The 134,919-nt window shown below is 39.5% G+C and overlaps 1 protein-coding gene across 3 annotated transcripts; it reads right to left on the bottom strand.

Moving 5' to 3' along the window:
• Nucleotides 1–38,099: 38,099 nt before the first annotated feature.
• On the bottom strand, nt 38,100–134,535 carry LOC136879116 (thioredoxin domain-containing protein 9). 3 transcript variants are annotated; one of them, XM_067152865.1, is made up of 4 exons: nt 134,393–134,535; nt 133,890–134,112; nt 59,348–59,553; nt 38,100–38,568 (listed from the first exon to the last, which is right to left on the bottom strand). In XM_067152865.1, the coding sequence occupies exons 2-4, from the start codon at nt 134,064–134,066 to the stop codon at nt 38,307–38,309; spliced, it is 645 nt and encodes a 214-aa protein (XP_067008966.1). In that variant the 5' UTR covers nt 134,067–134,112; nt 134,393–134,535; the 3' UTR covers nt 38,100–38,306. The 3 variants fall into 3 exon arrangements, with proteins under 3 accessions (XP_067008966.1, XP_067008980.1, XP_067008972.1); XM_067152879.1 differs by having other exon boundaries at nt 134,263–134,397; XM_067152871.1 differs by lacking the exon at nt 134,393–134,535 and adding an exon at nt 134,185–134,318.
• Between the last annotated feature and the right edge of the window lie 384 nt (nt 134,536–134,919).

The following is a 134,919-nucleotide window of genomic DNA, read 5'->3' as shown; positions in this document are numbered from 1 at the left end:
CGTGAAACGGTAGTTTGCTGCGACGGGTCATGAAAGTTTGAAAGAAAAAGGATTCCTTTCTTGTCCTTCCAAATAAGTGTCACAATGCCACTACTAATATATCTAAAATCAGAAGCACCACGTTCGATTTGGTTTTCGTTTACTAAATATTTTGGCATTTGTACTCTGCCCTTTCTCACCCTTGCAGAGTTTGCATTAGTGCTACGGAGGTGAAATAATTGTCAACGTAGACCTGGTGGTTACGTCCCTCGAGCTTGGCAGTGACCCACTGGTTTCAGTTTGAAACCACGTATATTTCACATAGAAATAGAAAATATTTCTATAATTATAAACTGAAATACCCACAAACTTGTTAATTAGGATTTTAGTAATAAGAAAATTAACAAATATTTACGGTTCACTACCACATAAGTTATTTATAATCGTAATGAAGAGCAAGTAGGCAAGACGCCATTACATGAATACCTCCATGAACTAAACACTGTGCGCCAACTGCAAAACAACTTCATCTCCCTTAGATACATGAAACAGCCAGCAGATGGCTCCAGTTAACAGAGAGGCAAGCCGGTTTCTTATGAAAACCAGCAGGAAGCCGGGCAAGTGAACTTCTAAACATGGTTTCACTGCGAAACCACTAGTACAGAAAGGGATAACATGAAGCCTACTAACAGAAAGAAAATCTATAGAATCCCGGCTTTAATCTGAGAAGAGGGATAAAAGAAAGAAAAGTATGAAAATGTTGTCGATAGTGATGCTTTGAGGAATATTTACGTACAATTAGAGTAAAAATGTAACATACCCTTGGCTGTATAGTCGAGGATTTTTAAAGTCGCTGGCCTGGAAATGATCTGAACAGATCTTATAATTCTTATACAAGCGTAACGTCCCTTCTTTCTTGTACACTTTATCCAAATCGCTTCTGTGACATTTCAAAACCCACAGATCACACCTACAACAACACATCGGTATTGAAGGTTAACTGCTGCACTATACAATAAAATATGCGTATTATATTTTAAGCCCGTTAAAACATGGGTAGAGCAGGTCAGAAGATTATGAAGTACTATAAAAATCTCTGTCACTGGAAGAATATATATGCAAACACAATATTACTTACATGTTCTTGTCATGAGGGAACCTGAAGAACGAGCGCGCATTTTTCTCTACTTCGTAATTACTGCAGCCAAACACAGCACATACCTTTCCCCTCATGTTCAGAGGAGATATCAAGGAACAACACACGCTACTATTTAATTATGTCAACTCACTGACACTTTAGACACTTTATTATTATTATTTTTCTCTAGATCTACAGTAATAATACCCATTTGATCCTTTAAATGAGAAAACATGTTCAGCCCATGCCAAAATTCACTCTTTCAAACTCTACACACTGTACAGAAAAAAGAAAAGAAAAATAAAACACGCAGAGAACAAAAATGAGCAAACAAAACAATATTAATAAGAAAGAAAAAAATCAAACGTACTCCATGGACATGCCATGAAATTCCTCAGATACTCCGGAAACCTAACCCCCAAAGTGAGGGTCACCACGGTAGTCATCCTCGGCCCTTTCATGCCACGTCCAACGTCTTTGCTGAATATTCCTGTTGTCTTCCCAGAATGTGTAGTTTAAATAAACATAATTAAAGGACATAATAAAGTTGAAATAAAGTCAGCAGTATTAAGAATGTCAAAGACCTTCATGCCTCTCTTAGCTAGACACGCAAACTCTTGCACATTCCATTCCTCCTACCTTATTTTACTTGACCCACTCTAGGTTGCTGAGTCCAGACTTACGTTACATTCTGCCATTGCGTATTCATGCTCACGTATGCTCACTTTGCAACTTTATCCTTGTCAGCCATGCTTAATCAATTTAAATACCAAGCCATACTCCACCTGAAATTTGTCATCACGTCCACCAAACCAAAGTTTACAAACAAACACCAATTCTCAATTATCTTCCCTCTCAACACTTAAATTCTGCCATTACATATACCACCATTTCTCCATCTCCACATTTCAGCAATAAATTACCGTCTCTACTGCAATTTAATACCAATACATCATCACTTAACACTCACATGATATAGCAGTAATTAAACGTCCACCATCCATTTGTCATCACGTCCACCAAACCAAAGTTTACAAACAAACACCAATTCTCTATTCACATCCCTCTCAACACTTAAACAAACACCACTTCTCAGTTTTCGTCCCTCTCAACACTTAAAATCTGCCATTGAAAAGTACCATCACTTCTCCATCTCCAAATTTCTTATCACATTGAATACCAAACCACCTTCATTTACAACTTACTCATGAGTGCACCACTACTTCTCATACCTTTCCAACACCACATTTCAACATATACCACCTCTATTTCCAACACCACCTTTCATCTCTAGCACACACTCATCTACCATACTCAATTTACCATACACTCATACTCATCCTATTACCCATCATAACAAACCATAAACACAAGTACCTACCGAAAACTCCATCTTCCACCAAACCAAAATTTACAAATAGCCAAATTACATTACTATATCTTCATACTTTTCCTACACCACATTTCAACATCTACAAATACCACCCACTCATATACAATCACATTAAATACAACTTACTCATGAGTGCACCACCACTTCTCCATACCTTTCCAACACCACATTTCAACATATACCACCTCTACTTCCAACACCACATTTCAGCCCTAGCACACACTCGTCTACCATCAAATAAATCTCCATCTACAAATACCACACACTCATACACCATCACAACCTTCAAAATATCACTTCATCTTCACCTACAAATACCAAACACTCATTCCTCAACACTACATTCTTACATCTAACAATCTTTATTTTCACTACTCCCTATACTATTGTTCTTTTTACTTCTAGTGACTACACCCTTCTCATTTCTACCTGAATCCCAAATGTCTGTCAGTTTTTTATACCTTCCTGTTTCTCTGCCACCTCTTTTGTCCGCCACTTCATCACCATCTTCACTCTGTTGTGTTCTTTTGCCTCCACCTTCAGCCCCCATCATCTCCGTTAATCTTCTGCCCTTGCCTCTTTCCCAACTCCTATTGAGACATCCTCCGGTTGCCTCTGACGTCACCTTTTTACCCGTCACTTTCCTTACTTCACTGCTTTCACTCCCCTGCCTTTCTTCTTCACTGCTTATGGTCACTCTTTCACATGTCGCCTCTTCCTGAACTTCTTCACTGTTAATGGTTACATTTTCACTTGGCGCCTCTCTTTGACCCTCTTCACACATTACCCTGTTACTGTTATCTCTCCTCACTTCCCCATCTCTCGTTGCACTGCTCATTTTTTCTTCGTCTTTTTTAATCTTCATTTCTAAGTCCAGCAGTCTATTCACAGATCAGTTCCTCTTCCAATTTCTGCCTGATACCACTAGCTCTTGTCCTTTAATAGTAGCTCTCAGTCCTTGATTTATCGCACGTATCTTGTGTTTTCTGAGTATTTTCTCATTCCTAATAGCCTCCCATCCCACGTCTCTCTTGATCCATATTTTTTCTCTCTGCATGTTACTCGCATTGCCTATCACAGCATCAGCCATCAACGTAGAAAACAGTTCTACTTTGATAGGCCTGTTGCCCCTAGTTCTTACCACCCTCTGTACGTCATCTATGTCCACTTCGCAAAAGTTAAGTTTCAATTTCCCCTGTATTAAGTCGACAACTTTGTAAATTGTATGTACTTTGTCTTCTCTCGCCTCCTCAGGCACCCCATAAATAAATAAGCACTTCTTCCTGCGATTCAATGTATTGGCATTCACTTCCGCTTTCAATTTCAACGTCTCCTCTTCCAGTCGTCCTATTCTTTCTCTTAATATTGCCACTTCCTCGTCGTTCTTTCTCACTTGTGATGTTATATCATCCGTCATTTCTCGCAGCCATAACTTCATTTTTCCAAACTCCCTGGTTTGTTCTTGGATCATATTCTTAATTTGCTCAAAGGGGCACACTTCTACCACCGCCTCTTTTACCCATTTTTTGAATTCTTCTATGTCTTCCCATCCCTCATTTCCACTAGATGTCGGGCCTGGGTTCGGCTCTACACCTCCAATCAGTAGCAACATTATAACCACTGCCGCTGTTAACACTACGTCTCCTTTGATTACCAAATCCACTTTACACCCACCTGATTTTACTTTTTCTTTCTTGATTCTCCTCTGCCATCCTCCAATAGCCGCCCTGTATTGATCTACTCCAATCATTGTATGTCAACTCACTGAAAACGCATAAATAACACCAAAAACTTCACACAAAAATACACCTGCTCTTATGACAGAATCAGTACCGTTCAGGTCTATCCGCTAGAGTGTCCCTCAGTATCTCGCTCAGTGTCGTGTATTGTCTCTACTGTATTTGGTGACTGTCATCAAATAGAGTAGAGACAATACGCGACACTAGAGGCGGAAATCTATCGATAGTGCTATCGATAGTCATCGATAGCGACCACTATCGTCTGACATCGATAGTCAGTTGCCTACTATCGATAGTCAACGACAGTTGCTTTTCGTTATTGGCTTATTTTCGCACTAATAGAAATTGTACAGATGTTTCACTGTTTGGTAGTAACTTTAATATACCGGTTTAAAATTGTGAACTTCATATATAGATGTCCAAAGGGAAGATACCTGACGTTTGGAAGTGATTTAGGCGTAGTGAGGATGAAAAGTTAGCTAAGTGCAATGGGTGTGGAATACTGTAATAGAACCCCTACACCAGAATATCCGCAAATGGAATGATATTAGATCGTTCAGTATTTACAGGATTACATTTTTTCCACACGAATGTATGTGCTACATCACCATTGTTTCCGACAAAATATCTTCCTCACATTCATTAGAAATACCAGGTCATCATGTGAAAAATCATTATTACTCCTATCAGAATTACCAGTATCATTTTAGAGATTCATCTTTGATGTAGGCGAGTCACTTATTTTGTCATCAGACAAACATTTCCTCCTTTTCGCGCTCGCCATTTCCGTTTACCTTGTCAGCTGGTGAGTCAAGAGATTGTATAACTCATAGGCGAGAGAAGATAAGGCAAATTTTAGGCCAAAGGCTTCGCGAAAGCAACTGAAAACTCTCCTGCCATCCGTTCAGAAAGCTGTAAAACATTTTTCCAAAGGAAATTTTTCCGAGAAAATGTCAGGCGATCGCAAAGGAACACTGCAGCTGAACGAGAATTTCTCGGGCGGTCAAGTTATGGGCAAGCGCGTGCAGCTCGAGAATGTCTCGGACGTGTCACTAAATATATTTATAAGTGATTCCGATTTGAATTTCTGAAATTACTTAGCATGAAATAATTGTAATTTCTACTGATTTTTTTTTTGTGGATTGTGTTCAGTGAATGTCATATTTTCATGCGTAATGATATGATCCGTTCCACTTTTTGAAAACTATCAATTACTATCGATAGTAGATCTCACACTATCGGAAAATATCGATGGCGATTACTATCGATAGTTTGCCGACTCTACGCGACACTTCCGGATTTAACGTTGTTAAAATGGGAGACAATTCGACGGTGGCGCTCCTTGTGACTAGACATGAAAAGTCGCGCTAAATTCAAATATCAATGGAAATGCATATACGAAAATGGATAAATAAATTACGTCTAGTAAGAAAGTGTTATTGAGATATTAACTTCGAAGTTGCTAAAGCAATTCTGCATAAATGAATGAAGAATTATTTAAAGACTGAAATTAGACATATAAACAAAATGTGAAATGGTTTGATCCTTCATTTACGCATTACTTTTTGCTTTAGCATTCCTGCCTGAATTTTTACGGTTAGATTTGTCTTTTTTCTCATTTACAAAACATTTTATCATCACATTAAGACACTTGTCAATAAAAATATAGGTCCATTCCTTAAGGCCGGTCTCCACTGATTAACATTTAATACCAACATGTTAAATTTAACATGTTACAATTGACATGTATATTGTGATTGGGTCTTCCAATTGACTTTGCATGTTAACTCAGAATGTTGAGGTTAAACACTTAACATGTTGGCGTGTTTTCCGCTCCAAGTGGAGAACATGTCAAGTCTATTCGTTGTTCGTGAGATGTTGGTACAGCTTCGGCAACTTCCTTGCCGTTTCCATGTCAACAGATAGCCAAACGATGCAAACGACGTGCTTCTCGGTAAGTAGGATTTTAGTTACAACACTCCGCAACTCATTCTCTTCGTTATAAGCTACAAGTACAGTACCGGTACCAGTACGCGCACGCGTGTCTTTCGCTCTGCACTATACTAAATTTTATAGTCAGAAATGGAGTGGAGCAAGATTACTTTCGACATAATGACATAATAGAAAGGCCTTGTTTGAGGGATGTCTCATCAAGGGAATACAGAGATAATGCGAAGAAAGCCGACAGTTTCCAGGAACTCCAAATTATTATTATTATTATTATTTTATTATTATTATTATGATTATTATTATTCCCATCGAAAAAATCTAGCGTCCCTCCGCTCCCAGTACAGTTGAGTATTGCAAAAAAAAAAGTCAGAAAAGACTGAAGTCGGGGGGGTGGGGTGGGGGGGGGAGCGGACGAAGTTTATACTTCATAGAGGTTTACCTTTGAAACAATGAGCAGGATGAGGGGAGTAAATGCGTCTAATAAAACTGCATTTCTAAATAATAACAAGAAGCAACGGTGACAATAACAAAGGCCAAATCCTCTTCATCTGAGTTCATTGTCCCTGTTTGAAAATACTAAACACCATCTAAATGTATTACCGCAAATTGATATGATAAACTACCTATATTAAACAAAGAAAGTCAAGTTTAACATGATTATTAAGTGAGGACACAATGTTAAATGAAACAGTATTCAACATTTAACATGTTGATGGTGTCACCAGTTAACTTTTAACACTTTAAACATTTAACATGTTGTTGTTAAATGTTCATCAGTGCCTTTACACACATGATGCAAGCAATTAACATTTATAAGCTGGAAAATTTTCCTCTTAACATGAAGCCCAGGTTCGATTCTGGCTCAGTCCGGTGGTATTTGAGGGTGCTCAAATACGACAGCCTCGTGTCGGTAGATTTACTGGCACGTAAAAGAAATCCTGCGGGAATAAATTCCGGCACATCGGCGTCTACGAAGACCGTAACAGTAGTTAGTGGGACGTAAAGCAAGTAACATTATTATTATTAACATGAAGCCTACTAACGGAAAAGAGATCTATAAAATTAGCCTCAAAAACATTCAAAACTTCCCTACAATACTTGCTATTACATCAGGGTAAAGCAAATTAGCATCATCATATTGCTTTAACAAAATGTGTACATTTAAGTCACCCGTATATTCTTCAATCAATCAATCAATCAATCAATCAATCAATCAATCAATCAATCAATCAATCAATACTGATCTGCATTTAGGGCAGTCGCCCAGGTGGCAGATTCTCTATCTGTGTTTTTCCTAGCCTTTTCTTAAATTATTGCAAAGAAATTGGAAATTTATTGAACATCTCCCTTGGTAAGTTACTCCAATCCCTAACTCCTCTCCTATAAACGAATATTTGCCCCAATTTGTCCTCTTGAATTCCAAATTCACCTTCATATTGTGATCTTTCCTACTTTTAAAGACACCACTCAAATTTCGTCTACCGATGTCTTCCCACGCCATCTTCCGCTGACATCTCGGAACATACCACTTAGTCGAGCAGCTTGTCTCCTTTCTCCCAAGTCTCCCAGTCCAAGCTTTGCAACATTTATGTAACGCTACTCTTTTGTCGGAAATCGCCCAGAACAAATCGAGCTGCTTTTCTTTGGATTCTTTCCAGTACTTGAATCAAGTAATTCTGGTGAGGGTCCATATACTGGAACCGTACTCTAGTTGAGGTCTCAAAAGAGACAAATATGCTCTCTCATTTACATCCTTACTACAACCCCTTAAATACCCTCACAGCCATGTGCAGAGATCTGTACCCTCTATTTACAATCATATTTATATGATCACCCCAATGAAGATCTTTCCTTATGTTAATACCTAGGTACATACAATGTTCCCCAAAGGGAACTTTCACCCCATCAATGCAGTAATTAAATCTGAGAGGACGTTGAGTTCTATTTTCTAGAAACAGAGCCACCCATTCAGTCAGTCTTCTGTCAAGTCCAATTGCACACATTTTTACCAGTAGTCTCCCATAATCCACCCTATCAAATGCCTTAGACAGTTCAATCGCGATACAGTTCAACTGGCCTCCTGAATCCAGCTATGTCTTGCTGGAATCCTACAAGTTGGGCTTCAGTGCAATAACCTTTCCTAAACCCAAACTACCTTCAAACAAACCAGTTATTAATTTCGCACACAGGTCTTATATAATCAGAAAGAATGCTTTCCCAAAGCTTACATGAAATGCATGTAAAACTGACTGGCCTGTAATTTTCAGCTTTATGTCTATCACCTTTTCCTTTATATACAGGGGCAACTATAGCAACTCTCCATTCATTTGGTACAGTTCCTTCATGCAAATAATAATCAAACAAGTACTTCAGACATGGTACTATATCCCAACCTATTGTCTTTAGTATATACCCCGGAAGCTTATCAATTCCAGCTGCTTTTCTAGTTTTCAACTTTTGTATCTTACTCTAAATGTCATTGCTGTCAAAGGTAAATTTTAATACTTCTTTAGCATTAGTCACCTCCGCTATCTGGACATTATCCTTGTAACCAACAATCTTTACATACTGCTGACTGAATACTTCTGCCTTTTGAAGATCCTCGCACACACACTCCCCTTCTTCATTAATGATTCCTGGAATGCCCTTCGTGGAACCTGTTTCTGCCTTAAAGTACCTATACGAACCCTTCCATTTTTCACTAAAATCTGTATGACTGCCAATTATGCTTGCATCATATTATCCTTAGCTGACTTCTTTGCTAGATTCAATTTCCTAGTAAGTTCCTTCAATTTCTCCTTACTTCCACAGACATTTCTAAGTCTATTTCTTTCCAACCCGCACCTCCTTTTCGGTCTCTTTACATCTGTTATAATATAGTGGATATTTAACATTCCTTACTATCTTTAAAGGTACAAACCTGTTTTCACATTCCTCAAGAATTGCTTTAAACCCACCCAAGAGTCTGTTTACATTTTTATTTACCGTTTTCCACCGATCATATTTACTTATTAAAAACTGCCTCATGCCTGCTTTATCAGCCATATGGTACTGCCTAACAGTCCTAATTTTAATATCTTCCTTTTTTACACATTTATTTTTAATTACCACAAAAACAGCTTCGTGAACACTAATACTATCTATTACTTCGGTTTATCTATATAGCTCATTTGGTTTTACCAGCACCACATCCAGAATATTCTTCCCTCTAGTTGGTTCCATCACTTTCTGAATTAGGTGCCCTTCCCATATTAACTTATTTGCCATTTGTTGGTCATGCTTCCTGTCGTTCGCATTATTTTCCCAATTGACGCTTGGTAAATTGAGATCACCCGCTACAATCACGTTCCTTACTTATTTCTCACATAGCTGATTATCTTATCAAATAATTCTGAATCAGCATCTGCGCTACCCTTTCCTGGTCTGTACACTCCAAAGACATCAAGTTGCCTATTATCTTTAGAGATGAGGCTTACCCCTAGAATTTCGTGTTTGTCATTTCTAACTTTTTCGTAGCTTACAAATTCTTTCACCAGAATGAATACTCCCCCTCCTACCATTCCTATCCTATTTCTACGATACACCCTCCAGTTCCGTGAGGAAATTTCTGCATCCATTATATCATTTCTCAGCCATGATTGAACTCCTATTACAATATCTGGTAAGTATATATCTATTAAATTACTTAATTCTATTCCTTCCTTTACAATATTTCTACAGTTGAGCACTTACATTTTATGTCATCCCTACTTGATTTCCAGTTCCCTGTTCTCTTAACATCACTCCCTAGGCCACCCTGTTTCCCTAAATGTATCTCCCTATAACCCTTGAAACAAATTTCGTAACTTATATGTACCACTGCGGTTTAAGTGAAGGCCATCTGAGCGCAGATCCCTATCTCCTACCCACCCATTGGGATCTAGAAATATCATTCCCACTTCCCCACATACCCACTCTATAGTCTCATTTAAATCCCTAATCACCCTCCAGTCAGTATCCCTCCTACACAGTATTCCACTGATAATCTCCGCGTCCTTAAACTTCACCCGTGCTCCATGTACCAGGTCCCACGCATACCTAACTATGTTGGTACTTATACCTGCTTGTCTTACTATGTTAATACCAACTTGAAACACTACCACCTTTAACTTCCCTCCTCCTTCTCTTGTATTTTCCTCAACATCGGCCTTAACCTAATTCCTGGATAACACTCTACCCTGGTACCCTTTCCTCCATACACTTTCCAGACATGTCTAACGATGGAATCCCCCATGACCGGAGCCTCAACCCTACCCAACTTATTTGATCCCCTCCCTTCTTGGTCAGTCCTATTTTTCCTGACAGTTGCAGAAGCTTCTTCCTCCTCCCTTTTCTCCATCCCATGACCCAGTTCCACCTGTCTTTTCCTATCCACTACTCCACATTTCCCTTTCCTACCTCTTCCCTTTCTCATACTTCCACACTTCTCGGCGACAGTTCCCTGTTCCTCATCTCCCCTCGGTTGTTCTACCTGCAGTGACTCGTACCGATATCTCACCGACACCTGTCCTGAATTCTGATCCTGAATGGAGCCCTTATCCTGCAATCTCCTTCCCCTTAAAACATTAGACCACCTGTCTTCTACATTTCCCCATTTCCTTCCCATCCCTCTATTACAGCTACTGTATCATGTACATTTTTGAGGGAGGCCAACTTTCCTTCCTGTCCTCTGAGAGAATCCTAATTATCTCCCTCAAGCTCTCCAACTCCTCCCTCATACTCCTTAATGCCTGGCCACACCCACAGTTTCTACACTCTATCTCCTTAGCCATTGTTTACTGAATAATGAGAAGGAAAGGAAAAATGAGATAACTTATTCGGTGCAATAATAAAAAATTAAAGGAAAGAAATATTGTCTAGGTTAGTTCACAAAGATCACACGATAATAAGCTAATTAATATAGGGTACTACTACAGTACAATACTACTTAATTGTACGATTGTTTTATTCCTACAACGCCCTAACAGGATAAAAATTGCTGTTAATTACTGGAAACAGTGCTTGACAACACATTACGACATTCCAAATGGGGTAACTTGAAACACAACCAGCCACACCCATACGCACACACATTTTCCTTAATTAAATCATAGGGAATGTCTTCACAGTTTGCTGAAAAAGCACAGCTTACAGTTAGTGAGGGTAGATATAAGGGAGACTGTATATTTTCTAAATCTGACTTGAGTAGAAGCAATGTACTGACATCTAATAAACAATTACTGTCTTCTGAAGGATGCAATAATTGATTTGTCATAACTAACTTCAAAGCAGATCTAAATTTGCTTGAATCAGGTGTTACATTATTCCCAACTTTACCCCGAATTACAGAGAATACATTTTCTATGCAATCTTGAGTAAGCCGTCTTGTCAGAAGATAGCAAAACTCATACTCATTCTTCAATTCTATCCACAACAATTTCAAAGCGGCTATTTTTTCAACCCATCCCTTAATACAATGCGGATTATTTGGCTGATTGTTAGCAACAGTAATTGTCTTTAAATATTCTATCATTTTATTTAAATACGGTATGTTAGGTGCTTCTTTTCATCATTTAATGCACATCGGAATTCCTTTGTACTGTATTCCCGAGATGAGTTGAAAATATCGAATAGAATGTCCATTTTCTCAATAAAGTTGGCAGTAGGCAATGCAACCTCTGACATAGAATTAAAAGTGACCTTGGTCATAATCCCACAACTGACAGAATGACTTAGTACATGGGCAGCAAAACACACTCTCATTGGACTAAATGGAGGTCGTTCAATACATTTCTTGCTTAGTGTAGGGGCTAATCGGGGTTTCATAATTTTATCGTTATTATGTTGTTTGTCCGACCCTTGTCCCGTTTCCCTACGGGGTCGGGTATGAGGTGAGATGAATTTGTCGTGGCGGTTTTTATGACCGGATGCCCTTCCTGACGTCAACCTCATCAGAGGAGTTAATGAGACATGAAATGAATGACGTGATATATGATAGTAGGGAGAGGGTGAAACCCGGTGCCGGCACATAGCCTACTCCTGTCGAATAGCACCAAGGGGTCTGCTCAAGGCTTAACGTCCCCATCCGACGGACGAATCACCATCAACAGCGTCATATGCCCTCACTCCATATGAGCACTACGGAGAGGTTTGGAATTTAATCCAGGCTTTTGGCACGCAATCTAGTGATTAGAAATTGTATACCACCACCTCCCCTACCCTGCCGGCCAACATTCTGATGGTGAAAATTTTTTCGACCAACGGGACTCGAACCGGCTAACCTCGGTGTTAGACCGTTTTTAGACTTCAGCGCCTTAACGATCATGGCCACCAGGCGGGCAGTTTTATCGTTATTATAAAACTCAATATTATGACTCCATGATCACTTACCATCAGCACACTCAAAGTCATACTTTTTGAAATAATTTCTTACAGATTTGCGCAAGTGTGGTGTGTCGTCAAAGATATAGATTTTATTAACAAGGTCCTCAATAAATGGCTTTTCTTGACTGAGGCCAAACAAGGATCTCATTTTAAGATTATTACTTCCCTGATCAAAAACAACCACCTTGGGTATAAATCCTGTTTCTCTCACTTTCTTTAGACATCTAAAACTATGTCCTTTAAAGAGTATCCAGATGTACCATCTTTACTTACCGTCTTACTAATAAAAAGTCCTTATACAGTCGTGTAACTCTTGTTTAGTTAAACAGTGAATAAACCCTGTATAAGCGTTTTACATTTTTCTTACTAATAAACGAGGTATACGCATTGTATTACTATACAGCACGTATACACTCGTTCCAAAGCGTAGGAATCTCTTCCTGCAATTCACTGACGTATTTCGCACGTTCACCGCCTTTATGATCGCTTCTGCTGGTTATCTACGAGCAAAACTTTCCGGAAAGTCGCACAGTACCACGGCATATCGAAAAGGCAGTTGCAACACCAAGTGAGACTGCTGGAAATTGGCTTATACTGATATCAACATTTCTTCAGCTTGCTTGTGTAATGAACGCCAAAAAAAGAAATGGAAAGGTTTAAGAAAAGATCAATAGCTCCTAACTGGGATATACGGAAAACGCAAGCAATTGTAATTGAATCGGCGAGTTGAAAAGGGTACCGTACACATTCCAAAATCCTTACTTTTCAGGAGAAAGGAAAAACTGTTTTGTAGCTAAACGAAAGGTTTGATCAAAAAAGTTTCTATTAGGCATTTATACATCATATTTGTGGGTATTCAAATACAAAGTATGGAAATCATATTATGTATGGTTTTCAAGTTATGCCATTTTTTATCTCGAGGAATATGTCCCATTTTATAGGTACTTAAATTTGAGAAAGATCTTTGTAGGGGCAGATAATGTATAATAAACTCGCAATTTCAAAAGTCTATTAAGCAGTAATACATTATTACACAAACATACGCCCAACCATTATTTCTGTTATAACTTAGTTATTCATTGTCATTCCATGAGACAGCTGGGAATTGATTTATATTGATATCAACATTTCTTCAGCTTGCTTGTGTAATGAACGCCAAAAAAGAAATGGAAAAGCTAAGATCAAAAGCTCCTAACTGGGGTAGTACGGAAAACGTAAGCAATTGTAATTGAATCGGCGAATTGAAAAGGGTACACATTCCAAAATCCTTACTTTTCAGGGGAAAGGAAAAACTGTTTTGTAGCTTAAAAGAAAGGTTTGATCAAAAAAGTTTCTATTAGGCATTTATACATCATATGGGTTTCAAGTTATGCCATTTTTTTATCTCGAGGAATATGCCCCATTTTATAGGTACTCAATTTTGAGAAAGATCTTTGTAGGGGCATATAATGTATAATAAACTCGCAATATCAAAAGTCTATTAAGCAGTAACACATTATTACACAAAAATACGCCCAACCATAATTTATTTTATAGTTATTCATTGCCATTCCGTCTCTTTAAGGTGTTTTACTTTACGAAGATGTCTAGCGTCCATAACCTCTGAACGGTGTATGTCTTCTATGTTTAAAATATCGTGAAGATCATCAACGTTATCGTCCATTCTTTCAATGTTAAATGGATAAGTCGAATATTTCACCTCGAATATATTACTGTAGACAATAAATACCACGAAAATAAACTGCTCACTCGTTTCTTTTTCCGCTACTCGCTGCTATACAACGCTTATACAAGGATCCTGGTCTGTATAAGCAATCCAATGAATAACTATAACAGATGTATACACAGGAGGCTTATACACGGTTTATTAGTTACGAATTTCACATAAACGGTGTATAAACCTTGTATAAAAGTTACACACCATTTATTAGTAAGACTGTTAGGAAATATCCTATAATTTGTTTAAAATGTTTTAGTCCTCTTATTAGAACTACCATTGCCTGATTGGCATGTTCAAGACGATTATTTCTATGACATGCATGCTCTCCCAAATTAATAAAACCCTCAAATTCATCTGTCCGTGCATCATATATGGTATTATCTTGAAGGAACATTTCATCAAACACCACAGAAACCACACCCTCTGAGGGCCGGTTCTACCATCTGCTGGTAAAGTGGCTGGCAGCTGCCTGGGAGATAAACTACCTGGGGGTGTTAAGCAGCTGGTACTTTTCGTTGCGTGCAACCACCTCCGCGCAAGCGCTAGGTAGCTACCAGGAGCTAAACACCGATATACGGAGTTGGCTAGACTGATTTTCAGCGACTTTTCGCTCTCGAGTGTGGTGCTATCTATCGTCAGATGTATGAAGCTCATTTCGATTGTCTTATTTTCCTGTGCTTGCATCTGTTGATTATCTTCAGAATGCCTAATAAGGGGAGTCCTAAGAGTTATGGACAACGACTTATGTCAAGCTTTCGTGATTTTAATCGATGAGCTTCAAAATCAATACCTAATTGGGATTAAAATCTCGAGAATACATTTTCTTATGCCAGTTATAACCTGTCATGTAAGGCAGCGTTTTTGGAAAGTATTCTCGTAGTAGATTGGTCAAGTCGCTCGCTCCGTAATAGAAGGTACGCAAGTTTTCATCGTATTTCTAATTTACATTGTAAAAATTATTTTCGTTCCCTGCCGTTGTTCTTAACTCTTTTTCACGCGCTTCCATATACGTATATATACCCAACATCTTCTCTACGGACATACTGCCTTTGAGCATTCTATCTGCAGAATTCTGTGAATTGATTAAGTATCTCCACGATGCTCTATTTGCAACTAGCTCTGACCTCGTTTAGTTCCACATGCTTCCATTTATTTATAACTAGCTGATGTACCCGTGCTTCGCTACGGGATTCTCAGAAAGACTGACTTGGTGGTTTTCCTAACTTAATCCAACATAGGTCATTACAAAAACGTCAGTAGGAATGTAGCGATTGAAAGCAATGTCATCATATAAAATACTCGATCAAATGAAACACCGCAAACTTTCTCACTTTCAACGAACAGTACTACGGTGCCGATCTAAGAGTCCGAAGTTCCAGAGCGGAATAACCAGGTCGCAGACTGCCGTGAACACTCCTCTGTCATTATTCCGTTAAACATGCACACTACTCATTCCAATCAGTGCCTCCGAGTAGGGATTGAATAGCTCGAATACTATGATGAACCAATGTGTTACAAACCAGATATATCAGAAAATGTATGAACCAGAGGAATGGCATGCTACTTCCCGCCAATATACAGGCAGGCTGTTTCAGTCGGTACGACCAGGCGAGTTGGCCGTGTGGTTAGGGGCGCGCAGCTGTGAGATTGATATATATAGATTTATCTATACGACCACTAATGACATAAATAACTTATTTGAGAATTACATTTCAGGCCTTCCCCTAAACTACCATTTCACTCAGCGTGAATAAAATAATTTATAGCCTAGATTGTAGTGGATCATCACCCGACATTACATGACGATTTTCATTAAATTCTCTTCAGCCGTTTCCTCTTGATGCGTGTACATACATATAGATGGACAGACAGAAATTACGGGAAAGTAAAAAAATGCATTTCCTTGTTACTGTAGACATGACAGATACAGAAATACCATTCATTTCAAATTCTGAGCAATGTACAGGCAAAACACTTATTTTATATATAGATTACATTTCAGGCCTTCCCCTAAACTACCATTTCACTCAGTGTGAATTACATTATTGATAGCCTAGATTATAGTGACCTACTCCCAGACTTTGCATACCAATTTTCGAGAAGATACGACCACTAATACAATAAATGTTTGACAATTAAATTTTAGGCCTTCCCCTAAACTACCATTTTTCTCAGCGTGTATAGCCTATATTGTAGCGACTTATTTCACATGTTTGTCTACTGATTTTCATTAAGGCACGACCACTAATAACATAAATATTTGAGAATTAAATTTCAGGCCTTCCCCTGAACTATCATTTCACTCAGCGTGATCAAAATAATTTATAGCCTAGATTGTAGCGGTTAATCACCCGACTTTACATTCCGATTTTCATTAAATTCTCTTCAGCCGTTTTCTCGTGATGCGTGTACAGACAAACAGACAGACAGACAGACAGACAGACAGACAGACAGACAGACAGACAGACAGACAGACAGACAGACAGACAGACAGACAGACAGACAGACAGACAGACAGAAATTACGGAAAAGTAAAAAAATGCATTTTCTTGTTACTGTGAACATGAACGATACAGAAACGCCATTCTTTTCAAATTCTGAGCAATGTACAAACTCTTATTTTATATATAGATTACATTTCAGGCCTTCCCCTAAACTACCATTTCACTCAATGTGAATAACATTATTGATTGCCTAGATTATAGCGACCTATTCCCCGACTTCGCACACCAATTTTCGTGAAGATACGACCACTAATACAAGAAATATTTGACAATTAAATTTTAGGCCTACCCCTAAACTACCATGTTTCTCAGCGTGTATAGCCTATATTGTAGCGACTTATTTCACATGTTTGTCTACCGATTTTCATTAAGACACGACCACTAATAACATAAATATTTGAGAATTACATTTCAGGCTTCCCCTAAACTACCATTTCACTCAGCGTGATTAAAATAATTTATAGCCTAGATTGTAGCGGTTCATCACCCGACTTTACATTCCGATTTTCATTAAATTCTCTTCAACCGTTTTCTCGTGATGCGTGTACATACATACATACAGACAGACAGACAGACAGAAATTACGGAAATGTAAAAAATGCATTTTCTTGTTATTGTGAACATGACCGATACAAAAATAGCATTCTTTTCAAATTCTGAGCAATGTACAGACAAAACTCTTATTTTATATATATAGATTACATTTCAGGCCTTCCCCTAAACTACCATTTCACTCAATGTGAATAACATTATTGATTGCCTAGATTATAGCGACCTATTCCCCGACTTCGCACACCAATTTTCGTGAAGATACGACCACTAATACAAGAAATATTTGACAATTAAATTTTAGGCCTACCCCTAAACTACCATGTTTCTCAGCGTGTATAGCCTATATTGTAGCGACTTATTTCACATGTTTGTCTACCGATTTTCATTAAGACACGACCTCTAATAACATAAATATTTGAGAATTACATTTCAGGCTTCCCCTAAACTACCATTTCACTCAGCGTGATTAAAATAATTTATAGCCTAGATTGTAGCGGTTCATCACCCGACTTTACATTCCGATTTTCATTAAATTCTCTTCAACCGTTTTCTCGTGATGCGTGTACATACATACAGACAGACAGACAGACAGACAGACAGAAATTACGGAAATGTAAAAAATGCATTTTCTTGTTATTGTGAACATGACCGATACAAAAATAGCATTCTTTTCAAATTCTGAGCAATGTACAGACAAAACTCTTATTTTATATATATAGATGCATTTCATTCTAATGTTTATGAAGATAAAGTTGGAAGGTACCGTACTGTTAAAGAACTAATCGGGGTAAATATCCATCATAGGAAGAGGAATTCGGGAATGGAATAATTTCCAATTTCTTCGAAATCATTTACAAGAAGACTGTAAACAACTGATAGGGAATCTGCTACCTGGGCGACAGTCCAATACGGTATGCTATATTAATCGTAACATAACTTTCTATAAGTAGCACACATAATATTGTGATTAAACATTTCAATGAAATATGTTATTAACAAAAGAATGTAAGTAGATAGGCATACAGATTAATACAACGCTAATAATTAAAAGAAAAAAGATTCGTCAAAACGAAGGCTCCAACCTGCAGACCTCGTATTATGAACTGTGCGCGTTACCAATTACGCTGCGAGGTACCTTGAGGTAATAGGGATACATAGAAATAAGTTATACCTGGTGTTTGAAAACTGAAAAAGTAGAATATTAAATCTCATTTGAAATTATTTTCAAATAGGATTTGATTTTATATCCTTTTAGAGTTTCTTTACGAAAGCTTGAGTATAAAAAGTGTTCCCTACGCTATCAATGCGAGAGGCTGGTGTGACCGTTGCAACTCTAAGGAAGCACTAATGTTCAAAATCCTGCAATACAATATCGATCACTGTTACAGTATAATGTTTTTTCAGTATAGTAAGCTAATTTGAGTTGTATGCCACCAGAAATACACCTAATAATGTTCAGCTCTCAAAATTTGCCCGGCAGGTAAAGTCTTATCGGCTCCTCGAAGTAGCCGATAAATTACGCGCCGGGTAACGACGATTTATGCTGCCGATAGCGCTACCTGGGAGTGGTCGAACGGAAACATCCTTTTACGCGGAGGGCAAGTTACGCGCTACTTTACCAGTAGGTGGTAGAACCGGCCCTCAGGCACTTAAATTCTCAGCTTTGACTTTCATCAACGAGAATACATTCTTGTTGATGTCAAGACACACACCCAAATTCTGCAGCCACCTCTGAATTGACCTAATTGTAGGAAGACAACATAACCTCCTCAACATCTTATATGCACTTGCAGAACAATAATAAATTGCTAGAGCAACAGTTTTGTCATTTTCATTATATCACCTACCTTTCTTCTTACGACCAGTGTGTATTAGTTGGCTTTTAAAAAACATCTGTGATACTGAGGTAGAATTTCCTAAATACTCAACTAGATCAGATTTCGATTTAACTTTACTATTCTGCAGATGAGTAATTTGAGCCTTTAATTTAGAAACCAAAGCATTTCAATTTAGACATAATTCTTTGAGCTTTAGGCAATTTTTCTCTCAGGATTTTTATTTTTGGGTACTATTCTGTTTACGGAGTCTTGCATCTGGCAGAATAGCTGGTGATCCTAGACGAATATTTTCGTCTGGTTCTGATGTTATATCGTTCTGTCTTCGTCTCTTGGAAGGACTACCTCTTTTGGAAGGGGCGGTGGCAATTGAAGTTTCAACTTTTGGGAGATTCTGTATTGGTACATATCCCGGCTTTAATTTGAGATGAGTCTTAAAAGAGAGAAAAGTATGAAAATGTTGTCAATAGTGATGCTTTGAGGAAAATTTACGTACAATTAGAGCAAAAATGTAACATACCCTTGGCTGTATTGTCGAAGATTTCTAAAGTCGCTGGCCTGGAAATGATCTGAACAGATCTTATAATTCTTAAATAAGCGTAACCTCCCTTCTTTCTTGTACACCGTATCCAAATCACTTCTGTGACATTTCAAAACCCACAGATCACACCTACAACAACACATCGGTATAGAAGGTTAACATCTGCACTATACGATAAAATATGCGTATTATATTTTAAGCCAGTTAAAATATGGGTCGAGCAGGTCAGAAGATTATGAAGCACTATACAAATCTCTTTGTCACTGGAAGAATATATATGCAAACACAATATTACTTACATTTTCTTGTCACGAGGGAATCGAAAGAAAGTCCGCGCATTCTTCTGTACTTCATAGTTACTGCAGCCAAACACAGCACATACCTTTCCCCTCATGTTGAGAGGAGACATCAAGGAATGACACACGCTACTATTTAATTATGTCAGTTCACTGAAAACGCATAAATGACACCAAAAACTTCACACAAAAATACACGTGTTCTTATGACAGAATCGGTAATTCCAGGTCGCTCCGCTAGAGAGAGCTCTAATCGCTGTCCTTCGATACCTCGCAGAGTGTCGCGTATATTCTCTACTGTATTTGATTATAGCATCGCCCTCTACTATGACTGCGCTAATACGCCTTCCCAATACAGCGATATGAGCGATATGGGACTAGCTCCTATTTCTACCACCGAGCGCCGCTTCGCTGGCATTGAAACACGATTGTTCATTACAGCACACGTTAAGTGTTTAGTATATTTCCGTCTTCTCACCGATGAGCACAAGGGACAACGCATCCAATCCTCCCTGGCATTTTTGCAACGCTATGCCGCAGATGGCAACGGGTTTCTGCGGCGAATCATCACAGGCGACGAAACGTGGGTCACCACTTCACGAAGCGAACAATAATGGAATGGGTGCACCCCTCATCAACACAACGAAAGAAGGCCAAGGTTCAACCTTCAGCCGGTAAGGTTATGGCGACAGTGTTCTTTGACATGGAGGGTTTGCGGCACGTGGAATTCATGCCAAAAAGGACGACGATCAACGCGGCGTCGTATTGTCAAACGTTGCACCGGTTACATAAAGCGATTAAAGAGAAGCGTCGGGGGAAATTGAGCACCGGTGTGATTTTGTTGCACGATAACGCAATACCTCACAAGGCCCGAGAGAACTGCTGCAGTGTTTCAAGTGGGAGGTCTGGCAACATCACCCCTACAGTCCCGACCTAGCGCCATGTGACTTTCATCTGTTCGGTAAACTCAAAACGGAGCTCAGTGGTCGACGTTTCCAGACCGATGAGGAGGTGAAGGCCACTATCTCCGAGTGGTTGCAGAACGCTGGAGGAAATTTCTATGTATCCGGCATCGACAAGTTGGTTGTGCGTTCGCAGAAATGTTTGAAGTGTCGTGGAAACTATCTGGAAAAGTGACGTTACAGTGTATGTCGTTATAGTCGCGTTGCTGTTGTATAGGTGGTGTAATAAATGACCATAACTGGGAAGTGCAACTTTTTTCTGATCTGCCCTCGTATTTATCAGAGTCAGGAGTAACTTCAAATAATTCTACATGTGACCGAGAAAAAATTAGGTTCTGCTTTACTCACACCGTATGAATGAACCTGGGCATCACATGGGATAACTAAAATTGATTTAGTTGAGCTGAAACTATCTGCTTTTGGTCTGGAATTTCGCATTATGCTGGTGATATACACCTTGGCGAGATGACCTTCTCTTCCACAAAATTCTTATCTAATATCATATCTACTAACTCGGCATACTGACACACGATGATTCGGCTAAGCAATTCGGAAACAGAGGTTATAAATTCCCAATCTTCTGAAATCATGTCTGATTCTTCCACTAGAGGGAAGTATCCATATCGGATACATTAATTAGGTGAACGTGTGTTGCATGGATGGTCAGGGCTCAAAGATTGGTTACTCTTGCTATAACTGGGGCTCGGAGAACGATATCTAAAACTGTGATCTCGTCGAGAGCGGTGATCTGAGCCAGCAGTAACCTTATATGTATCACTTTTGTCGAATTCAGATTCCGACGAGGAAGCATGTCTGGTCAATTCTCTACTTTCGATTCTAGACGTTTCCAATAATGTTGCCTTAGCTAGGATTACATCAAAAGTGGTGACATTAGATTGCAGTAGCTGTTCGCTTAACAATTTGTCCCGTAAACCTCTTATCAACTAGGCTCTTAGAAACACAACCGAAATTGAAACTGTACGTTGACATTGGCACTTGACTGTGAATTCGCACTCAGCTTAATTGCGTAGAAGAGTTACGACAAAATCGACGATACACTGTCCCTCTTTCTGATAGACATTTAATGCTGAGAAACAACTTCACTTTTCTTGGGAACAAGCATTTGGGTGAACAGTTTAACCAGATCTGTAAATGACTGAGTTCTGATCGATTTTTCTGGACCTAGAAACGCAGATAGATTGTTGTAATGCACAGAACCCATAGAGACGCTTAGTAGCTGTGCTTTCTTTTCCTCATCTGTGATAATCCTCAAACCTTTCCATATAGCATGCTAATTTTTCCTTCCTAGAATCAAAATTGTCAGATGGTTGTATGCTTGAACAGTTGCCGGAATGCGAGACTTCTCTTCCTGATTCTATTTGGAATGTTGTTATAAACTGAGTAAGCAGGATTTGTTGTCGTCGGTTAAATGCATCTAATAGTTTAACAAATTGTTCTGAATCCATTTTCCTGAGTGTGACCTAATTGTGCCAAAACAATGGTATATATTTTCGGTGGTCGCTTGATAATACTGTGCAGGATATTACCAATACTTAGTTATTCGTTCACCTTGTCGCCAACTGTTATGTTCTGAACACTCTACTAAATATATATTTTCAATGTTTAACAGTATTTTATTTGGATATGCATTTGCTGCACAGCATGACATATCTAATCATCACAATGAAAGACCCCGGAAAGACCCAATGAGAAGAACAGGTGTTTCCTCCAGAGAGTATCGTATACATCTCTGTGTCCTTACGCTGATGTTACCAATGCACTCAATGTTTTATAAATACACTACAGTTTTGTTCACATTCAGTAATGGTACGAAGTGAGTCATAATCGGATTTGCATGACCTTTTCACGACATTAATATTTTCTGAGATAAGTACGGTAATGATACTAACGTTGTTTTCTAAAATGGAACTCCATTGTTTTCTACACTTAAATTTAAGCTTACAAACATTGCAAATTAAGCACCGTGATTATTTAAATTAGACAAGTGCCTACTTCTCAAGAAAATGTAATGCAATCAAACGTGTTTCTTTCGCCAGATGGGGACTGTCCTGTTCAATTCGCGCTACGAATGACACATGAGCTAGCTGTTGACATACAGAGGTGCTTTACTTTTTTCTGTCAGATATTCGCTCTACTTTGCTCATGTATAAACTAACATAATGATAAAATGTGTGATTTAACGCCTTTAACATCACCGCAGGTACCGGTACCGTAACAAAAAAGGGGAATGCAGATATTATCCGATGAGATTTCTTTCCAATCCGACTTCTATTAGTCAACCCTTGTTTTTTTTTCTGACCCCGGCAGTGTTTGGTTTGCGGAGTCTAAGGGGTATTTCATTTTCACAGCCTTCGCAGCCGATTCCTTTCTTTTGTTCGTTTTTGAAAGAACTGAACCATTTCTTTTCTTCTACGGATTAGTGTTAATATGAAGGGGTGATTTGCCGAGTTGTACTTCTTCAAATGATAGGCTTACTAATTCCACTGCCTCCATTACTTTAAGACATTCAAACTAGGCCCTACTTTCTTTTTGTTTATTAATGTTTCTCCTTTCACTGCCACCTTTTCCCACAACTTCGTGGGAATGTGTTGCAATCCGTTTTTCGCACGTCGATTTGGTCCCGTTTTACGGGGAGAAGTCTCTGACGTCAATCATGTACCATACGGTTTCCTTTTTTACTAGTGTTAGCACTAAATCAGGTGTTTTTTCGGTGACGATGTGTTAGGAAAGGACTAGGACCGACAAGGAAGCTGTCACGGGCTTAATTAAAGTGAAAATGGTGTGGAAATGGCAAACCATGGAGAAACATCTTCAGGACTGCCGATAATGGGATTCGAACCTTCCATCTCCCGACCGCAAGCTAATAGCCTCACACCGCGCAGCAAGCTCGTTCGGTCCTGTTTGGTTTAATGTCACGTCAGGATACTAACGTAGTTTCATACAAGCCGTCGCATTACCGCTTTCCATTTACCTATTTCGCACGGCTATATTAAATATGACACGCCTGTGGTAGCCCCTTTCGGTACTTCCTGTAAGAGACTTGTGAATCAGCTAACCGGGGAGCTCCCAGCCGGTCTGGAGGGCATGGCTAGCCTTTCCGTGATTTTGTTATCGTGTTTCTGGGGAGTGGCTGTCATTGTTGTAAACAATGAACAATGGGAGCTTAAACACTACCCTGATGTAAACCATTCTTTTATGCTCTTCACTGTCTGCATTGTCCTTGAAAATCAGCAAACTTCAATTATGAAGGAGACTTAGAATTACACGTTCGAGTTACATTTTGCACAGCTATAATTGATGACTGACAGTATCATGGCTACATTAGATCAATGAAAGCCACTCCTGTTACCCTCCTCAACTCAAAGCTGTCTTTAATATACTGAGTCAAATAACTGTAAGGTGCAGTCCTTTCTTGGTCTAAAGCTACCTTTCTCTGCTTCTACTGCTACAGTTAATCTGAACAGAATGATTCTTTCAAAGATCTTATACAAATACAACTTTAAAGCTTTTCAGTCTGTTGAAACACTTATAGCACACATAACACTAGGTATAATGTACCTGTAAAAAAGAAAGCAATATTAAACAAAGAGTGGCATGTATTGTTCTACATAAAAATCCTGAGATTCTATCAAATCACTTAATGTACATACATGTACAATATTGTTTACATTGCACTGAATCATCCTGATCACTCTTCACTCCGTCACTGAAGGTTGAAATACAAACTCAAACTCATCAATGCCTACCAATGCCTTTCCAAGTTTATCTTCCTGCTACTTTTGGTTAATAATTGCCTCTGCATCAAATTTGTAGTGATGGGCAACGCTCTCGCTCGAGACCGATGCTCCTGTAGTGCAAGCTGTGCGTCGTACCAGTAACTAAGACTGTAAACTTGATAGTATATCATTAGCAGTTATTGCGTGAAATAACGTTCCCATATGAAAACGTGAGCCAACACATTTTGTCAAAAGGCTGGAAAAGTACTGCATGTTCAACTATGAACCCCCTAATACCATTAACAAAAGTGAAAACAGAATGTCAGTATCTTAAACTGTTCACGACTTATTTGGGGTGGACATCTTAGCTGAATAACCATGCATAATTTGTGAATAACTGTAGATAGGATGTACATCTACTTGGATACTAGAGGCATGCATTTTTCAAACCTGAGACGGGGAAGATGTGCTTTGCTACATATGCAACCCCCATTACACGAGTGGAACGTGTAATCTAAAATGCCCGACTTTGCTCCAATACTTTCAGCAGGGATGATGGGCAACATTCTCGAGACCGATTCTCGTGTGCTGCGAGCTGTGCGACGTCCCAGTAACTATGAATGTAAGCTTGATAGTTATTATCAGCAGTTCCCATATGGAAACGTGTGCGACGATAAATTTTGTCAAAAACCTAGGAAAGCACTGCATGTTGAACTACAAGCTCCTTACTACCATTAACGAAAGTGAATACAGAATGCCAGTATCTTAAACTGTTCACGAGTTATGTCAGGTGGACTTCTTGGCTGAATAACCCGTATAATTTGTTAATAATTATTATTAGGATGTAAACCTACCTGGATGCCTCACAATCGTTGTCGGCAGGGCAGCTTCTTGCGATTCAGACCGGGCCGGAGGTGTTCTGTGACGATTCCTCTTCATAGATATTATGCGTAAGTGCCGGATCATCACAGAAGTATTTTACTTCTTTTGAATAAGCAACACAGTGGGCTGTTCTATGTGACATCTCTTCAAAATAACCGACATCCACGACTTACGTTGCATTTTGGACAGTCTTCAAGCTGTCGTGTACAACTAGACACAGTCTCACATTGCACCATCATATATCAAAGTACCTAATTATGACGCGAATACTCTATGTAAGGACTTATTTCATTGGTCACCAAAATATCGGTAAACACAAGCAGTGGTCATATGTTATTGAATGTGGGGCCTGATGTACACTTACCTGTCGAAAGAATTTGAGCAAACTGAAGCATTTTAGATTACACATTCCACTCATGCGTAATGGTGGTTGCATACGCAGCAAGGCGCATCTTGCCTCGTCTCGAGTTCGAATAATGCGTGCCTTTAGTATCCAGGTACGTATACCTAGAGTAGCCGTCAGGTTCTGTATTTAAACCACTCATTTGCGTACTGACCAGTGCATACAATGCCAGAATGCGTATCCTTTATAATTACGTTAGACCTAGACGCTTGTTGACACTTATTTACGAAATTGAGAAGGCCCGTGGTTGGCTATTCGCATACATGGCACAAACAACATTCAGCTCCGACTATCTGTAGGCCTGAGACACGTTGCTCGACGCACAATGCGGGGACAACGCTCTTGGAGATCTCTCGAAATTTCTCGCGAGAAATAGTGCCTGCGCTAGTCTCGAGAAATCCCGAGACCTCGTCTCAGACTGGCCATCAATAGTCTGAGCCACTCAGTCAGGCATATACAGTATTGGAAAGTTAGTCAGATATTCTGAATGGGTGTAATGCAGACCTACCAGAATGATTTAGTCCTGTTAGGGTTTCCTTGTTCAAGTACATTCCGGTAGTGATGGGCAACGCTCTCGCTCAAGACTGACGTCACAGATCTCTAGACTCCACCGCCGTCTCGATCCTCCTATACTGCCTGCTCTATGCGAGGCTTTTTGCGACTATGCTGCGACAAAATTTATCCGCTAGATGGCAGACATATACGCACAATGTTCTAAACTTATTCTAATGACGACAGCCTACAAAACACTATGCAATATGGTCATATGTTCACTGAAGCTCGGACATTTCATCAGTAATATTAAATATCGGCCATATTACCTGTATGAAGTAGCAGCTGGCCTCTTAATGCACAATTTAAAGATTTTCCTGGAGGAAGGCTTGGAGTGGTACCGTACTTTTTGTGTTCTTGCCAACGCAATATCAAATAATAGAGGTTTTACGAACTTGGTTAGGATAATATCACTAACAGTTTGCTGATGCTCTTTGACCTCAAATTATAACAAAACACATTCTGAAAGTTTTTTTGCTATTTGTTTTACGTCGAACCAACACAGATAGGTCTTATGGCGACGATGGTATAGGAATGGGAAGGAAGCGTCCGTGGCCTTAATTAAGGTACAGCCTGGTGTGAAAATGGGAAACCACGGAAAACCATCTTCAGGGCTACGAACAATGGGGTTCGAACCCACTATCTCCCGGATGCAAGCTCACAGCTGCGCGCTCCTAACCGCACGGCCATCTCGCCCGGTATTCTGAACGGGGAGACGTCGCAAGTCCTCGTATTACGCGCGTACGTTTGAGGACTTCGACAATAGAGCACAGCAGCTTCAACGAACTCCTGCAGATGCTTCACCAGAGCAACAAAACAAGGTTTTGGGTATCGAACTCCTCCTCTGTCCTGATGCATAATCAGTTCCATTTAGCGGTGTCGAAGCTCTAGGCAGTGAGATGTTACTGACACACATGTCACACTCCATCCTCTCTTCAACAACACGAACCTAGTACCCGCAAATTAGGATTTGATTTCCCGTTTCTAGTTTTATTGGAATGATATCGTCTGGATATCCGAGGTTGTCCAAAATCTAAACATTAACACGTTTGTTTTGTGATTGTCCGTCACAGTTCTTATCACAAGGTATCCGCTATCCTCCACGGCTTTAATCACCTTCTGGAAAAAAAAAATACGCAGCCTGTTTCCAGTCATTCGACCGTATCAGGAATGTAACGAATGAAGCCCCCATCTAGCAGCGAGGATAGGAATTGTGCCGGCCGCCGAAGGCTGTCGCACTCCTCCGGGGCAGTGACTAATGACAGATGAAATGAAATGATATTCGAGAGTGTTGCTGGAATTAAATATGACAGGGAAAATCGTAGTATCCGAAGAAAAACCTGTCCCGCCTCCGCTTTGTCCAGCACAAATATCACATGGAGTGACCGGGATTTGAACCACAGAACCCAGCGGTGAGAGGCCGGCGCGCTGCCGCCTGAGACGTGGAGGCTTCATCACCTTCTGAAATAAGGTTAAAGGCACAGATGCGGGAGTACTCTGAGGACATCCAATTACTTCCTTTATTAGGTCCTTGCCTAGATAAAGCCGACAGCCGCTTTGCTAGACGGTATTTCATGGAGTCGTACCTTTTCTGGCTGCGAACCACCTTGCCGAGATTGAAAAAATGGTACACAACGGTTGAATATTTCGGGGAAGGAAAGAAACTGAAGTTTGAGTTGTACGAAAAATATACCTTGCACGAACGGAAAGAAACAAGTACTAACACATTAAAATCACTTTCGAAATATCTATAAGCATAACATGATTAAATCATTTCACAGTTCTATACAGAATATCTCTTGTACGAACGGAAGTGACCAGACACGTTTACTCATTTTACGAAATAACTCAGGTTTTCACACACATTCATGCTCTAATAACACAGTGCTACACCCACACTGACAGCGAAGATTGTGCGTCTGCTGCTGCACTCTTACGGCGACATGGAGGAATATTGGTAGTCGCGCCTTCCTGTGTTAAACTAGTGGCATAGAGCAGGCAGTATTAGAAGATCGAGATGGCGGTGCTAGACTCTAGCAGCTTAGAGCATTAATAGAGATCGGGCCAGCTAGGAAGATATCCGGTGAGGGGAAGTGTGCGAGTGAGAAAGCAGAGCCGTGGGAGCGAGAACGCTGACTTCCCCTTCTCGCTCAGTGTTGTGGCGACGTACAGTTGATCCGAAATATTTGTTATAACTGACATGTAACATTCCGCAGATTTTCAGATCGTGGAATTCCCTTCCGGCTGTAAATTACCGACATACCAAGCCGAAATGAATGCATTTAGAAGTGTTACAGATGACAGATAGATTGAAGGAGTTCCAACATAATTTAACCTCTCATTACAGTAGCTGTCAAAATCGTTTCCGTGTATCAATTTGCGTAGTCCTTATTTTTAAATTATAATTGGATGTAAAATTAACTTTACGACGCTGTAGATGTACAGTGTAGAATATGGTTTGCAATAACAGCAGGCTTCATAACCTGAGCCACGTCATGTAAAATAATTCGATAATAAATAATAATAATAATAATAATAATAATAATAATAATAAGCTACAAGAAAATTGAAAAACTCTCAGAAACTATGCGAAGAAGGAGGATAAACTTTTATGGTCATCTTCTCCTCAGAATGAACGCTATGATTAACCGAACAAATTTTGACTTCGTCCGTAACCCGAAACAAAACCGAACTGGTTTAAAGAAACTGAAAAAGACATGGTAGAATTAAAAATTACAGAAAATTCACTATTCGGTCGAACAGCTAAAGTAATAACTAAAGAAGAAAAAACGTTCTAAACAAATCTACATTAAAACCCAAATCTATTATCTCGGAAGACGAGAAGAAACGAAGGTCAGAAAGAATGAAGAAATACTGGGCACTAAGAAAGGAACAACACACAGAGAAAGAATTGATTCAACATACCCCAAAGAGGGTGAAACGAAATAATAATAATAATAATAATAATAATAATAATAATAATAATAATAATTTATTATTTGATTCGTTGTGCCCAGCTGTAGAGCGCGTTTGAACTTATTTTGCACAATGTTTCTTCTTCTTTTCTTCCCAATATCTCTTCATTTTTTCAGTGTGTTCCTTTCTGCGTGTTTCTGTCCAGCCTGTATTTTTTCTTGTTGGTTTCTCTGCAAATTTATGTTTGTTTACTAAGCTTCTAAATTTCATTCTATCTTGAATGGTTTCGTCCTCAATAATAATAATAATAATAATAATAATAATAATAATAATAATAATAATAATAAATATATTAAAAATTTATGAAAACTAAAGTCAGTCAGTCCGGTCATTCTATCCGGTCTATTTCCTTTATTCTTTTTTAACTGAAAGGTATTCATGCACAGATTTGTCATTAGGTACTATAAATCACTTAACTTCCGCCTTCCTCAAATTATTTGATTTTTTCAATTTTTTGTCTCTTTGAAGCAATGATATCTTTGGTTCTAATTGAGGTACGGAGTTCGTTTTGGCCCCAAAACACTCAGTGGATCAACCTCTTTCATTTCAGCTCTTAATTATTCAAATTGGTTGATTCTGAGGAAAGTTACGAGTGCACATTCAATTTGACGTCTCATTTGTTCAACATTTGTTCTCAGGTACAGAAACAACATCGAAGAATTTGCTTGACACTAGTATTGGATCCTTTGAACTTTAAGTCTTTACCTAACTTTGCACGAATTTTTGAAACTGTAGGTAAACATTTTTTCATCTAAATAAAAATTGCTAGCAGTATGACGTACGGCACCTTCGTCAAAGTCGTCCAATCCAGTAATATTCTCGGTGCGCATTCTATTTTTTTTGGTGTTTCAAACAGACTATCCATAGGTTTTCCTAATTCTTTCGTTTTTCGCTCTTAATCCGTAATCCGTACCAAAGAACTTTCTGACACTCCAACAGCTGCTGCTACTCTTTCCTGCACTTTTTTACAATCTATCACGAACTTTTCTTCCATTGCCTCCCTTTCCATAAAGTCTATAACGTTCAAGATTGCTGCACGAGTCTGACTCTTTAACACCTTACGATGCACGCTACTTTTAACGCCTTCCATACTGTCACAGATAGGCCTAACGTACACCACCACTAACCACAGTTACTACTCAACGGGAAATTAGAAAGCAGAGTGCGGCAGCTGAGTGTAAACTTATGCACTGAGCTGTCCTTGTAGCAGGAGCTCTGTTAGGAGGGGATACGCTACGCGAGACAGTCCAAAGTGCGCATGCGCTCCCAGATGTCTTCCTACCTGGCCCGATCTCTACCTGGCCCGATCTCTACTATAGAGTGCGCTTAGCGCCACCTCGTCCATGTTGCGGCTTGAAGCCAACATCTCTATCAGCTGACTGGGGCGTAGTTCGAAGCAGAGTCCGAGAGGATATAAGGAAATTGTCAAACAGTGACATTCGAAAAGGCGGCGAAATCGGAATATGATATGTACCCTGCTTAGCTGTTGTGGTTAAGCGTTAATTACAATAAAAACCGTGGACATAAATGCATAATTACGACGAAAATGTTTAAAACCAAAAGAGAGCTACGATAGGATACACCCTCATTATGATCGTTTTTTTTTGCAAGTATTACATCCCCGTGAGTAACACTAATTGTTTAATGTTAATTATTTATTATAATGTAAGAGACAAGTAATTTTTTCCAATTACCGCATCATGTTGGGATTAATAGCTGAAAGCTAACCTCTGAAAGTTGTCCGTAAGGAAGTGTAGCCTAATTTGAAATATTAATGCGACTGACATCTACAATAAACACTTCATAACTTCCAAAAACAACTTTAAAATACTGTATTTACCGTGCTCGGTATACTTTTGACTGAAATAGGCCTACTTCAAACCAATGCCCAACAACACAAGATGCAAAGAGTGACACATAGCCTACAGGACCATTATGGAAAGAAAATAACACAAGTATCACACTTAAGTGAACCATACACCACCAACAGATGGCAACAAAAATGAACTCTCCAGGGTAAACGATAAACAGGTACCATAACAAGAAATATTCACTTATCATAAGTTATAAAAATTCACAATACAGTAGGGTCAACTGCATATCAATTGGCACTGGTTGTAGTACCTATTTATGCCTATGAAGCAGGGATCTGTTGTAATATGCTGCTTCAACAACAACAAAATAATAATAATAATAATAATAATAATAATAATAATAATAATAATAATAATAATAATAAAGGGATACATAAAATGCTACACAGGTAAAATTTCATCCACTGCCACCAACTAAATTAAGCTTAGTTTAAAGCCCAACATAAACTAATGCACATGCCACATTTGAAGTAGGCCTATAAATAGGAGGTCACATCTGAAGAAAAGAAAACATCCTGCAGCATTCAGTAATGTTGTTCCCAAAATACAGAAACAAGACATGCCAATATAAAAGTAATTTAAGAATGAATTTCTATAAAAATCAACCTGACTCATAGACAGAATGATTAGAGGGAATATGCCTAAAAGTAGAACACTAATACAAATCAGTGAAACTAGCATACCACACCAGCATCCTCTTACATTAGCAACTTGAGTCTATATAAATATTCCAGTCATAGGAAGCATAGAAATCCTCATATAGGCCTACACACTCTAACACGTTTATATAACAAATGCAATAATTATATTATAAAGCAGCCTACCTTATATTACTGGTTCCTGAATAGAACAGTCTTTGTGTGAAAGCTTCGTACCCTCACACTGTGAAGTTTTTCTGTTTCAAGCCGTGCTTTATGGTGTAACCTCACTTTAAAGTATTCCATCAAAACTGCTCGCTTCAGCTGATGTATGTGGTTGTCAAGGGGCGGAGAAGCAAATGTATGCTCCTGAAGTTCATCGAACACTTCTCTCTTAGCATGGTTCAGTACTGCCATTACAAGTACATTTAAAGGGTCCTTCATCCTTGTCATTTTGTGCTGGAATTGTCGCATCATCTTTTCACCTTCCCTGCAGAGGTATATCACATCTAATGATGGGATTGAAAGGCCACCTCTGTTTTTCCTCTTTAGGAGTACTGAATGTGAAACTGCTGTTTGGAGAACCACCTTACAAACATCACATTTAACTGCTTTCTGTAATCTTTTCACAACAAAACCTGTTATATATTCCACTACATCCTCAACATACAGTGTCAGGTTGGCTGGGTGTGGAATGTAGTCATGATCATGACTAACAAAAAGTACATCAGTACAGTTGGCAGGCAGATGAATAGGATCACCAGTTATTTGACTGCTGTCTCTACAATTCATAATAACAGTAGGGTCATCTGCAGAGCAATTGGCACTGGTTGTAGTACCTATCTGTATATGGAGCAAAAGTCTTTTATATGCTGCTTCAAACTGCCTAGCTGTGAGGTGGTTGTTATGACCACCATGACTCCTAATGGCACTAAAAAATACTTCCAGATGATCCTGACTAAGTTTGTAGGTGAGCAGAAAATGCATCTTCAGCTGTGGCATGTTCAAAATTGAGTCATACACTCCTAAGACAGACTTTAGACACACAATCAAACCTATGAAACCAGTTTTCCTAGAGCACTTCACTAGACAAACACCACCATCCATCTCTTGCAGTGATTGTATATATTCAATAGCCTCCTGAATATAGGCCCTCGTACTGTGGATATTCTCTGCTTTCAATGGTTTCTGCCATCCCTTTGAACAAAGATTACGGCTGTTCAAGATATCAAATATATTGTTCATGAGCCTAACAAATTTTACAGTCTCCTCACACCCTTGAAACTGAGGAAGATTTAAGTCTCTGTCACAATATGTCATTGCACTTGCAACACTTTCACTGAATGTTTGTGTGGCGAGCTTTACTTTCATGGGTTCCTTCTCCTAGTGAATGTGCCTTTTGGAAAGTTTTGTTCCTAGATGAAGGCCCTCGATACTCTGAAGTTTCTCTAACTCTTCTAAGTACCTCCAATCTATGACATTATCACCCCTGGCAAAAGTTCTCTTAGCTCCTAAAGTATTCCTCACTAATTTTACAGCATGGCAAGCATCTAGAAGAATAAACACTTTAGAATCATTTGAGGGATTTTCAAACCAGTTCACCATATTATTTTCATCAAAAGAAGCTCCCAAACAATGGGCCATGGATAAATTAGAAGCAGCACCATCAAAAGTAAGTGACACTACAATTACATTTAGGTCATTTAAAAATTTAAGGCACTCAATCACTAGGTTTGCTCTCTCCGAGCCACTTAAACCGTTAATCAAAAAATAACCCACTGGAATTTTCCAGTGTCCATTTAGTGAGACCACCATAAACACTAAAGTCTCCTTGGCTTCTGGTAAATCCTGATCCTCGATTTCAGTACCACAATTCACATAACCAAGAAATTGTTTTCCATGAAATTCAATGTGCTTCCGGATGCACATTTCATCCATCATCAGTGCACACACTAGGGGCTTTCCACTGATAGCCATCTCCTTCCCTTTTGAAATGAGAGCAGTTGCAGCCTCTGAACTGAATCCTGGCTTACCATCCACCGACTGATACCACTTACGCAGTGTACTTGGATGGGGCAAACCATGAGGAAATACATCCCTCAAGTAGCTGTATGCACGACTTGAATATAAATTCAATGCAAGTGCAAAGCAGCGTAGTTCAGGAGGATACTCTGCTCTTGTATCACCATCCTTTGTTCGCATCAGAAGTTGGGCAGCAGCAGGAGAAAGACATTTCTGGAACAATGGAAGTTAAAAGGTGCATTATGCTTTTTCACAAGTTAATTTATGGTATTACATTATTTTTGAAATATTTGTTTAACAGAGATTGTGATACAATAAAAACAAATTACAGACTTCTAAAGGCTCCAAATTTTATGTATGTATGTCTGTCTGTTAGGTCATCAACCCAGAGACTGTTTGGATCCTCAAATAGCACCACCAAAGGCTAGCGGATATAGGAAAACCAAACAAATATTTAAGCTGTTGTTTTCTTACCTCAAGCGTGCAAGCAGCATCTTCAGTTATCATCATTTTCTCCTTCAGATGGTTTACTAAGGCTTTCCCATTCTGCAACCGATTAATAGCTCGCCGATACTTCTGCCTTTCCAATTTCAGCTTCTTATGGGATTTACGAATAACTTCCCTGGCAACCTGCATGAAGGTCTGGGCTTTCCTTGGTGACTTTACCATTTCCTCAGTGTAATCACCAACATAAGATTTTCTGAACACCTTTGTTTTAGGAAGAGACTCATTCTCCTCTTCCTGAGGAACACTGAAAAAATATGAAAATTATAAGGGTCAACAACAAAAATGTATTACCTATGTGTAATATAGTAACCTAATATGCTGCAATAGATGTTGCAGTTGAACAGTATGTTAAATATCTTAAACACAAATATTTCACATAAGGATGACAGGCCACATTCCTGCATAAATCTATGGAAAATAATAAATTAAAAAAAAAATATCTGCTCACACACAACTTGTTGATGCAACAGGATCCACTTGAAGTTTCCTCTTCACAGGAGGTTTTCTCCTCTTCTCAGCTGGTAAAAGGTGGGGTGGAAAATTAAAAATTGTTGGTACTGCATTTGGCTTCAGTTTAACTCCCACACCAAATGCTTCATTATCAAAACATTCCGGTGAAAAATGCTTAGAGCATAATCTTGAATGCTTTCCAGGTATGAAATTCTCTCTTCTTAATGCAACTACCCATTGCTTTTTCCTTGTCTCATCAGCAGGAAAACTGAAATCAATAAAAGCACAGTATTCAAAATTGCTGTAACCGGGAAACTGGAACTGTAACCAATACAATAAACGTACGTATTCTACAGACACCCGACAACAACTGTATGAAACCCCTTACATCATCATCATATTTACGTAAATATTTACTTACCCGTGAAAGGAAATGCCAGATACTTTTTTGAAGGTCTCCTTGCATCCATACGCTACGCAATAGTGCACCATCGCTTCATTAACAGTAGCTAAAAGTCACTTTTAAGTACGCTGATCACTATTCTCGCCTATAGCACAATGTTCAAAACTCTCGCACTACCCACCAGTCAGCTGATTGAGATCCTTGCTTCAAGAATGTGACGTCATCAGCCATCTATTGGATATATGATCGAAGCTAGCGAGAATCTCGAGACCGATTCTCCTGTGCTGCGATCTGTGCGTCGTCCCAGTAACTACAAATGTAAACTTGATAGTATACCATAAGCAGTTACTGCGTTAAATAATGTTCTCATAAGAAAACGTGTGAGCCAATAAATTTTGTCAAAAGCTAGGAAAGTACTGCATGTTCCACTATGAGCCCCTTAATACCATTAACAACAGTGAAAACAGAATGTCAGTATCTTAAATGGTTCGAGAGTTATTTCAAGTGGACATATTAGCTGAATAACCCTTATAATTTGTTATTAACAGTAGATAGGATGTACACCTACCTGGATAGCTTGGACAATTGCTGTCGACAGGGCTTCTTGTGATGCAGACCGGGCTGGAGGTGTTCTGTGACTATTCCCCTTCATTGATATTGTGTGTTTCTAAGTGCAGAAGTATTTCTGCCAACGTATTTTACTCCTTTTGAACAAACAACACAGTGGATTGTGCTATGTGGCATATCTTCAAAATAACCGACTTTCATGACTTACGTTGCGTTTCTGCATCTTAAAGTTGTCATGTACAATTAGATACAATTACACATTGCACCGTCATATACCAAAGTACCTAATTATGACGCAAATACTCTATAACATTGTAAGGAATGGTTTCCTTCATCACCAAAATATCGGTAAACAAAAGCAGTGATCATATAATATTGAATGTGGGGACTGATAATGATGTACACCTACCTGTCAAAGGATTACACGTTTCACTCATGCGTAATGGTGGTTGCATATGCAACAAGGGCATCTGCTGCAGTGCTTTGTTAGGTAATGATGTCATTGTCATGTTTCCATTCAATCAAATATGCCTGTTCTTTGAAATTGCACATCCATGGGATGGGCTAACAGCTACTCCCTCTCCTGATATATTTATACACACTCAAGCTGTAAGATCTACCATATTTCTGAATGAATTTATAAAGCTTGTTACGGACTAATATTTCAGTACTTGACTGTCATTGAGCAACATTTTATGCTTGTATTGGTATTCCTGATGGTACTACAATAGTGCTGAAAACTAAGTTTTGTTATTCTTGTATGTTTAATCTTTTTTGTGGGTTCTGTGGTGATAGCCCATCTGTTTACTTTTGTTAAGTAAGCGCAAAGTAACGTCTTGTAGTTGCGTATCAAGATACTGTTATTATTGAAATACAGTGTGCTGTAATAATTGATAGCTTGTATCCAAGGGAATAAACAATATGCGGAAACATAAATCAGCCTTAGCTAAGTGACGAATTGCTGAACTTTTGATAGGAAAGAGATGGGGGATCAGCTATTATCGAACAGGAGTCTCCATTGAAGAAATCGGGGACAAAAGGTCATGAAATGTTATCGGCATTAGATTGTTCTCATCAGGAAAGTGTCGCATTCACTTCAAGTCGTGCAAGTCCTGCACCTATAGACAACAATCATGACATTACAGAAACTCCTGTGCAATCCCCATAACTTTGACTCAGGAAATGTTGCATTGTGAAAAACAAAATGCAGGTGAATCATTTTCTGTCCTTTGGAGAAGGAGAAGAAGAGACAAGCTTTCAGAGTTACCGGTATTCGTACAGAAGCTGCTAAGAATGGAGGGGAAGGAAAAATATGTTTCCGGGGACTTTTAGGTAATGAATCAGGAAGAAAACGTCACTTGAACTTTGCTTTAATTTTCCTGCCAATTGTAATTTTTGCATTTAAATCCCAATTTTTGCCCATAATATTCAGCCAATTGTAACAAAATCTGTATGGTATATGTATCACAGCTATGTTCAGGAACTTGCGTATGGAATTTTTGATTGCAGAATTTTTTTCACCTAGTAGAGATATGCAGTCCAAAATTTTAGAACATAAAAATTAAACAAACTTTAGCACAATATATCTCCTTATATAAATTATGAACAGAAAAATCGATATGTTGTGCTTTTGAAAGAAGTATTATCTATCTAATTACAAATTTACATTAACATGTTAATTAAATTACATTTAAAAATTCAAAAATTTTATTTTTGGAAAACTATTAATTGTATATGAATGAAATTTGTGTGATATCTCTACTTTTATGTAGGTGACATTCCCACAACGTTTCATGAAAATCCATGCATTAGACAAAAATCTCTTTATCTCTGGAGTGTCGCCTTAAGCATTTGCCTTGTATGAAAATGGGAAATATACACTATAAACACCAACCTATTTTTACTCTATCCTGAATTCAGGACACTTGTAACAAATCTACCAGAAGAATTTCTACAGCATTTCCCATAATTATTCTTGAAACTAAACATAAGCATAAATGATAACTGCTTGAAGACTAAAAAGGTTTAGTTTCCTAGTGTAACATTACTGGACATGCAAAAAGCATTTATTAAAAGAAACAGTGTGATCAAACCTTTATTTCTTATAAATCAGCCTTTTCTTATATAATCTTCAGTTTTATTCAAATATTAACAATGATGAAAGTAAATTAGAATGTCAAGAAGTATGGAAAATGTTAAAAAGTCTACATTTTAGTGTGAACAAAGGATGCACCTTCAATACTCATAGCATGTGAATAAAGGCAAACGATTTGCCATTTACAGATCAAAATCCATCATCGTCGTCATCAGAATCTTTACCTCGAATAGTTTTCTTAGTTCCAAAAATAGGTTTAGGACGTTTAGACTCATCTGGTGGATTTAAGAGATCACCACTATAGTTGATGACTCCTGACTGTGCTATTCTCCATTCCAGCATTGCAGTAGAAAACTCATCATGATTTCCAAGGTCAGTGAAGCCAACAATAAAGTCTTTGGTTTTGCCATCTTTTATCAAAGCAATAGTTGGAATGATTTTGATGCGTAACCTCTCTGAAAAATACAAAACAGAAGTATATATTAAATTGAACTCTGAAAAATTAAAGTTGAAGTTACATTTAATCCACTTTTAAAAACACCATTTAAAGTAAAGCCTTAAATCAAAGTAGGATGTTATTAACAAGTGGTTCATAACAATTTAATATGCCTAAGTCCAACAAGAATATTCAATACAAATGTACATATTGAGCCATTCAGAAGTGCTCATGATGATTAAATTGGCAAACCGTATGATAAATTTCCAATAAGCAAGAATTATTGCTCTCAATTTTGTATTTCAACAGTGTGGCAAAATATTGTAAGTGAACAGGATGTGGCAGACACCAAATGTCTATGGAAAGGATTAGGGCAGCATATTTCTGGAACAAGGGAAGGACGCTGGAGCCATTGTTAGAAAGAAGTGTGTCCTCGAGGGGGCTATTTTGAAGCAGAGGAAAACCCGGTGGAGACAAAGGATACATAAGTGTCACTCGTAAACAGTTGTATACTTCGTCATCCTGTCCGAGGCTAGATTGTGGACAGTTTCATTATGACTGGTGCACATATGAGGAAATTATTTTGTTGAAGCCAGAAAGACACGAAAAATAAAGCCCAACGAGGTGAAAGGGTCATGCCAAATTTTAAATATGACTGAACCAGAAGATGAGCACGGAAAGGCAGCTGACCATATAATAAAACAGTTTACACAGGAGATTCATAGTGTCTCTATTCTGTGAGAGTTCATCTTTTACCACGTGAATTTCAGAACATCTCAACCCGGAAGTTTGTAAGCGAGTCTTTTACTCGTGAGTGAGCAACTTAATGACTTTATTCATGAGACAGTATCTTACCATGATAAACGTCATTTTGAGATTTGAGCACTTTGAAAGTCTTTATTGAAAGAATGTACAATGGCTAATTTTACCTTAAATTGTCAAGTCTTATTGAGAATAGTGAGACTCAGATTTTATGCAAATTTATGAAGAATTTGAACTTTGTAACCATAAGAGATTCTGTGGCACACACAGCTGGAACTGCACAATTAAAGTAATTGTCTAAGGACCAGTTTCATCAAAATTCGCTAAGGATTTAACGTCACATTAAACTGCTTTAACAGGATTGTCAACAGAATAGCTGTTTCATCAACCTTTGTTAACGCTAACAAACCATTAAACTCTGTTAATTTAAAGTAGCACTTTCGTCCCGTTACTACTAAACGTTGTGTAAAAATAAAAATGGCTGGAAGAGATTTTGGTGCTCAGGTGCTCTATGTAGATTACCCTCAAAATGCTGAGAAACAGGAAGTTTCACAGAGAAGAAATGACATACTTGAACTAACAGATGCAGATTTTGGAGTGGTATAGATTATGACACAAATAAGAAGACTGTGAGATCATCTAATAGGCCATATACTTAGATATGGGTTTTTGAAGAAAATAATAGAGGGTTCCATAGAGGAAAAAATTATAGAGGACAAACAAGATGAAATGAAATGTCGTATGGCTTTTAGTGCCGGGATATCCCAGGACGAGTTCTGCTCACCAGGTGCAGGTCTTTCTATTTGACGCCCGTAGGCGACCTGCCCGTCATGAGGAGGATGAAATTATGATGAAGACAACACATACACCCAGCCCCCGTGCCGTAGGAATTAACCAATTAAGGTTAAAATCCCCGACCCAGCTGGGAATCAAACCCGGGACCTTCTGAACCGAAGGCCAGTAAGCTGACCGTTCAGCCAACGAGTCGGACAACAAACAAGATTAGAGTACATGATGCAAATATTAGACAAAAAATCTGATTCCTACTATGAACTGGAAAAGAAAGCATAGAAACGTGAAGAATGGAGAGCTGCTGCCAACCAGCCTCATGGCTGAGAGAGAGAGAGAGAGAGACCCCACACACACACACACACACACACACACACACACACACACACACACACACACACACACACACACACACACACACAGACAGACAGATTTTAGAGCTCTGTCTAGCAGGGGAGTGACCTGGAGTTACTGATTCTGTCATAAGAGCACGTGTATTTGTTTGTGAAGTTTTTGGCGTTATTTGTGTGTTTGCATTAAGTTGACATAAGTAAAGTTTTTTTGCTAGTTGCTTTACGTCGCACTGACACAGATAGGTCTTGAGGCGATGATGGGACAGGGAAGGGCTAGGAGTGGTAAGGAAGTGGCCGTGGCCTTAAGGTACAGCCCCAGCATTTGCCTGGTGTGAAAATGGGAAACCATGGAAAACCATTTTCGGGGCTGCCGACAGAGGGTTCGAACCTACTATCTCCCGAATACTGGACACTGGCCGCACTTAAGCGACTGCAGCTATCGAGCTCGGTAAGTAAATAGTAGCGCGTCATTCCTTTACATCTCCTCTCAGTATGAGTGGAAAGATATATGCTGTATTTGGCTGCAATAACTATGAAGTGCAGAAGGATTCGCGGTCTTTCTTCCATATACCTCGGCACAAGAAAAACTAAGCAAATATTGTGTTTGCATATATATTCGTCCAGTTACAAAGAGATTTGTATAGTACTTCCTAAATTTCTGACCTCCGCGACCCGTATTTTAACTGGTTTAAAATATCCTAAACTTATTTTATTGTATAGTGCAGCAGTTAATCTTCAATACCGATGTGTTGTAGGTGTGATCTGTGGGTTTTGATTTAATTCAGGAAAATGCATATGCATATATCTGTGGCTGGTTGTGTTCCAAGTTACCCCATTTGAAATGCCATAATGTGTTGTCAAGCACTGAAGAAAATATGGGCGATTTATGAAATGCACATATTTTGTTGAAACAATATGATGCAAATTTGCTTTACCGTAATGTAATGGCAAGTATTGCTTATAGGGAAATTCTGAATGTTTTTGACGATAAATTCTTTCTGTTAGTAGGCTTCAAGTTAAAAGAAAAATTGTCGAGTTCTTAAATGTAAATTCAGTGAATCATGTAAGGAATGTGCCGTTATTTTTGTTGACAAGTGTTTTAATATGATGATGCAATGCTTTCAAATGAGAAAAATGAAAAATCTAGTTGTGAACGTTCAGGCAGGAATTCTAAAGCTAAAATAGTAACGCATAAATGAAAGATCAAGCCCTTTCACAGCAGTCCATTTCACATGTTGATTATGTGTCTGTTAAATAATTCTTCATTCATCTATCCAGAATTGCTTTAGCAACTTTGAAGTTAATATCATAGTAACACTTTCTTTCTAGACTAATTTATCTATCCATTTCCGTATATGTATTTCCACTGATATTTGAATTTAGCACTAATATCCAGGTCCCGCCACTAGAAGTGCCACTTGCGAATTGTCTCCCATTTTAACAAGGCTAAATCCGGAAGTGTCGCATATTGTCTCAACTCTATTTGGTTAAAATACCATACAGAATGATATTTACCAATTTCCAATGCAGCAACTGCTGGTTGCTCTGAGATATTATGCAATGGGGTCACTCAGATCATTACGGGAGATACCAGTATTGTAAATTGTAGAAGAGATATACATACTTACACTAATATTCCAGTAACTTATTCATATGTAAGAAATATTATGTCAAAGTATGGATACAAAGGAAAGATCATAATCACATGTAGCCTACTCCATGTATAACCTGGTAGGCGTAATTTCTAATACGATTGTGCTACCGTACTTATTAATAATCTGTCCAGTTAATAAAATTTGGCTTAAAAACCTCTGAATGGTAATATGAAAGATCTGTCACACAATAACAAGAATACCTTAAAACCAAACATTTCATAGGAGAGAGATATTATATGGATATTCCCTTAACTTATTAACATGTAACGAACATTATATTATGAATCGAAATATAAATTCAAAGGAAGAGGGATCATAATCACATGTAGCCTACATGGTGTATAACCTGGTAGGCTTAATTTTGAATATGATTGTGTTACTGCAGTTATTAATAAAATTTAATAAAATAATAGTTAATAAAATTTAGCTTAAAAACCTCCGTGATATTCTGCATCACAAGACCAATACGAAGAGGGTGAATTTCATCGCCAATTAATGCAATAATCTTCAAAAGTAATCTATTTAAATCTATATATAACATGATCCTGACCGACTTATTCATCATTGCCGAGCCAAAGCTACTGCACATAAAAAATTTTTTAAAAAAATTCGAGGATACATTTATATTACATTGTAGGTGCTAACTACAGGAGGATTTTTGAATATTCCATCGCTACAAGGGTGAAAAGAGGGGAGGGGTTGAATTTTTAAAATGAGTGTATCTAGGCCTGTATCTCAAAAACTTAACAGTTTAAAGATGTGAAAATTGGTATTTGGATTCTTCTTTAAAAGTAAGGAAACACATTTTGTTTTCAGAAAATCCTCTTAATGGGGTGAAAGGTGAAAAAGGGGTTAAATACCTTTTATGAGGATACTTGTATCTCAAAAACTGAAGATGTTATGGTCATAAAGAATGGTATTTGGAATCTGCTTTAAAAATAAATAAACACTTTTTTTTTGTTTTTGTTTGTTGAAAAAATGGGGTGAAGTTTTGAAATAAGTCATCATCATCATAATTTCTTCGCTCCAGCAAGGTGGGTGCGGTTGTGTACGAGCCTACTCCAGTTTGTTCTATCCTTCCACAGGTGCTGCTCATATATATGACAACAGTTCACATCTCTAATTTCAAGGTCCTTCATTATCTGTTTTTCCCAAACATCACGAGGTCTTCCTCTTTGTCTCTTCCCAGGAACATTGTGGTCAAAGTATGTTCGAGGAGTCCTGTGAGGGTTCATTCTTTTCATGTGACCATACCATTGCAATCTCCTCATTTCTAGAGTCTCCAGCAAGCTTCTTTCCAATCCAAGCTGTTGTCGGATATCCACATTCCTTATTTTATCCATTTTGGTTTTTTGTAAACAAGAACGGATGAACTTCATTTCTGTTGCATGAAGACGACTCTTTGTTGGTCCAGTAAGCGTTGCTGCTTCCACGCCATACGTCAATATAGGTACTAGATTTATTTTGTACAAGCTGATCTTGGAAACTAATGGAAATGTTTTATCCCAAAGTACTTGACGTACAGCGTGATAGAATTTGGAAGCTTTCTGTATTCTGTTACTAATCTCTTGATGTATGGTATTGTCTGATGATAGAACACTACCTAAATACTGGAAGTTGCCTACAATATCCATCTCCTCATCTCCAATTCTTAGATGAACAGTTGGAGAGTTTCTACTCATCAACAAGCCAACTGTCTTTGTTTTGCTGATTTTGAGACCTAAGGTTGTAATATCTGAAATAAGTATACCTAGAATATATCTCAAAAACGTAACATGATAGAGACGTGAAAATTTGTATACGGAATCTCCTTTAAAAGTAAAAGGATGCGCATAATTTGTATTCCTAAAATTCATTTAAGGGGAAGTGTTAAAGGGGGTGAATTTTTAAAATGAGCATATCTACAGTATATATGTCACGACCGTGTCGCTATGCACCCTTTTCATGTCTCAGTGCTGAGCGAGTCTCGAATCCGCGACCTCCGAGACTAAGGATATTGAGTATTGATCTAGAGTTTTTATGATCATGTAACAGTGGCAAGAAAATCTAGTGTTTCAAAATATTGAGTGATAATTTTATTAAGTGGAAGAGTGTTCTAGGTATTCAAAGCATACGACTTCATACAAGTTTTACTTGAAGCAAGCTGGTGCAACATGAAGTGGGTTTATGTGTAACGTTGTGCAATGGTCAGCTACACGGCGTCAGTGTAAATCAGAGAACACAAAAGAAGTTCTGTAAGTGTTTCTAGAAGCAAATCGAAGCAAATATCACGTAGATTGTTGACGCAGCAAGAAGCGAAATCGTTCGAGTGAATTCTATGACACCCCTTTATTTAGTGGGAGGGACTCTCAAACCAATCAGACTTTTTACCAATCTTACTTCTACCGAGGTAGGGGGAAAAGCTTCGAGAAATGAACGTAAGATGTAGGGAATGATACTTTGGCAGATTAGAGAGAATCTGACCGACTGCCGTGCTAACAACATGTGAATGGCTGTATGTCACCAAGGGAGAGAAACTGTCTAGCTTCAGTACAAGTAATGTGTGTGTGGCTGTGAGCCATAGTAGTGCAGATCTTATAGGTTATGTACGTAGCAGTGAGCTGCAGAACCAGTTAAATGTAGCTTAGCAAACTGTCTAGAAACTGTATCAGGTTACACAAGGCAGTAAGGGAAACATTGTGTACAGCACAATTAGCAGGTTGCTAGTGCAAAGACTTGAGCTGCAACAACACGAACAACGAACTGTTTGACAGGAGGGCCGAGTGTCTTAGCGAGCCTATCCTATCAGTAAACATAACCTTGTAGTCCGAATTGTTTGGGAGATAGACTACTCTGGTCAACGACGGAGTTTGAGGGTGTTGTGTTCGAACCCCGGAGCTACACATCCGCGTGAGCTAAACGTCGCATCATTCAACGCGACTACGGTATAGCGGGCGCAGAGAAGAAATCAAGAGGGAAGACGACGCAGAAGACTGGAGAAATCTTGAATCAAAAGCTAAATAATTACCTACCTAGCTTGTATGGTACGATCTTATTGTATTATAGAATGCAATTTAACTGGTTAGTCAAAGACTTGAAAGAGACTATCTAACCAAGAGCTAAAAGTGTATCTATACAAAGAGGTTCATGTGTCTTAATTGTATAAAGTGTAAATATGTAATGTGTGTATCTATTCCAGGCCTTTCCAACTCGAGCACTTAGTGCCGGGGCGTACCAGCGCTGCACTCAACAGCACCGTTCCCCTCCTTCCCCACCTAGTCCACGCAGTACATTGTATTTTACATCAAGAACAATTATGTACAATAATCTTTCGCAACTTTAAATCTGATATGGATACTGTGTCAAAATGTGTAAATTTCTGCAGAAAGCAAGGTTTGAACCATCAGCAGTCCACATAATTTTTAAAGGACCTCGAGGCAGAATGTAGCAACATTCCCGTTTTTTCTATTGTGCGCTGGTTAAGTTGTGTGTAAGTGCTAGCAACCTTCTTTGCAATAATTGCAGAAATTGCTCTGTTCATAGAGATGAAAGATTTTCCACAACCAACTTTGCGGAATAAACAATGGTTAGCTGACCTCGCTTTCTCGGCAGACATAACGTCTTATTTGAATGATTTAAATATTTCAATGCAAGGGAGAAACACAATGATTAGCACCATGTGTGATAGAATTAAGGCTTTCAAAATGCAGAGTGTTATGGAAAAGTCATCATGAAGCCGGAAATTTTGACAATTTTACTTCATTAAAATCATTACACGTGTCTACTTACGAAAATCTTGGAGACTATCAGCCGTCGTTGCAGACTTTGCACAATGAATTCAACGCCCCATTCAAAGAAATAAATGATATGGCACATTAATGTCAAATATTTATGACCCCATTTTCAGCATGTTCTGAAAAATCATCATCTTTCCAAACAAAGCTGATAAAACTACAGTCAAATGCAATCCTAAATGACAGGTACTACCACTACAGCGATGATTTTAATTTCCTTCTATAAAGGAAGAATTTCCCAGACTTCATTATTTTGCCTTAAAATTTACGTCAACGTTCGGTACAACTTATGCATGCGAATAGATGTTTTCAATTCAGAATTTAAATAAATGTTGAACTAGGACTCTGTTTGATAATGTCTTAGAGACTGTACTTAGAATTTCTACTGACAGATCGATTGCAAATATTGGTAAATTAGTTGCCATAAAACGACGTCAACAATCGACTTAAACGCTAAATATACATTAAGGCAAACACAATGCATGCACAGAAAAATTGTTTGTGTGGTCACAGAATTGTCATAAATAATATTGTTTTTGTAAGCTGCGCGCTGACTTGACGACGTGTGGGTTCTCCCTCTGCCACTTCCCCTCCTTCCCCTACCACATCACCAGTACTTCAGCACAGCGCCGGGGCTGCTGCCGGGGCTGGCCAGGGCCCTAGGAGCACCTGAGTTGGAACCGTTTGATCTATTCAATACAGGTGAAGGGAAGAGTGTGAGTGTGTAAAGGTAATATTATTTTAAGATTAAGCTCCCGAAAACTTGAACTCAAGTCCCCAGCCTCCTGAATCCTTAGGATCACGACATCTCAAAAACTTAACATATTACAGACGTCAAAATTGGTATTTGGAATCTCCTTTAAAAATGAAGATACATGTATTCTTTTGTTTTTGGAAAATCCAATTAAGGGGAGGTGATAAATATTTGAAAAGTGAGTTGAATTCTTTGAGGATACTTATATCTCAAAAACGAAGAATGTTACGGACGAGAAAATTGGTATTTGGAATCTCCTTTAAAAACAAATGTATGTGTATTTTGTGGCGGGGGAAGGGGTGAAATCAACTTAAGGGGAGTGTAAAAGGAGTTCTTTTTATGAGGATAAAAAGTTGTAACGGTTCAAATCCTGCACAAACATTCATCTGTATTTTATCTGTGTTATCATTATTATTAGTATTATTACTATTATTGTAACTATTATTATTATTTGATTCAATACTATAATCTGATTTTGCTATGTGTGTGTATGTTAGCACTAAAATAATGTAGAGTGTGAGTTGCTGCCTAATATCAGATATGGATATACAGTGGAACCTTGGATTGCGAGCATAATTTGTTCCGACAACTTGCTTGTAATCCAAAGCGCTCTTACATCAAAGCAAGTTTTCCCATAAGAAAGAATTGAAACGCGGATGATTCGCCCACAACACAAAAATATTTATTCGCATACCATTTGTAAAACAAAATGTAATGTAAAACAATGAAAGTGCACTTTTCCTTACAAAAGAATCATTATTGGTGTGAGGGAGACGAGAGATGACATGAGAAGAGTTATTGTGTAACACGAATTTCACTAATGGAATCACTGCTATCTGTCGGCTCACTGGAATTGTTTTCTTTACGTGCAACTTTAACGAGGAACCTGTCCAATGACAGTTGATTTTGCCTCTTTTTTAAGATTTCACGAAAATGTGACATTGCATTGTCATTGAACTGATTCTTTGCTCGCACTGCTACAGCCTTATTCGGGTGGTGTTTTTCTACAAAATTTTGCACCGTTTCCCACATTTTGCATTTCTCCCGAATCTCAGTTGTGGTGAGAGATTCCATTGACTTTTCTTCCTCCTCTTCCCTGGACGAGATCTTCATAACCTCCTCCTCTTGTTCGCGATGCAGGTCCATCAGTTCGTTGGTGGTCAGTTCCTGCCTATGTTCTTCCACCAGCTCTTGAATGTCCACGTCATTCACCTCCAGCCCCATAGTCTTCCCTAAGGACAATTTTGTCGACAATCGGCGGCTCATTGTCACCAACAATCCCCTCAAAGTGACGTCCAAGAACACAGTCAGGCCACAGCTTTCCCCAAGCTGAAGTGAAAGTTCTTTTGGTGACTCCATCCCAGGCTTTATCAATGATCTTCAGGCAGTTCACGTTGGGGAAATGATTTCTCCCACACTCTCGGAGGGTTAGGTTTGTTTCTTCGGTCACTTCGAAGCATCGCTGAAATAGCGTTTTAGTGTATAGCTTCTTGAAGTTATAAATGACTTCTGATGCATAGGCTGGAGTAGTGGAGTAGTGTTGGGAGGAAGCAACTTAACCTTAACGAACTTGAATTCCTTTGAGCAGCAGATTATTTCTTCACTACAGGACCAAAGATCTCGTTCATACAATCGACAAACGAACAGGGGAGGGGAAAACGTAGGCACACGTGACGCTCATATTGCGGAACCTCACTCGCTTATCAAGTCAAAATTTATTTAAAATGTTTGCTCGTCTTGCAAAACACCCTTAGACCAAGTTACTCGCATTCCGAGGTTTCACTGTATAATTAATTTGTGAAACTTTAAGACGTTACAACATAGGGTGCAATACTGTTACAGTAACTGTCGAGTCATTGCTCTGTCATTGTATGCATTTAGATGTATGAGATGATTGAGGGAGTTCCTACTTTGCCCCAGGTTACTTCAACACAATCTGTAATACTTTGGAGCTGGGTGGGAATGACATCATGGCTGTTTTTAAATATGACGTGGGCGTTTCACCATGTGACAACTAGTGTCTATATATAGGAGTATCCTATAGCAGCGAGTTAGTTGAATGGAGAGACTTGCCATGGAGTGTTGTAGTCAGATGGAAGTGGACTCTCAGTGAGTCAGTCAGTGAGACGGATGGTGAACAGTCAACTGGATGGAACCTTGGTCGATGGATAGTCATTTGGAGAGTTGAGGACACAGTTGGTCAGTCAGTCAGTCAGTGACCAAATCTATATATATAAAAGAAGAGTTTTGTCTGTACATTGCTCAGAATTTGAAAAGAATGGTATTTCTGTATCGGTCATGTCCATAGTAACAAGGAAATGCACTTTTTACTTTTCTGTAATTTCTGTCTAAGTATGTATGTACACGCATCACGAGAAAACGGCTGAAGAGAATTTAATGAAAATCAGTATGTGAAGTCGGGACATGAGCCACTACAATCTAGGCTATAAATCGTTTTACTCACGCTGAGTGAAATGGTAGTTTAGGGGGAGGCCTAAAATAGAATTCTTAAATATTCATATTATTAGTGGTTCTATCGATAAATACTACATAACTAAAGTAATATAGAATTAAATTTTCGATCATTTATGTCATACATTGTTACCGTACCAGCTTTGATAACACAGATATTCATGAATTTGTATTTTTGTTGCCAAGTCCACATCAACGCCGAGCCATGAGAAAATGGGTTAACAGAATTTAATGAAAGTCGGTATATAGAGTCGTGGAATAAGAAACTACAGTTTAAGTTATAAACAATAACATTAGCCCTGTATGAAATTGTAGTTTAGGGGAAGGCCCATAAAATTTAATTTTTAAATACATATGTTATTGGTCCTATTGAAAAGTACTGCATAACAAAAGTTCTACAACTTCTGACGATTTATGTTTTCCTCAATTTTACTGTACCAATAAGAGTGGTATTTCAGAATAAGAAGAAAATGAAGTGAAGGCTTACATTATTGAAAGTGCATAACATTGATCAACAATAACATTATCCGGGAGATAGTGGGTTCGAACTCCAATGTCGGCAACACTGAAGATGGTTTTCCATGGTTTCCCATTTTCACACCAGGCAAATGCTGGGGTTGTACCTTAATTAAGGCCACAGCCGCTTCCTTCCCATTCCTAGGCTTTTCCTGTTCCATTGTCGCCATAAGACCTATCTGCGTCTGTGCTACGTTAAGCAATTAGCAAAAAAACACAAAAAAACCCCAGTAACATTACACTGACCATTGTTTGTGGTGATGTTCGTCTCTTATGCTGCCACCCAACTCCGATAGATGGGATTACTGCTGCGTACCGAGTATAACAGCCCGACTGAATATTGGCAGAAAATAGCTGGCGAGTTGGAAAACTTTCTTCTTTAGCATGTCATTCCCCTGGTTCATATATTTTCTGATACTGTACTGCTGGTACGCAACACACTGGTTCATCATAGTATCCAGCTATTTGATCCCTACTCTGATGCGCTGTTTTGAATGAGCAGTGTGCACTCTTAAGGCAGACTCGGTAGTAGTAGTAGTAGTAGTAGTAGTAGTAGTAGTAGTAGTAGTAGTAGTAGTATGACCTAGTCTAGAATTACAATTTTGGCATATTCCAAATTATAGCACCACAATTCACTACATAACTCAAAATTCAATGCTGAAAATAGCCATTTCTTAAAAAGAGCTTTATCCTCTTCACTTTTATTAAATTCTACATTCATTTTATTCAAAATTAGCAGTGAAGAGGGGGGTTTCTTCTCTGGCTTGGAGGAAGAAATTGCCTCCAAGTCAGATAGATTTTTCTGCCGCCAGTGTAGTGAATTGAGATTTTTCGACTCATCGGATACTCCTAGGTAATAAATTAGTAAAAGGACATCATTTTTGCCCAGGGACTCTCCCATTCAAGCCCCCCGTCTCTCCAGAAAAGGACAGAGTGTTCATGGATCATGGCTGTCTGCAGCCTGGTCACTCCAGCTCTGGAACTTTGGACTGTTAGATCGGCAGCGTAGTACTGTTCGTTAAAAGTGAGAAAATGTGTGGTTTTTCATTTGAACGAATATTTCATGTGAAATCATTGCTTTTACTCGCACCATTCCTACTGACGACATTGTAATGACTTATGTTCATTTCAGTTGGGAAAAACCACTAAGACAGTCTTTCTGAGGATGTAGAAAGTCAGGTGGAGAGTGAGTGTGCCATTATAATGCAATTCCCCAACCTGATTGTGACTGATGGCAGGCAAGCGGGCCTACCATTACAATAAAAATTCCCTAACTCAGTCTTCACATGAGAAAAGACGTTTGGTGATTTCTACGTCGCGTTTCCAGGGTAACGTTAAGAGCTATCCAATTTAATAGTCTTGCTCACGTGTACTCTACCTAACCTACAATTCAGCATACAATGTAGAATTTTCGTAGCAAAGCAGAGGTACATCAGCTAGTGGATTACATGTTCGGAGTGTGTTTCATGTTTCTGTTCGGTCGAGTTCTTGTGTCAGCTCGGTGACAGCTGAATATTGAGTTGTCGCAATGCAGACTAACAGTTATCAGTGAATTACTTGGATTGTGAAGTGTATATAATTTCAAGCCATGCTATATCTCGTTTGTGAAACTAAAAGGATACTTCACCAAATTAGGTTTGAGATACCTACAGCTGATACCAATTCAAAGGAATACATCATAATAACATTTAAAGTGTTCAAGGTAGATCAAGTGAAACAGTGAGGGATAAATTTCTTGTACAACTTTTAAATGGCCGGTCAAGAGGATTTCAAATTTAATGCCTAGTGTTTCTTTCAGTTGTAACTTCAGAATTTTATATTATCAAAATTATTGCAGCAAACTTCGCCATTTAAATTATAAATTTAAAGAATACATTTTGTTTAGTATCAAGTACAATTGTTTTATTACAATGGTAGATCAGATAACCTCAAATTTAAATTGGGAAACCGAACGACAAAGTCCTTTCCCCAGAACCTATATGTTATGCTATCAAAGTAAGTTTTACCTCAAACTCTAGAGATATTCAAGATTCTCATTCTATTAACGTTACATTTATTTGTAGCTGGCGCCCATCAACAATTGTATGTGCAAGTAATCGGGTAAGTACTAAGTGAGACTGCATAGTCCGACAATTGAGTATTTTATTTCATGAATATTTTAATTCTGTTTCATTTTAAAATGAATGAGCTAACCACAAAGTGGACTTAAAGAAAAACAGTTACACACCGCTAACGGGGTTCTAACTGGAGAGGGGGGGGGGGTGAAGAATGATGACATATATGCATTTATATGAAAATATGTGAATTATGTAGTTAACATTTCAAATGATATCCTAGGTGTTAAATAACAGAAGGTTTGAAACAAATTTAACCGCCCAGAGAGTTAAATGGGGGTTAAGTTCCGAAAACAAATATATTCATTTCTTCATTTGAAAAGGTTTAACGTACGAATAAAAAATTCCAAATTGCGGTAATATTTTAAATCCTAGGTGTGAAATAGGAAATGTTTAACATTCCACCCCCTAAAGTGTTAAAAGGCGTTAGCTCTGTAAACTAAATTATTAATCCCTCCAAAACCATTTGACGTACAAAGTTGTAATTTTATGAGAAGGGTCTTCTTTAATGTCCTAGGTGTAAACTATTGTATACTTCAAAATATTTCTCCCCTAAGGAGTTTAGATGGTGCTTGACTCAAAACCACAATATCCATTCTTTCAAAACCATTTTGGGCACGCATTTTTTTTTTTTTTTGAAGGGTGGTCTTCTATATCCTACTGTCGATTTTAATACACATTTAAAAACATTCACCCTTAAAAAAGTATTCACTATTCCATTACTGTTCGACGTACAAAATCAAAATTTCACAGGTTGGTCACTTTTACATCCTAGATGTTAAATAAGATAGGGTTTTTTTTTTTGCTAGGGGCTTTACGTCGCACCGACACAGATAGGTCTTATGGCGACGATGGGATAGGAAAGGCCTAGGAGTTGGAAGGAAGCGGCCGTGGCCTTAATTAAGGTACAACCCCAGCATTTGCCTGGTGTGAAAATGGGAAACCACGGAAAACCATCTTCAGGGCTGCCGATAGTGGGATTCGAACCTACTATCTCCCGGATGCAAGCTCACAGCCGCGCGCCTCTACGCGCACGGCTAACTCGCCCGGTAAGATAGGGTTTTAAACATTCATATTCTTCCGTGTGGGGTTCAAATGAGCGTTAGATCAGAAAACCACTCCTCCAAAACCGTTTGACGTACGAACTGAGGGTGCATTTTACAGGCTCGGCTGACAGTGGACTTTCCAAAATGTAAAACTTTGAATAATAACTTTCAGTTGAAAACCGTAGCGAAGCATAGGTATATTGCTTTTCTGCTAGTGTGTTTACGTCGTACCGACACAGATAGGTCTTATGGCGACGATGGGATAGGGAAGGCCTAGGAGTTGGAAGGAAGCGGCCGTGGCCTTAATTACAGTACAGCCCGGTGTGAAAATGGGAAAGCACGGAAAACCATCTTCAGGTTTGCCGACAGGGGGATTCAAACCCACTATCTCCTGGATGCAAGCTCACAGCCGCGCACCCCCAACCGCACGGCCAACTCGCCCGGTAGGTATCTTACTAGTGTTGGAATAAATACACCACCTCCGGTCTTGGACCGCTCCAACCCATTCTGCAAGTAATTTTTTTTTCCTTCTGTTTTAGGTTGTCGTAAAGGTATTTAAAATGGAACCTCTCATTCCACGCAAAAGGAATACAGGGGAAAGGTGACAAATCAATAACATTATGCCTGGCACCATTCAGATGAGCGAAATAATGTTAATGCTACACACTACTTACTTGATCGTTAACGTTAACGCCATGTTAGTTAAAGAGCTTGTTATAGAGTTCTGTGAAACACGATTTCCGTAACACCACATTAAAATCTTAACAAGGTATTAACCAATGCTCCATTATCAGATTTTTTAGCAGTGGTTGATGAAAAGCCCTACTACTTTATGTGATAGAAACTTACGAGCCAGACTTGTGGTATTTAAATGGAAGGACTGGTTTCAGAAAATAAGGACAGAACAAGGTCACTGTCACAGTAGAGATAAGAGGGGAACCAGTTGAATCAACTTTAACCATGAGTAATAGGTTGTTGTAGTGCCAAGGGCCAAGATTTTCGCATCTGCATGGTTACACAAATGTGCAGTCTACTGTATAATCCATGTCGGCTGTAATAATAAACTCTTGTGTGGATGTACGCATAAGCTGACTGAAAGAAGACAAAAGATGATGCGGAACATGAATTGGTGACTGGACAAGCAGAGATGACATTTCCAGGCTACCCGGGACCCATGGACTGTAAGACTACTACTACAGATACGGCTGATCTCCAAGAAGACTGTACAGTCTGGTCCTAGGTGAATGCTGCGAAGAAATGAGTATTCAAAATTCAACTGATTAAATAATGTGTGCTTACTGAAGTGTCAAGGGGATAGGTTAATTTCATAAATGTGTGAATTCAAATTGTTATCTGTATAAATAATTTAAAGTTTTTTTACAAGTTGCTTTCTGTTTTTTTTTTTTTTTTTTTTTGCTAGCTGCTTCACGTTGCACTGACATAGATACGTCTTATGGCGACGATGGGACGGGAAAGGGCTAGGAGTGGGAAGGAAGCGGCCGTGGCCTCAATTAAAGTACAGCCCCAGCATTTGCCTGGTGTGAAAATGGGAAACCACGGAAAACCACATTCAGGGCTGCCGATAGTGGGGTTCGAACTCGCTATCTCCTGAATGCAAGCTCACAGCTGCGTGCCCCTAACCACATGGCTAACTCGCTTGGTAATAATTTAACTTATTCATGACCAATGCGTAAGGTCATCTTGCTTTAGAACCAAGTGGGTTAATTTTATTTGCTACTTCAATTTATTTCTTTGCTGTCTATTGTACTTTGTTTGTGGAGATGCTTTATTCATCTCTGATTAAAGTAATATTTAAGGGAAATCGCTCAAGTAATATGATTATAGGGTTATCATGGAATTTTATGTAAATGCAATGTTGTGATTGTGCATGTTTATTGTGGAGGATTATGCTGCCCAGATATAGTCGATTGATATCCAGTCTGTAAATGTGTGTTTTGGAAGTAATTAATGATGTAAATGTTGCCTTAAATTTCGAGTGAAAGGATATTTTTGTGGTGACCAACTGGATCGACTTGAAGCCCACGTTATTAATAAGTTTATTTTAAATTTCCAAATCATCATTTGAATATCTTATTATTTGGAATTGGTCACTAACGTTAGAGATGAGATACAGAAAATTTATTTTATTCATTAATGCAGGTTGAACCAACAGCGGCATAATTACGGTCATCAGATTATAATTTTAACCGAAGTAAATCACTGAGATGAGACTTAGTATTTCTTGTACACATGGATATGATCATGACATGTTCAAAGTTTAGGAGAATTAGATGTTGTGATTTGTCATCAATTTATTATGTCCGGCTCCACAGCTAAATGGTTAGCATGATGGCCTTTGGTCACAGGGGTCCTGGGTTCGATTCCCGGCAGGGTCGGAAATTTTAACCATAATTGGTTAATTCCTCTGGCACAGAGACTGCGTGTATGTGTTGTCTTCATCATCATTTCATCCTCATCACGACGCGCAGGTCGCCTACGGGCGTCAATTAAAAGAGGCCACATGCCATATATCAATTTATCATCATGTAAATGAAATTTAAAATGGGAGACAATTCACAAGTGGCACCCATAGTGGCGTGACCTGGAAACTCGCGCCAAATTAAAAAACAATGGAAATTCATATATGAATGTGGTTAAATAAATCGCATCTAGAAAGTTTTTTTGCTAGTGGCTTTACATCGCACCGACACAGATAGGTCTTATGGCGATGATGGGATAGGAAAGGCATTTGAGTTGGGAGGAAGTGGCCGTGGCCTTAATTTAGGTACAGCCCCAGCATCTGCCTGGTGTGAAAATGGGAAACCACGGAAAACCGTCTTCAGGGCTGCCGACAGTGGGATTCGAACCCACTATCTCCTGGATGCAAGCTCACAGCCTCGCGCCCCTAACTGCATGGCCAACTCGCATGGTAAAGAAAGTGTTAAGATATTAACTTGGAAGTTGCTGAAGTAATTCTGGATAAATGAAAGAATAATTATTTAGCAGGCTATTATTTAAAAACTGAAATTAGGCATATAATTAAGATATTAAATGCACTGCTGTGGAAGGGCTTCATCTTTCATTCATGCATTACTTTTATGGTTAGATTTTCTTTTTTTCTCATTTAAAAAAGCATTGCATTAAGACACTTGTCAATACACAGATCGACACATTCCTTACATACATAATTCATTGAGTTAATATTTATGAGCTGGGTGGTATAGTTCTATGTGCTGAGCATAATACAAAGCTGCATCCAGCCATGTTCCCCAACGTGTTAACACTGGCACAGGAGAAAGTGGGATATTGGGTGTTGATCTAAACAACTGGACTCTTGAAGGAGATTTAACAAAAATTTTCTTTGAAAATTCCTAACGCCCTCAAATACAATTTAAATGCTTGGTGTTTTAAGGGGCCTAACATCGAAGGTCATCGGCCCAATACAATTTAAATGACAAGTTGACACTTGAGGTTACGCCCCCTTTTTCAGTTTGAGTTAAAATGCTTAAATATACTTTGATATTCTACTTCCTGTGGTGAAAGTAATGATCACCAGAGAGAATGTTTTTGTTGTGTTCATTTGTGTTGTGGCTAGCCTGTGTCACATATTCCTGCTCTTCCGTTCATTGATTGTTTCCCCTCGTATGAAAACGTGTTGTAAGCAAATCTTGAAAATGCCTGGATAAAAATCAGTTTTTTTATAGGCAAAAAAGGTCGAAAAGGAGGTCCTGGTAGAGGAAAAGTCACATCTATAAATCCAGGTGTCGATACAAATGATGTTAGTGAAAATAGTGCAAATACAGTTGTTAGCATGCTCCTCCGTAAGTACCCCTGATTCTTCAAAGAGAAAATCTTTTGCAAGCAGTGAATTTGACAATATCACCGCATGTAGTGACAAACTGACTAGTGGAAACCAGATTATTGATTTAGGTATGCTTTCTGCCACTTTGGCAATAAAAAGGTAATCTTAACTTGTTCCTTTGTTTTCTCCAATTTGTTTTAAAGGAAAAGGTACCAATATTTCAGGTAGCACTAGGCATATGAGCATACAATTCTAATCACTTACACTCTTGGGTGTTTTACACATTTCTGTGTTTTCATAACATCATTACTTAAAAACTGGATTTTATTTGGCTACAATGTGTTAAAAAAATAAGTAAAAATAGGCGTCTTAAAAAATGATAAAAATTCAGTCGGGTTATTATTCAAAGTCTAAAAACAATTGTCGCAAAAGCCCTTAAGCTGTATGCACACCAAATTTCAACTGATTGATAGTTATCACAAAATGTGTACCTGAAGTAAGTAAAATTAGCATTGCAAATATAGCGGTTACCACCTCCCCTTAAGAGCATGTGCCAAACAAGTTATATGAATTAAGTTAGGAAAAATGCCTTTCAGTGTTTGTCCTGATTTTACTATATATGTACCTGCATCAGTAACAAAAGTAGCCGGTCGTATTTGATGGCCATAATAATTTCAATGAGTCCATCACACACTGTGTTACAGTTACATTGTTAGTGGCCGGCAATTCACACACATTAAGAAGATAGGGTATTGTCTTTTGTTCCTTATTTAAGGCACCCACAATTACATTAGCAATAAATCAGTCCTCAGAATCAGTGGTTTCATCAATAAACAACCACACAAACTGATCCGCCAATTCATTTTGTTCATTTGACAATACGTTATTGTAACAACATCCTACGTAAGTCTTATGCAATGTACTTGCTTCAGGCACATGTTGTCGAGTGTATTTGCAAGCTACTTTACGTCGCACCGACACAGAGAGGTTTTATGGCGGCGATGGGATAGGAAAGGGCTAAGAGTGGGAAGGAAGCGTCCATGGCCTTAAGGTACAGCCCCAGCATTTGCCCGGTGTGAAAATGGGAAACCATTTTCAGGGTTGCAGACAGTGGGGTTCGAACCCACTATCTCCTGAATACTGGATACTGGCCGCACTTAAGCGAATGCAGCTATCGAGCTCGGTCAAGTGTATTTGGGAAGAAAATGTTTTAATGTGGGGTTATTAATTTTATACAAGGGAATACCAACAGCTAAAAATGCTTGGCACAAGTTGTAAGAAAACTCACTAATCCTACTTCCTAAACACCAATACTTGTTTTTGAACAGGCTCTTTATTTGCGAGTTTGCTAGTTAAATTCTCCTTATGTTTTGCTGTGTTTATGTGCTGAACTATTTGAAATCTTTTCTCACTCCCTATAGTTTTCTCACATGCTCCACAGAACAGTACCCTATTATCTGTAGATAGTAAGTCACCTGAAAATGTCTCCTGTAAATTAGTTAATCTACAACTCGAAGTGCTCTTATTTTCGGCACTTAGAGAACTTTTTAACAGACACTTTATACGCAAAACATAGTTTGGTCACAACCAGTTCACAACACCGTTACATGACTCAATGGACAGCCCGTCCACAGCTGAGCACAAAACGTGAGGGTAGATCATGAAACGGGATTCACTGTGTGATATCATAACTCTTTACCACATGACAAGCTGTGTCATCATGCGCAACATTACTGCCAACATCAACCACATGAAAAAAGCTGATAAAAAATACTATAAAAACCATTAAAATATGCCATATAAGTACTAAAATATTAAAATATGCATTTATCAAAATCATAAGAATATGCAGTTATATGCACCATAAAAGCATGTTAAAATGACTGAAAATTCCATAATTTGTGCACAATGTATAAGCATATATTTTTAACCCCTAAACAAAAATGCAAATGCATGAACTTCCGAGCCCTACTTAACACCATGCATAATATTTTTACCAGAGATGGATGAAGGCATGCTATAATTAGACCTTTCAAACTAGTGTTGTCGTTTCTGACTTAACCACTGCTCATCCTTAACCTTAATTTACATCTATGTTAGTTCAATCCTATTATCACACAGAGTATTTAATAATATTAATTTTTTCCTTTATGATTTGCTTTATGTCACACCGACACAGATAGATCTTAGGGCAACGATGGAATAGGAAAGGGCTAGGAGCAGGAAGGAAGTGACCGTGGCCTTAAGGTACAGCCTCAGCATTTGGCTGGTGTGAAAATTGGAAACCACGGAAAACCATCTTCAGGGCTGCCGACAGTGGGATTCGAACCCACTATCTCCCGAATGCAAGTTGATAGCTACATGACTCAAACCATGCGAACACTTGCTTGGTATGAGAATATTAAAGAGTCCTTAGGGGAAGGGGAAACATTTTATAATTACTCATATGGGCAATTTTGTATGCTGTCTCACTTTTGATTCTTCTATTTAAGTAAGAAAACTTCTTGGGATGGGCTGCCGAATCCCTGGCAAGCATAAAGTAAGGATCTCTCCCCTCCGCTACTTCGGGTGTCACAAAACATTTATCTACGATTCTAAACATGCAGGATGGGTACCAAAGTGCCACAAGCAAGCAAACTGATTTTAATCATAGATATTTATTATAAAAATCAACAGATTTAAGTCACCGATTTAAATCATCGCACCCTGGTCAAAACCATAGGTTTAACACAATTTAATATAAACAAAATATTTTTACTTGCCTGTTAGAAAAGGAGCACGCAGCACATCGATCTTACAGAACTTTGTTTCTATGTGGGAGTTAGCAAGTATTTTCATATGATGGTCAACAATTTTGCATCTTGGTGAATCATCTTTATAGAAATGACACACAAAATTTTTTGACTTTTTAGTCAAATCAAAAAAATCCTTCTCTTCTGGAATTTCAGTATACTCCCGATGTCCCTGAAAACAAAGTATTCATGTCACTAAGGCACTAATCTTCACATTTTAAAATTTATCAAGGTATACATGAAGTGACTGGAAGAGTAAGATCACCAACAGATAGGGTGAAGGTCCCTGATATGGTGATACACGTTATTTGGTGATAGTTTTTATTTAGTCCATCAGAACATTTAGATTACCTCCAAATGGTTTCAAATCTTGCTCATAGATAGCGCAGGATGTGCGCTTTATGCTAGGAATTCTCAGAATACCTTATCTCTGCACGTGTCAGCTGCAGGAAACTTGAAACTAAAATCAGAGGTATTTTTATTTTCTGTTAGCTGCTTGTCGACACTGGGCAATGCATTTCAAGATAACCAGAGCAATTTTAACGCTGCTTGTTCGATTTATATACCAATGCTTCCAACGAAGTGTACGGTTTCATATGAATTATGTAAAGAAGATGAATGACCAAACATTAAGCTTGTAGATAAATTGGGTAATTAGATACGTGATGAAATACAGTAGAGTCTCGTTAATCCGAACTAACTGGGACCGGAATTTGTTCGGATTACAAAATTTTTGGATTAACCGGAAAATATTTTCTAGTAATAATGTTATTGTTTCTACGTTCCGCTGACTACTTTTACGGTTTCCGGAGACACCTAGGTGCCGCGATTTTCTCCCGCAGGAGTTCTTTTACGTGCCAGGAAATCTACACACGAGGCTGACATACTTGAGCACCTTTAAATATCACTGGACTGAGCCAGGATCGAACCTGCCAAGTTGGGGTCAGAAGGCCAGCGCCTCAACTGTCCGAGGAAAATAGTTTCTACAATACAGTACAGTACGTACTGTAATTTGAAATGTCCATTCTTTAGCAGTTACATTAATAAAGTACTCTATAAAATTACAGTAGGGTAGTTAAGAACCAGTAGAGGAGAAAACGACTAAAACTAGGTTAGAACTTCTCTCCTAAAACTGCTATAATACGGTAATGCGTTACACTTTTGCATTGTTCCCAGGATGCGAAGAGCTGCTTGTGATGTTTATTTAATAGCTCTGCTGCTTTCTCAGTGGTAGCACTGCAGACTGTGAACACGTGACTCACTGAGTGATGTGCAGGGGACGCTGGTTTAATGCATCTTTGAGTAGGCTCCAATCACTATGGCAAAAGAAACTAACAGATTTTGTAAAGATAAACATCCAGTGATTGATGGTTTATGATGTGTAATTATGTTTACATTAAATTATTCTAGTAAAATATGACCTATAAAATGCAGGTAAATCTTCATGTATAATATGTTCTTCCATATCAATAGGGAGAATTTAAAAAAAAATTAATATTTCCGTTCGGATTAAGGGGACTCTAGTGTATTTTTTAGTAAATGTATTAGGGAATGGATAATTTTATTTTGTAGTTATTTTCAAAATCTACACTATCAACAAATAAGGTAGACTTCTTTTTCAGTACAATGGGTTCCATTCACAAACCGGCATATAAAAAAAAGAGAACAAAATGCAAAGACTTATATTATTTTCATACAATATTCAAGCCTCCATTTATTAAAGCCATATCTTCCAAAACTATAAAACATGATTTTAAAAACTTGCTCCATCCCTGTTAAGAGAACAACCAGTTCAGTTAGGCCCACTTCCAGCATGTGAGAACAATTCTTCCCCACCTCCAATCATTGACCATCTTCTCAAAAAGCCCTCTACCCCAAAAGTGAGGAGCCCCAGCACCATGAAAATACCAAGACATTTTCAAATCACAGCAGTTTACAACTTCAGTATGATTTACAGATCATGAGGAGAAAAACAATCTTTTACCTGTGACTTAGGAGACTGGAGAACTTCAATAATCCATCAATTCTTTCAATATTTACGGTATTTACAAACAGTAGTATCAAAGGCAAGAATCTGTAATACTGGCAAAAAGAAAACCTATGAAATAGAATGTTTCTATGAAAGTTACATGGCAGATCTTTTCTTTCTTATGAGTAATCACAGCAGGTGTTATTCAGTACTATGAACCGATTGTTGAAAAGGTACATGACTGCAGAAATCTGTAAAAAAAATATTTAAAAAAATTAAGCCATGCCCAGTGTTCACCACAAGTAACTTACTTTACTAATTCCCAACTGATTGAATTTTTTCTTTTTTATTATTTCCAGGATATGAAATAGTATATCAGGATGAGTATACCTTCAATTATGATTTCTGCATGGTTTGGAAATTAGCTATCTAAAAATATACTGAGATATACTAAGATTTTTGTATGTTTTTTGGGGCTTTCTGCACTAAAATAATTGTGTTGAGATGAAATGCACTGTGTAACATTACTGAACTGCTACATGGACTGAGATCTATGGTGTTATTCTGTTGATTTGTCCCTCCAAAATCTAACTTCCTTTTTAAAATCATACAGGGAGCCTTGCTAGTCTGAAAAAATAAAAATATATAGGCCTATTGGGTCTACCAAAAGCAAAGCTTTATCATTGATAAAGTAATAAAAATAAAATGAAGTAATACAATATCTAATCCAAATTACTATACTAACAAGTACGTTTTTTAGATCTGGAAAGTCAAACAGTGTTGGCACTGCATCATCTTTCAGAATTTTGATCCCTTCAGATTGCCAAAAAACTTGCTTCTGTGAAGTGAATTGAACATAGTCTATGGGAATAAGTTGGAACCAACTTGTCTCTTAACAGCAACAAGCCACTTCCACAGAAGTTCAGGCTTATTCAATGGAAAACTGTAAGCAATATGTCTAAACATAATAGCCATGTATTCAAAATCAAAGAAATGTATATACTTCTTTTTTCTCAACCATTCCTGGTACAATGACAGAACATTCTCCCATTGATTTATCACAAAAATATTCTTCTGCTTCATAAATATAACCTCATGTGATATATTTCAGAACAGAGTGGTGGAGCCAGCAATCATTCACATTTCACTACATTATTTTACATTTTGAAAATATTCTTCCTGAAAAAAACTCATTACACTAGTGCTACTCTACCTCATAATTCTAAATGTATCTAACAATGAAAAGAATACCCAGCTTAGTTTAAGTTTCTCTGAATTAAACATATTTTTACCAGTTGGTTAAATTTAAGAGAGGAAAAATATATCATTTAGGATGCAAAATTCCCTCTCATACTATTCTCATCTTGAATACCAATATTAGGCCCACTGATTTTATAAACTCGAACTAAGAATAATAATTTCGTGTGGCTATTTCTAACCGGGTGCAGCTCTTGTAAGGCAGACCCTCCGATGAGGGTGGGCGGCATCTGCCATTTGTAGGTAACCGTGTTATTGTGGTGGAGGATAGTGTTATGTGTGGTGTGTGAGTTGCAGGGATGTTGGGGACAGCACAAACACCCAGCCCCTGGGCCATTGGAATTAACCAATTAAGGTTAAAATCCCCGGCCCGGCCGGGAATCGAACCCGGGACCCTCTGAACTGAAGGCCAGTACGCTGACCATTCAGCCAACGAGTCAGACATGAACTTGAACTGAAGGAGATTTTCTGAGCACAAATTAAAACTGAAAATGTCGTCCCTCCTCTGGCAAACTAGCGAATCTGCAAATTGTCAAAAGGTTAGAGGAGCTGAAAGAAGTTGTGATTACTCATGTCAAATCAATTTTTATATTTAATGATTGGTTTTATGTGTTAGGGATACAGAACGAGTTGCATATGTGAGACTCTGTCAGAAGGTAGACATTATATAACCAATAAAATCTACACCAAAACTTCAGAAGTAGAGATTCCCTAGTTTGTCACTTTCGCTAGTTTGCCAGAGTGGGGACGATGTGTTCTAACTTTTCTATTACAGGAACATTATGATTCACATAAGGAAGGAGATAACGGAGCTTGAATATTAACCATATATGAATATAACAATTAAACAAGTAAATTGTTTAGTGTTTTCTGGTGTAAAGTAGGAGTCAGCCTAGTCAAACTTCACTAGAACAGCATATTTAACAATTCCTTTATTATAAAGGAGGTGTGAAAACATGGATAATGGTATCAATAAATTTTTTCTGATAACTGTTAATAATCTGAAGTCATAATTTAACCTAAAAATAGATGGGTTTAACAAGCTTTATCAATCATATTTTTCGGATTCTAGGCTCGTGTTTATTGAAATGTTAATACGGGTACACAGTCTGTAAGAATAAAATGTGTGCTTTTTCGGAATAGCTGATTAGTTCTTAAGAATTGTCCCTAATGAAATGAAAAACACCAAGAAGAAGAAGAAGCCTAAATATTGAGAATGGGCCACGTCCATACATCCCTGAATCCACCAATCTGTAGCCCATTCTCGATTATGGTAATTTTATTACATTTCAATTTCTACTCACCTATAAAAAGAAATACCAGATCCTTTCTGATACCGACTGTGCAATTAAAAGCTGCACAAGAGGTCACCATCGCGAATAGTTCTCCACTTCGCACTTACGACATAACTCAGGCCTACTCTCCTTTAATATCGCCGATCAATGTAAGCTCGTAATTCTCACTAAAATAGTTGCCAATATTATAAATTATCACTTGATCACATAACACAACCACAGATCCGCTAACCGATAGGAATCACCATGAAAAACACACAAGAAACTGTAAAGACCACGTGTTAACCATGCATTCAAAACTGAAGTACCCGCAACATGGCGGTGCGCGAAGATATTCAATTTTCCGCATAGCACCAGCGCGCTCTGTGAGTCTAGATAAGTAATATTAAAGTCTTTGACTCTGATTGGACACTGACGACCCCCAATAGCACATCTTTACCGCCCTGTAACTCGTAGATACATGCACGATAGGATGTAATAATCGAGGGTTTTACATATTTCAGTGTGCTCCTTCGAATGGTGTATAAATCGGTTTCAAGTTTTCTTAACATTGACTGATGGTCCCTTGTGAGTTAATGCCAGCCTATTAGATACAAGATTATGTAAGGCGGTGAGCCGTATTATGCTGGCCCGAGTTGTGTGCTATTCTGAAGCACCGAGAATACTGTCGAGAGCTGATGTGTCTTTTGTTCTTGCCAAGTAGAATCTCCTTGACTCAGCTGTACGCTGGGCACAGAAAACAATAGTGAACGTTTTTACAAATAATCCTGTTATGCTTGTGAATCGCCTGTCCGCAAAGCCCTAGTTAGTTGATGTTTACGTTGCCAACCAGCTGATTTCCCTGCCGTATCAAATGCTACTGCTATGCTGCATCTATATGAAATATGTAATGACCAGTGCCCGAATATGTTGGGCTCTTGACCCGACAGCTCTATCAACTCTAGTGTGTGTGTACTGTGTGATTTATTTACAGGTTGTGGTTATTTATTAGTGATTTGAGTTGTTGTATCCAGTGTGTTATTTTGTTGTTGTGATGTTTTCTTTTGTTCATTAATGGGGAGACATAATCCGATGGCTAACTTTGGGATCATGGGTTCGGACCCATATAAGTGGAATCTGTGACCATTTTGGAAGGGTAATTTAGACGCATCCTGAACAAGTGTTTTATATGTTTGTGTCCGAGTGATTGGAGTATATATGTAATTTAGGCCAATTGGGTATCGCATATCATGAACAGTTTAGAAATTGAGCCCTCGGGCAAAGAACTAAAGAACCCGCTTTCTTTGTAAACGTTTTAATAATGTTTATTTATGTAAAAATGCATGTTAGTTTTCTTTGATTGACACAACCAGTGGTTGGTTGTTTTTTATTACGTTTTTTGTTTAGTATGATTTAATTTAATTGTTTTTAATTTAATAAATCCATTTTACCTGATTCCCGGAGTCGCAATCCAAGGTTCCACTGTAATTACCGACCCTACCCGGACATACCACGCGCTTCTACACCTGAGCTAGGCCGAAATTAGGACAGGATACAGTACAATATAGAACTTAGAACTCTAACATCAAGGGATAATCCCGATCTGTCTAGGGAGAAAATAAGGAGGGATTAAAGTCAACTGGTTGGCTTTCACTGACGACTTTGCTATACTATCAGAAAGTCCAGAGGTCGCAACCATCCAGATTAACCTTTTGGAAAGAATTCCCAGCCAAACAGGACTGAGGATCTCAGCAGAAAAGACCAAATTCATGACGAACATCAAAGATGGACCAAAATTCCTAGAAACAGAGATAGGACGGATAGAAAGGGTCACGAAGTTCAAGTACCTTGGTGAGACCATACAGGAGAATGGACTAGAAAAAGCTTCAGTGAAAGATCAGATCTCGAACAGAGAGCATACAGTTTGACGGAAAACATCTACAATAAGAAGTGCTTATCCTGGAATTCCAAATTAAAATATTACAACACCGTTGTCAAAACAGAAAGCCCGTATGCCAAGAAAGTATGCCTGTCCATGAACTACAAGCTGGAGAAGCTAGAGGTCCTGGAAAGAAGAATCCTCAGAAAAATGATAGAAACGGTCCAAACTGAAAGCGGATGGAAACTTTGGAGCAACAAAAGGTTACCAGAAGGTGGAAAAAATCTCAGACCATGAAGAAAAGGAGACTGGCGTTTCTCGGAGATCTGTACAGAATGAACGCAAACAGGCTTGAATTATTTAGAAGGGGTTCAAGCCACAGGAAGAACTAAGAAGATCAGAAGAGCCTGGACAGATGAACAAAGGAAGCAGGTCAGTGAACGCACGGAGTATTGGAACAGAGAAAACTCCGCCCAAAGAGAAAGAAATGAAGTTGTAGCATGATCCTTAGTGGTCCATTCGCTTGTAAAAAAAGGGTTAAAACATTTTCACGAATATCATTATATTAGGAAAGTATACACTGCATACCTTCAGGAATCTCCACCATCTTCAGGTCGTGGTGTTATTCCTATAAATTCCTCTTGTCCCTGGATAATCCAGGTTCAACTAAACTGGAACCAGTTGGCTATGCATCGAAAGAAGAGGAAGACAAATGTATCAAAAAAAAAAAAAAATATATATATATTTTCCCCATGCAAAAATCAAATTATCATAAATATGTCTCTCGTTCATGACCACCCATTAACGGCTGCTTATTTCAGATGATCACCAGCCAGAAGACATAGCATGCATAGTTGCTTCGCAACACTGTATGGCCCTACGAACTAGAATACAATATATCAACGGGCTATAACAGCCCTATTAGTGCTCCGGAAAGAGGCAAGCACCACTATAGCCGCCATAATATAAATGTACTAGCTGACAAAATCAGCTGGCTGGAGCTGTCTTGAGTAATCTTTGTTTGTCAAGTTCATCGTAGATAAAAAAATCACCATTTATAGTTTGGCTTCATTTATTGTAGTGTGAATATGCCTGCATTCTGTTCCGTGTGCTTTCCTCTACAGTAAATGTGTTGGAAGATGGTCCGCCTAGTCAATACTATTCATTATCATTTTTCTAGCCTGGCTGGCATAATGCTTTCTTCTATGCGAACAAAAGCAGCAAAACAAACCTTGCATCTTATTTCAGGTAAGTTCATTTCTTTTCTATCATTTTAATTTTCCCTCATCCAGTTTCTGCCAGGTCGCGGTACTTCTCCATTGTTGCCTTCCCTTCCATTACTCCTCTACAATAACTCTACAATAATTGTATTCCATTCCAGTGTTCTTTTTCTTATACTGTTCTTGAGAGTCTATAAATCTTGGTTTGAGCCTCACTCTTACCCTCTATGTTAGCCTCAAACACTTGTTTTGATATCCCTTCCTCCTCCATCCTCATAACATGTCTATACCATCAATTTATTCTTCTGCATCCTATCAATCAGTTTTTCTACCTCTATTTATTTTCTGACCTAAACATTTATTACTCTGTTTCTCCTTGTCTTCCCTACAATACTCCTCGGGAAGTTCATCTCACTGGCCTGAATTTTACTCTCATCTCTTGCTGTCAATGTCCAAGTCTCCGATGCAGACGTTAATACAGGGGTATAGTACATCTTTTATATTATCTCGTTACATTTCATAGGAACTTCTCTGTTCCACACGAAGTTCCGTACATTCTGGTAGAACATATTTTCTACTTGTACCCTTCTGCCAATCTCCTTATCCAACCTTGCATTATTTCACTTCCCAAATATTTGAATCGTTCAACAACCTCAACGTTTTATCCCCTGATGCTAATAATTCTGTTTCCTTATCTTTCTCCTCTTATCACCACTGTTTTGCTCTTCTCCACACCGATTTTCATACCATATTTCTCAATATTGTCATTTAAAGCCTCTAGTTGGATTTGCAGTTCTGTACTGTTGAATCCCCAAACCATTAGGTCATCCTCAAATAATATCTTCATATCACCTCTATATACTGCCTTAGTTTCCTTTAAAATTTAATCCATAACCTTTATAAATATAAGTGGAGACAATACACTACCCCGCCTTAGTCCAGTTTGGTTTCTAAACCAATCTTCTCCCCACTGGAGTCTGGAACAGTTTTTGTAATTCCCTTGATTACTTTTCACATCCTTCTTTCCCTTCCCACACCTTTTCTCTATTTTTTTTTTTTTGCTAGGGGCTTTACGTCGCCTTTTCTCTATTAACACTATTGTATGCTTTCACTAGATCAAGGAATACAATCACCAGATTTTTTCCATATTCCCACCATTTTGCCATCAAATAATCTCATGGTAAATACAGGGTCTATCGGTGACCTGTCCTGTCAAAAGCCATACTGCTCTTCTAAATTTCTTTCCACCTTTCCTCCCATCCTTTTATTATTATCTCCAATATTTTGACTACTTGTGACAACAGTGTCACTCCTCGATAATTGTCACATACCTTCCTATCACCTTTCTTGAATACTGGTATTATTACACCTTTACACCAACCATTGGGTACTTGCTTTTTTCTCAATACATACCTTAGCAGCCTATATAACCAATGTAAACCAATAGGTCCTGTTTCCTTTATCATTTCCACACATACTTCATCCATCCCTGCTGCTTTCCCAGTTTTCAGTTAAGAGTCATTTCCACCTCGGTCATTGTAATATCACTCCATTTCTGGATCATCCTCATTTACCACTACGCTCCCTTCTGTAGCAATTGTCACATTCAGAAGTTTATCGAAGTGATCTTTCCACCTATTCTTTATCTTCTCTGGGTCTGTTATTACTAGAGCCCAGGTTTCCATGAAAATGATTGTTTTAAATAAGGTAGTTACACTTCTCAAACTTTGCAAATATGAGTTTTATGGCTTAATAATTCCAAATAACCATTAATTTTCCGTGCATGTTTGCAAGTTTCGGCCTTTTTACGAGAAAATTCATGCATAATGCGTATTTTGAAAATTTTAGATTTAATAGCGAATATTTGAACATTTAATATTGCATAATGACTTTTATTCTCACTTTGGCACATACACTGTATAATGGTAACTTGCATGATAGTGCCTTTTATGAATGTTGGTTTGCAGAATTTGGGACCATTTTTGCACATCATACAGTACCGGTATGTCTATTAATGAGACACGGAGAGAATGTATTCCTGGCATCCTATGTTACAACCAAAGTTAGTACATACGGTAGAGGTCCTATAATTCAATTAACCAAGCACTTTCTTATCCGTTGCTTGAGTAAACGTTGGTGTAAGCCAGAAGGTCCCACATTGATCTCTAATTCTTAGGAATAAGGTGTCCGAGTTTTACACTGCTATAAAATGAACCATAGATTGTGCATTAATTTACAAATAAAAAGTATTTATGCGATCCTCCTTTTCAATACAACACAACCAACTATATTGGATGGGATGATATCTATACAGGTTTTGGGCTAATCTAAGACCATCCTCAGTAGAGGTTTAATTATTACATTATACAATTAATTAAAAATACTGATGAAGTGGAATTAAAATACAATGATCAATATTGAAAAAGTAAAAGCATGTTGAGGTAAAAAAAAACTCTCGTTTGAAAAATCGTTTGATTGACATACAACTTGGTGATTCTTTTAAAAAAGTGAGAATGTGTTGCGCAGCACAGTGAGACTGTCAATAACGGGAGTAATAAGTGTGCATCATCTGTAATGGGGAAAAAGAATGAATAGTTAAAAACAAAAACAAAAAATATAGCTTGAAAAGAAAAGGCTAAATCAACTTGTTAAAAGGCTGTCGTCTGAAGTGGTACAACCTGGTCAGTCTCATGTCACACTGACACTAAATTGTGTATAGCTTACAGCGTGTCTGTGCTGATGTGGTTGGGTGGGGAAGAGAAAGGGGGAAGGAGGAGGGGTATGGTAAGGTACGGGAGGGAGATATTGAGGCAAGGGTGGATCTAGTTCTGGAACGCCTGTAATGAAACTGGTTCTTATCAATAAATTGTTGACAGATGAGTGCGACAAAGGTTTCCAATAATACATTTTTCTTCTCGTTGATTTAATTTAGGTTGTATGAGGAATTATTGTATTGCTCAATATCGATATAAATATTCTTCAGTATATTGAATAAGGGACCTTTCCTTTCATAATATAAAATCTTTTAATCGTGATCAATTGTTGTGTATTTAGGATTTTGTTCCTTACACTGTTTGCTCATGGCTGAGTGGCGGTTATACTTCAAGGCGTTAAGATGTTCGTTGCATCTTGTATTGAAACTACGGCCTGTTTGTCCTACATACGTTGAAAAACGAGACTGGCACTTTAATTTGTATACCCCAGAGTTTGGAAATTTGCTGCTGCCAATGACGGTATGGGAATTAAAAACTATTTTAGCATTGGTGTGAGTGGTCTTGAAAGCTATTTTTAACTTCTGTCTGTCTGTTAGGTCATCAGCCCAGAGGCTGGTTGGATCCTCAAATAGCACCACCAAAAGTTATGCGGTTATAAGGAAACCACAAAAACCAATGGCAGCACCAAAATGAGGCGTACTAGGCAAGACGAGGAGTGAGGTAGTTTGCCATTGCTTTCCTCACTGGGTCAGAAAGTGCTATTGCAGCACGACTGACCCTATGAGCAACACCTTTCATAACACTCAGATGCACTAGTCGTGCTCTGAATGCCATTACTCAGCACCACCCATACCCCAGCAGCTTCCATATTGTCACAGCCATGGATGAGACTGGGACTTCGGTGAAAGCTACACTTTACTCTGGCCTGTGCCATAAGATGGATACAAAAGTACTGTATCCATCAAGAAATGGCAGCAGGCAAATTTTTAACTTACAGTATGTTTTTTTTAAACATTAGAAATTGGATATATGTTATTTTTGTTAAAGGTAAATGTGGTAAACGTCTCTTTAGGGGGAGTTTTTTTTTTTTTTCCAAGGTGGTCTTTGGTTTCCTTCTAAATTTATTAAGAAATTTGTTCACAAAAGTTTTACTGAAACCATTACATTCAGCTATTGTATAAATGGTGTTGATTTCTCTCCTAAAATTCTTACAGGATAAAGGAACATTAAGGGCCGATTGTATAAACGGTTTGATCTTAGATCAGAGACTAAACTGATCTCGGGTCACGCAAAACTCGGACATTAGTATTGTATAAACGTTAATCTGAGATTAATTCACGCTGAACTAAGATCAACTTTGACTGGAGAAATTTCGCTGATCAAAAACTCTTTGATCTTAGTTCAAGGAGTTGTTTTCTACTTGAGATACAAGAACAGCTGATTGTTAATAAAATATTACCTGTGTTACGATAAAATGGTAAAAAAACACACTGAAGTCTAACCTCATACATTGGTAACTATAGTTGTCCATATATAGGCAATATTATGCTTCTTTTACTGCAGTGTAATGTAATAATTCTGTAACATAACATCGACAAATTGCTTACGTTATCTTATCTCGTTCATATTTTACAGATTTTTGATTACTCTGATTTCTCGGATATATCTTCTGATGATGAAAATGATTAATTTCATCGGGCTCCCTGTGTTCTGTGAAAGAGGAAATCCAATGAGAGAACTGAGTGATAAGAAGTTTAAACTGAGGGATCTCTGGGGAAAAGATAGTGTGGAACAGCTAGAACTCACGTTGCGTGATATTCTAGTTCAATCTACCAACTCCAATGCACATGTTATTACTAACTTTGAGATTCCTTGCCATGGGAAGTTTTCAGTTAGTTGGTGATTTACTGCATGTAGATGCAGCGACAGTCTGCAGAGCCATTCATCGTGTATCTAATCTTATCGGTGCAATGAAACACACGTTTATCAAAATGCCTTCCAAACAAATTGATGTGAGGAAAATCATGCGTGATTTTTTCGATGTACAACACATTGCTGGTGTTCTAGGTGCTACAGACTGTACCCACGTACCTATAATATCTCATGGGGGTGATAACGCAGAAGTTTATAGGAATCATCATGGGTGGTTTTCGTTAAATGTTAAAGTTATTTGTGATGCTCGGCTCAGGTTCCGAAATATCATAGCAAGATGGCTAGGATCTGCTCACGATGGCAATATCTTCACTAATTTACGCGTGCATGCTCAATTCGAAACAGGAGACATTCCAGAAGGCATAGACCTACTCCTGGGAGACAATGGCTATGCGTGTTGTCGTTACCTGCTGACTCCAGTACCGGTATTTCATGCCGAAAAAGCTGCAGAGCAAGCTTATAATCGAGCCCATAAAGCAACCAAGTCTCAGCATGGGGCTAAGAGTGAAATTTCCTTTTTTTTTTTTTTTGGCTTTACGTCGCACCAACACAGGTCTTCTGCCGACAATGGGATAGGAAAGGCCTAGGAGTGAGAAGGAAGCAGCTGTAGCCTTAAGGTACAGCACCAGCATTTGCCTGGTGTGAAGATGGGAAACCACGGAAAACCATCCCCTGGGCTGCCGACAGTGGGGCTCGAACCCACTATCTCCCGGATTCAAGCTCACCGCTGCGCGCCCCTAACCACACGGCCAACTCGCCCGGTACGATTTCAACTAGGGCATCCTTGTCTTCCTTGGAAAAATTAGAACGATCCTTTTTCTGCTTCATTTCAGTCATGTTTTCTTTCTTTCACTCGGCACGCAGAATACGAAGGAAAAGAGATTCACACTGCTCAACGCGACTTGTGATACTCAGCTGTTTCTGCGTTGGTGCCAAGTGCTCACATATGAACTGGGATCAAAATTGAACTTCGATTAGTTGATCCTAGATCAGTGTTATACAACACGACACCGGTCTGATCTTAGATCATTTTCTGAACTTAGATTAAAACTGATCTACAGTCAATTATGTTTACACAATCGGCCCTAAGTGTTCTGAAAATCATACTATTAAAAGCTGCCTTCTAGGGCATAATCAATAATCGTTTCTGTTCTTTCACCCCAGCCATATCTAGTGATCTTTCTACTATTCTTCTTTCTAAACCAAATGTTACCCACAATCATTCTGTTTATCTCACAAAACAATCAACTCCCTTGCTGTTTTTTTTTTTTTTTTTTTCCCCCCCCCCATAACCCAAAGGACCAATCACTACTTCTTTCCCAATTCTGTCATTTTCAACCTGCACATTGAGGTATCCCATTACTATCACTTCCACATCGGTTCTATTATAAGAAGGCTATACTGAAAGTTCTTAAGTTTTGCCATTGTAATGCACAAATTCTCATCACAGGTCCCCACTAAAAGAGAAAGAGCTGATTAGGCAGTGGGTGAATAACAACATGAAAAGAAATAAGTGGTATCTCAAGGAACCAAGTACTCTCTGTTCAGAACTTGTTGAATAGTGCTATATGTATTTAATGAGAGGGGACTTTTACTGCCCAAGGCAGTACTGACAATCTTCAAGTCCCCAATCCATTTACAAAGAAACCACAGCAGCAGAAAAGCTCCCAAGAAATTAGTGTTTGAAGAAACATTCAGCAACTCCAAACTGATACTCCCAATTTCATAGATCATGCAGGTAAATGTTATTTTAATTAAATCCATTTTTAACGTCTGGTCATGTGGATTTTGGCCAGGTGTCTATGGACAACGATACATGCCCAGAAGCTAAAGAAGCTCTGGTTTTCATGGTAACAGCTTTAAACTGCACACGGAAGATACCAGTTGGATACTGTCTTGGCTTCAGTGAAAGTGAACCTAGTAGATCAGGATCTCGGGAAATTGCGTACAACTGGAATAAATATTGTAGTATGTAACAGTACAACAGTGAACAAATCTACGATGGAGAAACTAAGCAGATCCCTTTGTGCTGATTCACCACAGTGCTCGTTTTCGAATCCTGCCGATCCATGGTGGAAATGTGTGTTGTACATTTGATGCTGCACATGTTAAACCTGATAAGCAATTTAATTACGGATAGAAAGGCTCTAAAAGTAGCAAGGGTGAAGATGAAATTAATTGGTAATATTTCTGTAGATTAGTTTCACTACAGGAGGGGGAAGGTTTACATGCAACTAATAAAGTAAGGTGATGCCATAATATAGGGTGTTTCAAAAAGAATATACGTATTACAAAGTATTATTTTGTCCAAACTATCGATCGCTGTGCCTCGGCTCGGCTATTGGAGAAATGAATACATAGTCTACTTTATATTATTGTCTTCTGTTTTTCTTGGTAACAGTCATATGTTTAAAATGGCTACTCCGCAGCAGAAATCATTTTGTGTTCTCGAGTTTGTGAAGTGGGATTCTGTGATTACAGTGCAAAGACGTTTCAGGCTGAGGTACCAAATTGATCCTGCGAATGCGTGGAACATTTGCAGATGGCATCGACAGTTGGTAGATACAGGATGTGTATGTAAAGTAAAGAGTCCTGGCCGCCTTCATGTTCCTGAAGAAATGTTGCACGAATTGAAACTGTTTTCCAACGTAGTCCTTCAAAATCAACTCGTCGTGCCAGTCGGGAGTTACAACTGCCTACAACAATAATTTGGCGTGTTTTGAGACATCGGTTTGTTATGAAGCCGTACAAGTTAAAGCTGTTACAAGCTGTCTCTCCTGATGACAAACGCAAATGTGTCGCATTCTGTAACAAGATTCTTGATGCTACTGACAATAACACTTTCACACAATGCATCGTGTTCAGTGACAAAGCGACTTTCCATGTTAGTGGTCCGGCAAACAAACACGATGTTCGAATTTGAGGCCTACAGAACCCACATGCAGTCATTGAACATGTACAAGATTCGCCCAAAGTCAATGTGTTTTGTGTGATATCCCGATCATCTGTTTAGGCCCATTCTTCTTTGATGGAAACACAGTTAACGGTCAGCAGTATCTCGCTATGTTACAAAACCGGTTGTTTCCGAGGCTGCACGAAGACAACTTCATTTTTCAACAAGACAACCCCCTCACTGGAGTCGCCAAGGACGTAAATATCTGAATGAAACTCTACCAAACCGTTGGATTGGTCGTCAAGGAGCTGGCAACTTAGCATGTCTCAGTTGGGCTCCACGGTCACCGGATTTGACACCCTGTGACTTCTTCCTGTAGGGTTTCGTTAAAGACAACGTTTATGTACTACCACTCCCACAGAACCTGGAAGAGTTGAAGAACCGGATCCGTACTGTCATAACATCAGTGATGAAGGACATGCTTGCCCGAGTACAGGAGGAATTTGAGTATTGATGTGATATTGTTTGTGTCGCTGATGGAGGACATATTGACCATCTGTAATCTGAACTTGAGAGGTTCGTAAATATGTGTATAAAGTTTCATATTCGTATGTCTTACGGTTTAATAAATATATGCATTCGAAATAGGCATATTCTTTTTAAAACACCCTGTACAATAGCAAACTCAAAAGAAAGTTTCTGTTGCTGCAAAAACTTTAAGCAATTCTGCTTGTATATAGGAATACAAGAATTCCAAGGCTGTGAAGAGACTGGAGTTTGTGTACAATTTATGGACAATATTTGATATTTTGACATCTTGCCACCCAATGGGGAAAGGGACGAAGTCTCCTCTTTCTAAAAAAAAAATAAAGTAAAAAAATAACCTACTTGTTCAACAGATAAATCTGTGCATAAGTTACCTGAAGAAATTGGAACTTCAGGATAGTACTCCCGTACACAAGTATAACAGGAGAGTTTCAATATGTGGATTTATTATTGGCCTGCTAAGTGTAAAGGAACTGGCAGAGAGATATCTCGGTATATAACGCACCTCTTATTTATTTCCAAGTAGGCTGTCAGGACCATTTAGAATTGCTCTTCGACCATCCGTAATAAGGGAGGAAACAGAAATAATCCCAATGCAGAGCAATTCAGATCGGCATACAGGAAATGTTTACTGGAACAGATGTACACCACATTAATACTTTTCAAGGGACAATGAATCAGGGTTAGACCAATGCAAATTGTAAACTGTCAGGAAGTGATGTGCTTCTTTTACGAAGGCAGATCGAAAAGTAATGCACAATAATTTTTTTCTCCCCTGGTATTGCAGCTGGATTGTTGAAATTTCACGACGATATACTTCGAAGTTTGCGCTACACAGGGTATTTTGTTTTCCTGTGCGGCTCTAGCAAGAGAAGCCTCAACTACGAAACAAACATGGTGCATGTTAATATCGTCCACTTGTGAAGAGCAAAGAAGTGTAGTTCAATATTTGTGGGTCAAATGGCACACACAGAGTGAAATTCACTGGGACATGCATGGTGTGTATGGGGATGACTGTCTGGACTGTAGCAATGTCTTCAGGTGGTGTGCATTCTTCCAAGAGGGCCGTGTGAAGCTTAGTGATTCGCGACGCTCCGGGCGGCCGGTAACAGCTTCAACTCCACAGAATGTCCACGCCATTGGGGCAGCAATTTTGAATAACCGGTGTGTGCACCTGCGAACCTTATCGCAGACATTCGACATTTCCTACGGTGTGGTGTACGACATTCACGACAGGTTGAAATACTGTAAAGTTAGTGCTCGCTGGGTGCCTAAGAACCTGACGGACAACCACAAGGGACAGCGAATGACAAGAACAGATCACTTAGCGCGCTACGCCACAAAACTGCACGACTTTCTGAAAGGAATCGTCATTGGTAATGAGTCATGGGTGTACCACTACACACCCGAAACCAAGCAGGCCTCTATGGAGTGGAAACATGCTGGTTCCCCAGTATGAAAAAAATTCGAAGTGACTCAATCTGCTAGAAAAGTGCTTGTGACAGTGTTCTGGGATATGTTTGGTGTGTTATTGGTGGACTCTGCCGAACAAGGGACCACTGTGAATGCTGCAGCCTACATTAAAACTTTGGTTAAGTTACGTCATGCCCTTCGTGACGAACGCCACAACATTAATGCTAACGGTGTCAAACTTCTTCATGACAATGCCCGTTCCCATGTTGCTGCTCCTGTTCGTGAGAAACTCTGCAAATTTGGGTGGGAGGTGCTCCAGCATCCACCACACGATCGGACCTGGCACCACCGGACTTTCATCTGTTCGGTCCCATGAAGAAATTCCTGGCCGGCCAACACTTTGCTACAGATGTGGAAGTGAAATCAGCAGTCCGCAGATAGCTATACCCGAACCAGTATAATCTACCACCTTCATTGTCCGTATTGATAGTATACTTGTATACTCCAACCAAACGGACTTCCACAAACAGAGCATATTGAAAATGGTACCACGATGGGAGAAATGTGTTAAACTTGGTGACTATGTAGAAAAGTAGGTCAAGTTCATTTGTGATTTGTTTGGTTTTGGTACATATTAAACTTTTTGGGAAAAATATTATTGTGAGTTACTTTCCGATCTACCCTCGTATCAATTATGATTCCTTCTCAAGAAAGAAATGATTGATGTGATACACATCAGAAGTCACTCACCAAGTAATCTGCACATGATGTTCAGAATATAGCAGAAAATTTCATCAGTGAGGTGGGAAAGAAAATTAAATGCCATGATTGTCTGAATGTTATGTTTGCACACCATTCTGAAAAAAAAAAAAAAAAAAAAGGCCTTATAGAAAAATGTAGAACGGTCTTTTATCCAGCTCCCAACGTGAATTTATGTCATGTGGCTGTAAAAGTGTTAAAAAAAAAAAAAAAAAAAAAAAAAAGGTCACTATTGCAAAGATAAACCTTATGTTCAAAATACAGACTGAAGTTCTCTAATCAGTTGCAAAACAGCTGTTTTAGACTGATGATCATTTATTTATTGCTACCGAGTTCATTACACCAAGCGAGCTATTACACGAGAACTGAAAGGAGAATCCATAAGGCAAATGTACATAAAAATAATACTTTTCAGGGGACAATGAATCTGGGTTAGAAAATATGTATCAGTTCATGTGAAAGAGCGTTTCGAATCAACAAATGTGTCTATTATTAGATTAATATAAAATCAATATTGCTTATTGTAAATTTTATTTCCGATCTTTAAATATTTCTGTAGAAAGGTTGCCTTTGAAATGTATACAATTCAATTAAAGTGTTTACAATTTTCTTGGCTGTTTACACATCCTAATCCATAAACCTGTACCGTAGATGTATGGATATCTTCACATCTTTGCAACAAAACTAAAATTTATCTAATCATTCATCAATATATTGCTTCAAACAAAAACAAAATATTAATTTAGTGCAATCCTTTGGAACTCTGAAAATGAATGCATACCTCTAGCAACATCTTCACCAATCAATGGTCAGTTTTTCACATGCCTCACTCATGCAAAGATGCAGCAAAAGTAAAATGCCCATTTGTATTAAAATGTATAGTACTGACAGGGTGGACTCATATCAACTCCTGTTTTTTCAATGCAGTGAGACTGTTAGGTAAAAGTCAGTATGAAAAGAAAAAAAGTCAATAAATTCTGAATTTCTTCATATTGGCGTAAGTGTCCTGATGTTCACTGTTTACATTTCGAGGATATATGTTGTCCTTAGTCGTTGAGTCAATCTTTTTTTTCTTTTTGTCAGGCTCAAAAAGTATGGAACTTTTCAGATATTGCGCATTAAGCACTGAAGCACTAACTATACTTGAATGCAACTTATTTTTTAACCCGTGAGGGGTCGCATTCGATCGTTTTGACCATTTGTTTACTTTGATCAATCCATCCGCAAACACTGTTTATTATACTTTCTATTCCTCAGTACCTTTCAATGGATTCGACCACACTTCCGTTACACCACTGTTATCACTCTCCACTCCTTCAGTAAGTTACAAGCTGGCTATTCGGTCGTTTCGTTCGCACGAGACTCGTCATGTTACCTGTCTCCGTTCTATTCAACCATACGCGACTCATGGCATAGACTTATTTATAACACGGAAAGTGCACTGTTATCATTCATTGTTGGAGGGAGAAAGAGCATTGTCTAGATGTGTGTTAAATGAAATTAAACATTTTAAAAGTGTTTTCTATAAACAGAACTTGGAATATTTATTTTCAATTTTATCATCAAAAGGCAATCTCATTATTATAATAATTCTGTGGCTTGGTTCTAAAAGGGCCAATGTCATTTTTTATCGAAATTGAGATATAACTGATACAAACGCGTTTTATCCTGGCTTGCAACATGTTAAAAGGGCCAATGCCTCTGTTAGTATTAAACGAACAGTTAGCGTTTAATTAAATAAGCCCTTGCCAATAATGTTAGATTACCAATAAAGATTAGAGACCTGGCAATTTTTAAAGAATACGATAGAAAAAATTAGCGTTTAATAAGGTGACTTCCACAAAGAAAGCATAAAGTTATTTAAAGTTAGTTGTTGAAAAAAATAATTGGAAAACTGTAAGCAAAACTTCAAATGCTCATAGCTCAAAAACAGGTTTCTTGACACTGGCCCTTTTCGAACCAAGCCACTGAATTATGTTTAAAAGCGTTTGTGTTTATATAGTACAGGGCGATTAAATTGAAAGTTCAGGGCGGAGTGCCGAGGATTAGGCGCGCTGGGAAGAGGAGACAGCGAGCGCAGTGCCTGCCATGACAAGCAGGCAGTCGGCTCAAAGAAGCAGCATGATTACGTCTATAGAAACTAAACTCACCGGCTACATAGATGCTCTGGACAAATAAGTAAATGAGTAAACAAATAAATAAATCAACTAGGAAATTAATAATAATAATAATAATAATAATAATAATAATATTTGTTTTACGTCCCACTAACTACTTTCTCGGTTTTCGGAGACGCCGAGGTGCCAGAATTGAGTCCCGCGGAAGTTCTTTTACGTGCCAGTAAATCTACCGACATGAGGCTGACGTATTTGATCACCTTCAAATACCACTGGACTGAGCCAGGATTGAACCTGCCATGTTGGGGTCAGAAGGCCAGCACCTCAACCATCTGAGCCACTCAGGCCGGCAAATAGGAAATTAAACTGAACTTACCAGAAATAAATAAATAAATAAATAAACTAGGAAATTAAACTGAACTCGCCAGTATTTACAGACGATGCTGAAAGTGATCTCCTTCAGCTGCAATGCAAGCTTCCAATCTTGTAATGAGATTTTGAAACACACTTTGTAGTTCGTGGGCACCGATAGAACGCACAATGTTCCTAATTTCAGTTTTTAATTCTTCTGCAGTTCGAGGTTTATTCCTGTAAACTTTTCCTTTAAGATTTCCCCATAGATAAAAATCACATGTAATTAAATCAGGCAAACGAGGGGGCCATAAGCCTTTACTGATGATCTGATCATCATCGAACATTTCCCGTAACCGTCGCATAGAGTTACGCGCCGTATGGGCCGCTCACTATCCTGCTGGAAATAGCCGTACCTTTTCTCTTCTTCAGTCAGTTCAGCAAAAAATGGTTCCAGAATGTTGTGAATATAACAGTCAGAAGTAATTGCGTCCTGAAAAAATATCGGACCGATAATTTGTCGGGTACTGATAGCGCACCACACACCCACCTTCACATCGTGCAGAGGTCTCGGCTGTAAAATGTGCGGGTTGTCTGTATCCCAGATTCTACTGTTCTGTGAATTGAGAGATCCACTCAAATGAAACCAGGCTTCGTCACTCATTAAAGGAAAGTTCGGATCCACAATACCGACGTGGACACTATGCATTAGCCAATTGCAAAATCGAATTCTTGCATTGAAGTCTGTAGGCAGTATGTTATGGACTGAATGAGTCCGATAAGATCGTAAATCTAACAATTTTGTTGCATTACGTGCTGAAGAAGGTGAAATACCACTTTCCTGAGCTACTCTCTGAAGCGACGTATGTGGACTGACCTGGAAGAAAAAAAATGAAATGGCGTATGGCTTTTAGTGCCGGGAGTGTCCTGGGACAAGTTCGGCTCACCAGATGCAGGTCTTTCTATTTGACTACCGTAGGCGACCTGCAAGTCGTGATGAGGATGAAATGATGAAGACGACACATACACCCAGCCCCCGTGCCAGTGAAATTAACCAATTAAGGTTAAAATTCCCAACCCTGCCAGGAATCGAACCTGGGACCCCTGTGACCAAAGGCCACCACGCTAACCATTTAGGCATGGAGCCGGACACTGACCTCGAGTCTTGCCTGTATATCTTCTAACCTCTCCCGTGTGAGAGCTGTTCTCCTTCGCTTCTTTTTCTTATTGCTTACGGAACCAGTACTACGCCACTTGTAAACGAGCTGATGCACATAACGTTTTGACGGTATTGTCACACCGGGAAATTGTCTACAGAATTTTAAAGGCACCTTTTAACTGGTTTCTTCTTCTTGTGCAAATAACACTCAACCAAAAATATTCTATGCTCTATAGTGTATTTAACCATCGTGATAATAACCTCACAACACACCTTAAAAATCCAATAGTTTTTAGCAAACTGAGGGGACAGGGTGCTAAACAGGTGCGCGCTTGCAGAACACTTCTTATCTCGCCAGTGTTGACAGAAGCCACATGGCACTCGCTGGGGACTTCCCACAGCATGCGAGGAGAAGTCTGAACACTTAAATTATTCTTCCTGTATTATCTTATATTATTGTAACAAATGGCGTATGAAGTAAGCATTTGGCGTTTCATTGATTTCCGGCCGAAACGGCCGTACGCGACTCCTGACGTTAGACTCGGGTTAAGGGAGTTTTTTAATGTTTACAAGCACAATTGGCGCTAGAAGGGAGTGAAACAAAGATATCTAATACAGCACTTCCTTTTTCTTTGAATTCTTTATTTCCATGAAGATCTCTGCATCCCTTATACAAAACCAAAATTCGTCCATATCTTTAGGGAAAAAGTCTTCAGGAAATACAGATTCTGGTAATGATCTCCACTATTTTTCTTTTTTTCTGTTTTCCAATTTCTTACAGAGCATTCTTGGGAGGGATTTTAAAAGGGGGCCAAAAGTTGGTGGCCTACTCTCAATTATTGACAAAGCCACTTAAGAAGTTAAATTTAAATTTCACAACACAGTATTTCCAGAGTATATTGTTTCTTAATCCCACAACATACTTTTAAGAATTATTGTACTAGTAGAAGGCAGCTACTTTTATCTTTTTCTGAAGCAATGCCAGGCTGATTCATGAATTGCAATGCGAAAAAGTGCCAAATACATCTGAGTGAAAGCTACAAACTAAGTTTAATTCATAGGGTCAACATCAGCAAGATCAGTTTTACAAATACAGTTTTGAGACATATAGTAGAATAAGATTTTTTTTTACAAGTTGCTTTACGTCGCACCGATACAGATAGGTCTTATGGTGACAATGGGACAGGAAAGGCCTAGGAGTTGGAAGGAAGCAGCCGTGGCCTGAATTATTAAGATACAGCACCAGCATTTGCCTGGTGTGAAAATGGGAAACAATGGAAAACCATCTTTAAGGCTGCCAACAGTGGGGTTCGAACCCACTATCTCCTGAATACTGGATACTGGCTGCACTTAAGCAACTGCAGCTATTGAGCTCATTGTTTATTGCATGACAGAATGATAACGTACAATCACCTTATCATTTTGGAAGTACTGGTTAAGATGCACAAATTTTGGTAAAATCAGGGAGGTGAGAAGAGTAATGGAGTGGCCCTTAGCTAGGTCAAACGGGACCACTCCTTGAAAGCGGCAGCCATATTGCTTGGCACCACGGCTGGTTGGGGAGCAGTATGAGCTAGATGCTAGTCGTAAGTTGGTATTTACCCAGTTACTTGTGACAAGTTGCTTAATGTAACCCTTGTTGATCGTGGGTCTTTGTTGTGTGTATAGGTGTAAGAATGGAAGTGACAGGCACAGAAAACCCGGGTTTGCTTTTCATCTCGTAGGCTAGTACATATCAAAAGTAGACACACGTTTATTTTTTCATGGAGAGAACGTCATTGTCTTAAAATATGGATTGGTGTATTTTCCCTAAGAACCCAGACCGTCAGGCTCTATGGACGAAGGCATTTAAGAGAAAGAACTGAACACCTGGTGTTCATAGTGCTATATGTACGGAGCACTTTAGGCTAGACCAGGGATGCCGAACCTATGCCACGTGCGTCACTAGGCGACACGCGAACATGATTTCGGTGGCACGCAACATGCACAAGTTTTTATGTACGTCTTTTACTGCAGACTACACATATTTCATGTATCGTATAGTCATAGTGTTTCATGTGTAAGAAGTAAATACAGAAAATCTGGCCGTCAGTCGGTCAGTGAAGTTTGACTTGTGTGTGGTAGCCAGTAGCGCGTAATAATTCTCTGCGTGTAACCGTTTATTGAATGTCGTTTGTATACGGACCTCAAAAACATGTTTTCGGTCCCGAAAAAGCAGAAACTTAAAGGTAGTGACCGGATTCATCAAGCACAGTGGACAAGGAAATTCAGAGTGATAGAAGCAATAAAGCTGTGTGTTGCGAGTGTTCGAAAACAGTTGTATTCTGGACATTTAATGTAAAGTGCCATATCGAGACGAATCATTCAGATGTTTGTTCCGTGCCAAATGAAGAAAGAAGAGAGCTCGTTTCAGAAAAATGTCTAACAATACACAAAACAAACTAGTTGTTTTGTATCATCTTTCAGGCCAAGGAATAATATCAATCAGTGCAGCTGTTCCCATCTGTCTCACTGCTTATTACAGCATGGGGAACCGCTTTCTGACTGTGAGTTCTTCAAAGAGACTTTCTTATTGACAACTGACACATTATTTGAAGACTTTCCTAACAAACAAATAATTAGAAGTAAATAAATGCCAGCCAGCATATATACTGTCAAGGGTAGGATAATAAGAACGAGTGAAGGTGTTTTGCAGCAAGTGAAAGCTGATTAGGATAACTCCCAGATGAATTCTGTTTGTCTTGATGAAAGTACGGATGTGACCTTACAAGGAAGGGTAGCTGTTTTTGTCAGATATCCTTGTGGAAATGTCATGAGGGAGGAATTAGTTAAGTTGTATTAAAAATGGGGTTTGATTTACAGAATAAAGTATCTGTGACAACTAATGCTCCTTCAAGTATGGTGGGTATTCATAACGGGTTTGTGAAATGTTTTAGCAAAACACCCTATCGTACAGTTCCATGGTATGTTACACCAGGAAGTAGGGTTGGGCACTATGTCCCTGTTTCGGGACTCTGTGCCGGTGCACAGTTATGTTCCGCTGTTCCGGAACACGGAGTGTCAATTGCTCCGAAACATTCTCAAGCGAGACCGAGATATTGACTTGCTATCCCGTCAGAAGCGCCACTACGCACTGCCCTTCCCCTTCGGCTACTAGCTGACTGTCGATACTGCGGGTGTGCACTTTGTTCTAGCGCCTGACACTCAGGAGCCGTCATCGGCTAAGTTAGCGTGCTGGCCTTTGGTCACAGGGGTCCCGGGTTCGATTCCCGGCAGGGTCGGGAATTTTAACCATCATTGGTTAATTTCTCTGGCACGGGGGCTGGGTGTACGTATTGTCTTCATCATCATTTCCTCATCACGACGCGCAGGTCGCCTACTGGAGTCAAATCAAAAGACCCGCACCTGGCGAGCCGAACCCGTCCTGAAATCTCCCGGCACTAAAAGCCATACGCCATTTCATTTTATCGGCTAAGTTCGTGCATGATCGTCGTAGCAGGATATTTAGCCACCACACTCTCCCTGTGCTTGAGCTTTTCAGAACTTATGATTTTCACTTTCCTCGAGTTCAGAGTGTATTGTGAACAGAATTACAGGCTCAGTGATATAATTGAACGCTCACAATGCAATCGCGTGCTCAATTTGTAATCGGTTCTAATGCTACATGATACACATTCATTATTTCTAACACCTTAAAGAGAAACTAAGTCGCTAATATTATTATGAAACACATCTACATGACTTGTAAATATCACTTCTTCACCTGAATTTTTCGTCTTAAAATGACGATTCAAGTTTCCCTATAATTAAAGGATGTAGAACATTCTGACATACTGAGCCCACCAAGTTATTCGCAACTACTTGAGAATTAAATAATACACTAACTTAAGTAATAATTTTACTGAAAATTCTGAAAGAAAGAAACTCAAGTTCACGTTTTAACAAACTTCACCTCATTACCGCAAGCTACAGATTACTTATTGAAAGCATCTTTTCACGCGGGATCTTCGAGAATGCGTACACTATAAGAAAGAAAAAGCCTTGTGTATAATAAAAGGAAGTACGGGTAGAACATACTGGGCACACGAAGTTATTCTTGGCTATTTTACAATTAAATAATACACTAGTTTAATTGGTTTCACTTCAAGATTCGCAAGTAATCAAAGGTAAGCGGGACCTGTGACGACACGATGCGTGCGGTACCATGAGTCAAGTGACAGCGGATATAGCCGATGACGGCTCATGACGGCTCCTGAGTGTCAGGCGCCAGACGGAAGTGCAGTGTGCCCGTGCCGCCGCCAGTCCCGCCAAGTGCTGCTCGTGTTGGAGTGTTCCGTGTTCTGTCATATCCTCTTTGTTCTGTGAGTTCCGTTGCAGCCTGCCACTGGCCTTCGGTAGTAAATCGGTACATGCGAATAACTTAATGTGTTCTGTTTTGTGTTTAACTGTTCTATACGTGTGTTTTTATTGAAGTCTAGGAATATATACCGTACAAAAGACTGTAAAGTTTCCATGATGTCGCACAGAAGTCCTGTTTGGGACTTTTTTACTAGAATAAAACCCGACAGAGTGAAATGCAATGTTCCCGCTTTGGATGAACCAGGTTCGGGAGATGAACTTGAGAATGATCCGGACGATGAAGAACGTCGTATTAAAAACTTTTTATCGTCGACATCGTCCTGTAATTCGTCTGCTTTCCACAAATCTCTTTCATTTTTCTTTACTACCTTCACGTAATTTGCCCAGTTGTCGTATGTTTTTATGGCATAAAAATGTTAGTTCAGCATTTGGAACAAAACCATGTTCATTACCCGCGTGGACTAAGGCAAATCACGGTCCTCGGCTTTTCGGTGGCCTAAGTCCCGAACTCACCCCTTCAATGGCGTCCTGCCGTGCACTTTTCACTGTCGTATCCTTTCATTCTTTTGTCACTGTCTGCCCAATATTTACCCACGATTCATCTGTTTTAATTATAACTTTATTTTGTGCCCTCAAACGTTTTATCTCCCTGAGATATCTGTGCCTCCAATTAATAATTTCATCGGTTTCAATGAAAGCTGCTTTATTACCCCGTCTTAAATAACGGAAGCCTATATCATGTAAGAAGCGATACAACGTAGTTTTGGAAAATCATGGCAAAGAATCTTCTCCATTTACCCGACTCAAAATCACGTTCAATGTCGGTGGTATGTTAGCAAATAAAAGAGAGTGAACCACCCGACGCACTCCACTTCGCAAAATTTCATCGTATTTAATTTTCCATCCATTTTTCTGCCGTCCTTCTGTTTTTTGCTTTTTTTGTTGTTGCGGGATAGACTAAAAAAAATAATCCAGGACACTCATTAAAATATTGCGTTCTTTTCCCCTGAGTTTACCTACGGAACGTTTCTTTTTAATTTGGCGATCCATTGTACATCCTTCTGCACTTTTTCTTCGAACTAAGAACCCCCCCGCCCGAGCACGAGCACGAACTGACAACTACACAGACTACACAAACACAACAAACACAATCCACTTGTCCTCAAGAACTATACATTTATCACTGATCTTGTCCGGTTCCATGGCTAAATGGTTAGCGTGCTGGCATTTGGTCCAGAGGGCCCCGGGTTCGATTCCCGGCCGGGTCGGGGATTTTAACCTTCATTGGTTAATTCCAATGGCTCGGGGGCTGGGTGTGTGTGCCGTCTTCAGCATTAGAATTCATCACAGGTAGGGCGCGATTCTTATAGACGCGCAGGTCGCCTTTTCGGCGTCAACTCGAAAGACCTGCACTCGTCCTCTTCGGAGGCCACACGCCATTAAATATTATCTATATATATATATCACTGACCTTTATTTAATCAATCTTATAATACTGATTAAATGAACACCACTGCACACGACTGTCAGTATATTTAAAAGCTCAGCCAGCCGAGTCACTCGTGAAACGTAAACAAACGAGACGTTCTCCCTGTCATAAATTAAGAGATAACGAGATAAGGACTTGAGGTATGAATGGTATGATTTAATAATAACTTCCATATCCGACGACCGTTTGCTTTGCTTTAACCACGCCATGATCCTTCTGCACTTTTTCTTCGAAATTAGATCCTCACGCACGAGCACGAACTCACGAACTACACAAACGAAATACACTTTCCCTCAAGAATTGTACATATGTCACTGATATATATTTAATCACTATTATACATACTACTGACGAAATGGGCACTGCACTGCATGTTGCTGTCTGGAAATGTTTAAAGCGCATGTTCGGGAGATCACTACCGGTACTTCAGCCAGCCAGACAGACAGACAGCCAGCCAGCCGAGCCACGCGCGGAACAAAAATTCAAGGAGATATTTTTCCTGTCACAAATTAAGAACTAAGCAAGATAAGAACTTCGGGATTGTTTTAAAAATAACTTCCATATCTGAAGACCATTTGCCTCGCTTTGACGCCCCCATGCAAATTCAATAGGAAAGACGCTGGCCAGCGACTGACTTTTTCGTGCCTGCTCATAAAACTCCTTGAACATGACTGAAAATAAACGCATATACTGCATTTTGTTATTATTTAAATTTAAAAATAAACTTATCTACATCGAGCTGAAATGTTTCTTTACCAGTAGTGAAAAAATTAGGAAAGTAATGAATATAAAATAGGAGTTATGACATGATAAGTTCTATGCAATGAAGATTTTGCATTTGGCGAAACTGTCCATTATATTACCATTTTCACATTAAAGTATTTTTTTACATTTTGTTTGTTAACGGCATCGAATGCGCCTTGAAATTCTATACATAACACGATATTTACCCATTTTAACCGATAACATTCTGATTTACGGATATTTGGCAAACCCGCTGCATTAGAGTAGGACAGCGCTATCCGCAAAACATGAGAGAAGGAAAGAGACGGAATTATCCCATTACTGCTGTACTGCAATTTAAGGTTGGAACGCTCTATACTGCGCAGTTACAGCCCCGTGTCCCAAGTGCCCACTGCACACAGCCAAGGCCAACTAGCTTATCTAGTGCGGCCTTCAACACAGCACGTTCGGTACAGGCACATTCCAGCTGACGTGGAGGATGTCATGTTGCCTCTCTCTCTCTCTACTATGCAGTTACAGTCCCGCGTCCCGTGTGGCGGCACTCTGTACCGAAACGCTCCGCCTCCAAGCTCCTAATGTTTCGGAACAACTGAATGTTCCGGTATGCCCAACCCTACCAGGAAGCCCTATGTGCGAAAGAACGTATACAGTCATTTGAAAGAGTACTCTCAGTGGTAACTAAAATTGTGAACAAACCTGCACATGCTCTAAATAATCACCAGTTCTTGAAAATGTTAAACGAAGTGGAATCTCACGGTGGCGTACTTGTAATGTACAATAATGTTCACTGGCTAAGTCGTGGGCAAGTACTCCGAGGCTTGTTGAACTCTTGGACGAAATTTGCTTCTTTATGATAGAAAAGCATGAAGAATTACCAGAACTCACAGACCCTAACTGGCTGTGCGACTGAATGTTTCTCCATGATTTTACAACAGTATACAATAATATGAATAAGGAACTGCAGGGAAAGGGACACACTGCAGATAGATTGTTTAAGGTCATAAAATCATTACGGAGAAAACGTGAAGTATTCGTCAGGGATGCAGAAACAAAGACCTTTAAGTACCTACTTTCATTCACTTAACGTACAACTTGAACTGATGTAAAATTTTGCAGATCAATTAAGTTTTGAAGTCGCAAAAAGTATTCGTAAGAAGTATGTGGACGTCTCACAAAATTCAAAACAAATAATTTCCAAGAGACTTTCCCAATTTTGAGATTTAAATAAATCATTGCACTTTATTGCAAAACCTCATATTGCACAAATGAATGACATTGAGGTCAATTTTTTTACTACCATTTAGAAATAGAGTTGATTGAATGTCAAGAAATCTGTACATAGGTGAAAAAATTCTTACAACTTGGTGAAGCATGGGTGAAAGTAGAGTGGGCTGTTGATGGTGAATATGCTCTCCAGAAGCCAGAGAACTTAATACTTGATCAGTGGGACAGCCTCCCACAAAGTTCACGGTGATGAAGAAACTTGCTACAGCATTACTTACCTTGTTTGGGTCATCGTATGCGTACGAACATTTATTTTCTACAATGATCATTGTGAAGTCAACAGTTAGAAACCGTCTTGGTTTATACCTAAGTGACTTGTATGGCACTGAAGACAACAAGTTACGAACTTTTTTTTTTGCTTTACGCGCACCGACACAGATAGGTCTTATGACGACGATGGGATAGGAAAGGCCTAGGAATGGGAAGGAAGTGGCTGTGGCCTTAAGGTACAGCCCCAGCATTTGCCTGGTGTGAAAACGGGAAACCATGGAAAGCCATCTTCAGGGCTGCCGACAGTGGGATTCGAACCGACTATCTCCCGATTACTGGATACTGGCCGCACTTAAGCAACTGCAGCTATCGAGCATAAATGACATGGTTACTGAACATTCAGCAACAAGTTTCACACTAAATGTAAGAACGATATTTCACTTAAAGTCCATGGGCAATATTAATATTGTTATATTGTTATATCTAATAATATTTAACGACGAAGTGTGTTACGATGGGAGCTTATTATATATACAATTTTTACAAATAATGTTAGGTAATCTCAAATCTTACATACTTAAAAACTTAATTTTTTATGTATTTGAAATATATGACCATGGAACATGCAATCAAATGTATTAACAAGATATATATCTAATAAATAAGTAAATAAATAAACATTTTATGAAACATAATTGAGAATTAAGAAAGGAAGTCGGAGGTAGCGGTTATAGGAAACTAACAAGTGGCACAGTAAAGAGTCGAGAATAATAAACGAGACAAAGTGGCACACTAGCTAGAAAAGGTTTGCCATCCCTGGGCTAGACCAAGTGAATAATACATACTTATCCAGGCTGAGACAGTGAAAATGCCTTCCGAAACATATTCCATGTCTATCCCAGCAACTTACAGCCATCAGCACCTAAGGTAATTATTACTTGAGGATTTAAATTAAAACAGTGGCTGATATACTTTATTGTTCCATTAGGATGACATTCTAAATAATAATAATAATAATAATGGTTTGCAGAAAAGGAAGGACCCATAATCCAGAATGTTGACACACCAGAGCCAAGTAACAACGTATTGAAAGGGGCTACAGTGCCATTAATACTGTTCAGGTGCAAAAGTCAAGAACATTTCCTATTTTATTAGAGGAGGAGCTTTGAACACAATATACTCCTATTACAAATCGGTAATACCCGTTGTAACCAATAATATTCTCATTTGTTTACTCAGGGTGTTCAATCCGTGGAGGAGGAAAATGGAGAAAATTTTGAACATGCACAGTGTAAAAAGAGAGAAGAGAAACCGAAATTGATAATTAGGAAAATGAGGGCTTCACTGAAACGTACGAGAACGATCATTAAAAATTTACAAATTTATGAAGGAATGCTAGGATGGAAAAAAAAAAAAAAAAGCAACAACTATGAAAATTTAACTTCGGGACTTGAAATCAAAAAATTTAATCATAAATGAGAGCACTATTCAACTTACTGATATTTCAGGCGTTCGACTAAGACACTTATTCAGAGTGCAAAAATGAAAAGATTCAGGGAAAGAAAACTAGACATTTCACCGAAGTTACACAGTTTGAGAGACAGTAATGTACACAGTTGGACTGTGACTGCAAAGCTTTTTCTTGTCAGTCTGTGGTCTGTGAGCGGCTGTGGTTTGATCAGACGTACAGATTTACATGTTACAATTTTATGTGCAGTGTAGTATATTAAAATCAGGTGCCTTGCACTTGAATAGGAAGAAAATACAGTTGTAATCGCGTTCTCCCTCATTCAGTACTGCACGGTTGTGCCGAATGGGAGTGGCCTTAAGGGTTTCCCCATCCTGTGAAGTGGGCCCACCTTCTCCACAGGCTAGCTGTGGTGAGGGGCCATTCTATTACCCTTCTCACCTCCCTGGGTAAAATCCATGCAAAAATAAGTAGTATAAATGGACAAATTTGTCATTACGTGACAAACAACTGATCAGCAGCATACATTATCTCTTCTTGCCACTTTGATGTAAAAAATAGTTGATACATCCCACTGTTCTAACATTCATGTACTACTACACTTAACATCAACAGCCATCTTGTTTGGCATGGCCATATTTTATGTGGTTCAATGTAACAGAACTTTTGGAATTCAGAAAACTGCAATTCTTTTGGAACTGTGTCTGAAAAAATGAATGTATATATCTAACATCTTCACAAATCCACATAAGTTTTTTGCAAACCCCACTCGCACAAAGACGCAGCGAATGGCAAATACACGTTAGCATAAAAAATGCCAGGATAGTCTGCACGAAATTTGCAGGCAGTTGCTTTTGCCCACTGCACCCATTTGCTGCCAACCCTCCTAAATTTCCTGCAGGAATTTTATCTCCAGTTATGGCTGTTTGCAAAAGATCATAGAGGTGACTTGCTGTGGCTTGCTCATGCGGTGATGCTAAGTCTGTTTTATAAAAAATCTGCAAACGTTGCCAAAATTTAGATACTATTTTCACCGATACGTCAAATTACCTGAGACACACACATACTTTTCCTTTGTGCTAGATATATCAGTAGATTCACTTAGTTACTCAACTAGCTGATGTACCCGTGCTTCGCTACGGAATTCTACATTGTAGGCCTATACAGAATTGTAGGTTAGGTAGTGTACACGTGAGCAAGACTGTATTAAATTGCATAGCTCTTAACATTACCCTAGAAAAGCGACAAAGAAATCACCAAAGGTCTTTTCTCATATGAAGACTGGGTTAAGGAATTTTCGCCGGGCTGAGTGGCTCAGATGGTTAAGGCGCTGGCCTTCTAACCCCAACTTGGCAGGTTCGATCCTGGCTCAGTCCGGTGGTATTTGAAGGTGCTCAAATACGACAGCCTCGTGTTGGTAGATTTAATGGCCCGTAAAAGAACTCCTGCGGGTCTAAATTCCGGCACCTCGGCGTCTCCGAAGACCGTAAAAGTAGTTAGTGGGACGTAAAAGCAAATAACATTAAGGAATTTTCACAGTAATGGCAGGCCCTCTTGCGTACATCACTCACAATCAGGTTGGGGAATTTCATTATAATGGCAGACAGACACTCTCCACCTGCCTCTTTACATCCTCAGAAAGACTGTCTTAGTGGTTTTCCCAACAGAAATGAACTTAGGTTATTACAATGACACCAGTAGGAATGGCGCGAGTAAAAGGAATGCTTTCAGAAATGAAAAACCACACACTTTCTCACTTTCAACGAACAGTACTACGCTGCCGGTCTAACATTCCAAAGTTCCAGAGCTGGAATGACCGAGCCACAGACAGCCGTGATCCGTGAACACTCTTCGTCTTCTTTGCGGGGTGGGAGTGGGGGGGGGGGTCAAATAGTGGAGAGTTCCAGGGAAAAAAATATGCCCTTTTACTAATCTGTTTTCTAGGAGTACCCGATGAGTTGGAAAATCTCAATTTACTACACTGGCGGTGGAAAAATCTGATTTGGAGGCAAATTTTTCCTCCAAGCCAGAGGAGAAACCACCTCTTCACTGCTAATCTGGAATAAAATGAATGTAGAATTTAAAGGAGAACACAACACAAAAATCAAGTTGCCTCAGAATCAAAGAGTGTATCGGACAGTGTTCAACTATATATTTGCTTTTGCTGTGCGCCGCTCCGCAGGCCGGTGAACAAAGGAAACACGAGTAGCTGTGACGTCACTGCGCTGTAAGCGCTGAGCAAGCCATCCAGTTGATTATTGCAGTACATGCTGCTCAGCCGCTCTTCCGTTTACTTGAAGTGTTGTTTATTATAATAGTGCGGTGACTGTTTGTCGAAATGCCTTCCTGTAGTGTGTACGGCTGTAACAACACGAGTAGAAATCGTAAGTGTAGAGAGAAAGAAATACATTTCCATAGGTTTCCAAATCGAAGTAAGTCACCTCGAAGGTTAAGCAGTTGGGTACAATAATTGCAAGAGGAAACACTTTTCTCCCGGTAAGGGAGCTACTGTGTGCCCAGTGCATTTTAAAAATATAGACTATGATGAAACGCCACTTTTGAAAATGAAGGTGATGCCTACGGTAAAGCTGCAAGGTCCGAAATTGAAACCAGGGTCTGTTCCTTCAATAAGATGTCTGGCGTCGACAGATGGAGATACTTCTCAGGCAAGAATGCTAATTCGTACGAAAGCCGCTTCACAAAATACACTGTTGGAGTACTCATCAGAAACTAAAAAGAGCAGGACGGAAAGGTACGGGGCTAAAAGACAAAGGGAGTTTGTTGCCACAGTATTAAACGAAAGTGATAACGATAATGTACACGACGTTCAGAATGATATGAGTGAAAATCTTTCACCAGACAGACACGAATGTAGTGTATAAATACAGTGTGAGTTAGGAAGTGAAATAGCTAGAAAATACTTCGATGTTGCAACTTCCGGCACAGCCTTGAACAGTGATGTAATGGGAGAACAGTTGAACGACAGTTACTTTGAACCAGATGAAAGTGACAGTGAAATTTATATTAGTGATACTGATAACGAACACGCTCAGGACGATGTACATATTACAGGTTCTTATTTCTGTGTTGCGGGGACAAGTTTGCTCACACTCTTTGAAATTTGTTACATTTGTGAAAAACATTTCACATTAGGCCTACATTAAGGGGACTATGTTGTGTGTAAAATCACTTTGCGATTGTGGTAATAAAGTCCGTTGGTATTCTCAACCTATGGAAGGAAAGAAACCGGAAGCAAATGTCCTAATATCAGCAGCATTATTGTTGTCGGGCATTCTGTTTGAACCTTTTTGGTCATTCTGCAAGTCCATTAACTTGCATATGATGTCACGAACTGTATATGATAGAATCATTCATAGAGTAACCGGTCCGATAGTGGAGGGTGCTTGGGAAAAGGACTAATGTTATTGATTGTTTGAAAAGCAGTGCCAAACCCATTTGGTTAGGCGGAGATGGTCAGTACGATTCTCCCGGCTTTTCAGCCAAATATTTAGTGTATTCACTAATGGATATAAATACAGGCCACATACCTCATTTGGAACTTGTTCAGAGAGTGATGGTAAAAGGTGATATTGAAAGGGTTGCGTGTGAAATCGCGATGAGGAAGATTGTACAGGAAGAAAATTGTAATAATAAACTCTTCCTTTCCGGTAGACACAAAGGAGTAAGCTATTTACTGAGAACGCAGTATCCTGATATCGAGCATGAATTTGATGTTTCACACATATCAAAAAGTCTAACGAAGAAGATGAAAGCTCTCGATAAAAATTATCCAGAAGTTCAAGCATGGAAGGCCAGTATAAATAATCATTTATGGTGGGCAGCACAAACATGTAATGGAAACGGTTTTATGTTAATCGATATATTTACATCAATTTTGCACCACGTAAAAAATGAGCATAAGTGGTTAGAAAACGGTGAATGGAAATCCTGTGAGCACGATACATTAACGGAGGAGGAAGAGATAAAAGAATGTGGATTAAAGGAAATTCAAGTTCATATGAAACCTTGAAGAAAATAGTTCTAGACAAATCTTTTTAACAGATGTGGAACATATAAAACACTACATTCACACCGGAAGCCTAGAAAGTTATCACAACCTTCTTTTGAAATACGCTCCTAAAAAGAGTTCATTTCTCGTACAGAGGCTTAAAGCTCAGGTCAGCGATTGCTGCATTTGACTATAATTGGAACATCAATAAATTGAAAGCTGGTATCAAAACTCAGTACTCAAAATCAGGAATATAAAACAGAAATATGAGGCGTCAAGCGATGGATGGAAGAAGGCAATAATGAACAAAATAAATCTCTTTCAAACTAACTATAGTATGGCCTCACCTGAAGATCAAGCAATGGATCTGTCACTGCCTAAAAACATAGCTCCAATACCTCGACCTTCCAATGACCTGATCAAGAAGCACTTCTCACGAATTCACTCGCAACAATAAATGAGGTAGCGTACTTCATGTCAAAATAATACATTATCTATATTTATCATACAAGCAAGCTTAGGAAACTCTTACATAATTCCACTGTTAATTTCATTTTTTCATTTACAGCTTGAAGTCCACATAGGTGCCATCAGGTTCCAGAAATGTGTTCCTTATGGTGTTGACAACACATGATGGTATGACAACATTTTTTTACTGATCGCAGTCCATGAATTTACCCATGAAGCGAACTGTTTGTAACAAATAAAATGCCAAGTTCTATTTGATGGATTTAAAGCTGTCAGTAAACATTTCCTTGCCATGTTCTTTGTTTTTAAGCTCATGTTATGCCTTGTCATTGTCAATACCGGTACTTCACTGTCTAAAATAAGCCTTGTAAATGAGGGATTTCTTGTTATACACATAAATTTCTCAGATTTCACTGCGTTTACATTGTCTAATGCATAAATGCATCCATTTTCTTCATCCATATCCATGATGGTACACTCATTACATTTACACTAAATTCGCGTGCCGGCACGGCCTGTAGTGTTTAGCATATCCATGTCAAGATCGCTATCTGAATGGACAACAGCAAACGTCATTCGTTCTGGCTCATACTGATACGGACGAATGGTATTTACATCCATTATAAATAAAAATAAGCCCACTAACATTGGCAACCGAAGAACACGGCAGTAGCAGATGGAGTGCGGGAAAAGACTGCGCAAGTTTACTCCCAGCGTCAAGGCTGCCAGGTAGACTCTACAGCGCAGTGACATCACGACCAGTTACTACTACTGCACATAACTTGAGAATGGTTGGACTTAGAGGCACCGAATTAACGGCATTATTACATTCCCACAATACATATTTAGCAATGAATAACGAAATATGTGTTTTTGTGTTGTGTTCTCCTTTAACAAAAGTGAAGAGGAAGAAGCTCTTTTTAAGAAACGGCTCTTTTCAGGGTTGAATTTTGAGTTTAGTAAATTGTGGTGCTATAATTTGGAATATGCCTAAATTGTAATTCTAGACTGGGTCATACTACTACTACTACTACTACTAAGTGAGCCTCTGCCTTAAATGTGCACACTGCTAATTCAAAACAGCGCATTAGAGTAGGGATCGAATAGTTTGAATACTATGATGAACCAGTGTGTTACATGTACCAGCAGTACGGTATCAGAAAATGTATGAACCAGAGGAACGACATGCTAAAGAAAGAAATTTCCTAGCTACCCTGCTATTTCCTGCCAATATTCAACCAGGCTGTTATACCCTGTATGCAGAAGTAATCCCATCTATCAGCGTTGAGCGGCAGCATAAGAGACAAAGAACATCACAACAAACAATGGTCAATGAAATGTTATTATTGATCAATGTTATGTATGCGTTTTCGATATTGTAGGCCTTCACATTTAGTTTTCTTCCGACTCTGAAATACCACTCTTATCACAGTCGGTACGGTTAAAGTGAATAAGATAAATGGTCGGAAATTGTATTCTCTATAACTTTTGTTATGTAGTACTTTTCGATAGGACCAACATTAACATAGGTATTTACAAATTAAATTTTAGGCACCTTCTAAACTACAACTTCATCCAGGTTGAATAAAATTGTTCAGAACTTAAGAGTGTAGTTTCTTATTCTCCGACTCTATATACCGATTTTCATTATATATTCGATATGGCATTTGCCGGCCCTTGGTGTAGGCGTAGCGTGCCTGCCCCTTACGCGGAAATCCCGGGTTCGATTCCCGGCCAGGTCAGGTATTTTTACCTGGACATGAGGGCTGGTTCAAGATCCACTCAGCCTGCGCGATTAGAATTGAGGAGCTATCTGATGGTGAGATAGCGGCCCCGGTCTAGAAAACGAAGAATAACGGCCGAGAGGATTTGTCGTGCTGACCACACGACACCTTGCAATCTGCAGGCCTTCGGGCTGAGCAGCTGTCGCTTGGTAGGCCAAGGCCCTTCGAGGGCTGTAGTACCATGGGGTTTGTTTGGGGTTAGATATGGCATTTGCCGATTACATTTTTTATCATACCTAAAGCTTTAGTTCTCCCCAGTTGCGCATTCAGTGCCACTTTTGAATCGGGTAATTCGTTCTTTATCACATGCACCAAGTGGTCTGCGGTTTTTATGGGGATTTTACGTTCTGTTAGAAACTTGAACATTATTATTTTGGCTCATTTTGTCTGCCTTTCGAGAGTGAGAGAAAGTTCCAATCTGGATGAGGAAAGATCTAACTTTTTTTTTTTTTTTTTTTTTGAGCAAATTCTACAGACTGTACAGAATTGAATTCCCCTCTCCAAATAATTTTTCACTACAGTTAGTTCAGCAGTAAATTCATTGTGACACACTTGACATTGAGGCTATATAGCACCAGTTCTAGTCATTCCTTAAAAGCTGGATTCGTTTGCCACTCTTCCGTAAATCGTTTAAAAAAATAGTTTCAACTCACCACACACTCAGTTTCTTTTGTGGAGCAGACAGCCCATCACCATCAGTACTATTATCAGTCTTCATGTTAACTGACTTTGTCCACACACAAGAGTGAAATACAGATTTAAAAAACTTTATATGAAGATGTAAATGTTATGACTGTACTTTACATAAAACGAATTACAATACATGCACCGACAGCTAAGAATAAACAAAGTGAAGACCCATCCATGACCCCTCTCATAACCCCCCACCCCCAAATCTGTGACCGTGACATAGATCAGACCAAACCATCTCTATGCAAGGATGAGGTGAGCGAATAAGGTTTCTTGTCCTCCTGCAAGGCGTATTCCCTATGAGGGTTTCACAGTGTAACATAATGGAAAGTTTTCTCCTATTAGCTGTCAACTCCCTTATACACCCAATTTCGCATATGTTTGTTGCAAGCTGCTTTATGTTGCACGGACACAGATAGGTCTCATGGTGACGATGGGATAGGAAAGGGCTAAGAGTGGGAAGTGGCCGTGGCATTAAGATATAGCCCCACCATTTGCCTGGTGTGAAAATGGGAAGCCATGGAAAACCATCTTAAGGGCTGCCAATAGTGGGGTTCAAACCTACTAGCTACCAAACGCAAGCTTCCAACTGCGCACCCCTAACTGCACGACCAACTCACTCAGTTGCACATTTTTTCTGGTACACAGAGGAAATAGAAATTAATTCACAAGTGAAAGTGTACATCGAAAAAAAATTATCGCATTATCCTATAACTATTAATCGCATGAAGATTAAAATTAATCTAATACACAAATTCTCGTATGGTTGACAACTCTGTATACCCAGCGCTCCACTTACTGTGGTACATGGCAGGTGCCTGTTCAACTTCCTTCAAAGATGGCAGCATGATAGTCACTATGTAATTATTTATTTATTCATTCATTCATTCATTCATTCTGCACCACCAACAGAGATCACTTTCCAATCACAGGTGGTTTACATAGTATACGTTTTCAATGTATGATACAAAACAATACAAAACTGTACCGTAATACCGAACTCAAGGTGCCTAGCATAGCACGACCATTACTTTAACTATATTTGTAAGCTATAAATTTCATTTCTGTTTGGTATTGAAGTGCAAGAAATACATTTTCAATACAATATATGATGTAATATTATTTACTTGATATATTGTGTTGAAAAGGTGGACCCTCTTGGCAATTTATTTCTTATACATTACTTTAACGGAGTGCCTCCTTCAATAATTTTACATAATAAATGTAACTAACAGCATACTTTAAATCAAGACCAGGAAATTTATGAACTATGTTATATGTAGTGCACATTCTAAACAGTGGTGAACTTCTATAAAATACTGTTTTAGAAATCAGAAGACACAAGAGATGTCTGTGTCTTAAACTTCCTTTCCGGGGTTTGAACAAGACTTGTAGAACAGGGTTCCCAGCCAGAAAAGCAAACTAATTTCCCCAACAAAAATTTGGCATTTGCACAATTTTTAACAGCCTCCTCCACCCCCATTAGCTGTCCAACACACACCTGTACACAATATTTATTACTCAAATAGGAAATATAACATTTTGATCAGTAAAGTACATACAATTTAATAATGATCTGCCAGATAATAATAAATGTTAATACATTTTATTTATACATGAATAATGAAAGTATTACTATAAAAAATTACTAATGAACACACAATGATGGTAATAATGTAATTAAGAAAACCAAAATGCAGCACAACAACAAAACTACACACAATTTTTTCTGGTTTCAAGCAGGCATATTTTTTATCTTCAATTCTGGCTTCACATTCTTTTAACTTTTTTTTCATCGTCCAACTTTCTTATTTCATCACTTATTAGTTTCTCAGCTTTATGTCCTATTCTTTGATCTTCAGGCGTGTCTTCTCCAAGTACTCCTGGCATTTCTTATAAGCACATCTCACCGATAACATCATTCTATGTTTAACTGGTACACATCTGACACTTCTGTAGTACGAAACGGAATCATACACTTGATGATGATGATGCTTGTTGCTTTAAGGGGCCTAACATCGAAGATCATCGGCCCCTAATTGAACGAGATTGACGACATGATACATGACAATTAAAATTTTAAAACATATCCACTGACTAGAGGTAAAAAATAATTGTGATGAAAAGTGAGTATGAGATTAAAACAATCAGTGGATCTAATTCGCAATGCCTTATTTTGTAATAAAATAAGAAGAAATACAGGAGACAAAGGAATAAGGCATTGCCTGCTACTACAGATACACACACACACACACACACACACACACACACACACACACACACACACACACATACTTTTTATTAGACGTTAAAATAACACATTAAAATACGCAACACAAACTAAAACGAAGTCAATAGGATAAAAGCGCAATTAACAAAGATACGAGCACAGAGGACATCGTCACATACGATAAAACAGACCACTATCGCTCATAAAGCGGATGACGAGGTCTGCTGACTGCTCATCATCTCGCAAGATAAGGGATATGATACCCGGGAGGTTAAGACTACGGCGAAGATCGACCAGGTCCATACACTCCGTAAAGATGTGTACCACGGTAAGATGGTCACCACAGTTACACACCAGAGGGGGTTCTCTTTTCAAAAGATGCGAGTGAGTCAGGATACCATGGCTGATCCGAAGACGATATAATACCATGGCTTCCCTCCGCGAAGCCCGAAGAGAAGTCTTCCATACCTTCGCTGTTCCTTTTATTGCTCTCAGCTTATTGGGAAATGGAATGGCCTGCCACTCCATCTCCCAATGGGACATAACCAGATGTCGCAGCTGATCACTTGCTGGAACCTTGAAAGGCAACGGGGGCAATGTAACTGCCTCCTTGGCAGCCTGATCTGCTAACTCGTTTCCCCTCTATGCCCATGTGGCTTGGGAGCCACAGAAACGCGATTCTGGTGCCGGCATCCGAACACCCGGCCAGCAGGTCCTGGATCCGCTGCACCAGACGGTGCCGAGGGAAACAGGTATCAATAGACTGAAACGAACTCACGGAGTCAGTGCACACAAGAAAGTGTCGGCGCTCATTGTACAGTGCGTACCGCAGAGCTGCACAGATAGCATAGAGCTCTGCTGTGTACACACTACAGGTTTCCGAGAGAGCAAAAAGAAACCTATTATTGTCGACAACGAACGCACAGCCCACCTTCATATCTGTCCTTGAACCATCCGTGTAGACGACGAGTGAACCTGGATAGCGGCCAACAACGGACAGGAATAGCCTCCAATAAATCTAAGGGTCCGTGTTTTCCTTCGGGCCAGTGTGCAGATCCAGGATGATTTCAGTTCACCGTACAACCCACGGAGGTACCCAACATGGTTGTCTGACAAGGCAAGGAACCGAAGGTACGTCAAACAATGTGCAACTGCTATCCAAGCGTATTCCAACCGGCTGCGTTGCTCGAGGACAAGCGGCGTACAGCAAACGGTTGCCATTGTTGAACATGCAAGGATAGCTTGGATGAGATGGCATCTGTCACAAATTTGCAACATAGGAAAGAAGCACTTGCTCGTGCCTTAGGTGTAAAGGCGGCACATCAGACTCAGCGAGCAGGCTAGCTATGGGGCTTGTTCGAAAGGCGCCCGTCACCAACCGAACCTCGCTGTGGTGGATGCTGTTCAGCTTTGAAAGGACACTTGGTCTTGCTGAGCCATATGCTGCACTGCCGTAGTCTAACTGGAATAAAATGTGTGCCCAATAGAATCGCAGGAGCACCGTGCGATCCGCTCCCCAATTAGTGCTGCTAAGAAACTTCAAGACATTAAGCCTCTTGGTGCATTGCACTTTTAGCTGCCGCACGTGTGGCTCCCACAATAATTTACTATCGAAAAGGAGCCCAAGAAATCGGTAAGTGTCAACAACTGGAAGAACGACATTTCCTAAATAAAGCTCAGAATGCGGGTGAAGAGTACGTTGACGACAAAAATGGACAACAGAGGTCTTTGCGGCAGAAAACCGAAAGCCATGTTCTAAGGTCCACTGCTCCACCCTCCGTATAGTTTGCTGTAATTGTCGCTCTGTGACTGCCATACTGCGCGAGCTATAGTGCAGAGCAAAATCGCCCACATATAGCGACGGTATTACTGCTGTACCAGCAGCAGCAACAATACCGTTTATGGCAATCGCGAACAGAGTGACACTAAGTACCGATCCCTGTGGGACTCCATTTTCTTGAACATGGTATTGCGAGTACGTCCTCCCTACTCGGACACGGAATAGACGGAGGGACAAAAAATTTGCAATAAATGCCGGCAAGTTACCTCGGAATCTCCACTGATGCAGGACTGAAAGGATACCATAGCGCCATGTGGTGTCATAGGCCTTCTCTAAGTCAAAGAGACAGCTACCAAGTGCTGTTTGCAGAGAAACGCATCCTGGATAGAGCTCTCCAGGCGTACCAAGTGGTCAGTAGTCGAGCGAGCGGCTCGAAAAACCACATTGGTACTCGGACAAGAGCCCTTGTTTCTCCAGACACCACACAAGTCGGCAATTGACCATCCTCTCAAAAAGCTTACACAGGCAGTTTGTAAGACAAATCGGTCTGTAACTTCCTGCACATTTAGGATCTTTGTCAGGCTTGAGGACAGGAATGTCTATGGCCTCTCGCCACTGAGATGTAAAATCACCCTCTATCCAGATTCGGTTGAACACAGGAAGGAGATATAGTAAACTATCAACACTAAGGTGTTTCAACATCTGGTTATGGATGTTGTCCGGTCCAGGAGACGTGTCCTTGCAAAGCGCTAAGGCGCTGTGGAATTCCCACTCCGTAAAGGGCACGTTATAGTCCTCTGAAGCTTGAGTGGCAAAACTAAGGTGACGACGTTCTGCCTCCCGCTTCAGAGCGAGGAAATCAGGATGGTAATTCCCGGAGCTAATTACATCCACGATATAATTAGCTAGATGGTTTGCAATCGTGAGAGGGTCAGTGGCGACACTGCCTGCAATGGAGATTCCCGGTACAGGAGATGATCCTTGGATATCCGAAATCCGTTGAAGCTTAGTCCACCTGGAGGACCTGATTCTGTGCCAGCAAGTCTTCCTTCTGGAAAACCTGCTCGCTCCCCTCGTGGGCAGAAACCCCGCCCCCGGATAACGTCGAAGAAATTGAAGGCCTGCATCACACTTGAGATGGAGTATGTGATGTCACAGACGACACATATCTCTCCCATGAAGCCTTCTTACTTTGGCGAATAAGAACTCATTCCTTAGCGCGGAGTTTCTTAAATGTTACCAAGTTGGCCGCAGTAGGTTGTCTACGGTAACTGTAACGGCATTCTTTGATAGCTGCTGCTATTTCTTCGTTCCACCAAGGAACGAGTTTTCGGCAAGGAGTCCCCGAGAAAAACAGAATGGACTCCTCAGCAGCAGCAAGAATAACTCGGGTGATATAAGATATTTCCTCGTCGATGGTCTGCCGGATATCGTCGTTAAAGACAGCTAGTGACGTGTACTTTGGTCAATCGGCATGTTTAAGAATCCATCGATGGGGAGCCTCGACGGATTTTTGTTTCATCAAAGTAAGAAGGATGGGAAAATTGTCACTGTCACAAAGATCGTCGTGTGTATTCCACCGAAACAGCGGAACCAACATTCGGCTGCATAGACTAACGTCTATACGAGAATATGTGCCATAACGTACACTAAAGTGAGTTGGTTCCCCTGTGTTCAAAATACATAAATCCAGCTCTGTTGCTAATGTTTCCAGCTCTCTTCCCTGGGGTTAAGGCGTCTCAAAGCCCCATGTAGGGTGATGGGCATTAAAATCTCCCAATAATAGGAAGTGATGGTGGAAGCTGATCTATAAGATCAGTGACATCATTTATGTTAAGATGCTGGCCTGGTGGAAAATAAACATTACACACTGTTGCTATGACAGGCAGCGGTATGCGAACAGCTACAGCCTCAAGCGGGGTTCTTAATGGAATCTCTTCGCTGTAGGTATCAGAACGTACAAAAATGCCAACGCCACCGGAAGCTTGGTGAGCAAAATATCGTTCTGTCGAGTATAGTCTGAAATTTCTCAAGACCGTATGATCACCAGGTCTGAAGTTTGTCTCCTGAATACAGACTATACTCGTTGTGTACTCACTAATGAGCTGCCGTAGATCAGCAAGATGCCTATCATAACCGTTACAATTCCATTGTAACAGTGCCATATTGTAAGTGTGGACTTCTGAGGTTTAGGACTGGAGCAGCGTAATGTTACCTAACCTAACCTACACTCACATCCCCATCCGAAGATGGAGATTCATGCTCCATGTGCAGCGCCTTGTCACTAGACGAGGTGATGCAGGCCTTAAATTTCGACGTTATCCGGGGGTGGGGTTTCTGCCCACGAGGGGAGCGAGCAGGTTTCCCAGAAGGAAGACTTGCTGGCGCAGAATCAGGCCCTCCAGGTGGAGGGCGAGGCCCCATTTGCAGGAGATTTGGAAGAACGCCTGGTAAGGGCGCTCTTCTTCCCCACTGTCGATTCTTGTTTAGACGGGCTGGGAATGGATTTCCCAGCCCTGGTCGACGATGCAGCCTCCGCCGGCTTAGGCGCGGCTTTCGCCAACCTCGTAGGGGAAGGAGACGACGTCTTCTTTCCCTTTTGTGCCGGCGTAGGTTTCTTAGCCGGCACAGGCTTATTGGTGGTCAAAGGCTGGGTTGAACCCGCCTTCGAGCTCATTCTCTTTGCAGCGTTGCTCGCAGGAGCAACTGCCGCCTTGGGCGCAGCGATCTTCTGGAAAGGTGTTCCAGATGAAAATGACGAACCTGGTGGGGATTGAGCTATCAAGCTGAAGTCTAGTGTCTTGGCCGGGGCATTCAGAGAATTAAACTTACGGCGCGCTTCCTGGTAGGAAAGACCATCCAGGGTCTTGATCTCCTGGATCATCTTCTCGCTCAGATAGGTCAGACAGTTCCGATCCCGAGAAGAATGAAGACCAGAGTAATTAGTGCACTTGTACGGAGGTGTGCACTCCTCCGCGCCGTGAGCTACTTTCCCACATGTACCACACACAGACTGATTCGAACGAGATACCATGTGTCCGAATCTCTGGCATTGATAGCACCACATAGGAGGCGGGATGTACGGCCTCACATCGCAACGATAGGTTGTTACCTTGACTTTCTCTGGCAACACTGACAATTTGAAGGAGACGATAAACGCACCCTTGGCAACGTCTTCACCGTTGACTCTGCGTGTGATACGCCGGATGTGGGTCACGCCACGGTGCTTCATGTCTTCCATCAATTCATCGTCAGTGTTCAGGACGAGATCACGGTGAAAAATAACTCCACGAACCAGATTCAAGGTTTTGTGGTCTTCCACTTTGACGGGGATGTCGCCAAAGTGGTCGCACTTAAGCAACCGATCTGCTTGGAGTGCAGTGCTCGTCTTTAAAAGTAAACCACCATTGCGCATTTTCTTCAGGTCCTCAAGTTCACCGTAGACATCTTCAATGTGGCGACTAAATAGAATCGATTTCGCCAGCTTGAAGTCGTGCCCATCGGTCCTGGTAGCAACCAGGAACCTAGGGAAGCTGGAACCCAGACCAAGTCGCTGCGCTTGTTCCCAAGGGGTTGCCCCACTTAGGGAATCAAAAGTTAGTAGTAGCAAACTACTACTACTTGAGTAGCAAACTACCTGAGGTGGCAGGCGGAAATTGTTTCGACGCCATGCCCAAAATCATCTTCCCCGAATGCCACCCACTCCGATCAGGGGTCTGTAGCCGAACCAAGCAGCCAAGGCAATACCCACCTGGTCGTAACAGGTACAGCCTGGGGTCCGATGTTGGACGATGCCTAATAGGGGATGACTGAGGCAATGAACACTAGGACTCCCTTCCTCCAGTCACCTACAACAGCATGTACCCAATAGCGTGTACAGAGCACTAAATATAGGAAAAACTAAATAAAAATAATATGTCCTGGCATTCAGCTGTGCGGGAACCTGCGTTGTCAGGCAGATACTACTGCCCGGGTATATGACACTCCCACCCGCCGCTTCCTGGGTGGTTGCTGGCACGGGCTTTCGAGCGTAGTCGCACACGTAGGAGCTCCATCGCCGAGCAGCACGCACATAAAAAATTTACAATAGTCTACATCTAACCCTCAAAAAACCATTTTAAAAAAATAAAGAGGGGGACCATGGCCACATTACCCTTTAAGTCGCATTCTACGACAGGCAGAGATTACCTATGAATGTATTCAACCCCTCCCATCCACAGGCGGTCCAAGACATTTTACCAAACCGCAATCCATGTCCGCGCCAAGGTCGCCCCTTTTTGTCGCCTCATACAACAGGCAGGGGATACCGCGGGTGTATTCTACATGTGCGTCCCCCACCCGTAGGGGGTGGTGTGTTTGGTCTGCAAGAGGTATTTTATTTCCCTCAAGTCCGCCGACAAGCCGGCTAGGACCCCCCTATCCGCCACCTGGGACGCGCCACGTGGGAGTATCGCATCTCCCCCTGCTATGCCTGCTTAACAGGTTCGTGGAAATCATACACTTGTCCTTGTGCAATAATCGACTCCTCATGCATGTTTTCTACCAACATTGATATATTTATAGAAAAGCCACTCTAAACTGGAGCATTTCTAGGAGACAGTATAAGACAAAGCTTTATTACTTGCCAAAGTTCACTATACTGTTTGTTTTCTGCTAAAATGTCAGCAAAGAAAATGTCTAAACCCATGCTATCATCAGATATTGAGATATATTCTTTGAATTTAGTTTCCAAAGCTTCCTTTGATTCACAACACAGAAATGTATTGTAATTTAATCCTATCGCCCATATTTTCAGTTATTCTGTTAACTTCATGCAACACTTCCAAGATATATTCCATTCAGGTCGGACCAAGACTTGGTTGCTGATATATTATACGTGTTCAAACTCGTAAGACCTTTCACTAATCTATACTTTTAAGGACTTTCATCCAACAGTTTTGTCACAACTGCCACCAACATTTTCTGACATTCGTGTTTAAAACGAATTTCTCTCTGACAATTTTAGTTCTTTAAGTACCTTTTTTGCACTAAATACAACATCAACTTTACCTACCTCCATTAAGTTTGTTGGGTCCTGTAGATCAAGCAAATTCACACTTTCAATATCAATGGCATTTTACTACGCTTGTCAAAGCGATTCATCAATCTTCTTAATAATTCATTCTGATTGGAGTACAAAAATGGCACAAGCGGTTTGTTACTTTGAAATTGACTGAGTATAGGCTCACATTCCAAAGAAATGGTTTTGAAAAATGCTAGTTTGGATTTTATTAAAGGGTCTAGGATTTGTTGTTTAATTTTACAGAATTTACTTTCTGGCAACTTAGTATTGGCAACATATCCCTTGATATGGTGAAATACTTCTAAGGCTCGTTCCAGACAATGAACATTTTCAAGCCATCGTACTGTACAATACTCCAATGGGGACAATGTACTACCAGTCACTGCAGTGAACTAGACCCGGCGAGCTGGTGAGTCTTTGAATAAATAATACACGTTACGCAGGAATGAGTTTAGGTCCGCTCACACCTAGCAGAAGGGAGACGTGACGTGAAGGCAGAAAAATACTCTTTCGCCGCGTAATAGATGTGATGGCACGCTTACACCTATTGGAGAGGAAACGCGCCGCGCCAAAGAATAGGAAGTTGCTTGGCGAGAATATTTCTTCCGCTTCTCCCGCTGGAATTTTATTTCGGTAACGTTCAAACAGTATTCGGGTGTTTCACAATTGCGTTGAGTCCATACTGTACATAGTGTTTGCTTCCTCTGGGCTGTGTTGAAAATGGACTACAAAAAAGTTATTCATTTATTTGAAAAGTACACTTTTCTATATGGTAAATGCCATAAGTTATATAGCAATACCATTGAATTACCAGTTCAAATTTCACAATGCTCATTCAAAAATACACTGAATTTATCTTGATGGCGTAACAACGGATCAAACAAATTAGACAATTCACCATTTAAATTTCTAGACAATTTAATGCCGTCCTTTGTTCTTCCCTTTCAGCATCCTCAACCAAGAGAGTGGCTAAATGGTTAGCGTGCTGGTCTTTAGACGCAGGGGTCCCAGGTTTGATTCCTGGCAGGGTTGGGAAGTTTAACCATCAATGGTTAATTTCGCTGGCACAGGGGCTGGGTGTATGTGTCGTCTTCATCATCATTGCATCGTCATCACGATGCGCAGGTCGCCTATGGGTGTCAAATCAAAAGACCTGCTCTTGGGAGCCGAAGTCCTCGGACACAACCTGGCACTAAAAGCCATATGTCATTTCATTACCAAGAGAGCTAATAGCTAACACGTAATCCATTAGTTGCTTTCGGCTGGACCAACGCTTCACACACAACTGCAAGACAAGTTTTGACAATCAGCTGTCCAAATAACAAGGCGCACTTCCGATAGGTATGAGCGCACACAGGAGAAATTTTTCTCGGAAGTTCCTCTCTCCGCATCTCCCTTCCAGTAAGTGTGAGTGGGCCTTTAAGCACCCAATTTACAGTCATTAAACTTGTTTTAACAGCTCCGTTGATGACATGCAAACCACACACTCCCAGGTTCAATAACTTTTTCCCATCAGGATTTTATGCCTCCATTTCAAATTCAAGCTTCCTGAGAAGGCTCAAGTTTACATTAGGCCCATCCATTGAGACCTGCAACAAGTTTTTTCTTTGAAGAGGTCGCAGTCCATGATCAAATTTCTGCAGCAGATCTTGAGCTGTAGCACGACCCAGAAAAATATTGTTCCAATATCTAGAAACCACTTTATGAGTGTTGATATCACTTATTCACTTACTTTCACCAAAGGTGGATTTTGATGCAATTGCACTATCTGGGAACATAAGTTTAAATATATCACGTATATCTGCACATGGACTCCTCTTGTATTTACCACCAACAACTTTTAATGCCCATAAAATTTCTGCTTTGGCTACTCCATCTTGATTAAAATAAGAAGTAGCACAGTGTACCAACTTTCCACTTGCTATCCCTGCCTCAGTCTTTACTGTTTGTGTTAACACACGGTTTGACAGTGGCATTATCAAGAGATCCATGCACAATGTCTACACTTTTTGTTTCTGTTGAACTAGTAGCTACACTTCTTAAATCTTTTGAACTAGCACTAGGTTTGACAAAAAATTGTGACAATGGTGGCTGTCTTGATTTAATATTCTGAAGCCGAGTGTGTTTTGGTCCAGTTCTATGTGAATGAATATTGCCGAGTTTAAACTTCTTTCTGCACACATTACAGTGGGCTTCAAATTTAATGTCCAGTACATCAATGAGCCAATCTATAAACGCTGGATTAAGGGTTGAATCAAGCCACTGATAATTAAAAGTTGTTTTCCTTGCCATCTTATCTAATTCAAAGGAATAATCTGAAACAGAAGAAAAGCATGTGAATTGTACACAAAAAATCTCAAATACATTTATCCCTGAAATGTCAAGATACCTTGTTGGGATAAAATTGTACTTGTACAGCTTGGTAGGGCCAGAGCCGCCCACACAGTTTAGCATTTCAACAAACTCATCTTGTTTTAACGCTGCCATAGGCTGAAACATGTACAATTTTAATTTTTAAAAATAAAATTCAACTTACCTCATCAACTGATCACTTTTCCTCACTTCAAAGGATTCACAAGTTGCAGTTTGTCATTAGTATGAATTACCTGACAAATTTGAGTCAATTTCCCTGACTTTTTCTGACACATGCCAATTTTTAAAAGACTTCTCTGACTTACAATTTTGTAATTCCCTGACTTCCCCCGACTTTCCACGTCGCTGGGCTTTATATTGCACTGACGCAGATAGGTCTTATGGCGATGATGGAATAGGAAAGACCTATGAGTGGGAAGGAAGCAGCCGTAGCCCCAGCATTTGCCTGGTGTGAAAATGGGAAACCACAGAAAACCATCTTCAGGGCTTCCAACAGTGGGATTCGAGCCCACTATCTTCCGGATGCAAGCTCACAGCCGCGCACCTCTAATGGCACGGCCAACTAGCCCGGTAAGTATGTTTCTAGATCACGGGAAGGTGAAGATACAAGGCAATATGTATGATGATATAACACTATTTTAATACATACTGTCTCATTATCTTTATTTTTAAATCTAGTTGTGACATCTCCTGATTGACAGCAATAAATATCCCTCCTCTCCTGTTGGTACCCATTCCTTCGCATTTTACCTGGTTTCTAAGAGTTCACTATTGCTGATGTCGCTACTTAACCATGTCTCGGAAATTAACAATATATCATGTTCTGATTCGGTACTATTTATGTAAAATTCATTTAGTTTGGTATCGAGTCCTCTCACATTCTGATAAAAATTATATTAGAATCCCTAATGAGTCTGAAAGATAAGTAATTTCAGTTCTCTTACTGTTTTTATGTTATGTTCTAGTCCTCTTCCCGCTTGCAAAGCTTCATATTGCCTGAAGAATACGCTCAAAAAAATGCATAGTTTTTATTTTTCAATCTGCGCACATGCCCAAGAATCTTCTTACGATAAGGAGTTATGTTCTGGTTTAGATTATCCTATCATAAGTATTCCATTACATGGAAAGCCAAACTGGAATGCTCAGATTCCTCTTCACTTTGCGTCTCTGAATGAAGTTTTCTTAATCTTAATCTGTTCTCCAAACAAACTTCACAATGATTCTCACTAAAGACTGATTGGGCTGTTTCTTTAACCCATTCAAGTCTCGATAAATGGCCACATTGTTGACTGTGGAATCAGACTGAATTTGCCCGCCCAGAGTTTGAGCATACCTGCCACACAAAAACATGCATAAAATAAAAACTAATGCAGATAACTCAAATTTTGCATTTGTGCCACTGAAGTTTATGACTTACTCATTCTTCATTCGTTGAGTGAATGCTGGCTGTGGTACAAATGTTTCATTTGAAATAATTTCAAAAAGAGCAGATCCGTGTACTCTAAAAATATCACACTTTCAGATGGTGGGCAGACTATACATTTTTTTTTGCAAGTATTTCTGGAACACCACATTATCCATAGAATTGATATATATCACGATTATCTTCTTTCTTCTCTAATTTCCTATCACTACCGTCTTTTTTGTGTCACCGGCCGTGCGCTTTTCGAAGAACTATGTTCGGCACTTTCCCTCACTTCAGTAATTATCACTATCCTTGAACTCTGATTCATATTCCAAAATGTCATTATTCCATAATCGCCATCTGAAACAATGTCTACAAGGGCTTCCAATCTCTCGTCGACATTACCACAAAATCGGTTCTACTGCATAATGAATACCAATGAAAAACTGTTATTCAACAATTCCAGTCTCACATAGAAATACAGTTCCCTACAGTGCGCATTGTTAGAAATTATATTGCAAAGAGAATCTAATATAAGATAAGCAGGGTACTGCGTCATTGCGAACTGAGCTCATTTGATTCATGCGCCAAAACATTGCGCGCCATATGATGCGAAAGGGTTAATCTGTGGCAGGTGTCGATCATTTCATTGTTCATTTCAATGTCTTATGCTCAACCTAACACCTTCACTAACTGAAGTGTGTCTTCTGCTTTCGTTTCAGGAATTCCACGAATTTCGATGGAATTCTTTCTACCATACTGGTCTACACCGTCAAGCTGCAATGTCACATCGTTAAGCTGCACTTTAAGTTGCAGGTTCTCCTCTTTCAGTTTGTCAAATGTTTTCCAAGCACAGTGCTATTTCTTTTGATTGTAGCTTAATTAGCTTTGTGGCATTGTCAAGTTTCTCGTGAGTTAATTCTCAACTCTTGCCCAGTTTCCCTTCAGTTTCCATGTTCTTTATTTTCATGTTATCTAGTTGAAACTTTACACTTTCCATCTCTGTTTTAACATTCGGCACTTTACACAGTCAGTAGTTAGTAGATATCACTAACAGATGGTGCATGCGCTTTATCACCACTGTCTACCATCTACCATGTCTTCCACTTTCACAACCGCCCCTCTGATTCTATTACGGCCACGCCCAGTTCTGTTAAATCAGCACATTTACTATGGTGCCAACCCTGACATGCTAGTGAATATTATTAGGTCCCGAAATGTGGCATTCTTAGTGATTTTGTCGGTAATATTGGTAATAATTGCACATATTAAGTATAAAGATGTGTTCATGATAGCCATCTTTGTTTGTTTCCAGAGATGTTATGGAATAGACTGGAAAGCATGGTAGCATGGAAGTTACAATAGAAAGCATGGATGTTACAATAGAAAGCATGGATGTTACAATAGAAAGCATGGATGTTACAATAGAAAGCATGGATGTTGCAACATAAAGCATGGAAGTTACAATGCAAATATGTTATTGTCATGACCATTGAACTATAGGTAATACTGGAATGCTGACTGCAGTGGTAGCTCTCGGAGAAAACTGCTTCCTGTTCCTTGGATAGTCACGCCCCCTCGTGTACGGCAAAGTTGACAAGATACAGAGCCTGGAAGTTAGCTGATGTGTTGTGTTTGAAGGACTCTTTTGGTAATATCTGACCGTACGTCTAATTTGTGATTTAATCAAGATTCTTATTTCATGTGTAGCATACGGTTACACTAACAGGCAGCAGAAGAAAACAGATGTGAACTCACAAAAGCTTTGTTTACACAAGTAAGCAGTCTAAGCACTATCTCACTACAAAGCAATAAATATGGTATTTTAAAATGATAATTACTATTTTCTTCCGGTTTGGCTCTTGTCATTAAATATTCTATGCTTATGGAGATATCATACATGATATTTTGGCATATTTAATGTCGTACGTTACGTTTTATAGGTTATAGTCAGAATTATATTGTTATAGAATTTTTAACTTCAATTGCAGATTTCCGTGGGCGCCCACCTGGTGGCCATGGTCGTTAAGGGGCTGAAGTCTAAACGGTCTGACACCGAGGTTAGCCGGTTCGAGTCCCGTTGGTCGAAAAAATTGTCACCATCAGAATGTTGGCCGGCAGGGTAGAGGAGGTGGTGGTATACAATTTCGAATCACTAGATTAAGTGCCAAAAGCCTCGATTAAATTCCAAACCTCTCCGCAGTGCTCAGATGGAGTGAGGGCATAGGACGCTGTTGATGGTGATTCGTCCGTCGGCCTTGAGCAGACCCCTTGGTGCTATTCGACAGGAGTAGGCTATGTGCCGGCACCAGGTTTCACCCTCTCCCTACTATCATATATCACGTCATTCGTTTCATGTCATTAACTCCTCTGATGAGGTTGACGTCAGGAAGGGCATCCAGTCATAAAAACCCGCCACGACAGATTCATCTCACCTCATACCCGACCCCTAGGCAAACGGGACAAGCTTTGGACAAACAAACAACAACAATAGTAGATTTCCGTACAAACGTCCGGAAATATAAAGAAATGGGTTATAGCTTTGAGTAGGGTAGATTGGCTTCTAAAAATAGGATATGTTCGATATATTTTCAACTTCTTTGGAATCATTTCAGAAAAGACTAAAGAAACAACTGATAGGGAATCTACCACCTGGGTGGGTGCCCTAAATGGAGATCAATAGTGGTTGATTATTTTCTAAAGTGTATAAGTTATATTTTGTTTATTAAGTGTAGGCCCATATCCCAATATGAAGTTGTGTATTGTGTATGAATATATACACGCATACGCATGCTGCCTTTGTCCTGATAATAAATTTGGTTCAAAAACTGATTACAATGTATTTTCAATTGACCAACATTCGCAGATATTTCCCGTCTCAAATCACTAGGCTATAATTTTGTATGTATGGTGTCTATTTTATTGCCTTTTAGTGTACGTGTCGGTCTCGAAAGCCAAGAATAACAGCCGAGAGGATTCGTCATGCTGACCCCACGACACCTCATAATCTGCAGGTCTTAGGACTGAGCAGCGGCCGCTTGGTAGGCGCTGGCTCTTCAAGGCTGTTGCGCCAGGGGTTTGGTACTTTTTTAGTGTAGATATACGTATTTACTGTATTGTGATCTCTTAAAGAAAAATGTTTGAGAATAATCAGGCCTAGAATATATATTCATTTTCCCCAATATTCCTAGCCATTTTCAGCTTCAAATTGCTATTAATCTTCTGTAAGATATATTTCACTGCAAATGAGGTGAAATTTGCAAGAGACATTCCGCCTAAATGTTCAAAATTCGCTAAGATACCTGTGCCTCGTCGCATGTACGTATACGTCAGTCAGCCGTACAGCTAGTCGCGCCGGAAGCTGCACTTCGCTCCTATACAGTCAGCGTTCCAGTATTACCTACAGTTCAATGGTCATGACAGAGCTTGGCCTGGATTTTGCAAAGATAGGTTAGAGCCACTAAGTCTAAATTCTAAAGTACAAGTCTAAATAATAACAACAATATTCCGTCATTGCATTCCAATCCATCATACCACAGCTTTTACCAATCAGCGTTAACATTGCTTCATATCATTTCACTCCGCCATAACACTCCATAATAAAATTACCTCTCCATCTCCCAAAAATTTCGACCATGCATAACAAATACCAATCACGCCTATACCAACACCTCTCCAACATCATACTCCTTCCTCCTCTCCATACAAACAAACCACAATTTACAAAATTGTAATAAAATCACCTCTCTCCAGCTCCAAAAATTCAATACTCATACCAGACACCAATACAATAATACCCCCTCCCAACTTCCACGAATTCGGCCGTAAATAAACCATCTCAATACCATACCATACATCACCTAATCATACATACTAAGCCTCCAATGCTTCCGACACCATATCTCAGCAATACAACACATACCAACACCTCTCCAACATCATATTTCTTCCTCCTCTCCATACAAACAAACCAAAATTTACAAAATAACAATAAACTCACCTCTATCCAGCTCCAGAAATTAAATACTTATACCAGACACCAATACAATAATACCACCTCCCAACTCCCACGAAGTCAACCATAAATAAACCATCTCAGTACCAAACCATACATCACCTAAATACTAAACCTTCAATACTTCCCCCACCACATTTCAGCAATACAGCACCAACTCCACATTATATACCACCTCTCTCACACTACATTCCAACGATATAACACTTTTCCAACACCACATTTACCACCACTCCTCCAACTCCAAATATCACAATAAATATATCACTTCACCATTACCACATCTCAGCCTTCACAAATTATTTACCATCATAACCTAATGAAATTACAATGAATAACCAATACCAGTCACGCATATACCAACACCTTTCCAACATATTTCTTCATCCTATACCACTTCTCCATTACCATATTTATACCACCACTCCTCCAACTCACCGAGCTCGATAGCTGCAGTCGCTTAAGTGCGGCCAGTATCCAGTATTCGGGAGATAGTAGGTTCGAACCCCACTGTCGGCAGCCCTGAAAATGGTTTTCCGTGGTTTCCCATTTTCACACCAGGCAAATGCTGGAGCTGTACCTTAATTAAGGCCACGGCCGCTTCCTTCCCACTCCTAGCCCTTCCCTGTCCCATCGTCGCCATAAGACCTATCTGTGTCGGTGCGACGTAAAGCAACTATCCAAAACTCCTCCAACTCCACATATCAACAATAAATATACCACTTCACCATTACCACATTTCAGCCTTCACAAATAATTACCATCATAACCTAATAAAATTACAATGAATAACAATTACTAACATATCATAAAACAAACAGACCATGCAATCCTGTCCTCTTACCCAACTCCGCCTAACTAAGTACTCAGTCCCTATATTCCCTAATCCATTAGAATTTTAACATACTATCCCCTTCCCTTATACAGATAACTATTCCACCCCCCTATTCCCCTGCCCACCCTCTAACTCACTCTCCTTCATTTTACTCTCGCAGGCCTTTTTTGTCGCACAAAAATACCTGTTCAATTCACCCCCTTTTTCCCATTGTTTAATAATCCATCTCAGTATTGCGTTCTCATCCCCTCTCCCCAGTATTTCCCGATGCTCGGCACTCAATAATCCATGTCTTAACCCCCTCGTTACCTCACAGTCTCTTAGCAAGTGAAACTCATCATTCACATCTCCACAAAGTACACACCTTGTCTTATCCCTGCCCTGTAACCAGCCTTTATTCCTTGGCAGACCTAAAAGCCACCACATCATCCCATATCGTTTTGACCTATCGACGTATCTAATATTCAACCCTGCTATCTCCTCTATTTTCGTCAAAACAGTCAGCGAATTTCTTAGTCTGCTTTCCCCCAATAATTTCTGCCTATGGATATCTCTAATTCTCCTTTCCAGTATATTCATCCCTCTCACTTCTGTCTTTGACCAAACCTCCCCCCACAGGTGTCTTAATCCTATCCTCTCCAAATATCCCTTTATTTTTTCTAACCATCCACCCTTATACATGCTCTTAAATTGCTGTACATATGCTGCCTGTAAAACTCTCCCACCTTCCTGTCTTTTTAAATTCATCCATATCTAACTATTCTTTTCACACCCTCTGATTCCAAATCCTCCCCACACATTAATTCCGCCCCTACATTTGCTGTACACCTCGGTAAGCCCATCACTAACTTGGCAAAACTACTAACAATCCTTCTTAGTTCCTCTCTTTTCTCATCCAGCCCCCAAACTTCTGCTCCGTATAATACCCTCCCCACGATTGCCGACCTGAACACGAGTCTCAGTGTTTTGTAACTGATCCCCGGGTACTTGAGTAGCAAATTTCTGACTGAGGCTAAGGCTGCCAATCCTCTATATTTCACTCTTTTGATCTGGTCACTCCAAGTTCCTTTATCATTAAAAATAACTCCTAGATATTCCAGCTTCCTTACCTGTTCCAATCTTTCTCCCTGAATTACCCAATTCCCTTCTATCTTTCTTCTTTTGTTCACCTGTACTACCAATATTTTAGACTTATTTCCATTAATTTTCAATCCCCATTTCCTCGCAAATAGCATCACTGACTCTAAGGCCCTATTCATCGCCCCTGAAGTTAACGTCATCAATAACACATCATCCGCAAATATCAGTCCTGGCACTTCCAAACCATTAATTACTGGTACAGCCCAATTTTTTGCCCCAAACCCCTCTAAAATATCGTTGATAAATAAAATAAACAGTATGGGCGATAACTTGCATCCTTGTTTTAAACCCACCTTGGACTCTAATGGTCCACTCATTCTCCCTTCTCCCAATTTTACACAAAACCTGACGTCCCTATATATTCCTTCCACTGCCCTCAACATCTTCTCCGAAATCCCTAACCTTCCTAATTTCTCTAGTAGGGCCTCTCTATTTACCTTATCAAAAGCTTTCTCAAAATCTATTGCTGCTACATAAACCGTACTTCTAGCCATATTCTTATACTTTTCTAAAATAGTCTTTACTATCATTATATTATCCACTGTTCTTTTCTTTTTCCTAAATCCCCCTTGGTAATCTGTCAAAATTTCATTTTCTTCCGCCCACCCGCTTATTCTGTTCGCTAGCACCCCAGTATATATTTTACTCAAAGAATCCAACAGAGATATACCCCTATAACTGTTCACATTGTTCCTACTACCCTTTCCCTTGTATATAGGGCATATAATTCCTGTTTCCCATTCCCTAGGGTAATTTCCTCCCTCGAATATCCTATTGAATAGTTTCACCATGCCCTCTATCATTATCTCATTTTTACTAATTTCCTTCCAAAACTTATTATTTATACCATTACACCCCCCGGCCGACTTCGCTCTGGCTCTGCTTATCACTCCCCGGATTTCCTCTCTTGTGATTTCTTTATCCAAGTCATAAATTGCCACTCCCCTATTCCTCCAAATTACTTCTTCTCCCGAACCTCTCCATCTATCACCCCCCTTTTTTCCTAGTAATTCATCGAAGTGCCTGACCCATTGCACTTCCTCAATACTCGTTCTCTCCATATTCCTTCCACCCTTAATAATTCTATTAATCTTATCCCAGACTCTCTCAAAATTGTTAGTCTTGCAGTCATTATTTATGGCTTCCATTTGTTCCTCTAACCACGTCTTTTTTGTCTCAGAGATTTTCTTTTTATACTCCTTCCTCAATCTACAGAAAAACTCCCTTTCTTGGCTCCCACCTTTCCTTCTATATTCTCCTAACGCGTCCATCACCTTCCTCCGCCATCCTTCACACTCCCTATTAAACCATTCTTCTCCCTCTTTCTTATTTCCTTTTCTAGCTTTCACCTTCTGCGCTATCATCTTTATTGGATGTAGCAACAATTCCAAGGCTTTATCAGTATTATTCTCTTCTAACGCCCCTTCCCACCCATATTTCAAAAGATGTAGCTCCTCCTTTACTACCCTATTCCAATCCCGGCCCACCTTCTCTGTCCATTTATACTTATTATAACCCCTCCCTCGTTTATCCTTTGTCTCATTTTCCTTCATTGTACACTTCTCTTCCTCTCTTTTCAGCATAACCCTCACCGGGAAATGGTGTGACTCAATCCAATCTCCTATTTCCATACTTACAACTTCCTCAATCATCCCTTCCGAGCTCAAAACCATATCTATCACACTACCCCCTTTCTCCGTAACATATGTCAATTTCCCCGTCCTGTCACCCTCTATCCACCCATTCAGAATATACAAGTTTCCCACAGCACACATCTCTAGGAGCTTCTCTCCATAACTATTTGTAATTTTGTCCTCACTCCTTCTGCTTTCTAACAAACACATTCCATCCTCCCTACTATAAACTGGGCTCTGTTCTCCTATTCTCGCGTTCCAATCCCCAAATAACAACATATCCTCCTCCCCTGGATACATTCCCCTTATCCTACCAATATCCACCAATAACTCTTCAAAAAAATATTTATTTGCATATTCTGAATTACTAGGGTGGCAGTAAACAAAAGCTAAATTTATTTTCTTCCTCCATCCCTCTCTCCCTCCCAAATTCAATCTCAGCCATATGGTTTCCATCATATCGGTCTCTATATCCTCTACTCTTTCACTAATTTCTTCCCTAATTAGAACTATCATCCCTCCTGGTGCTCGTCCCTTATTCCTCTCTTTTCTTCTATATTTATATTTTATCTCAAACCCCTTCCATGCAATCTCCCTCCCTGTTTCCAACCACGTCTCCAAGAGTGCCACAACATCGAAACTTTCAATTACTTCTCTAACTTTCTTGTTTCCTAATTTGCTCCTTACTCCTTCAATATTCACACATCCTATCTTCCAATATTGTTATAACTTTCCCTCCCTCCCTTCTAGGTCTCCCCCTCTATTCTTACTTCTAGTATTTATCGACCTCTCTCCCTCTGTATCCTCCATCCCTTTACGTACTTTTCCCCATATGTCTTTTAAGCTCTTACTCCTGACTTTACTCATAATTTTTTTACCTTCTTGTCGATCTGTCTCCTCTTGACCTTTGTTGTTCACTACACCACTGCACCCTATACTCACCCCTTCTTGCTGCTCACCCCCACTCACCCCCTCACTATTTTGGACTTCTGAATCCACCTCCCTTTGTCCTTTCTTGCTCACTGCACCTCTACACTCTCCTCTCCCAGTTTCTTGCGGCCCACTCTCACCGTCCACTTCACTATCTTGGTCTTCTGTCTCCCGGCTGCACTGCCCATTCTCTTCCGAGATGCCCTGCTCTCCTGCCACGTCCCTCCTCCTCTTCTTTTCTTCTTTCTTCTTCCCATCTTGCCTTGTCCTCTCACCACTCTCAACCCTCTCGTTTTCGTCCATTTCCTTTAGCTTAGTCACTGAATGAACTCTGACCCATCGCCCGTTTGTCACCTCCAACCTCAGACCTCTTATTCGGGCCTTTAGCCCCTGGTTCCTCGCTCTCCATAGGTGCCTATTCAAGATCTTCGCGTTTTCACTTCCTTCTCTTCCCATGTCTCCTTTCACCCCTATTTTCCGCCCTTGTAAATTCTTGCTGTTCCTTAACACAGAATCTGCCATTAAGGTTGAGAACAATTTAACCCTAATTGGCCTCCGACCTTTGATTTTACCAACTCTCTCTACATCATCAATGTCTACCTCACTAAAGTTTATCTTCATAACATCACGTAAAGCTTCCACCACCTTAAATATCAGCTCAATCTTGCTCTCTCTCGCCCCTTCCTCAATTCCATATAAAATATGGCTTTTTTCAATCTCTCCTGCCTGTACCCCTCCGCTTCTTTCTTCATCTTCATCACCTCCTCTTTCAGATGTTTCACTTCCCCTCTCAATAACTCGATTTCTTTCTCGTTATTGACCACTCTCCTGCTCGATTCCTCTGTCTTCGTTTCAAGCCATTTCTTCATGTTCCCTATCTCCCTTCTCTGCTCCTCCATCATGTCCTTTATTTCCTGCACCTTATCCCATTGACACTTCTCCTGCATAACTTCACTTACAACCACCCTGAGTGCGGCCAAATCTTCCGTACTATATTTTCCACTGGTATTTGGGCCTGGGTTTACTTCCACCCCCCCAATAACCAGTAACACTGCTATCACTGTCACCACCAGCACCGCTTCACTCATTTTCAATCCGTCCGTCACCAATCCACTCCTGGCCTCCTTCTTCTGCCTTGCCTGCCATTTCCCAATAGCGGCCCGGTACTGTTCAATGCCGACCATGTTTACAGCACGCACTTCGCTACGCAACCTCTCTCCTCGACCGCTCGAGCTAGACTGTGGTTAGAGCCACTAAAATATACTTTTTTCTTGCCGTGCGGGCAGTATGCACCGCGGCGATAGTTTGGAGCCTCTCGAAGGGAGAGTGTGGCCCCCGAAGGGGGCCACTGTTCTCATGACAGAGCTTGGCCTGGATTTTGCAAAGATAGGTTAGAGCCACTAAATTATACTTTTTTTCTTGCCGTGCGGGCAGTATGCGCCGCGGCGATAGTTCAGAGCCTCTCGAAGGGAGTGTGGCCCCTGAAGGGGGCCACTGTTCTCATGACAGAGCTTGGCCTGGATTTTGCAAAGATATGTTACAGCTACTAAATTTTTTTTTTTTTTTGCCGTGCGGGCAGTATGCGCCGCGGCGATAGTTAACAGCCCTTTGAAAGGAGTGTGATCCCCTTATGACAGAGGTTGGCCTGAATTTGCAAAGATAAATTACAGCTACTAAATTAGAGGAGTTGTAACATCCATGCTTTATGTTGTAACTTCCATGCTTCTCACCTATCTGAATTTCCTTGCTTTGTTGTAAAGTCAAAGTAACCAGTCTATACTATAACATCTCTGGAAACAAAGATGGCCATCATAAATATATCCTCCTACTTCTTGTGTGCAATTATTACCAATATTACGCACAAAATCACTAATAATGCTATATTTCGGGACCTAATAATATTCAAAATGGAGTCCTAAACACATGTGAGTAATTTTCAATGCAATATCATTATTATTTCCAGTCCCCTACTTCTTTACCACTGCCAACAGTGGATCGACAGTTCAACAGCGAATGGGCTCTTAGTTTGAAGGAGTCATTGTTTTTGAAGAAGTCATTGGTAACAATGTATTCACTTCTATTTGTTTATATCTCATCTACATCGTACTCACTTTATTTGAAATTTTACTGTACTTTCAGAGTTTTGACGCACACGTATTTATCAATCTGATATTAAAATGCTAATTGTTAGATGTACATACCTTTCTAGCTTCATAAACAAGGTATAACACACTGAAATTATACAATCTGAGGGAGCTTCACCGCCACACAACTACCCACCATCATGCCATATCAATAATATTAATTGTATTACAGTATATTCTGCATGGTTGTCAGAGTTACACTTCCATCACGGCAATTTCCGTAATGCAAATTTTCAGATGATCCCCAGCCATACAACACATTTATGTCAATTTTTCCTCGTCATCTTGAAACTCTTCTGCTCTACAGAAATTGCTTGCAATTCTCTTCGCGTGGTCCACGTAGTTTGCCAAATTTTATATTGTCACATGTTGGTACACAGACAAAATTACATTTCTCATCTCTTCTTTTTTGGATGGGATGTCATTCGTTTATATAGTTCTTCACTTTTACCCATACCATTTCGATAGGATTAAATTTGCATTGGTGTCGTGGCAAGCAGAGAACGTTTTCCTGCTGAATTAGCCATCTCGTCAGTGATGTTTCTGTCATACCCGTCTGTTTTGAGGTACAATAAAAGGAAGCTCCCGTTTCAACATATAATTTTGAAAACGAATCCCCTCAAGTGAGTCAGTCTATAATCTGGTCTTTTCTCTGTGAAGTTATAGGTAAGAATTGTTTGCTTTTCTGACTGTGACAGCCCGCATTGTCTACTACTTGGACAGATCTTTCAGAAACATTGGGCAACAATTGTTCGGTGCATTTGCGGAGATAGTTTGGCACAGAAATGTTAACTTGGCACCATTAACGAACCCTTTTTCATTCCCAGCATGAACCACAGCAAACCTAGAACCAAGCCCTACGAGGCCTGATGATGATGATGACTGTTTAAAGGGGCAAACATCTAGGTCAGGGGTTTCCAAATGGCAGGCCGCGGGCCGCAGCGGCCCGCGAAGCCATTTTTGCGGCCCGCGAGATCACTAAGATATAATGTGAAGAAAAGTCACAAAAATATTTATTAGCTTGTTCAGAAACATTAATTTTTATACACCTTATAGACCCAAATCAGAACTGATTATTCTTTAATACTAGTTCATCTTTTCAAGAATTCACTTGTTCTCAACATATTTTTGAAACATTTAGAATACAAATTTCAAGTAATAATATTTTTGCGTCCCACTGACTATTTTTTATGGTTTTCGGAGACGCCGAGGTGTCAAAATTTTGTCCCACAGGAGTTTTTTTACGTGCCAGTAAATATACCAACACGAGTCTGACGAATTTGAGCATCTTCAAATACCACCGGACTGAGCCAGAATCGAATCTGCCAAGCTGGGGTCAGAAGGCCAGTGCCTCAACCATCTCTGCCACTCAGCCTGGCTCCAAATTTCACTCTTTTATGCAATTTTAAAATTATGTTTTAAGCAATTAAAATGATCATAACGATCATTATTTCATAATGGTGCTTCTGTACTATTTGCAGAATTTTACAAAAATTGCCCTATTCAAGTGCGGCCCGCGAACATGACTAAGGTTTCCAAAATGGCCCTTGAGCTCTTACAAATTGGAAACCCCTGATCTAGGTCATCGGCCCCTAATGGTACGAGGTGAAACTAAATAATATAATTAAAATTTTAAAAGGTATACACCGACTAGAATTTAAAACAAATGATGAAAAATGATTATGAATATAGAAATAATTAGTGGATGTAATTTACAATGCATAATTATAAAATGATATGATAGATATGATAGAATAAGGCATTGCTTTGAACTTAAAAAGCACATTAAAATACAAAAAAAATAACAAAAACAGGGTCAACAGAATAAAACATAGTTAATAATAAACTAATAATTTAAAAAAAAAAAAAAAAGCTCACTTTTATACACGATAAAACAGGCCACTACGCCTCATAAAACAGAAGACTGGGTCTGCTGACTGTTAATCATCTCAAGATGAGGGAGATGATACTCTGAAATTTGAGACAAACTACGGCGCAGATCAGCCAGGTCCACACACTCCAAACGATGTGTACCACAGTAAGACGACTACCGTTAGTACATACGGGGGACGCTCCTCCCTTCAGTAAGTAGGGCTAAGTAGGACTGTGTTGCTACACCAGGGTCGATCCCGACAACAATGTCACTGCTTCTGTCCGAGTAGCCCAAAGTTAAGTCTTCCACACCTTTGTAGTTCCTTTTATCAGCTTAGTTGGAAGAGGGGTGGCCTGCAATTCGATCTCCCACAGGGACATAACCAATGTCTGTGGTGAGAAGGAATATCACTGGCTGGAAGCTCGTTAAGGCAACGAAGGCTTAAAAGAGGATTAAAGACATCGCAGCGAGCTATGATCTGGTAGACATATGAACCAATTGGGTTTATACAGATGCTAAATACAGGTGTATGTATACACTCCAGACGGCAGAACAATAGAACAAATCACTACTGTATTTCACAGCACAAAATCCCTATGAAGATTGACTGCACTGTTCAAACACGGACAGTCAGGAAAGAATATATGTTTGGGGAAGAGGGCTAATTTCTCTGTTATGAATAAATTGAGTATTTAAATTATGTAAGTATGGTTTACCTTTCAGTCTCAGTTCATGAATAGTTCCACTGAAACTCAACTTGTAGGATTCCATAAGATATAGCAGATATCCTGGATTCAGGAGGTCAAATGGGCTGTATTGCAATTGACCTATCTAAGGCATTTGATAGGGTAGATCATGGGAGACCACTGGCAAAAATGAGTGCAATATATATATCAATGATAATAATAATAATGCTAATTGCTTTACGTCCCACTAACTACTTTTACGATTTTCGGAGACGCCGAGGTGCCGGAATTTTGTCCCGCAGGAGTTCTTTTACGTGCCAGTAAATCTACCGACACGAGGCTGGCATATTTGAGCACCTTCAAATATCACCGGACTGAGCCAGGATCGAACCTGCCAAGTTAGGGTCAGAAGACCAGCGCCTCAACCGTCTGAGCCACTCAGCCCGGCATATATCAATGATATGTGTAAAGAAGTGGAATCAGATATAAGGCTTTTTTTTGCAGATGATTTTATTCTGTACAGAGTAATAAGTTACAAGATTATGAACAAGTGCAAAATGACCTCAATAATGTTATTAGATGGACAGTAGGTGGTATGATGATAAACGGGGTTAAAAGCCAGGTTGCGAGTTTCACAAATAGGAAAAGTCCTGTCAGTTTTAATTACTGCGTAGATGGGGTGAAAGTTCCTTTTGAGGATCATTCTAAGTACCTAGGTGTTAATATAAGGAAAGATCTTCATTGGGGCTATCACATAAATATGATTGTAAATAAAGGGTACAGATTGCTGAGATGTGTGGAAGTAAGAGGAAGGGAAAAAGTTGCTAGTTGCTTAACGTCGCACCGACACAGATAGGTCTTATGGCGACGATGGGACAGGGAAGGGCTAGGAGTGGGAAGAAAGCGGCCGTGGCCTTAAGGTACAGCCCCAGCATTTGCCTGGTGTGAAAATGGGAAACCACGGAAAACCATTTTCAGGGCTGCCGACAGTGGGGTTCGAACCTACTATCTCCCGAATACTGGATACTGGCCGCACTGAAGCGACTACAGCTATCGAGCTCGGTAAGGGAAAAAGTAGGAAAGAGAAATGTAGATAGGAAAAGACAGGTGGAACAGGGTCATGGGAGGGAGAAAAAGGGAGGAGGAAGTAGCCTCTGCAGCTATCAGGAAAGATAGGGCTGACCAGGAGGGGACGGAATCAAATGAGTTGGGTAGGGTTGAGGCTCGGGTCATGGGGAATTCCATCGTTAGACATGTGGGGAAAGTGTGTGAAGGAAAGGGAACCAGGGTAGAGTGTTATCCAGGAATTAGGTTGAGGCAGATGTTGAGAAAAGTAGAAGAGAAGGAGGAGGGGAAGGAGAAGGTGGTAGTGTTTCACGTTGGTACCAATAACGTAAGACAAGCTGGTATAAGTACCAACATAGTTGAGGATGTGTAGGATCTGGTAAATGCAGCACGGGAGATGTATAAGGAAGCGGAGATTGTTATCAGTGGAATACTGTGTAGGAGGGATACTGACTGGAGGGTGATTGGGGTTTTAAATGAGACTATGGAGTGGGTATTTGGGAAACTGGGAGTGAAATTTCTAGATCTTAATGGATGGGAAGGAGATAGGGATCTGCACTCAGATGGCCTTCACTTAAACCGCAGTGGTACATATAAGTTAGGAAATTTCTTTGGAGGGGTAATAGGGAGGTACATTCAGGGAAACAGGATTGTCTAGGGAGCGGTGATAAGGGTACAGAGATCTGGAAGTCAATTAGGGATGACATCAAAATATTAGTGTTGAACTGTAGAAGTATTGTAAAGAAAGAAATAGAATTAATTAAAAAATGAAATTGCATACGGCTTTTAGTGCCGGGAGTGTCCGAGGACAAGTTCGGCTCGCCAGATGCAGGTCTTTTGATTTGACACCCGTAGCAACCTGCGCGTCGTGATGAGGATGAAATGATGATGAAGACTACACATACACTCAGCCCTCGTGCCAGCGAAATTAACCAATTAAAGTTAAAATTCCTGATCCTGTCGGGAATCAAACCCGGGACCCCCGTGACCAAAGGCCAGCACGCTAAACATTTAGCCATGGAGCCGGACTAGAATTAAATAATTTAATAGGTATACATTTAACAGATATTGTAATAGGAGTTGAATTGTGGCTGAGAAATGATATAATGGATGCAGAAATTTTCTCACGGAGCTGGAGTGGGTATCGTAGAAATAGGATAGGAATGGTGGGAAGGGGAGTATTATTCTGGTGAAAGAAGAATTTGTAAGCTACAAAAAAGTTAAAGATGAGAAACATAAAATTCTATGTGTAAGGCTCATTTCTAAAGATAATAAGCAACTTTGGAGTGTAGGGACCAGGAAAGGGTAACGCTGACACGGATTCAGAATTATTGGAGAAAGAGATTTATTAAAGAAATAAATCATCCGTCCTCCAATGAGGGTGACCATTTGGATCCGGAATACAGTTTCAATTTCAATGGACTTTAAAGATATCAATTTTATCGTTGAAGCTGTTATCTTCTTTTTTTCCCCAGGGTTAGTAGGGGAGGAATGTCAATCACGTTCTCAGGTACAGATGGAAGTGAATGATTTGCAGAGAATCCCTCAGTATCTGTATTACTATTTTTTCTTCGCAGAATGGAACTTTCAAGTTTTGTAGGAAGTTCGATGTCCGACTAGAGAGGGCGCCTTCTGCTCCCAATAGCAGCCCTCTGACAATCCACCGATCGATAGGTATTTTATACTTAGATGAAAGGTAAGGTAAGCATGGAACATAAATAGCTTGCTTTTCTAGGTCCACATCCCGAGCCTGATCCAGGTCCCTTTCAAAGCGAATGGTGGGATCTAAGACCATCGCCTTAATGTCCTCTCTGTTGATGGCTACGATGTCCGCCCTCCGATTAGAGTCATCGGTAGAGACGCAGTGAACCTCCTTGTGCACCTCCCATCCACGCTATCCCAAGCCTTGAGTGATCGATGATCTTACACGGTGGTGGCGGTGGTTGTGCCCCGTGCTCCGGCAGAATCCCAGCACATGTCCAAGGGTTTCTGTCTTGTTGCAGCCATTTTGGCGGCAACGGGTTGTGCTGAATGACCTACCGGGAACCGACCTGACTGCGGTGAGGTTGCACGTCATCTTCACTGCATTTATATATTCAGAAGAGGACAGAGGTGATTTATGAGTCATCCAGGAGTTTGCTTTCGGGCAGTCTGAATATAACGCTACTACTTTTCCTTTATGTGGTATCTGGCACCACGACTGAAAGGATCGATTTCTCATAATTTCACATAGTTTTCTTCCGTCAGTCTTTGGGCGGAGACTTTCTTTTTTTATGTCAAGTCTGTGGAGTGCCATATCTTGTTCTTCAGGTAACTTCCTTACGTACGGTAGGTGAACGCCCTGAACATGGAGTAAGCAATTACAAATATTATAATGCTGTATATTAGCTTCCCATTCTGTGCAAATTATTCCCATCCCTCTGACCTTTCTGGCACTATACAGCATCGAATTTGGAGTATCATCAGGCAGCATCATTATTTCTTTTACAGAACAACTTATAATTTTGTCCAGATCTTTAAGAAAAGTGTTTGATAGTTGTGTCAGAGGGGCACATTGTAGAGGATAGATCAAACCCGGCCAAACAAACTCGTTAATAATCTTGATCGTTTGCTCTGGTTTTAGAAGTTTTGTTTTCACCAGATTATTTAAATCGGAAGTTATTGCTCTTATTAGTTTACGTCTGTCAAAAGAGATTTCATTGTTGAAGTCAACTCCTAAATACTTGATTCATTCATTGTTTGTTTTTATCGATGGGATTATTAATCCTTCGACTGTAGTGACGTTTCCTTCAGTTAATTTTTATTTCTTCAGGATTATAGATTTGCTTTTAAGAGGATGGATATGTAAACCAATTTCTGCAAAGCTGCTTTCAGCCAAATTTAACAAGGTAATAGCATCATTTTCGGTTTTGCTGAGTATGACTAGGTCATCTGCGAAAGCAACTGAGGATAACGGCGGTAGATCATCAGATAAAATATAGCCATAACGTTGGGACATGTCATGGTCAGTGAGATTTTGTAGTACAGTAATGATTGCTAAATTGAACAGTAGTGGTGAGATAGGGAACCCTTGAGCTACGCCACACTTAATTTCGATGGGTTTTGATTTCTTATGATCAGCTTCCACTTGAACATTGTTCTTTGTAAGAAATGCTTCAATTAATCTACATAAGTTAGGAGGAATTTCAGATTGTCGAAGAGATCGTTTGATATGTACATGTCCAATAGAGTCAAATGCTTTTGTGACATCTAAAAAAGTGACGCAACAATCCTTTTTGTTGCGTTTCGCATCCTGGAGGCAACCGTTCACGAGGGAAGCATTGACATGAGTTCCATGTAATGGCATGAAGCCAAACTTGTAGGATTCCAGCAAGATATAGCAGATATCTTGGATTCAGGAGGTCAAATGGACTGTACCACAACTGACCTGTCTAAAGCATTTGATAGGGTGGATCATGAGAGATCACTGGCAAAAATGAGTGCAATTGGGCTAGACAAAAGAATGTCTGAATGGGTTGCTATATTTCTAGAAAACAGACCTCAGGGAATTACCATAGGCAAAGCTTTATCTGACCCTGTAATAATTAAGAGGGGAATTCCTCAAGGCAGTATTATTGGACCTTTACGTTTTCTTAAATATATAAATGACATGAGTAAAAAAGTGGAATCAAAGGTAAGTCTTTTTGTGGATGATGTTATTCTGTATAGAGTAATAAATAAGTTACAAGACTGTCAGCAACTGCAACATCACCTCGATAATGTTGTGAGATGGACAGCAGTCAATGGTATGATGATAACCAGGGTTAAAAGTCAGGTTGTGAGTTTCACAAATAGGAAAAGTCCTCTCAGTTTTAATTACTGCGTTGATGGGGTGAAAGTTCCTTTTGGGGATCACTGTAAGTATCTAGGGGTTAATATAAGATCTTCATTGGGGTAATCACATAAATGGGATTGTAAATATGGATACAGATCTCTACACATGGTTATGAGGGTATTTAGGGGTTGTAGTAAGGATGTAAAGGAGGGGGCATATACATCTCTGGTAAGACCCCCAACTAGAGTATGGTTCCAGTGTATGGGACCCTCACCAGGATTACTTGATTCAAGAACTGGTAAAATCCAAAGGTAAGCAGCTCGATTTTTTCTGGGTGATATCCGACAAAAGAGTAGCATTAAAAAAAGGTTGCAAAGTTTGGGCTGGGAAGAACTGGAAGAAAGAAGACGAGCTGCTTGACTAACTGGTATGTTTTAATTTGCATACAAATTTTTTTTAATATTTTTTTTATTCCATCTATTCAATACAATACGGGTCTAAACATGAGAATAGTTACATGTAAGTGGTATGTTCCCAGCTGTCAGCGGAGAGATCGCGTGGAATGACATTAGTAGACAAATAAATCCTTAAAAGTAGGAAAGATCACAATATGAAAGTAAAGTTGGAATTCAAGAGGACAAATTAGGGCAAATATTCATTTATAGGAAGGGGAGTTAGGGATTGGAATAACTTGCCAAGGGAGATGTTCAATAAAATTCCAATTGAAATCATTTAAGAAACAGCTAGGAAAACAACAGATATGGAATCTGCCACCTGGGCGACTGCCCTAAATGCAGATCAGTATTGATTGATCTCTGCACATGGTTATGAGGATATTTAGGGGTTGTAGTAAGGATGTAAAGGAGAGGGCATATAAGTCTCTGGTAAGATCCCAACTAGAGTATGGTTCCAGTGCATGGGACCCTCACCAGGATTACTTGATTCAAGAACTGGAAAAAATCTAAAGAAAAGCAGCTCGATTTGTTCTGGGTGATTTCCGACAAAAGAGTAGCGTTACAAATATGTTGCAAAGTTTGGGCTGGAAAGACTTCGGAGAAAGGAGATGAGCTCATTGACTAAGTGATATGTTAAGACAAAGAATTTTGTGTTTATTAATTTCCAGCTATTCAATACAAAGTGAGTTCTTGTGATTAAGAATTAATTTTGTCATATCAAATACAGGGACGTTTCGCCCGTTACATGGGCATCATCAGCCTTAAACTCATACCTGTAGGATAAAAATCAGGATCCTGATTGTTCTTAATCAAAGTTTTGAAGAGAAAAGTAAATATCATAAAGTTGAGGATACTTGTTTTTGGTACTTGTTTAACATTTACGTAATAAAATACGTCTAAAAGATGAAAGAGTAGGATGACTCTTGCTACAACACTCTTACAATAAATTTTTTTTAAACTTTAAAAACAGTCCTTATTTATGACTTAAGAATGTCCATGGTTAAAACTGTAATATCAAGTTGCATGTTATAAGCTCTATATGAGTACTTTTTTGGTGCATTAAATGGAACTTGGTTAAAGGCGTCCCTTAATAGTTGAGGGCGTAAAATGTTAAAGTACATGAAAAGCTTAATCTTTAGATAATGATGTAGAAATGTAGATCACTCCTAGTGTAGGTAAAGTTAGAATGTAAAGCTGTTAGACTGTTGAAGTTGTTAAGGTTGTTAATCTTGTATGTTAAGATGAATCAACAGTCTTCTTAAAGTTCGTTGTAGAAGCGAGGAAGGGTTCTCGACTGTGTGTAGCCGTATATATCTTAGCTTGAAGTTGTGACTGCGGCTTCTTATATACACAGTCAAAAGGGAACGCTCAGGTTTTATGTAGATTAGAGCATGCGTGTTGACTTTAGGCCTACTACTGAGGAATGTGTGGTGTATTGTGCCTTCGAATATTATGTTGATCAGTTGTGTGTATATTCACTTACCCCTTTGACTGTTATGATGCTGGTCAGTATATTTCAATATGGACCAAAATGAGAATTGTAATGTGGAAGTGGTATGTTCCGAGCTGTCAGTGGAGAGATGGCGTGGAATGACATCAGTAGAAGAATAAGTTTGAGTAGTGTCTTTAAAAGTAGAAAAGATAAAGTTGGAATTCAAGAGGACAAATTGGGACAAATATTCGTTTATAGGAAGGGGAGTTAGGGAATGGAATAACTTACCACGAGAGATGTTCAATAAAATTCCAATTTCTTTGCAATCATTTAAGAAAAGGTTAGGAAAACAACAGATAGGGTATCTGCCACCTGGGCGACTGCCCTAAATGCAGGTCAGTAGTGACTGACTGATTGATGATATTGATTGAACAGTGATGGACTACGAAACACGTTAGTAACCACAATCCTATCGGAGGAGAGAAGCAGAACGCAATGCAAGTCAACCCAGAAATATACGACACTGACACGATGAAGACTGAGGAATGAAAAGGACCCAATTTCATCACGCAGTACATTTTCACAAAATTTGCTGTGCACAGCTTCCATGGAAAAATCTGCATAACAGCTGCCTACCATAAACCTAACAAAGCCTGCAGATGCCAAATACATGGTGGGATGTGCACTCATTACCCTCCAAAAGGACTGCATAAACAGAATTCACCCGCCCGCAAAGTGATCTGATTGGCTAACTTAAGTAGCTGATAAAATGACAATGGTGCGAGATACCAAATTATATTTTTCAAATGATTTATCAGTATGATCAATCCTCTTAACGTTCATATACCCAGTTCACGTTATTTCCAAGCACCCTGTATTTACCTTTCATGGGAACACCATTAAATCGGTGCCTGTTATCGAAGAAGAGTTTTATCCTGTAGGTCATATTTTAAAATGCCTGCAGTATTATTTATCTTTGCTGTAACAATATTTGGAAACATTAAAAGTAGGCCTACTCTTGCTGAAATTGCTATTGTACTAGATATTATTTAATATGAAGCACATGCACAACTATATAAAAGTCATAATTTTGATTAAATGGGCTTTGTGCGGCGGTGTTTCGAAATCTGTGCGTGGTTTAAGATCAGCATGAGCACACCAGTCGGAGAATGGAACTTCGCCTGGGGAAGGATATGAATACAGACCTCTTAGCTGACAGTATCGCACCATAGCAAGTACCGGTACGCTACGGTGTCAGCGGCTGAAACCAACGGTGTGTTTGTGTTTGAAGCTGATTTCTCGTCATGACTCAAGCCGGTCTTGTCACATGCAGATTTAGCAACACCGCCGCGCAAAGCTACGTAATTTGAATTCACCTGCGAAGCGATCTGATTGGCTAACTTCAGCAGCTTATAAAATGACAACAGCGCGAGATATCGAATTAGATTTTCAAATTATTTATCAGTATGACCAACCCTCTAACACACACACACACACACACACACACACACACTGTTCACGTCGTTTTCGACTACCCTGTATTTAGGAAACTTATCCCAGTTGAGTATAAGGGGGTTAGACTTTATTTGCATATATGCATATAATATTAATGCACTGTATTACCATTGAGCTGTTTATTAGGCGTGTGCATTAATTTTTTTGTCATTGGTCTGATTAAGTTCTTGGAAGAGTTTAGTGATTTGCATTCAGTATATGATTACACTTCATTCAGATGTGTTAAATTAAATTCACCCTTGGTTAGGGCAAGTGACAAAGTGCTACACAGTGCCTCAAAGACATCCACTATCGTAAACGTTTTGCCCCCAGAGAGATCCTTCTCTAGATTTTGCGTAGCAAGGTAGCATAATAGTAGAGAACACTAAATCAGCTACGATACATGGATCAAGTAGGCCAAATAAATACAATACCAAGGCATCTCTTTATACAATACCCACAAAATGAAGATAAAGTTCGAATTCAAGAGGACAAATTCGGGCAAATATTCGTCCATAGAAAGAGAAGTTAGGAACTAGAATAAATTACAAAAGGAGAATGACGTTCAATAAATTGCGGAATTCTTCCCAATTATTTAAGACTAGGTAAACAACAAATAGGGAATCCGCCACCTAGGCGACTGCCCTAACTGCAAATCAGTGCCGACTGGGGCCTGTTCCACAAAAGTATGGTCTTGTACATTACAAGTAAATTCTCTAGTAACTTGTACAAATACCAGAGTTTCTGTTCCACAAAAGAATTTTCTACAGTTGTAATTTACTACTCCATACTTACAAATTACTAGTGAATTTTTATAGGCATGTTCCACAAAAGTACTAGTACTTGTAACTTACTAGCGAATTGAGAAGAATTCTCTACCAGTGAAAGGACAATAATATATAAATGTACTAGTGCTATTTAAATAAGCTTATTTTGGATACATTTTGATAAATATGTGGTCTAGCAGTAGTGATAGTGATGGTGATGAAAATGAAAACTATCGTCTGTACAGGGAAAGAATAAACTTCCAGTTTAACACTATTTGAATACAATGAACGTTTTAGGTTAAGCACAATACAAGTGGAAGAACTTTTGATAGATATTGGCCATAGCTTAAAATATCCTACGAACAGAAATAAATCTCTCTCTGCTAAACAATATTTACTAACAACATTACATTGGCTAGGAAATGGTGGTCAGTACCATGGTACTGCAGATATGCTTGGGATGGCAAAATCTTCGGTCTGTAGTAGCTGCAATAAATGATATAAAATTTCCTCAAATTGTTTGTTGGCCTGAAAATACTGAAAAAAACATATTCCAAGAAGGACATTCCTGGAATCATTAATGAGCAGAATATCTCTTACATACGTCCAACTTTTCCCCTCAAAAGCTCCATGAGCTTTTCCCAAGTCAAATATTTCCATCCAACCATTTATTTTGTCTTGTTTTTTCAGACTCTCGCTGAATCCACCGAAACGAATATCTTTCCTACCTTCTATTTCCTTCAAAATGAATAACTTTGTTTCTCTTGACATCATTTTAACAATTCATGCAGAGTTTGCAATTTCGTAACAATTAAGTTTGGCGGCCGAATATCGTTATTAGCGGCATCTGATTCCTAATGACAGACAAAGGTCTAAGACCTTACATGATCCTTGGACCAAGGTAGGTATGTTAGACTCTCGTACAACATACGCGAGGATCGCGGAAGAACAGAATGGGTGATAATAACGGAGTAATGTCCTATCATCAAAGAAATAAACTGAAAAATAACATCGTAGCATTAAAAAATTCACAGGAATATTAGTTCTTTCAATCTTTGCTGCATAAGTTACAGTAAAATACGATATTACGATAAATGAGGCAAGCATAACCTAATTCAACGAATGGAATACGAAGATAAACAGCTGATTCATGCTATGACGTAGTATGTTTATTGATATGTCGTCACTTGTAAAACTTGTAACAATTCACTGGTAATATACAAGAGACTATCAATCTTTTGTGGAACAGAAATGTACAACTCCATACATTACAAGAACCCACACTAGTAACTTGTAATGTACAAGACCATACTTTTGTGGAATAGGCCCCTGATGACATTTGACTTCTGCAAGTAACATAGGGCCCTACTACAGTTAATAACTTACCAAAGAAAGCCATTCTTGCTGCTGTTTTGCTTGATTTTTCAATTCTTTGAGTCTCTGCTGTCTAAGTTTATCCAAATCATCCAAGTTGTCATACTTCTGCAATTCTGCATCTATTTGCTGCTCTACAACTTGCGCTGCTTTTAAAACTTCGGTCTGAATGCTGTGCTGTAGATCCATCTTTATTAGGAAATAGGCGGACGTCTAGTTCGTTCTCCAAATAATTCTGGAAGTGAAAATAATAGTGAATACACAGAGACAATATTAAATGCAATATACTTTTAACAATGATGCTCACAAGCAAAATCTGCAAGAGGTACTAATGTGTTGCACAACAAGAAAAGAAAAAAAAAAGGAAACCTATAAGCATTAATACCGAAACGGCACAATTGTGAAGTACGACGGAGAAGAAAAATGGAATCACGCTTTCTAGAATAAAATTAATACTAGCATTCACCACACGCTAATGGCAAACCTCAAACAAAAAACATGTCCATATGGCTAACCTCAGTTTGACAGACACCAGTTATACATTGCCAAATTTGGAAATTCTTCTGCTTCTGGAAAATCTATTGGACTCCGCTTATAACGCTATGACCAGTGTTGCCAACACACTTCGCTTATAATACGCTAGACAGATTGTTATTTACTATAATACCAGAGCCATCTACAGTTAATGCCGTTTGGTACGCTTGGCAACGCTGTATCTATCTGTCAAGCGGAGGCCGAGAGAAAAGGGGGCGTGTCCGATTTTGAATGAGTTCACCCATATTTACTATATTTAGACCAACACGATGATTATGATAAATGCATACTCTTCGTAAAATGGTACTAAGAAACACACACATCAGTAAATGCATCCACTGAAGTTAGAAATACACATTTTACATGAATATAAACAAAACACTTTAAGAACAGTACTCACAAGCTAAATTATTGTGGAGCGATGGCAGCTTCCTCCGCTTAGTGCTTTTATCCTCACTGCTGACATAAATCGTGTTCTTCATCTGCTTTCAGCACTTATTTAACACGA

The sequence above is a fragment of the Anabrus simplex genome, chromosome 1 (assembly GCF_040414725.1).
Source record: "Anabrus simplex isolate iqAnaSimp1 chromosome 1, ASM4041472v1, whole genome shotgun sequence".
NCBI classification, from domain to species: domain Eukaryota; kingdom Metazoa; phylum Arthropoda; class Insecta; order Orthoptera; family Tettigoniidae; genus Anabrus; species Anabrus simplex.
This window is presented reverse-complemented; position numbering and strand designations above follow the sequence as displayed.

What these genes read in the sequence shown, in the direction of transcription:
- LOC136879116 (XM_067152865.1), bottom strand. Translation starts at nt 134,066, where the DNA reads ATGGATCTACAGCACAGCATTCAGACCGAAGTTTTAAAAGCAGCGCAA. An exon ending in AGCAAGAATGGCTTTCTTTG is followed by an intron (nt 59,554 to 133,889) that starts GTAAGTTATTAA and finishes CTTTGTTTTCAG; the next exon opens with GGACATCGGGAGTATACTGA. An exon ending in GCTCCTTTTCTAACAGGCAA is followed by an intron (nt 38,569 to 59,347) that starts GTAAAAATATTT and finishes TTTTTCAGAGAG; the next exon opens with GTTACGCATCAAAATCATTC.